At 48.6% G+C, this 116,911-nt stretch overlaps 6 protein-coding genes and 1 long non-coding RNA gene across 12 annotated transcripts; 2 read left to right on the top strand and 5 right to left on the bottom strand.

Moving 5' to 3' along the window:
* Window positions 1–10,703: 10,703 nt before the first annotated feature.
* LOC131416144 (uncharacterized) lies at window positions 10,704–12,180 on the bottom strand. Its single transcript, XR_009222547.1, has 3 exons — window positions 12,045–12,180; window positions 11,382–11,591; window positions 10,704–11,215 (listed from the first exon to the last, which is right to left on the bottom strand). It is a non-coding gene; the product is annotated as an uncharacterized LOC131416144 (long non-coding RNA).
* CACNB3 (calcium voltage-gated channel auxiliary subunit beta 3) lies at window positions 11,457–24,957 on the top strand. 3 transcript variants are annotated; one of them, XM_058558376.1, is made up of 13 exons: window positions 11,457–11,477; window positions 19,715–19,837; window positions 20,036–20,158; window positions 20,617–20,732; window positions 21,038–21,102; window positions 21,321–21,340; window positions 21,537–21,617; window positions 21,822–21,880; window positions 22,029–22,138; window positions 22,425–22,576; window positions 22,785–22,880; window positions 23,008–23,157; window positions 23,567–24,957. In XM_058558376.1, the coding sequence occupies exons 1-13, from the start codon at window positions 11,472–11,474 to the stop codon at window positions 23,879–23,881; spliced, it is 1,416 nt and encodes a 471-aa protein (XP_058414359.1). In that variant the 5' UTR covers window positions 11,457–11,471; the 3' UTR covers window positions 23,882–24,957. The 3 variants fall into 3 exon arrangements, with proteins under 3 accessions (XP_058414359.1, XP_058414358.1, XP_058414357.1); XM_058558375.1 differs by lacking the exon at window positions 11,457–11,477 and adding an exon at window positions 12,612–12,694; XM_058558374.1 differs by lacking the exon at window positions 11,457–11,477 and adding an exon at window positions 15,808–16,027.
* A 906-nt stretch (window positions 24,958–25,863) lies between these two features.
* On the bottom strand, window positions 25,864–39,608 carry DDX23 (DEAD-box helicase 23). Of its 4 annotated transcripts, none has more exons than XM_058558370.1 (18): window positions 39,538–39,600; window positions 36,599–36,634; window positions 35,157–35,365; window positions 34,629–34,739; window positions 33,605–33,698; window positions 33,437–33,502; window positions 32,745–32,883; window positions 32,330–32,463; window positions 32,086–32,198; window positions 31,727–31,870; window positions 31,404–31,629; window positions 30,950–31,095; window positions 30,410–30,587; window positions 29,105–29,347; window positions 28,512–28,663; window positions 28,174–28,282; window positions 27,241–27,415; window positions 25,864–26,778 (listed from the first exon to the last, which is right to left on the bottom strand). In XM_058558370.1, exons 2-18 carry the CDS (start codon window positions 36,602–36,604, stop codon window positions 26,555–26,557), a joined length of 2,469 nt encoding a protein of 822 aa, XP_058414353.1. In that variant the 5' UTR covers window positions 36,605–36,634; window positions 39,538–39,600; the 3' UTR covers window positions 25,864–26,554. The 4 variants fall into 4 exon arrangements, with proteins under 4 accessions (XP_058414353.1, XP_058414355.1, XP_058414354.1 ...); XM_058558372.1 differs by having other exon boundaries at window positions 36,554–36,634; window positions 39,538–39,596; XM_058558371.1 differs by lacking the exon at window positions 36,599–36,634 and having other exon boundaries at window positions 39,538–39,608.
* A 3,029-nt stretch (window positions 39,609–42,637) lies between these two features.
* RND1 (Rho family GTPase 1) lies at window positions 42,638–49,105 on the bottom strand. Its single transcript, XM_058558369.1, has 5 exons — window positions 48,896–49,105; window positions 48,039–48,126; window positions 45,291–45,400; window positions 44,269–44,403; window positions 42,638–43,640 (listed from the first exon to the last, which is right to left on the bottom strand). The coding sequence occupies exons 1-5, from the start codon at window positions 49,013–49,015 to the stop codon at window positions 43,395–43,397; spliced, it is 699 nt and encodes a 232-aa protein (XP_058414352.1). The 5' UTR covers window positions 49,016–49,105; the 3' UTR covers window positions 42,638–43,394.
* A 28,308-nt stretch (window positions 49,106–77,413) lies between these two features.
* Window positions 77,414–87,583, top strand: CCDC65 (coiled-coil domain containing 65). The gene is made up of 8 exons (XM_058558365.1): window positions 77,414–77,719; window positions 78,289–78,456; window positions 83,236–83,405; window positions 84,199–84,337; window positions 85,430–85,627; window positions 85,831–86,049; window positions 86,434–86,586; window positions 86,689–87,583. The coding sequence occupies exons 1-8, from the start codon at window positions 77,588–77,590 to the stop codon at window positions 87,004–87,006; spliced, it is 1,497 nt and encodes a 498-aa protein (XP_058414348.1). The 5' UTR covers window positions 77,414–77,587; the 3' UTR covers window positions 87,007–87,583.
* On the bottom strand, window positions 87,477–90,999 carry FKBP11 (FKBP prolyl isomerase 11). The gene is made up of 6 exons (XM_058558367.1): window positions 90,776–90,999; window positions 90,531–90,596; window positions 90,048–90,135; window positions 89,712–89,745; window positions 89,263–89,333; window positions 87,477–87,718 (listed from the first exon to the last, which is right to left on the bottom strand). Exons 1-6 carry the CDS (start codon window positions 90,902–90,904, stop codon window positions 87,501–87,503), a joined length of 606 nt encoding a protein of 201 aa, XP_058414350.1. The 5' UTR covers window positions 90,905–90,999; the 3' UTR covers window positions 87,477–87,500.
* A 7,796-nt stretch (window positions 91,000–98,795) lies between these two features.
* On the bottom strand, window positions 98,796–116,243 carry ARF3 (ADP ribosylation factor 3). Its single transcript, XM_058558368.1, has 5 exons — window positions 116,065–116,243; window positions 103,593–103,833; window positions 102,661–102,771; window positions 102,300–102,424; window positions 98,796–101,736 (listed from the first exon to the last, which is right to left on the bottom strand). Exons 2-5 carry the CDS (start codon window positions 103,738–103,740, stop codon window positions 101,575–101,577), a joined length of 546 nt encoding a protein of 181 aa, XP_058414351.1. The 5' UTR covers window positions 103,741–103,833; window positions 116,065–116,243; the 3' UTR covers window positions 98,796–101,574.
* Window positions 116,244–116,911: the final 668 nt, after the last annotated feature.

The following is a 116,911-nucleotide window of genomic DNA, read 5'->3' as shown; positions in this document are numbered from 1 at the left end:
CCTAGTTCCATGATGCTTCCTGCTGCCTAATTTCTCTTTGTCCCTGCATGTTTTTTAAGCCTGGTGCTATGGACTTTCCATCAATTCTGTGAGCACGTTATTCCCTACCCTTCCAATAAATGTTTTATCTGCTCACATTAGTTGGAGTCTGTTTCTGTTTTTGCAACCAAGAAGATGACCGGTATATTGGACAGTTGATCAAGCCTCTCTGAGCCAGTTTCCTCCTCATTAAAAAGGAATGATAACAATGACTTCCATATGCCAGGCTGTCTTATTAAGTGAGTGTATTAGTTATCCATTGCTCCATAACAAATTAGCACACAGCATCTTAAAACAACACACATTTATTATCTCACAGTTTCTGTAGATCAGGTGTCTGGGCATGGCTTAGCTGGGTGCTCTGCTTCAGGATCTCACAAAGTTGTAATCAAGGTGTCAGCCAGGGCTGCAGTCTCATCTGAGGCTCGAAGGAGGAAGAAGCCAATTCCAAGCTCAAGTGGTTGTCGACAGAACTCAGTGCCTTCGGGTTGTTGGATTGAGGGCCTCAGCTCCTTGCCACACAGGCCTCCCCATCATGGCAGCTTGCTTCATCAAAGCCAGTGAGGGAGAGTGTCTGCCAGCAAGATGGAAGTTACAATCTCCGGTAGCCTAATCACAGAAATGCCATTCCATCACTTTTGCTGTGCTCTATGCGCTAGAATCAAGTCATTAGGCCAGCCCATACGCAAGAGGAGGGGATTATGCAAGGGCATGAATACCAGAAGATGGGGACCATCTGGGGCCATCTTGGAGTCGGCCTGCTAAAATGAGGTAGCCATTAGTCATCATTCAAGGACTTGTTCAAAAGCCCACTTCCTTCTTGAAGGCTTTTCAAGTCCCTCTTTAACCCAAACGCATCAAAATTAACCTCTCTTACAAATGGGAAAACTTGAAGATGTACTAAGTATTAGATGGAATTTTTTTTTTTTTTTTTTTTAGTGAAGAGATCAGCCCTGTGCTAACATTCGCCAATCCTCCTCTTTTTTTGCTGAGGAAGATGGCCCTGGGCTAACATCTGTGCCCATCTTCCTCCACTTTACATGGGACGCCGCCACAGCATGGCTTGCCAAGCAGTGCGTCGGCGCGCGCCCGGGATCCGAACCAGCGAACCCCGGGCCGCCGCAGCGGAGCGCGCGCACCTAACCGCTTGCGCCACCAGGCGGGGCCCTAGATGGAATTATTTTTAATTGTATTAGGAGGGATAATGTTATTTTGGTACTATAAGAAAATGTTATTTTTGAGAGATACTACTCGAGTATTTAGTGGTAGAATATCATGATGCCCACATTTTTCTTTAAAATATTTCAGAGTAGTGAGGGACGAGTCATAAGGTTATTCTCCCTTTGTTTCCCAACCTCCCTGGCTAAGTAGTTGCCATGGGAAAAGTTGCTTTTGCTCTTGCCAAAAATGGTCCAGGAAGCCAGCTTTATATATGTGTATAAGAAGTGAAAGAGATTAAAAGGAATAATATTTAACAAATATCAAACTTCCTCATCTCATAAGCCTCAGAGGGCTCCCATTTGAGGGCTGTGAATATATATTCAAAGATATATACAAATTCACTAAAATTCTTCCATCAACCCTGGACAAAAGAATGTGGGATTGGGCCGGCCCCGTGGTTTAGCGGGTAAGTGCGCACGCTCGGCTACTGGCGGGCGGCCCAGGTTCGGATCCCAGGCGCGCACCAACGCACCGCTTGTCCAGCCATGCTGAGGCCGTGTCCCACATACAGCAACTAGAAGGATGTGCAACTATGACGTACAACTATCTACTGGGGCTTTGGGGGAAAAAAAGGAGGAGGATTGGCAATAGATGTTAGCTCAGAGCTGGTCTTCCTCAGCAAAAAGAGGAGGATTAGCATGGATGTTAGCTCAGGGCTGATCTTCCTCACAAAAAAAAAAAAAAAGAATGTGGGGTTGGAGAATGAAGATGGTTGTCATTGCCTTATAGATATTGTCATCAATAAAAAAGTGGTGTTCAGCATATGGCATTTCCCCTACTGCGTTGTGCTTGATGCTCAGATCAGGAAGAGAAAGGATCCTAGAGAAAGCCTAGGGTGGAGAACCAACTCCCAGAAATCAGTTATGGCCCTGCTGGTTGCCGGCACTATCATACAGATGTAGGGGGCAGACAGTCAGGACAGGGATCCTTTTTAATTTGGTTTTGACCCAGGTGGATCTCAGCCCTTAGTTCAGGACTTGGGCTTTGGGGAAGGGAAGGGAGCAGAGGAAGATGCTTCAATTGCTCCTGGGCTTGGCTCAGGCTGGATCTAAGGCTCTGCAGCAGGAAGTGAAGCACCTAGTCGCTTCATGCTGTCTTGGCCATGTGAAAAATGATGAACAACCACGGCCTTTTCTTTCTGGGCCTCTTCTCTTTGGTCTCCTCACTCTTCCTTCCAGCTCTCCTCATTCCTCTCCTCCCCTCTAAGGTAACATCCTCCCTGATTAAGAAAATGCCACCTTAACCAAGTGATCAAATTTAACATCAGCAAAAATGGGGCAAACTAACCTCATATGCCCCCAATGGGATGCACTGAGAAGGAAACGATGTCACCTGTGTAGTATTCTTACCAAAAATGTTTAAACTGAATCTAATCGCAAGGAAGCAAATTGAGGTATATTTCTAAAACAATTGGCCTGCACTATTCAAAGATACCAATGTTATGGAAGGAAAAAAAACAGCTGGGAAACTGTTCTAGTTTTAAGGAAACTAGAGACATAATTAAATGAAATGTATGATGCTTGATTGTATCCTCAGATTTTTTTTTAAGTAATAAGGATATTGTTGGGACAAGTGGGGAAATTTGAAGCAGACTATATATTAGATAATATTGTAACAATGTTAAATTTCCTGAGTACAATAATGTTTTGTGGTTATGTAGAAATGTCTCTGTTCTTGATAAATAGAGGATGAAGTATCTAGGAATAAAGTTGATGTTTATAACTGACTCTCAAATGGTTCAGCAAAAACACACATCTACATGGCAAAGGTGGGGAAATGTTAACAACCAGTGAATCTAGGTGAAAGGTATATGCACTCATTATATTATTCTTGCAACTTTAGACCTACAGAAAAGTTTTAAATTTTTAAAGATAAAAATTTGGGGAAATGCCAACTCAGAGTTTTAATGCCAGCAAGAAAATACTCCAAATGAGGAAAGTGACAATATACTGTGGTTCCCCTAAATTTTACATTTCCCACGGGCGGGGGGCGGGAGGAGAGTTGCAACAGTGAATATTTACTTAATGGGCACACTGAGTGCTGGTGCCAGTAAAGCAGGGGCCCTGAAAAATATTTATTTAGAAATAATTTGAGGGCCGGCCCTGTGGCTTAGCGGTTAAGTGTGCGTGCTCCGCTGCTAGCGGCCCAGGTTCGGATCCTGGGCGCGCACCCACGCACCGCTTCTCCAGCCATGCTGAGGCCGCATCCCACATACAGCAACTAGAAGGATGTGCAGCTATGACATACAACTATGTACTGGGGCTTTGGGGGTAAAAAAATAAAGAAAGAATTTGATATTTGACATTTTCCTCTAAACATCAAATTTGTCAAGCGAATTTTCAGAATTTTGGTAGACTTCTTAAATTTTTTTACAGTTGAATTGTGTGTTGAATTATTTTTCACTGCACAGGGATCGTCATAATCTTTTTAATGCTTAGGGCACCTTAATGTGTCCCCACATCTACCAAGGGAAACAGGCTGGGAGCTGGGAGGCAGGGAAACCAGGAAGGCACAAGGGGCTGCAAAATTATTAAAAGCCCTTTGGAATTGGGTAGCTGTTATCTGGGAGGCAAGATACGCAAAGGACCCAAGTCTGGCAGTCCAGGGATAAAGCTAGCTGGAGTGAGAATGGCAACTTTATACTGCAGTCTACCCTGGGCTATTTTACAGTTCATGCAATTTCATTGTTTATTTTCTTTTTGTTCTTCCTTAATATTAGGCAAAGTTTTTTGTTTGCTTAAAACATGGGCCGGCCTGGTGGTGTAGTGGTTAAGTTCACGCACTCCACTTTGGCAGCCCAGGATTCGCAGGTTCGCTTCCCCAGTGCGGACCAATGCACGACCTATCAAGCCGTGCTGTGGTGGCCTCCCATATACAAAAATGGAGGAAGATGGGCATGGATGTTAGCTCAGGGTTAATTCCTCAGCAAAAGGAGGAGGACTGGCAACAGATGTTAGCTCAGAGCCAGTCTTCCTCACACACACACACACACAAAAACAAATGTGAGCTTCTCTCAACTATGTTGGAAGAACTAGGACAAGGGGGTGATGCTCCCACTGGGGCAGAGCTCTAAGAGGAAAGGAGAGCCTTACAGAGCTGTCCCCTTGGCCAAGTATGTTTTGTAGAAAAGCTTTTGCCCCCTACCCTCCTTCTCTCTTCCCTTCTCTCCTCCTGCCCTTTCCCTTCTCTGTGCTACCCCACCACTGCCTTTTTTCCTTCCTAGTTGTGGTGTAATGAACAGATCCATTTGGGCTATGAAGTCATGGAGACCTGGATTCCAGTCAATTAGAATGTGACATGGACAAACTTCAAAACATATTCTTCCTTTCAACAAATATTCATTAATGCCTACTAGGTAGCAGGCACAATTCTAGGTACCAGGGATACAGTGGTAAGTAAAGAAGACCGACAAGGCTCCTGCCCTCCTGCCACTGCATTCCAGTCCGGGGAGACAGATAATAAATAAGCAGATGAACGAATAAGAAAATTGTATCTCATGAAAAACATATGGCAGAATCTAACTACATGCTGTATGAATCCCATTATATGACATTCTGGAAAAGGTAGAACTCTGGAGACAGTAAAAAGATCAGTGGTTTCTAGGGGTTGGGGGGAGGAAGGGATGAATAGGCAGAGCACAGAGGATTTTTAGGGCAGTGAAACTATTCTGTACGATACCATAATCATGGATATATGTAACTATACATTGTCCAAACCCACAGAATATACAACACCAAGAGTGAACCCTAATGTACACTATGGACTTGGGGTGATAATGATGCGCCAAAACCAGACTCCATCAATTTTAGCAAATGTACCACTCTGGTGGCAGATGTTAATAGTGGGGGAGGCTGCGCATGTGTAGGGGCAGGGAGTATATGGGAAATCTCTGTATTTTCCATTCAATTTTGCTGTGAACTTAAAACTGCTCTAAAAAACGAAGTCTAAAAAAACAAGTGTGTTGCGGGAGATTAACATAAGTAAAGGGTGACTGGAGGGACTTTATTTTTTTTTAAGATTTTATTTATTTATTTTTCCCCCCAAAGCCCCAGTAGATAGTTGTACGTCATAGTTGCACATCCTTCTAGTTGCTGTATGTAGGACGCGGCCTCAGCATGGCCAGAGAAGCAGTGCTTCGGTGCGCGCCCGGGATCCGGGCTCAGGCCGCCAGCAGCGGAGCGCGCGCACTTAACCGCTAAGCCACGGGGCCGGCCCCTGGATGGACTTACTTTAGATAGGGTGAAAAAGAAAGCTCTCTCTGAGGCTCAGTTTCCTCATCTATAAAATGGAGGTAGGAGTATTTGCCTTCATGTATATACGAAAGTGCCCTTTAAATTATCGTATATTTTCCCATGTGATAGAGTATGGATCATCATCTGTAATGTATTGGTAGGCAGCTCTGAAATAACTCCCAATGACCCCACCTTCTGGAATTTAAGTCCTTGTGTAATCCCTACCCTCTCAGTGTGGGCCGAATCTAGCGACTTGCTTATAAGGAATAAAATGCAGCAAGTGATGAAAAGTCACTTCCAAAATTAGGCTACAAAAAGACTGTGGCTTCTCTTCTCTCTCTCTCTCTCCCAGAAGTAAGCTGCCATGTTGTGTGTAGCCCTGTGTCCACATGACAAGTCACTGATGTATCCAGCCAACAGCCAACAACGACCTAAGGTGAGGTCTTACAGGATGCCAACTACCAGCTGCAATGTGTGGTCCTTGATTGAATACTGATTGGGACATATCAGCTGTAGAAGACATTTGGGGGCCAACTGGGGAGATTTGAATATTGACTGGGAGTAGATAAAATGAAAATTAATGAAATGGAAAGGTAGAGACCATTGACTGAAAAAAAGCAGGTTCAAAATAGCATGTTCATTGCGATCTCATTTTGCTAAAAAAACAACAAAACCATTCATGTGTGTGTGTACGTAAAAAAAGATACAGCCTACCCTATAACCCAGCAATTCCGTTTGTAGGTATATCTATCCAAGAGAAAGGAGTTCATATGTCTACCAAAAGACACACGTTCAAGAATGTTCATAGCAATTTTATTAAGTATAGACAAAATTGGAATCATTCTAAATGTTCGGCAACAGGAGAATGGATAAATAAATTATGCTATATTTTAATAATGGAATACTACAGAGCAATAAAAAAGAGCAAACTGCTGATAAATGCATCAAGGATGAATCTCAAAAATACAATGCTGTGGGAAAGAAGCCAGATGTAAAAGAGTACACACTGTAAGATCCTTTTTATTTGAAGTTCAAGAACAGGCAAATCTCATCTACGGTGGTAAGATCCTGAATAGCATTACCATGGGAGCCTGGATACTGACCATAAAGGAGCATGAGGAAAACTTCTGGGGTGAAGATAACATCCCAGACCTTGATTTGGATGTGATTACACAGATATAGATATGTAGATATACATGCAAAAAAATCATCGAGTTGTACCTTTAATATTTGTGCACTCTATACAACTTTTATATCTCAATTTTTTAAAAAAATTTAAGAAAAAATATCCAGAAGGATTATACCCAAAGTGTTAACAGTGGTAGTTTCTGGGTGGTGGGAATACTGTGTTTTGATTTGTTTTCTTATTGCTTATCTGTGTTTTCTCATTTTCTACAATAAATAAGTACTGCTTCTGTAATAATTAAAGGTTATTTTTAAACTCTATTCCAAATACTTGACAATATTATTCATGCTGCCTCAGGGGAAAGTCAAGAAATAACACTTGCTATGTTATTCCTGAAGGAGAGAGGGGTGTGGCCACGCATAATACAAAGGAATAAAGTACTAATTGCTGTGGCATCCCATGGGGAAGGGGTACTTTTCAGGGGAAGTCCCCAGTGCTGAGCATGCAGATGGTCAGAGTAGAAGAGAGTATCCGGCCCACGCTGTGTAATGGAAAGAACCCTGGAGGTAGAATGTGAAGATCTGGGTCTGAACCCGTTGACGGATTGCGGCTTTTGAAAAGTCATTTAACCTCAGCTGTAAAAGGCCTCCTGAGGGCTAGTCACGGATCGTGGACTAAAATCCAGGTCACAACTCTGCACAGGTTCTCTCCACTCCCTGCTGCTTCCCTGTGTATGAGATTCTTACTCCAATCATAACTACCTTTTACATAGCAATTTACATTTTATGAAACACACGTGTTCCTGGTGAATTCTCACAGAACCTCTCGTTAAGCAAGCACTGTTCGGGCTGGCCGGTGGCTTAGCGGTTAAGTGCGCGCGCTCCGCTACTGGCGGCCCTGGTTCGGATCCTGGGCGCCCACCAATGCACCACTTCTCCGGCCATGCTGAGGCCGTGTCCCACATATAGCAACTAGAAGGATGTGCAGCTATGACACACAACTATCTACTGGGCCTCTGGGGAAATAAATAAAAATAATTATTAAAAAAAAAAAAAGCAAGCACTGTTCTTTCCCTTTTTCAAGATAAGAAAATTCAGTTTCTGAGATAGTGACTTGCCCATGACTAGTAAGTGATCGAATTAGGACTTGCCCTCTGACTCCAAATCCTGCCTTCTTTCTACTACCCTAGATGGCCTATCTAGGACCTTGACACTTACCTGCACCAGTCCTCACCCACACCTGCTTCTGGCAGCTCTACAGTTCTTGTTGTTCCCCAGGGCGGGACACAGGGCTCTGCACGGAGCATCCCTGAACGACCTAATGCCCTTCCTGGTGCTGACTCCAGGGCAAAGAAGGACCCAGACTCCTTCTGGCTCTGTGTTACCGTAGAGGCACATGGGAGTCCAGACCTCCAATGGCTGGGCGGTCACTCGGGTCAAGGGTCTTGCAGTCTCACTTCCCAGCCTGACTTCCCTCCAGGGTGGCTGCCAGCTCCCTCTGCCCTTCTCATCCATGATGAGGGGCTACAACTCTTCACCAGCCCTCCTCTCCAGTAGGCTTCTCTCCAAGGCCAGAGTCCATACTTCCCCAGCCCTATCCAGTTCCTGCCTCTCCCTAAGCCCCTCTCCCCAGGCCCCCAAGCCTCATCCCCCTCTGAGCTGGTGAAGGAGCAGTGAGAAGCAGAGCAGAGGCAATGGTAGGCCCAAGGGGCAGCAGCTGCGAGCGGCCAGCACTATGCTCCCTTCAATAATTCATTCCCAGAGAGGCTGCAGGCACCATGCCCTCATTCTGAGCTGGAAATGGCTACCACAGCTCAGATCCTTAAAGTAAGAGTGGTGGGAGTCGTGAGTGGAGCAGAGGGGTAGTGGGAGCAAGGAGAAGGGTACTCAGCCTCCAGCCTCACCATTGGCACCTCCCCTCCTCTTTGTTACACAGGGGCTCTGGGGCTCTGATCCGGGCAGAGGTCAGGGATCCAGTGAGAAATAAAAGAGCCCAGGAACTGCAGAGACTCGGGGCCGAGAGGAAGGATCCAGACGCAGTGCCCCATCCCCACTCACTCCAGCTGTTCCTCAGGGTCAGCCTCCTCCCCCAACGCTGTGAGCCTTCTCCAGGCCACTCTTCTAAAGGAAGGATGCCCAAGTGCCCTCTGTCCCAGACTTTTGGAAGCCACGGGATGCCTCAGGTGACCCCACCCCCTCCCCCATCCCATCTCTTTTCAACCCCAGCTTCCCTGGCTAACCTCTGATGTTTAAGAGGCTTGTAAACATGTGGGAGTGGAGGAAGGACTTGAACTCTGGGCAGTGCTGTGATTCAGAGTCCTAAAGTGTTAGGGTTTGGCAGGAGAGAAGGAGAGAAGCCCCCTTCCCCAGGCCTCCCCAGGATCCCCAGGATCCTGCTGCTAATCCCCCTTCCTCCATCAGGGCAGCCCTAGAGTTCTGTTCAAGACCCAGCCTCATTCCTCACTCCAATCCATTCTGTGAATTGGAATCACCAATCACACGCAAAGGACCCAGAGGGGAAACTGAGATCTAAGACTAAAACAAACATCCATCAAGCACCTACTGTGTGCCAGGCTGAGCCAGATTCTTGGCAGCAAGGGACTGAGAGCCAAGCATCTCAGCCCTCTCACCCTCCCTCCTTCCCAAATCCACAGAGCAGTCACACTGCCTGCTCCAGAGCGGGCAAGAGTTGGGTCTTGAGGCCATAGCTGAGAGCCCAGTCTCTCCAGAGAGGCCCTGTGTGAGAAGGAAGGTGCAATCTTGCTGGGCACTGTCAGCTAGAAACTCTTCAGACATATTTATAGCAAATGCTGCGTCAGGGGACGGAGCCTCAAAGTGCCTAGAAGCATCAAATATCACCATGGGCCCAGAGGCGGAGCCCAGAAAAAGAAGACAGATTGCAGCAGGAGGGATTGAGGTTTGATGTTAGAGGAACTTCCCCAGAGTAATATCTAGTGTTGGCAATGGGGATTCCCTGTGGAAGCTACTTTCCCAGAGCTTTCTCAGAAGAGATGGGGAGACCTTTTTTGGTCTTGGTAGAATAGCTACAAAGGGATGGACACGGAGATCTTTGTTCCCTGTCCTGTGGTACACAGATTTTCAAGTGCCAAGGTCACTAAGTACAATAGTGGTGCAGGTTATGCCCTGCTGAGGAAGCAAGTGGGGATAGAAATGCAACCCCCACCCCAACCCAGTGCAGAGCTGTGTCTGCACAAAGACTAGCCAAAAGGGCTAACAGAGACCCTGCCAAATATCCTGAGGTCCTTACAACTCGGGGGTCTGGGAGGTCAGAGAATAGGGTGAGCTGACCCCAAGGAGAAGGGAAGAAGGCTGCCTGGGAAGCCCTGGGGGCCTGTATGCTGGTGCTGAGGACCGGAAGGGGCCAAGCTAAGCCTTGGCTCCCAGGAGTGCAGCCAGGCTAGAGGCCCCTCTTAGTAAGGTGCCAGATACTGCGAGGTGAGAGCCAGAGATGGGGGACCCGCGGGAGGCAGAGTGAGGAAGAAGAGGGTGTGGGTCCTGGACAGGGCACAAAGAGGGATAATCCTGCCAGTCATCTCACTGGGAGGGGGCTGGGAGAGGACAGTTCTGGGGACCTGGGGGCTAGGCTCCCAGCTTTAGCTCTGAGGTTCCTACCTTCTCTCCAGGCAGAAGGGAGAGGGCTGTGAGGTCCAGCAGCTGGACTGGAAATGAGAAAATGTGAAAGGTGCAGAGCTGCCACTATGCACCTCGGATTCCCTCTGATAGGCTCAGGGAGAAGTCATTGATATTTCTATTTTAAAGTAAGGGGTGGAGAGAGGGATGGTGTCCTAGGCTGTAGGTTCTGGGAGAGTGGAGGGAGGGAAGAAGGGGGGGGAGCCAGGGACAATTGCTTGCCTTGGCCAGCACCCCCCAACCCCCCTTCTCTTATGGAAACTTAAGCTGCCCCAAGGCCCAGAGGAGCTAGTCCATTAGCTGTAGTCAGCGGGGGTGCGGGGGGGGGGGGTGCCTCTCTCCCTCCAGGTCTTATCACCAAATGAAAGGCAAAGCTTCTGCTCCTTCTTTACAGCCAAAAACAAAAACAAAACAAAAAACGTAAAAACCTCCATGCACATTTCAAAAACACACACACAACCTCTTTATCTCCTTTGAATTGTTGAAGCTGAGTAACTTGTGGGTAGGTGGGTAGTAGGGGATCCTTGGACCAATTGGACTGGACCACAGACAGAGGGGAGGAGGTGTCCTCCCAAAGCACTTGCCAGGTTAAGTCCAGCCTGAGGAGGAGCTGGGAATGGCGAGAAGAGAACTGACTCTCCCCTAAGTGAGCTCCTCCTGGAATGGGGGCAAGCGGAGGGTCACCTGAACAGAGAGGTTGGGAAGTTTTCCAAGATCCCCAGGGCCTGGGAGGCTTGAGGGCAAGGGTTCCGGGAACCCCCAGGGGAAGAGAGTTAAAAGAAGGGCCGAGGAAGACGGTGGAGCACCCTCGATCTGAAAGGGAAGAGTTCTAGCTGGTGCCGAGTGGAAGTTGGGGACCCGGGTCATTCAGCTTCAGGGTGTGTCTGTCTCCGCAAGGGGGTCGGCCGCCTCCTCCCCCCCAGCCGCAGTCTTGAGAAGAGTCCAGCCTGGGGGTGTCGGGGGTGTGGAGGGACCAATGAGCGGCTGATCCGCTCAGAAGGGTGCAGGGAGAGAGCTGACTGGGGCTACACCCCTGCTCCCCCTTTCCCCCGCCAGAACTTGGGCTTGTCCTGTTTGACGTGCCCGCCGAAGGGGGCGGGAGGGGGTACTGACCGGAGGAGCGGTCCGGGGACTCTGTCCTCCCTGCTGCCCAGGCCCTGCGGGACGCTGCTGGGCTCAGCGCGGGCGCCCCTGGAGACCAGGATGGAGGTATGAGCGGTCTAGGGCCTCAGAGAAGCCAAGTATCTCAAAGGAGCCCCACGAGGGTGTGGAGAGTGCAGCCTAGAATCCCATACTAGGGGTCTGGAGGTGGGACCGCAGTTCCTGGAAAGAGGAGGGGGAGAAGGGTTACTCCCAGGCTTCGGAGTGAGTCTGGCTCCGAGTTGGGCCCCCTCTGCTCCGGCCAGGGCAGCGCCTCCTGCTGGCAGGGCCGGACCCCTCCCAGCCAACAGGCGGGACCCCCGGGAGGGTGCCGCCACCTGGAGGGCGTGTGCGGTCACATGGCGAGCGCGCCCGGGGCGGGGGGGGGGGGGCGCTGCAGCGGGTCGGGGAGGAGCCGCCTCGCCTCGCTCTTCGCCTTCGCGGGCTGAGTCCCGCGGCGCCAGAACCCAGGAGAGAGGAGTAACGGTCGAGACCCAGGCGCGGGGGGCATCCGGGCTGGGCTGTCTCCAACTGGATCCCGCAGGAGCCATAGGGTCTGGCCTGGGACGGGTGGGTGGACGTGTCTTCCCCGGAACCCAGAGGGGGCGCCTTGGCGCTGGGGCTAGCGAGCCGTACGCGAGCATTCTTCCTTTTCGATCCTTTCGCCTGCTGGGACCGCAGCGCCTTCTTCCTCGGGCGCGGGAGGCTGGGCGCCGGGGGCACAGAGCAGGGGCCGGGAGGGAGTAGAACCTTCCGCCCAGAGCCCCGGAGTCGCGGCAGCCCTTGAGCTACTGCTGCCCTTCTGTCTGCGGCGATGGGCGCTCCAGAGTCCCTACCTTTTCTGGGGAAGTGGTTGAGGAAGAAGGAGGGAAGAGGGAGGGAAGAAACGGAGAAGGGAGGCGAGATATGAGGATGGAAGGACAGTGGGAGGCAGTCAGATAAACAGAGAATAGGGACCGTAGAGAGGAGGATGAGACGGAAATGGAGAGAGCAGGACTGAAAGGCGACGGGAGAGGGAGAGTGACAGAGGCGGAGAGAAAGGAAGGGAGAGGGAGGGAGGGAAGGAGGGAGGAGGGAGGAGGAGGGAACCCGGAGAGAGGGAAGGGAGCAGGCGGCGGAGCCGGGAGGGCGCGGGGCGAGGCCAGGCGTGCAGGCGGGAGCCAGTGTGCAGAGCGGCGGCCGCGTCCTGCTCCCGCCTCGGAGCCCCAGGCCCGGGGGAGGGGGAGACGCCGCTAGCCCGGTCTATGTCTTTTTCTGACTCCAGTGCAACCTTCCTGCTGAATGAGGTAAACGCGGGGGACCCCTCCCCAGTGGGTGGGAGGAGAGCCCCACTCCAAGCTAGGAAGAGGGCCCGCATTTGGGGAAAACTGCAGTGATTGGGAGGGAGGGAGACCAGAGGTGAGGCTACGGGTGGAAGAGGCGGTAAGAAAGAAAGGAGCGGCCAGAGCTGGCAGCTGCTAAGCCCTGGGACTGGGATGGGAGGGGAGCCAGAACAGGGGCTAGATAAGAGGCCAGAGAGGAGGGGTCTGCCAAGCTCCACCGCTGCCCCTCCTTGGGTGACCCAGGGGCAGCCTAGCAGCTGGAATACTAAGGGCTTTGGCTTGGTCCAGATCTTAAAGACTCCTAGGGAGGAAGACTTCCCAGAGGTCCTAACTCCTTCCTCAGTTTTCCGACTCAATGCTCAGGGATTAGGATCTGCCCAGCTTCCTGTGCACTTATAGGAGAAGCTAGAATGTATTCTAGAGGCCCTCCAGAACTCCGACTCCCAAACCTGGTTATTCCGGCTTTCCCCACTATGTCCTGCTTCCATGCTTCAGGTACCTGCCAGCTGCCCGTCTAACAGCTCTCTCCTAGAAAGAGGAGGGCAGGAGGAATCCTCTCCTCAAATCCTTTTTTTCATCCTCAGCTCTCTCCCGTTATGCTCAGCCATGGAAAAGAAAAGGGACTGGGGGCCATATGGATACTGAGAGGCACCCCTCTTGTTACAGGACGGGAAGTCACTAGGTTGGCATGAGAACTGGAGCAGGCAGCTGTGGGTGAGGTGAGAAATGGCAGGCTGCAACTCAGAGATGAGGGAGGGAGGAAGGGAGAGAGGCTCTGAAGCTCCTGAAAGACCCAGGGGATGGGACCGGGTATGAGGAACTTGAACCCATCTCCTGGGGGTGGTTGGCATGGCAACTCATACTTCTTGAGCAGACTTGAGACAATTAGACACCATTGTCCCAGATGGGGATGAAGACAACAAGGTCTATGAGGAAACAGTAAGGCTAATGGCAGATCCACTGTTACCTACAGTCCCCAGGAGCCCCTGGCGATGGGGAGAGTCCCAAAAGGAGAGGCCAGGAGAGTAGATTCAGGGATGGGGAGAGAAGCAGATGCCTGAGCAGCTCCCAAGAGAGAGCACCTTGAGGGTCTTATTCTTTCAAATCCCATGCCTCCTTTCTGCCCCTCTGGAAGGACAGAAGGAATTGAAGAGGCAGAGAATAAAAGGAATACTGAGGAACTGGGAGAGGGCACAAAAGTAAGAAAACAGAGTGTCTGGGAACTTCCAGTACAGAAGAATCCAACATATAGGCAACCCCCAAATGGTGCTGGACCCAGGAGAGGGAAGTGTGAAAGGGGACTGCCTCCTTCAGTAGTGATTGATTGGCCCCCCTCAGCCACAGGGGCTCCAACAAAGTTGCTGGCCAGATCCAGCAGGAGGAAGATGTTGGGCAGGGCTGGACTGCACCACTCACAGGGGTAGACAGACTAAAGACAGTCTTAAGATGAGTCCCTTCTCTCTTTTTCTTGCTGAGGGGACATGAACAAGTGACATGAGTGGGAAGCCAGTTGGTTTGGGTGGTCCTCCTCTCCCATGCACAGTGCTTCCTACCATAGATCTCATCAAGCTGCATGCGAGTTCTGGTTTTGATTCCCCTGTAGCCTGCGGAAGGTAAAGGGATGAGCAGACTCCTGATTCACCCTCCTGGGTGTGAGAAACAGGGAATGGAGCAGGACTAAGCTCCGAAGCTCTCCCAGTGTAACCTTCTGTCTCTCTCGCATCTTCCTCGGGATGGGAGGTGGGGGAGGCAGGTAGGCAATCAAAATTCAAAGGAATAATTTTGCTCAGGAGATGGAAAAAAGGAGCGAGCTCAAATGAGTGGATCTTTGGGTAAGTCTGCTCAAGATAAGGGCTGCTGCTCTGTCTCTAACCTCAAATCTCAGCGCTCCTTTGAAGGACTGACTGGTGCAGAGCGGTACATGTGGCTCCAACCAAGATAGGGGTAGACCACCTCATCCCCATCCTTTCGCTAAGGAGGGAATCTGGCCTTACACTAGTGACTCTGGGGAGACTTGCCCCTCCCCCTCCCAACCCCAGTGTGGCCAGGATCCCACCTTCTGTCCCACCACAACAATCCCCCTCCCTCGACTCTCTGGTTTCTTTCCCCCTCCCTTTAGGCTCACCTACAATAGCCCCTCCCTGCCCCAGTTCCCACGGATGCCTTGGCAACGCCTGGCACAGTCCTTGGCAAGGAAGTGAGGACGGGAACCCCCATCCTGGCCAGACTAGGATGAAATCTGCCCGCGCAACAGGTGTGGGGCGGCCAGACTCAAAACCTCCCCCTTTGCACGGGTTGAGCGACAGGGACTGTTGCTGCAGGGTCCCAGGACTGAGGGGGCCCAGCATCTGGTGGAGCAAGCACTACTTTCATGGCATTGGTCTGGGGTCGCCAAACCCATTCCTCCCCAGTACCACTGCCGGGGTTGCTTTTGGAGTCTCCGGGACCGCCAGGGCCCAGGCACACCGCCCTCGCACCTGGGGCCCCTCCCCCGTCAGCCACCCGTCCCCCGCCTCCGCGCCTCCTCCTCCGTCTCCTCCAGTCTCCCCATTTTCCTGTCTCCTCTCTTCCTCCCTCTGCCTCCATCCCTCCTTTCTCTCTCTCCTGCCTACCGGTAACCTGCGCCCTGCCCTTTCTCTCCTCGGGTCCGTCTCCCCCCAAGTCTGGCACGCCCCCTGCCCTGCCCTCCCCCGCTCCAGCCCTTTGTTTCCCGGCGGAGTATTTCCTGGGTTGCTGAGCGTCTCTGTCTCCGCATCTCTCCTCGCCCCGCCTCCTCCAAGCCTGGATCCGCCCCGCCCGCAGTCTCTCCTCCCCTTCCTCCCCGCCGCCCCTCAGCCCCATAGGTGCTTGGGGACCCACCTTCTACCCAGCTCTGGTCAGCTCCCCTCTCCCGGCCGGGTCGCGGGCTCCCCGGGTGGCCGGCGCCCCCCGCCGCCACCCCCGCCTGCTCCCGGGGAGGGGGGTCAGGTGGGCGGGCACTATTGTTGTAGGAGCCGGCGCCAGATTCCTCAGCCGCGCTCGGGGTGGGACCGGCAGGGTTTAGGGGGGTGGGGTGGGGGGAACGGTGATTTGAGCTTGGAGCAGCTGGTCTTCGCGGCTCGCTCCCTCCTTCGCGCTCTCTCGCTCTCCGCCGCCTCCCGCAGGGCTGCGGGGCTCGGTGGCATCTCTCGGGCGCGGCCCGCTGTTCTCGCCCCTGCCTCCGGGCCGCTCCCGCCCCCGGCGCCGCTCGCTTCCCCCCACCCGGACTCCCCCATGTATGACGACTCCTACGTGCCCGGGTTTGAGGACTCGGAGGCGGTGAGTGCCCACGGTGAGGGTGGGGGTGGGGTGACACCTCTTCTCCCTTGGACCCTTCCCCCAGTTCAGGACTTTGAAAAACGCCTCAGTGGCGGGGCAGAGCGTGTAGGGGGGCGCTCCAGGAAAGTGGGGAGATGGATTTTCATGCCAAGGGCTCCCCAGTGCCCCAGTCCTAGACCAAGGGTCATCGGGTGTGTGCAAGGAGGGGGGCAGTGTGGGGGAAAGGCTCGAGCAGGTGGCTCCAAGCCCGGGACAGAGGGTAGAGGGAGGAAGGGCTGGAGGGTTAGGGCACCGAGGCTTTAAAGCGGGCACACACAACGTCTGGAGTTCCCAAGAGAGGATTTATGGGGTCTCAAACAGCTACAGGAGAAGCCGGGGCTCTTGGGGACCGGGACAATCCTGACCTCCTGTGCCTCAAGTAAAGGACAAATTTAGGGAGCCTGGGAGAGCATCAGAGAGTCAGGTACCAGCCTCTTCAGACAGAAGGATCATAAAACTTGAAGACCTCCATTATTCTCTCCCTCAGTCCATCCTTCAGCCTTGCCTTATCTGCTCACCCTGCCTCTAGCCCAGCTTCTCTCCCAGGCTGGAAACTGGGTACCCAGCACATGGGTGGGCCAGCTGACTGGGCCCCATCCATTCCACGCCTCCTGCTGAGGCGGCATCCTCAGAGCAGCGGGCATCCTGAGCTCCTGCTCAGCATGAAGGGCCTGGACGTGAGGCCAGAGGAGCTGAGGGCCTGGGGATGGTGAGGAAGCTCTTTGCTCAGAGAACCAGGCAACCGATAAATATTTAATTCTCCTCTTTGCTTTTATCTCCTGACCCACTGAGACAAATCAGCTCATTAGGCAGTGATTCCCGGAGCTCAGAGAGCAGGGTGAGTGCCTGGAAAGAGAGGGCAAGGATGGGGAGCAGCTTCTTAATCGCTCCTCTGAAACATCTTGCAAGAAGGCCTCCTTAGGAGAGGACAACTAGATGGCTTGGAAGGGGTCCCTAATAGGTGCGGAGGGCAGAGCACTCCAGGGTCGAAAGAGGAGTGTTTGAGTCTTCTCCCATCTCTTGCTGCCCAGGATAGATGAGTTCTAGGGCTCAGAATAGGCAGCTATCAGTCCTTTTCTGGCGCTGGGCTCCTGCTGGGCCCAATTTCCCATTGGGCCTCTGGGGCTAATTACAATGCAGCGAGAGCAGATAATTTTCAAGGCTCTGGTGGACACCTCTTTCTGATGGTTGAAGGGACAGCTGGCATGGCCCAGGGTGCCAGGGTGAGCTTGAGAATGAACCTTTCTGTGGGGCTGGAGGGCCCTAGAAGGTTCTTCCTATCTCTGGTGAGAAGGCAAAGGCTATTGCAAGGTAAAGACTGACATGTGGATGGTGTGGGGGTCAGCCTGCTAACCCCTCGCTCATTCCCCACCCCTCTCTGGCTCCTGGATCACCCTCCCCCACTTCTCTTTCTCTTGCCTGGCTCTTTGCTCTCTCTGAGGCCCCCTCTGAAGCAGTAGGAGGGAGATCAGGCTCTAAATAAATCCACCGGCTCATCTCCCTCCTCTCCTTCCCCCGTGCCAGGCAAGAGTGGAGCTGCAGCCTGCCCACACACTCACCAGGCAAGGGGGGCACCACCAGGGCACTGTGCCAACTCCTGGCAGCTCCAAAGTACTGGGCCTCTGGCTGTTTTGGCATAACAGAGGGTAAGGATGGGCAAGACCCCAGAGTGTGCTTGGCAGGGCAGCCCTGGCCTCCCCGAGTGATACCAGCGCATGAGAGATAGGTGAGTTCTGACGACTTGGGAATAATGCAGAGGGGGGTCCATTCTGAGCACGACTCATTAAACATTTAGGGAGAGATCCTGTCATTCCCATCCTATGGTGAGAAGCCAGGTAACCCAGGTGTCCCAGGCAGGGACATTAAGATTACTAAATTAGGCTGAGAGCCTGGAGAGCAGAGAGTAAGGTCAGACTCCTCTCTCCGCTCAGGTCTGGGCATCTAGGAGGCATCTAATGTATACTTATCAAAGTGAGGGTCATCCTGCCTCGCCTCCTGCCCGCCGCCTGTGGCCCCTATGCGCTTCAGACAGCCGTCTCCCACAGAGGTATCTCCTGTGTCTAAGGCCCCTGGAAGGAGGTCCCCCACTATACTGACAGTGCAAAGGTTCTTCCTGGAGCTTAGTTGCTCTTTATCCTGCTGCCAAGCCAGCCTGATTTTGTTCTCCAGCAGGCAGACCCTACATTAAAATGGAAGACTTTTCCCCCTTGTGCTATCTTCATGCCTTTGGGCTACCACAGACATTGTCTTTAGCTTAGGCTGTAGGGCCTGGGCTGACATCATGCTGACCAGCCCTCTTGGCCAAGGTGGAGCTAGGGCAGAGGGCATGGCGGACACCAGGTGTGTGTGTTTGTCTTCCCCACTGAGAGTCTGGCCTCTGCTGCCTTCTGTAGGTGGTCATGCACAGTGGGCTTGAAGGAATGTTCCTCAGCCTGAGAACATTCTAAAACCCCTTCACTACACACACACACACACACACACACACACACACACACACTCCCACATGGACTGCTTATCTAGGCTCCTACCTTATCTCTGCCACCTGAACCTCAGAATTGATGAAAGTACCACTTCAGGCCTCTGATCATAAAGAGGGGAAACTGAGGCAGAAAACAAAAAATTCCGTTTTCCCCAGACATCCTGATTTCTATCCTCCTGTCCTAAGCTCCAGCTTCCCTTGCTCATTTGTGCATCTCCCTCAAGGCCTTGAAGGTGGGCTCTGCAACCCTCCAAATGCATCCTCATTGCCCAAAGACCCTTCCTGTGGGCAGAGACTCTCCTGGCTCCAGTTACCAAAACCCCTCCCTATATCCCCAGGCTCCTGCTCCTTGGCTGAGTTGCCTGGCACAAACATGGCCTTGCTCCAGGGCTGGTACCCCCTTGGGGAAGGGGTGGGGAGATGTAGGCCAGGTGGTAGGTATGGCCCAGCCTCACTGGGGCCCAGGGAGATAGCTTTGTGTTGCCTTCTCAGTCTGTGTGTTGTTTGCTGCCCACACCTGGCCAGTTGCCCCAGCAGGTGTGAGAGGAAAGTAGGGGGTGGGGAGAGTAAAGAGGAAGTGACTTCCAGGAGTTGGCAGCTCTGTGTCCTCCTCTTCACCTTGGAAGGGTAGGGACTGGGGGAGATGAGCTCTAAGGGGGTGGATGGCTATATCCCGACACTCAGGACCAGTGCCATGCCAACCAGCATCTCTGTTCCCTGTTGGCTGTACTCCTGCCAGGGATTTTAAAGGGAAAATGTCCAGGCTGCTTTGCAGACTGATAGGAACAAGAGGGCTGGGTCTCCTGGATTCAGAGTCATCTCCAATATATCATCTTCAGTGCATCTCCCTTCGCTCTGCCTTGGAGGACATGGTAGAGGGAAGAAAAGGGAGGAAGGAGGGAAGTCAAGGCTCTCTCCAAAGCTGCAGTATTAATAGGCCTGGGGGGAGGGGCCTAGATCTTAGCACATATTGATTGGGCCGGCTTTCCTGCAGCCCCAGAGGCACGGGGGCCCTTCTCAGAGAGAGAGGAGGGACCATTGGGGCCTGGCCACCCCCGTGGACATGGAGAGGCAGGGGCTGGTGGAGGCATTGCTGTAGGGTTCAGAAGGTGCCTCTGTAGTGCCCTTCACACCTGAGCCCAGGGGTCACAGCCTCTCCTCCTTGCCAGGGTTCAGCTGACTCCTATACCAGCCGCCCATCTCTGGACTCAGACGTCTCCCTGGAGGAGGACCGGGAGAGTGCCCGGCGCGAGGTGGAGAGCCAGGCTCAGCAGCAGCTTGAAAGGGCCAAGGTACCATCCTGTGGGCTTCCAGTAGGACAGGACAGGCGGGGTGGAAGCTTGTGCTCTGTCCTAAGTCCCGAGGGTCAATGGGCAGGATGTACGGGAGTGTGAAATAGTGTGTGTGTGACGGGCGGAAGGATGGGGCGCTGAAACTGGAAGGGGTGCTCCGAGGCTCCCCTCATTTGCACCAATGGCCAAACTCTCCAGCACAAACCCGTGGCATTTGCTGTGAGGACCAATGTCAGCTACTGTGGTGTACTGGACGAGGAGTGCCCAGTCCAGGGCTCTGGAGTCAACTTTGAGGCCAAAGATTTTCTGCACATTAAAGAGGTGACCAGCCCCTCCCACCAAATAGAAGCCACTTAATTTCCCTGCTCTTGCCCCAGCTCCCATGCCTCTTACTTCAGTCCTCATTTATAAACAAGTCCCCAAACTCCTAAACTCTTATCCTTAACACACACCTGTACACCCCTCATATCCAAGACCCAAGCCCCAGGGTCTCCATCCTTCTGAGACCTGGCTTGGGCCTCAGTCTCCATGTCTGTAAAGTGCACAGTTAGATTAGCTGCCTCTTAGGTCCCTTGTGACAGCTGTGATGCCTCACGCTGAAATCTTCGGTGGCTTCACCCTGGCTGCCCTTCTCTCTGGCACCTTCTGCCCCCCTCCCCTTGCCTTGCCTTCCTCTACCAGCTCTCTGAAGGCCTTCCTGGCTCCTTCAAGTTGAAGAGCCAGGATTGAGGGCTGGACCGCCTCCTCTCACCGCCCCTTCCTGCTCCACCCACCCCCAGAAGTACAGCAACGACTGGTGGATCGGGAGGCTAGTGAAGGAGGGCGGGGACATCGCCTTCATCCCCAGCCCCCAGCGCCTGGAGAGTATCCGGCTCAAGCAGGAGCAGAAGGCCAGGTGAGAGCAGGGCTGTGACTCAATAAACACACACCCCAAATGTGTGCACTTTACCCACAGTCCACGTCACCACACATGCATGCATATCCCCCCTACAGATACACAAAGTCATAACCAGCTGTACACATTTACACAAATATACACGCATACACGTACAAATGCACCTATGTCACACGTACAAATGCACCTATGTCACACGCACATCTCCCTCACTAGCTACAATATAAGGAAACATATAGTTATTAAATTATGTATAGAACGTACACACAAAAAGACGCTTACTGACATTCCCTTTCTGCTCTCAGGAGATCCGGGAACCCCTCCAGCCTGAGTGACATTGGCAACCGACGCTCCCCTCCTCCATCTCTAGGTAGCCTCCCCCCCACCACCAGCAGCCTTGGGTGGGTGGGTAACTAAGATACAGGGGGAGGGAGATTCTCCCCAGGTGAACTGTGAGGGAAGGGGTTGGTGGAGGGATCCAAAGAGCTGGGAGAAGCCCAGTGTTTCCCATGGGGAAGGGAACACCATGCCCCCAGGGCCTTTTCCCCCCTTCACCAACTTTAATCTTTTATTTCCTTTTCCAAAAAGCCAAGCAGAAGCAAAAGCAGGTGAGTCAAGGAAGGGACCTGGACTGGGGGGCTCACGCCTTATGGCTGTGGGGACAGGTTTCTGGGCAGTCATTGTTGGAGGGGCAGAAGAACACAGAGGGGAGGGAGCCCAGGACTTCTGAATCTGCTCACATCAGTCAGGCAGAGGGCAGGCCACAGGGCCATGACTTTGCCTAACCTCAGGTCAATTCTGCAGGCAGAACATGTTCCCCCATATGATGTGGTGCCCTCCATGCGGCCTGTGGTACTGGTGGGACCCTCTCTGAAAGGTTATGAGGTGAGAGGAGGTCCCTGACCCCAAAGAGTCACCTCTACCAAGCCTGCCATGGGAAGGCCCCAGTGACAGTGGGATGGGGTGTTCTCCCCTCCAAGGTCTGTATGTGGAGGCAGTGGGCTCCAGGGCCATGCCTGGGGGGCCATGCCACTCTCCACAAGGGCCCTCAGTCAGTTCCATGCCTTTCCCCCCACCCCTGTCACCCAGGTCACAGACATGATGCAGAAAGCTCTCTTCGACTTCCTCAAACATAGGTTTGATGGCAGGTAAGCTGCCCTCGCCTGGGGTGGCATGAGAACCAGGGAGATCATTGCCGCCTTCCAGATGCCTGTAGCAAGTCAGTAGGACCTGGGTAAGGAGGGGCCTAGGGCTTGAAATTTAGAGGTGAGCTGTGATTCTCCACCCACACCCCAGGATCTCCATCACCCGAGTCACAGCTGACCTCTCTCTGGCAAAGCGATCTGTGCTCAACAATCCTGGCAAGAGGACTATCATTGAGCGTTCCTCCGCCCGCTCCAGCATTGGTGAGAAGTCCCCATCCTGCCCTCTGCCCCCTCCAGCAGAGAGCCTTCCTCCTTTCTGTTCCCCACAACTTGCATTCCTGCACATCTCCTTCTCTACCTGCCCCAGGATTGGCAAGAACCCACCCCAGTCTCCTCAATTCCCTGTTCTCTGCCTGCCCGGGCCTTGATGAACACCGTCTCCTTCCAATTCCTTCCCGTCCACTATTTGGGAGCCCTGAAAGCCCTGTTGGAGTATAAATGGGCGGAGCCGCTGGTGAGCATTGTTGCTCGCTGGTTCCCTCCACAGCTGAAGTACAGAGTGAGATCGAGCGCATATTTGAGCTGGCCAAGTCCCTGCAGCTAGTAGTGTTGGATGCTGACACCATCAACCACCCAGCACAGCTGGCCAAGACCTCACTGGCCCCCATCATCGTCTTTGTCAAAGTATCTTCACCAAAGGTAAGTGGGCAGTGGTGACGGAGGCCGGCAGGGCTGCCTCCTAGAAAGCAGCACCAGTCAGCTTGGTCCGTGCCCAAGGGCTCCTGAGTTCCCTTTTCCTGCTGCCCCTTAACACCCTTCTGAGTCATCCTTGCCTGCTACTGATGCTGTATCACAAGTGGGGGACGTACCGAGTTCTTTCTGGGCCCAGCTCTGCCCTTCCCCTCAGGTACTCCAGCGTCTCATCCGCTCCCGGGGGAAGTCACAGATGAAGCACCTGACAGTACAGATGATGGCATATGATAAGCTGGTTCAGTGCCCACCGGTGAGTGCCTGGGGCAGCTACTCCTGTGCCCACTCTTGCTTTTCCAAGGCTGGGGGAGTGATGGAGTTGGGTGGGGGGGCTGCTGCTGAGAGGAAGCCAACATTCCCCCTTTCCCTTCACACCCCAGGAATCATTTGATGTGATTCTGGATGAGAACCAGCTAGAGGATGCCTGTGAGCACCTGGCTGAGTACCTGGAGGTTTACTGGCGGGCCACCCACCACCCAGCCCCCGGCCCTGGACTTCTGGGCCCTCCTAGTGCCATCCCCGGACTTCAGGTAATCATTTCCAGTGGGCACAAATGCTCAGGTTGAGCCAGCCAAAGCACTGCTCCCTCCCCACACAGAGGATCGACCTTGGCCTCCAGTTCGAAGGCCAAAGGATTGGAGAACTCAATCCTTAGATTGGTAAAAGAGATCATTTTTCTAGGGCTCAAAACAAACACACTCTCCAAACCTTTCTCCTTGTCTGTCTGGAAGGCAGAGCCTGAATTTTGCGGGAGTTGAAAGCTCCAGTTTTCCATGTCTGAAGTGGAAGAATGCTCCAGTATGCTTCCCTTCCTTGCACTAGTACTTCCTACCCAGGAACTGAGAGTGGAGTGGGGAGAATCCCCCACCTACTAGAGGTGGGAGGGAGGCCAAGGCGAGGTCTGCACTGCGTCACTTAGAGCTGTTGTGTTGCCCACAGAACCAGCAGCTGCTGGGGGAGCGTGGTGAGGAGCACTCACCGCTCGAGCGGGACAGCTTGATGCCCTCAGATGAGGCCAGCGAGAGCTCCCGCCAAGCCTGGACAGGATCTTCACAGCGTAGCTCCCGCCACCTGGAGGAGGACTATGCAGACGCCTACCAGGACCTGTACCAGCCTCACCGCCAACACACCTCGGGGCTGCCTAGTGCTAATGGGCATGACCCCCAAGACCGGCTCCTAGCCCAGGACTCGGAGCACAACCACAATGACCGGAACTGGCAGCGCAACCGGCCCTGGCCCAAGGATAGCTACTGACAGCCCCCTGCTGCCCTACCCTGGCAGGCACAGGCACAGCTGGCTGGGGCGCCCACTCCAGGCAGGTTGGAGTTAGACTGGCATTAGGCTGGCACTAGGCTCAGCCCCCACAACCCCCTGCCCAGCCCCAGCTCCAAGGCTGCCTGTGGTCCCAAGGTTCTGGGAGAAGCAGGGGGCCCCCTCACCTCCTGGGCACAGTGACCCCCCTAGGCTCCCATTCCAGGTACTAGCTGTGTGTGCTGCACCCCTGGCACCTTCCTCTCCTGCACAAGAAGCTGCCCCACTGGGCAGTGCCCTCAGGCCAGGATCCCCTTAGCAGGGGCCTTCCCACCAGACTCAGGGAAGGGATGCCCCCTCAAATTGACAAGAGGGTGGGAGTGTGGGCAGCATGGCATGAGGAAGAAACAAGGTCCCTGAGCAGGCACTAGTCCTAACAGTCAAGGGACTCAGGGGTTGTGCTTTGGGGTCCGAGGGCCTCCATTCACCTCACTGCCACACATTAGAAATGAGACAATCAAAGCCCGACAGGGTGGCACTCCCATCCATCAGCTGGGGCAGGGCATGCACACACAAGGCTCTGGAGCAGCAGGCAGGCTAGGCTGTGGCCAGAGGCCTCACAGCTGAAGCTCTTGAAGGGAAGGGCTCTCCTCACCCTGCCAGGAAGCTTCTTAACATCTGACAGGATCAGGGACCAGGACCATGGTCAAACGCAATGGCGGACGGGAGCCAACCTGGATTGGGGGTTTGGAAAGGGAGGGCGTGTGTAGCAGAGAATGTATGGAACAGCTTTGGGGGCTTCTTTGCCCCCCTCATTCTTTGCTCTTGCATCCTGTCATTTCTCTTCTTGGCCCTCATGCCTCCTGGGGAGTATGGACCCCAGACTTTATTTCCTGATTCATAGCTGCTGCTTGTTAAGTTAGGGTTAGATGGGGACAGATAGGATGCAGTGACAGCCCCCAGAGGCCCTGTCTACCCAGCTACCCTTGCCTTATGGCTTTAGTGTGTGACCTACAGAGCATGCTCCACAAGACCCTGCCCCACGTCACTGTCATCACTAATAAACACCATGCACAGTCCCTCAGGCTCCTGTTCTATGTCTGCTGGCTCAGATGGCTGAGTTCCTCACTGCGTGGCCCAAGCCTGGAGGAGGTAAAGAAGTAACCTTGCCTCCTTTCTTTCACAAAGGATCCATTGAGTGGGAAGAGAAAAGGACAGAGCTGGGGGAAGCACTATACTTCCAGGCCCCCCTCCTCACCCTCTCCTGCCCAGGTGCCTGGAGGGAAGCATTTAGCAGCACAGAAAGCACTTGTTCTGGGAGGTGGGGAAGAAGAGGCTGATTAGTCACAGCTTTACACTGTCCCTGTTGCAGGCCAAAAGGCCCTAGAAGTAGTTGCAACTTGAACTCCATGTTCTTGCCCAGCTCTTTGAGGGGTAAGGAAGAGCATGTGAATAAGAGCAGTACTGGCGGGGAGGAAGTAGGCCCTGCAGCCCTCTCCCCACAACCTAACTCATCCGGGTCCAGCTCATCATTCTTTGATGCCTCTGGTGGCCCTCTTCATCCCCTCCCATGAGCTGCAGGCTCAGCAATTAGGGAGCAACAAGCAAAGGTAGTGAAGACTGGCTGTCAGGCACACTGCAGCAGGGTGGGAGAGGGGTTCTGACTCTGCCTCGCCTGTCAAAGTTCAGAACTGCTTTCCTTCCTCCTCCTCCTGCAAAGCTCCCTAGAGGGTGTCCAGGCCAGAGCTACAAGTTATGTGAGGCTGGAGCAGGACAGATAAGATGCATTATGATTCTGCTGTCAATGGCTTTTCCATCTCCCCTCACCTGCCACCTGTAGGCTTAGACTATCAGCTGAGACCCTAGGCTCTTCTCTTGACGTGATTTTCTTTCATCTCCCAAGTCAACCGTGCCCAATGCTGTCCTGTCTTTTGTGGTACCAGGGAGAACCTGGGAGATGCGTTTAGCTAGAACTAGACACAGCCTTAATATTCATGTATTTATTCTCAGAACATACAAACTCATCTTCTCAGAGAATAGAAAACAGAAATTTCACTCAGTGACTTAAAGATGGACACAGCCAGCTCACCCTGTCCCCACATCTACTAAAAAAATTCCCTGGGTGACGGATGCCTAGAGTGCACAGCACCCCTTGGCACAGGGGCCGTGCACAGCTCTAAACAAGGCTCTCAACTTCTTTTATGAGCCAAATGGGCAAACAGCTGTCAAAATGACAATAAGAGTCCAAGGTCCATAATCCTCACAGTGCCAGATCCCCTGGGTCATCTAGGGCAATGACTTTGCTGCAGCTATGCAGTAACATCTGTGCCGAAGAAGTCCCAGCTGGCAGCCAGGTTTTTGTTCAGTCTGAGAGGCAGTGCCAATTGGCTGCCCCCCTAACTGGCAAGAGCCAATGGCCCAATGCAATCCCAAAGCCCACCAGAGGTGCAGAGCTGGGCCAAGATCTGTGGTAATTTGTTCTCCCTGCCTCCTATAGCAGCTTCCTCTCTGTCTGCAGCCGCACACTCAGGCCTTCAGACCTGAGGGTCTGGGCCAAGGAGTCTGATTGTTTCCTAAGCCCCCATAACCCAAGAGTGAGGACCTGGAAAGAGAGATGTGAGGGTCCTGAAGAATAGGCTTCAGAGCATGTCCTTAACCCTGTGGGAGAGAGCTGTGTCAGGCAAAAATGGTCTCTTCCCGGCGCTTCTTGGTGAGGATGGTGCCTGGCTTGTGCTGGGCATCTGGGTGGTTGGCTAGCTCTGGGGGGCAGGAGGACACTGGGCTCTCCAGGATGGCTTGCTTCAGCTCATAGAACACAGCAGAGTCCTCTTTGGTGAGGAAAGTGATGGCCACACCACTCTTGCCTGCTCGTCCTGTGCGGCCAATGCGGTGGATGTAATCTGCGGAGGGAGAGGAATGTCATTTAGGACACCAGGCCAGATGCTCTGGTGGGCACTGTCAGAAGCCTCTGCTTCCTAAGGCATCCTCCTTCCCACCTTACCTCCAAGGGCAGTAAATGAGCTCGTGCTGCCTGAACCTCTAGTGCCCACAGCTCTCTGCTGGGGTTTGTCTCCCCACTACTACCACTGATGAGGGTCATCCTACCACGCTAAGACAGAGCGCGAGTGGCCTAGCTCCATTCTTCTCCACATCCTGAGGACAGAGAGCTGTCTCAGGTGCTGTGATAACAAACCCAGGTAAGATAAAGGGCAGGAGCTCTTCTCATTGGGACAAGCAATTCTAGACTCGGAGCTGGGAGAGATGGCAGCAACAGCCACCTCAGTGCAGTGCCCTGACTTCCAGTGGAAAGAGACAAGGACTCTCCCTTTACCTGGATTGAAGCTGCTTTCCCCTGGACTTACCTTCAATGTTTTTGGCCATATCATAGTTGACAACCATAGACACGTCTTGGATGTCGATACCACGACCCGCCACATCTGTAGCCACCAAAATATCCTTGGCCCCAGCCTTGAGGTTGGACAGTGCAAACTCTCGCTGCTCCTGGCCTTTTCCACCATGCAGTGTACAAGCATTGTACTGTTGGAAGAACGGTGAGGTGAAGACAGAGCAATGGGGTCAGGGGAAGACACACAAGAGGGAGTGGGGACAGAGAGGGAGGGCTGCAGAGAGCAGCAGGGGAGGAGATGGGAAAGGAGGCAGGAGAAAGAATGAGTGCAAGTGGAAGCAAGGAGAGAAGAGGTGAGCTGAAGAAAGGGACAGAAGAGAACGTGGTGGGGAGGGGGTGGCAGGGACAGACAGAGCAAGGTCAAAGGTAAAGCAATCAGGGGTGAGATGTGGAGCCAGACAGATGAGAAGCAGTCAGAGAGAATGAGGGTGAGAGATGAGGGTGGAAGGCAGGGACCAGAAGTCTAAGGGGGTCTAAGCACTGACTGGAGGGGACACACCCTTCCCCTCCAACACCAGTATCAGGAGTCAAGGAGACTGATCACCAGCATCTCCTCCTGACCACACCATCCCCTCTCCCAAACATACTGACACAAAAACTTTGACCCACTCTATTCCACATTCTCAGAGCCTGCCAGGATATGTCTCAAAACCTCTCCTTGGTGGAAGACCCAACCACCTCTGGCTGGCACTGCTGAAATGGACAGGGAGTCCCAGCAAGTGACCAGTCCTCCTTGTCCCCATGAAACTGCCCTTTTCCCTCAGGCCATGACTTGTTGAATACTGGAGAGGTTCAAGAATGGGTGAGAATTGAAAGCAAGAGCCTAGGGGGCCCCTCTAGTTTCAGAAAGCAGCACCAAAGAGACCAGACTCTCCCCTGCCAGACACACCCCCATCTTCTCCAGGGATTTGGCCAAAACATCACAGCCCTTCTTCTGATTGACAAAAATGATGATGGGTGGATCAAAGCCTTGCTCCAAGATTGCCAGCAGTTTTTTCCTGGGGAGAAGAAGAAGAGGATAAAAATGAGATGCATACTACCACCCACTCTTAAGTCAAACGCCCAACCCTGACCCATGAATACCAATTCCAGGATCTTCAATGCCCATGGCACCCTGAACAAGAACAGAAGCTCTTCAACACAGCAGAACAATCGCCCTCCGGCCACTACTCCACTGAAAAAACCTCCCTCTCCATCCCGGCTCCTCTGACTCCGCTGCCCCCATACCTCTTTTCTGACTCTGACATGAGGAAGACTTTCTGTTCCACACGTTCATGGGGCTTGCCTGCTGAGCCAATGTACACCACAGCAGGTCGCCGAAGATAGCTCCGGGCCAGACGTTCCACTGCTGGGGGCATGGTGGCCGTGAACATGACTGTCTATGAAAAGAGGAGGCTCAGCCCTGGACCCAGGCAGACACATCACATATCCCACCATCAGCACAGGCAGCGCAGCCCAGGCTAAAGAATCTAAAATGAGCCATGCTGTAAGTTTTGACAGCCATCACCTTAGGAAATAGCGTCCTTTGCCTTCCCATTTCTCTCCTCAGTACCTGTTCGTAAGGGTACTTTACATCTTACAATGAGAGGAAGGGCTGAGAGCATTTGCTAGCACCTATGATGGGTAGTAGCATTACTCTTTGGAATCATTTTTCCAGGGCTAAGCTAAAGGGCTACACTGCTAGGACTGTGAGAGGACTGTACCTAGGCATGCCTCACCACTCTGGAAACTTGTACTCTGGGCCCACCTAGGCCAAGAAGGGCCTTAGACATGGTTTGGCAATTTGCCCAACTTTTCCCAGCCTAGGGAAGCAATCTTACCTGGCGGTACTTATGTTTTCCTGACTCAAAGTTGGCCAACATCTTCTCAGGGTCCTCAGCCTCATCTGTGTCAGGCTTCTGGTTGCTGACAGGCATGTGCTCCAGGATCTTCTGGACATCTGGCTCAAAGCCCATGTCAATCATCCTATCTGCCTCATCCAGAACCACATAGGTACAGCGGCTCAGCACCAGGTAGCGGTTCTCCAGCACATCAATCAGACGTCCCGGGGTAGCAATCACAATCTAGGGGGTACAGTGTAATCATATGCAGCCCCAGCAACTACTCCTGTCTTCTCCCTTCTGTGAACTATCCACCCACTTGGGCAACATACCCCCAATGCTAAGGGACTTGGACCCCAACCTCCAGTTATGTTTGGCAAGGAAGGTTCCTGAGAACTGGCATGACGTTACTTGTTGCTACCTTGGATTTTTTCAGGAATGAATGGGGTCTCTGAGTAAGGTCCAGGAGTTAGAGAAGGCAAAATCGAAATGAACTTTCTTTCTTTTTTTTTTTTGTGAGGAAGATCAGCCCTGAGCTAACATCCATGCTAATCCTCCTCTTTTTTTGCTGAGGAAGACCGGCTCTGAGCTAACATCTATTGCCAATCCTCCTCCTTTTTTTCCCCAAAGCCCCAGTAGATAGTTGTATGTCATAGCTGCATGTCATAGCTGCACATTCTTCTAGTTGCTGTATGTGGGACGCGGCCTCAGCATGGCCGGAGAAGCGGTGCGTTGGTGCGCGCCCGGGATCCGAACCCGGGCCGCCAGTAGCAGAGCGCGCGCACTTAACCACTAAGCCAGCAGGCCGGCCCCAAAATGAACTTTCTTAGATGGAAGAGGGACCAAGGGATACTGTGGAGGGTGTTATATAAAGGGATTACACTAAGAAGTCTGCACAACACTCAATTTCTACAGCAGACTTCCTGTAAAAAGCTCTCCTCCCCTCTCCTAAGAAGGCAACACACAAAGTCAATGACTCAGTCTGGCAGAGTGATTAAGAGCACAGGCTTTGGTTATGAGTCTCAGCTCTGCCCATCGCCAGCTGTGTGTGACTTTGGCAAGTTACTAACCTGAGCCTCAGCTTCATCTGTAAAATGGAGATACCACCACCTCTCTCATGTCTGTTGTGAGAATTAATGAAGTGTACAGTCCAATCCCTGGTGCATCAGTTCTCAAGAATAAGAGCACATATATAAACCAGCCCTTTTCCTCATGTGACTGTACATCTATGGCAGAAACTAGAAACAGAGCCCCAAAACAGCACCTGCCCAAATGGTGGGCTGGCTGCTGGCAGGGTGAACGAACCTCACAACCCATGCGCAGCCGGAAGCCCTGGTCTTCTCTGGAGATGCCGCCAATGACAGCCACAGTGCGGATGCCCAGTGGCTTCCCAAACTTGATGGTCTCTTCCTCAATCTGCTGAGCCAACTCACGGGTGGGGGCCAGGATGATGGCATAAGGTCCCTGGTCTGACTCTTCGATCCTGTGGTAAATGGGGCATCCCACAGTTTCATGAGCTTTGGTTCTCATCCAACACAAACAGGAGAAGACAAAGTCACTTTTAAGGGCAGCTACAGGAATGGGGAGGGTAGTGAGAAAAGGATGCAATGAGCTCCCTTAAAAATCAGAGACTCCAGGACAGCCAAGTTCTCCAGTAAGTGGTCCTTGCTAGCAATAAAATCATATACTTCTTTGATATCATGACCCCATCATTCCCTAATATCTGACCCAGACTAAAGAAGGAGCTTCTGATTATAGACTTAAAAAGAAAACCAAACACTCATTGGCCACTTTCACCCTTCCTACCCACTCAAACCCACTCCAACTGGTGTCAGCTGACCCCACCTGTCAATTTTGGGAAGAGTGGTGATCCAGACCAGCAATGGGATGAGGAAGGCTGCTGTCTTGCCGCTGCCAGTCTCAGCCACACCAATGATGTCACGATTCTGTAGCCCAATGGGAATTGCCTGACGCTGGATAGGTGTTGGTTCCTGCAGTGACGCAGAGAGAGTAATAGAACAGGCAGAATTATACTACCTGGGCTGACAGAGTGGGCACATACGCTAGCACAACAGGAGGACACCAAGCACAGTATACAGGAATGGGGACCCAAGAAGAAACACAATCACCGAAGGCCAATACTTCCACCAGAAAGTGATAAACAACGTCATCTTGGTGTCCACTGGCAGAGAAGGCATCACATAGACAAGGAAAAAAGATCTTTGTTCCCAAATTAAGTTTGTACCCCCCAGAATGTAGGAATATGTCAAGGCTTCTGGACCAACCTGTCCCTCCTTACCTTGTAGCCACATTTATCAATGACCTCCAAGATGTGTGGGGGCAGAGAAGAGTCTTTCCAGGATCGAATGGGATTGGGGATCTTGCCACCTTTGGTGGTGATGCTGTAGTCCTCGCGGAAGATGCGCCAGTCTCTGTCTGTCATCTCATCTAATTTCTTCTGGGACCAATGCCGATCATCCCAGCGCTGCTTGGCTTCCTTCTTACGAAGTTTGCGTAGTCTTGCCCTGGAGGAGAACGTGAGGAATAAGTGGGATCGGTCTCCCCCATCTCCTTCCTGTAGTCTCTGGGCTCTGCCCAATCACCCCAACCCTAACCACTCACTCCTCCTGCTCCTTTTCTTCCAGTGTCCGCCTCTTCTCCATCAGGTCTCCGTAGAAACGCGACTGCTCTCGTTTCTGCTGCTTTAGGTCGATGCCTGCGATGAAGCCTCGCCCCAAGAGCTGCACCTGGTGCCGTTCTTTGTACCTGGAATTGAGACAGAGGAAGAAAAAAGAGGAGCTCTTACAGCAGTAGGAGGGACGGGCAGATTGCCAATATGTACCAGTCCCCCCTCCTGGTCAGGGTCCCTCCTCACCCAGAAGGCTGGCGGACTACTGGTTTACCAATTTCCCCATCTCAGCTTATCTTACTTCCATCTCTGTAGTCACAGTTCTCTCTAGTTTAGGCCTGAAGCCACTCACAGTGGGTTGTAGTCAATGGATGTGTCCTCAGATGCATCCCACTCAAAGACAAACTTGCGGTCATTGAGATGCCTCGTTCGGCGCCGCTTCTTGATGCCACCCAGGTAACGTTCCTGCCCAGGGACAGAACACAAAGCCCATCAAGCTCGAGGCCCAAACCCCACATGCAGAGATCAGAATGGCCAAATAACTAAACCTCATTTTTGTGTGTGTCGGGGGGTGAAGACAGAGCCAAGGCCTGTACCTTAATGGCATGCAGTTCCTTGCTCTTGTCCTTCTCCTCCCGGATTTTCTGCCGCCCTTCCTCATCCTCATTTCCGTTGGTCTCCCGCTCCATCCTCTCCCTGCGTTCCCGACGCTCCCGTTCCTGAGGGTCTTCTGCAGACCAAAGAAAGCAAAGCTGCAGAAGAGCTCAGCAGAAGAAAAAAGATGGCCTGGAGGGGATCCAGACAACGGACACCAAATAAGAAAAAAATGAGGCGTTTTATGATACAAGGGAAATGGAGACGTAACAGAAGGTATTTTTCTCATACACTTCCCCATCCTTCCCTCTTCCAAACTCCAGAGCAAACAGGTTTCTAGGTCTCTTGAATGACACTACAATCCCATCCCACCCCTTCCAACCCCATTCAGGGGCTACCCAGGGTAGGAAAACGAACCCAACATTTTCCTGCCCAAGTCCTGGAACTGTTTTCTTTTTTTCCTCTCTTCTTCAAGCATCTTCTGCCGCTCCTCCACCTCCTGCTGCCGTCGCTTTAGGGCTTCAGCCTCTCGTTCTGCTTTGGAGAGGAACTTGGGCTACAAAATAGATTACAACTGTAAACAAAGGATCTGGGAGCAGGGTATAATCACATCACTGATGGGGAGACGGCAGGGAGCCCAAACATATTTGCTCAGGCATTAAACCTGGTAAGGAAAACACAAATAGGCCTTGGACCCTGTTATGAGCTGAATTACGTCCCCCTCAGAATTCATATGTTGAAGCCCTAACCGCCAGTACCTCAGAATGTGACTGTGTTTGGAGACAGAGCCTTTAAAGAGATGATTAAGGTAAAATAAGGCTCTTAGGGTAGGCCCTAATCCAATCTCACTGGTGGCCTTATAAGAAGAGAATTTGGTCACACAGAGAGACACCAGGGATGTGCATGCACAGAGGAAAGACCATGTGAAGACAGAGAAGACATCCATCTACAAGCCAAGGAGAGAGGCCTCGGAAGAAACAATCCTTGATCTCAGACTTCTAGCCTCCAGAACGGTGAGAAAATTAATTTCTGTTGCTCAAGTCACTCAGTCTGTGGTGTTCTGTTATGGCAGCCCTAGCCATAATTAATATAGACCCTCAAGTTCTTACCTTAGCCTCAGCTTCTTCTTCAGCCTTTTTCTTGGCCAAAAGTTCCTCCAGAGACAATGGCTGGGCCTGAAGATAAAACACAGTCCATAAAGGCTCTCTTCCTTTGAAGATCAACAAAGTTGGGCTTGAATTGAAAAGGAAGATAAGAAAATCCTTTCTCTCCTTTACCTTAGGCTTCTTATCACCATGTTCATCCTCTTCATCCTTCTTAGAGTCTCTGTCTTTCCGAGATTTAAAGTCTTTTCCTCGGCCAGGAGATAAACTTTAAGCAAAGGAACAAGAAAGCTCCGTTATCACTGTCTTACCCCAGCCCTCGATGAGGTTCAGGCTGAGCCCCAAAAAGAGGATGGAAGTTTTCCCGTGACTCAACAAGACTGGCCCATGGTCATCCATCATGTCCTGCAGCTCCCTTTGCAGACATGGTCACTCTGCTTGCTCTGAAACCTAATGATAGCCCTGTCTTGGCCCCATTCTATCTGAATCTCCTTTTCTGAGACTAATCTCTTCTAGAAAGTGGGTCTTCACTACTGCCATCAAAAATATTTCCTCCAAATAGCAGTTGCCCATTGAAAAAAAAAATCCTGCTTAACTTTATAATACACAATGACTTTAACATACATGGCCACTCACATACACCTTTCCCAGATACTGCTATATATGCCCCCTCCTCATTCTTCCCTCCTACCAGACGCAGCAATCCTTTCCCCACACCTACCATAAGTTTAACCTACAAGAGATCTCAAACAACCCACTGTGTTTGTTATGAGAATTCTGTCCTTTGCCTTGAATTCTAACCTACACACTCAAGGCCTAATAAAACCTTTGCATAGAAAGTTTCCAAAAGAAAGAGATCAAGATACTGGGGCATTAAGCTATCCCAACAAATATATATCATACATCCTGGGTAGAAAACTGAATGGTCCGATGAAGCTAAAGGAATGTTTTGTAGGCTGGTAACCTTTTCAAACTAATTTCTAAATTCTAAGAACAAGTTGACCCCCAAAGGGTTGTGACTTCACTAACTGGTTATACTTTATAAAGAAGACACATACCTTCTAAAAGACAGCTCTGCAGTAACTACGAATAAGATCCACTAAGAAAAATTTACTTTCCTACAAAGCTGAGCCAGCTCAGACGCAGAGAGGAAGAAAAGGAGCATTCCCCTAAAGACCACCCCCATTCCCTCAGGTACCTGGATCGTTTCCGGTCCTTGTCCCGTCTGTGCCCATCCTTATCCCGATCTCGGTCCTTCTTATTCCGATCCCGCTCCTTATCTCGTTCTCGTTCTTTGTGCCGCCGCTCTCTAAAGACAGCACATTTAAGAAATCACTTGATGTTTCCATCAAGCGGAAGGCTGCTTTATTGCAGCCCTAAGAAGGTTCTCATGCTCTTTTCTCCCCAAAGTAACATTTTACAAATTGGGGAATGTGTTTCCCAGGGAAGTTATGAGGGAATTCTAAGAAGGTTATAAGCTCAGAGTTGTACCGCTAAATGCTAATGGTAATGATAGGCCACGGACTATGTGAAGAGATGAACTGTCTTCCTTGATCATCTGGACCTTCAGCTTACAACTGAACTTTTAAGAGCCACTAGGTCACTAGGTATAGAGAAATGTATAGAAGTCTGATGTCCTAAAACCGGAGGCATCAGAAAAACCAAGAATGAAGAAGTCTAAAATGTACTCTCCCTGCCCTGTGACAGACATACAAAGTTACTTTACCTTTCTATAGACTTAGAACGGGAACGGGAACGAGAACGGCTGCCTCCTCGACGCCTATCCCTCGATCGATGCCGCTTCCTATCTTTAGATGGGGAAGACTTCCGGTCTCGGTCTCTATCTCGCTCTCTGTCAGGAGTCCGAGATCGCTTCCTTTCCTCCTTCGAAGGTGATGCATCACGGTCCTTCTTGTCAGCCAGCTCTCCTGCCATCTGTCATGGGTACGAGGAGTACTTACTACATACTAGGTATTGCTGTTTACTGTTTATATATAATTCACTCTATCTCAAAACAACCCTATGAGGTAGATACACTGTTATGTCTACTTTATAGACAAGGAAAGTGAAGCTCAGGTATATAAAGTAACTTGCCTAAAGACACACAGGTGGTAAGTGGCAGAGTGCCAGGCAGTCTGGCTCCAGAGGCCCACTCTTGTTCACTATACTATACTGTCCCTCTGTGATTTCTTTTTGTATCTATTCATTTCTAAAAGTATACAATGAATATACCTTATTTTTATAATTAGATTGCAAGAGTATTAAAAGAAATGTTAGTGAGGGGCCAGCCCGGTGGCGCAAGCAGTTAAGCGTGCACGCTCCGCTGTGGCGGCCCGGGGTTCATCGGTTCGGATCCCGGGCGCACACCGACGCACCGCTTCTCCGGCCATGCTGAGGCCGCGTCCCACATACAGCAACTAGAAGGATGTGCAACTATGACATACAACTATCTACTGGGGCTTTGGGGCAAAAAAAGAGGAGGATTGGCAATAGATGTTAGCTCAGAGCCGGTCTTCCTCAGCAAAAAGAGGAGGATTGGCATGGATGTTAGCTCAGGGCTGATCTTCCTCACCAAAAAAAAAAAAACACAGAAAAAAGAAATGTTAGTGAGGGGCCAGCCCGGTGGCACAAGCAGTTAAGTGTGCACGCTCTGCTGCGGCAGCCCGGGGTTCATCGGTTCGGATCCCGGGCGCACACCGATGCACCGCTTGGCAAGCCATGCTGTGGCGGTGTCCCATATAAAGTAGAGGAAGATGGGCACGATGTTAGCCCAGGGCCAGTCTTCCTCAGCAAAAAAACAGGAGGATTGACAGATGTTAGCACAGGGCTGATCTTCCCCACCAAAAAAAAAAAAAAATGTTAGTGAATGAATAGTGTACTAGCTATCTCTACAAACATCCTGTATGGCTTATCTTAGGAGTCTATTACATCTGCCAGCCCACCAGGATCAGTCAACACATACATCTAAGAAAGGTAAGTTCTCCTGAGCTCATAAAGAAAGCTCAAAAGAGGAAAAAAAAGTTTAACTTTGAGATTTGGGATTATAATCAGCACCCTAAGGAAAAGCTAAATTTAAATGGAGAAACAAAGTCACTTTTACTACTCAGATGTTAAAAAATGTACTTCTAGTTATGCAACGGGAAAAACTTGGTGAATGGTACACAGGACCTCCATGCACTTCTTTTTCTGCAACTTCCTGTGAATCTATAAAGGAAGGGAGAGGAAGGAAGGAAGCAAAAACTAGAGGTCACAGACACTCTGACTGACATTCCCTGCTCAGATCTTCACAGCCTTGATCATTACCAAGTCCCATGAAAGGTCTGAGCAGGAATTTGTTCTGTTCCCCTCCTGCCTGGGACACTGAACACCATGCCACACTGTCACCTGTCCTTCAGACTACAAAAATCTACTTCAGCTAGGAGCTACAAGGACAGCAAGTCTGAATCTGCCTCTACTACTCCCCCGACCCCCACCATCATCATCATCCCGAAGACTGATACATTTCTCAGAACTTATTTTATCCCCAAATGGTTCAGCTGGAATATCTGTTCCCTAAGCCTTAGCTTACAATCCCCCTTTCCCATGTAATTTCCTGCCATATATCTTTAAGAAGGGAGAATGTATAAAGAAAAGAAAAATGAACAATTAACACTTTCAAAAGGTGGATACAACCCATTTTATCTCACAACTGCCTGAGAAATTACTGAATGTTTTGTTATCAGTATGTTATGCATAACACATGGAAGTTATACTTATGTCTCTTCCACTTATAGCCCTAAGAAAACAAGCCAGAAGAAAGGCTATCTTCTCTATAAAGCATCCTGGACATCATTCATTCTTTCAACAAATATTCATTGAGCACCTGGTAGGTGCCAGAAACTGTTCTACATACTAGAGATATAGCAGTAAACAAAACAAATTCCCTGATCTCATAAAGCTTAAATTCCAGTGAAGCAGATAACAGGCAGAAAGATAAGAAAATTTCAAATAGTAATAACGCTAATGCAGAGAATAAAACAGGGTGATATAAAAGGGAGGGGTATGAACAAGAGATAGAGGGCTCAGTAAAGAATTTCTTAGATGACATGTAAGCTGAGATTTGAATGATGGGAAAGACAGCCTCCAAAGATCAGGGAAAAGAACTTAATGGGTAGAAGGGACAGCAAGTACTAAGGCACTGGGGCAGCAACTAGCTTAGTATGTTTGCCAATTAAAAACAGACTTGTGTGGCTGAGTGGCACTGCCCCAGGGAGGAAGACTGATTGATTCAAGATGAGTTCAGGGAGGTAAACAGGAATCAGATCATGGAAATGTGTTTTGAGCCAGGGTAAAGGAACTTGGATTTTTATCTAACTGCAATGGGAACCTTAGAAGGGTGTTAAACAGGAAGTGATGTGATCTAATTTTACATTTTTAAAGAATTACTTTGGTGACTTGGGAGAAAATTTACAGCAGGGAGGCAAGTGTGGAAACAGAACCACTGAGAATGCTATTATAGTAGTCTAGGCAAGAGATGCCAGGGGCTTGTTCTAGGAAAGTGGCAACGGAGATGGAAAGAAGTAGACAGCTTCAGGGTATACTTCGGAGGCAGAGCTGACAGGACTTAGCAATGAAAAGAGAAAGGGAAAGACAGGACACAAAGTTAGCTCCCAAATTTATGGTTTGACCAACCTAATGGTTCATGGTACCATTAGTGACCGGAGAAGATTGGGGAAGGAACAGGTTTAGGAGGAAATCAAAAGTTTCATTTTGGCCATGTTGTGTGTAAGATGTCAGTAAGAAAGCCAAGTGGAGATTTCAGGAAGGCAGCTGAAAATGCAATTTTGGAACTCAGGAGAGAGTACCTGGAGACAAAAATTTCAGTCATCAATATATAGATGGCTTTTAAAGCCATGAGACACTAAATGATATTACCTAAGTAGGTAGTATAGTTAAAGAAAAAAATAGAAGAGAAGAGGACCCAGGATTGACCTCTGGAACACTGTAACATTTAGAGGTCAGGCACAGGAGGAACCAGGAAAAAAGACAGGAAAGAAGCAACAGCCAGTGAGAAAGGAGGAAAAAAAGTAAAGTATGGCATCCCAGAAACCAAACACATATTCCAAGGAGGGAGTTGTTAACTGTGTCAAGTGGAGAAAGACTAGGAGATGGAGGAGTGACCCTTGCATTTGGAAAAATGGAGATGGTTGGTGACCTTGACAAGAGCTGTTTCCATGGCATGGAGGGAGTAGAAGCCTGAGTGGAGTGACTTTAGAAGACAATAAGAGGTGAGAATAAGAAAACAGTAAAAATAGACAACTTTTATTATAGATTCTACCTATCACAATGGCCCACTCTGACCATTGCTTCCCAGCAGTCTTCCTTGCAAATTTCCAGAACTTTGAGTTCCTCAGTTCTTGTAGGGCGAGAGCAAGTTCTTTTTTTCATTCAACGAAGTATTTATCAAGCATCCACTATATGCAAGGAACCGTGCTAGGCGCCGTGTGAGTTACAAAAGGAAATCAGGAAGATTTTGTCCACAGGAAGCTTACAGAACAATAGAAGGTATGAGACACATACCAAAATGAAGGCTCAGATTAAGTTATTACAGGAGTTCAAAAAAGAAGTTTCCTTTCATTTGTGAAACGGGATTTGGAAAGAGGTGCAGAGGAAGTGGCTCTTGAGCGTTTAAGTATAGGTAGAATTTGAAGACGTGTAATTGAGGGTGCAGAAAAGGAGTCATTCCCGGCAAAAGAAATAATATAGGAGGCAGAGAGGCGGGAAAGCATGACTGGTTCTGGGAGAAAAGCCAGAGTTCCAGTTTGGCTGGAGCAAGGGCTACTTGAAACAGGAAGGAAGGTCATACTGGGGGTATCACGGGTGCTGTGCCCATGGGCAAAGGTCTGGCCCGTAACATCGTCCTGGGACTTGGCCTGTGCCCCCAGGAGCCAACACTCCCTTCTGGGGCCCGCGCGCCTTCGCTCCTGCTCGCCAGAGCTTTCCGAGCTCGTGCCCCTTCCCTAAGGCGTTCTTCTCCGCCTCGTCCCGGAGGCAGGGGCCACCGCAGTGCCCCCACTCTCGCCCTCTCTGCAAGCTCGTGGGAACCGCATCCACCGCCCGGGACTCACCACTCTTGAGTCTGAACCGCCCAACGCGGCCTCAACGTCGCCGAGCAGTCGCCATTTTTCCCGTTTCCTGGTCGCCGAGACGCACCCCCCGGGCGCGCGGCAAGCTGGGAAGGCGAGTTCCTGGTCTGGGGCGGCGCAGGTTGACAACTGAGGCCAGAGAACTACCAATCCCAGAATGCACGGCGCGAGCGCCGGGCCGAGCCGCGGGGTCTGCTGGGCAATGTGGTTCGCCAAATATTTGAGTCAGCGGGAGGAAGAGTTTTCCGTGGGTCGGCTGCCCTAAAAAGGTTCTGTCACCGTGTAGTCTTCCTGGAAACTGCAGTTAAGGACTATCACGGCCTGTGGCTTATAACGGAAGAATTTAAGGGCTACCTTAGATATCAATAGTACTAGCAACTGCAGTAACACCAACAAATACCGTGTGTGGAAAAGCGTTTTTACAAAAAAAATCTGTGAGATAGATTATTAGCCACATTTTACAGGTGACAAACTAAAGGTTATGATACAGGAGTAGCCTAGTATTTCACAGTGAGAGTGGGACAATTCATTGTGCGGGACTATCCCAAGTTTAGGAGCACATTTTAGCAACCCTGGCCCCGCAGTAACAACCCCCAGTTACTGTAACAGCTCAAAATGAGCGCACACGATGGATTCCTTCAAAGACCTCCCCGAAGGATGGTGTCGCCTGGGCTGTAGCACCTATTTTTCTCAGCCTTCCAGATAGAACCCCTGGCTTCCTCATTTTCTTGCCCTTTGCAATGTGGCCAGTTGTTAGGCTATCTTCATATTTTGCCTTCTTTCTTCCTCCTAGTCCCCCCTCCTCAGTCCTCCACTGAGCCTTTTTTGCCCCAAATTGTATGTTCACTTTGTTTCTTTTTGGTCTTATGGTTCATAATTCTCCCCTCCCCCCCAAAAAACCCAAAGAACCCCCCAAACCTTGCAATTTTTAGGATGGTTTAGATAGATACTAGGAAGTATCGAATGCCTCCTTCCTTCTCATTTTCCCAGCATCAGCTTTTTGGTTTTAATCCCACATGGCTGTAGGTCTGGCTATTTTTTCTAAATATGCCTTCAATTCTCCTCAAGCAGCGCCTCAGGATAGACTCAAATAATCCTAAAGCCCTGAGCATCACGCACAATGTCCCATAGTAACCCTGGGAGAGGCACACTTCTGCTCTTAGAACTCTGCAGCCTCTGGCCTCCCCACTTCTACTCCAGAGAGAACTGAAGGAAAAGGATGTCTGAGATCTACTAGGTGTAATTCACCCAGTGAACACTGGAGGGCTCTCCACTCACAGAGTGGAACTCCAAGTAACACTCGGACTGGAATGTTTAAGAGCGGCAGCTACTATTTACTGAGAATCTTCTAAGTGTCCAACTCTGTGCTGGACACTTATCTTACTTTACTTAGTTCTCATAACAGTATGAGCTAAGTATTATCTCTACTTTACTGATATGGAGATTGTGGCCCAGAAAGATTAATTATGACTTCAAAGTGCCATAAAGAGGAGAGCCAGGATTCCACTCCAGTTTCTTTTAAACCCAGAGACCATGTTCCTTCCCTATTTCCAGGCTGCCATTCTAAACCGTCTTTAAACATAAGTACATTGAGACCTAGAAAGGCGATGAAGCTTGTCCAAGTTCATAGTGGCAGAGTTCCCCCAGTACTTGTGCACATCTTTCTCATGACATGTGTAAGACACTGAGCTTAAAGGATACTCATTGTTGTTTGTATTACCCTGATAGTTCTTTCACAAACATGCATCTTTGGAGATGGAGACAGGGGGACTACGTTCTAGTAAGGACCATAGGTAGAATCTCCTATTTAGGTACAACAGGGCTGGCAAGAAGGGGCCTATGGGATTATACTTAACATTGAGAACCAGTTGGAATCCTGACTCCATTACTTACTAGCAGAATGATCTCATGCGAGTTATATGGCCTCTCTGGCTTTTCTATTTCCTTTCCTTTATAGAATAGGGATAATAATGCCACTTGCCTCACAGGATAGGATAGCAGAGCAGTGAAAAGTGCACGTTCTGGAGCCAGGTTGCCTTGATCTGTATCCAGGTTCTATCAGTTTCTGGCTGTGTGACCTTGGACACATTAACTAATCTCTCTGAACCTCAGTTTCCTTGTCTGTAAAATGAGGTAGGTAGTACCCCATAGGGTTATCACAGGAATAAATAACATATGAAGAACTCATAGCCACCCTGACCCATAGTAAACATTTAACAATGTTAGCTATTATCATTTATATGAGGTTAAATGTGATAATGTAGGTAAAGCTCTCAGCACAGTGCTGAGCACATAGTAAGTACTCAAGACATAGTAGCCTTTTATTTTTAGCACACTATGAAACTTGGAAAAAAGAGCTATAAGTCACTGAAGAGAAGGGATGTTAAGTCCCCTGAGCTGCCATCAACAGGCAACTGAATTGGAAGGTCAAGAAAGCAGAAGACATGAACTCAGAGGAGACCAGAACCCCAGGAACCTCCCCACAATGTTGGCTTCACTGTGTCCACACTTGGCAGGGGTTGGGATCTCAGCAGCGCGGATCCCCTACCGATGATGTCACCAAACCTTGTTTCTCTCTAGACTCTCTCAACCAGGAGTGATTTTGCCCCAGGGGACATTTAGCAATATCTGGAGACATTCTTGGTTGTGACAACTGGCGGGTGCTACTGACATCTAGTACGTAGAGGCCAGGGATGCTGCTAGACATCCTCCAAAGGACAAGACAGCTCCCACAAGAAAGCATTATCTAACCCAAAATGTCATTAGTTCCAAGGTTGAAAACTCTGCTCTAGGGCTAAGGAGATCCTCTTTGGCTTAGTAGGACTTGGGTGGGGTTGGGGATGAGGCAGGGGTGGGGGGACAGGGAGGAGATCCTTGTCGGAGGTGCTAGGGAACAGTGGAGGCAGCCCTACAGACAGGACTCCAGGACAGCTTTTTCCTCCTTATCAAAGACCAAAGGCAACAAGAAACTAAGAAAACAGAGCCAGCTTCTTTATATATGTTATATTTTTCATTAATAAATAAGTTTTCTTCTTTAAACACAGAACATATAACAGATTGAAACACTCCCCCCGCCCCCCGATTCCGAAGACAAGAGTCTATAAAACAAATGCCAGCTGTACTGCCCTAAGGGCAGAAAGAGTCTGGTGACCCCCACCCAGTCCTGCCCCCTGCAGCACCACCACCCCCACACTGCGAGAGAAGGCGGTCTGGGGCTTCTCCCTTGGACCCTGGGGACTTAGGTGAGAAGCATGTGAATGTATGATGTCACCTCTCCGTGAGGCATGGGCTATGCAAAGATGAGGTTTCCTTCTCATTGGCTCTGCCCAGCTCCTGCCCTTCTGATTCCAGTTATGAAGCACCTGGGCTCAGCTCCCAAGGGAGCTGCCTCTTGGCTTCCCCACTGTCCACTCCTCTGCGGCCTCCTCAGGGGGGAAGAGAAGGGCTCAGGGACCCCTCCCATCCCCTGGCCTGCATGGAAACGCTGTGTGGAAGAGGCATGATACTGAAGGTGAGGCTCCTGTAGGACCCCGAGCCCATGAGGCCAGCATGCCCCATACCCTCACACCTTTCCTTCCTCTGGAGTGGGGGCCACTGGAGCAGCTGCCCCCTCTACCACCTAGTGCCTGGCTTGGGGTGTGATGGTTCTTTCTCAGTGTCAGGTCCTCAAGCTGGGCCTGGCTCTTTCCTTGTCCCATTCCTGTCTCCTTCCAAGCCCTCACCGTGGCCGTCTGAAAAACTCGTGTCCAGTGTCCTAAATTGTCTCATCCTCCCTCTCCCCGTGCCTTTGCAACCCAAGGGAGGAAGTGGGAGGTTGTCTCCCCTCTCCAACCCCCATTTCACATAATGGAACAGCTTTTGGCCTTTTCCTTCTTGAAGGTAGAAGAGATGAGTTCGGAACGACTGGGGAGGTGGAGCAGTCGCTTGGAGAGGCTTCGGACGGGGCTCTTCGGGGGCACTGGGCTGGGCTTGTTCAGACACACCATGGATGCTGTCCGGAAGATGCTGTGGATACTCTTTTCTGAGGTGAAAGCTGAGCCTTCCAGGTAGATTTCTGCACCCAGCTGCTTGGCTATTGCACAGCCCTGTGAGGGGTGATAGGTATGGGATGAGGTCATCAATGCAGTGGTCCAAAATGGCTCTGAAACACTGCCTTCTGCGGTTAGTGGTACTCCCCAGGGCTACTCCAGATGGGACCCAACTGCCAGTCCCCCACTACCACCCTCTGCTGACTGTTTTCTGAAGGTGAAGCCTGACTGCACCTTAGAATCACCTGGAACACTTTCAAAACCGTATTGATGCCAGACCAAGTAAATCAGAATTTCTGGGGGTAGGGCCTAGGCATTAGTATTTTTAAGAGCTCCCCAGATGATTCTAATGTGAAACACTGGTTTAAAAGAAATGATCCTCATACTCCTACGTGCATAAGAAATTAGCCAGAGATTTCAGTAAAAATGTAATTCCCGTATCTTTCTCCCAGAGTGACTCTATAGGTATGGAGTCAGGAATTCTAACAAGCACTTCTAGTGAGTATAATGTAGGTGGTCCACAAAAAACCCCCACCTCTATCCAGGTGACTAGTTTGCTGATTATAGATGGCCCCTTGGAATACCAATTCTCTTGCCTAGTGAGAGAGTTTGAGCAAGGGCTACATTTCAGGTCCTCTGCCTGTGGCCTTCCCCACCCCACCCCTCAATACACACACACACTCACTTGCTCGTAGGAGATGGGTGCCTGCTTCTGGTGGGACAGCTCCATCAGAGTGCTCAGGTCTGTTCGCAGGTCTGTCTTGCAGCCAATAAGCAAAACCCGGGTGCTGGGACAATAATCTAGGATTTCCGTCCTCCACTGAAGAGCCATGCAAGATGAAGTAAAGGGGGAAAGAGGAAGGAAGGAGAGTCAGTGGCTGACAGATACCTGAAGAAGCCCAGTTGGCAATATTACGCACAGCATCCAGCTTATCACCAGCCCAGCCCTCCCTCTGAGTCACAGCATCACCACTGCACTAATTACATCATCTTCCTGCCCATGAGGCCTTTGGGGCCACAGGTGTGCTGACCCAAGAGCCTGTGCTCTCACTCAACAGCCCCATCACCAGAGAGAGCACAGGGGCAAATTTCCTCCCACCCTCTGCCAAGCATAAAGAGCATGGTCAGCCCCTTCAACCCAATCAAAGGGCTTCACAAGTCCAGAAAGCCAGGAGGAAGCTAAGTCTCTTTCCCAGGGAAGGAGATAATCCTAGAGTCTTCTGGAAAACTAGGCTAGTTCCAAGTGGTATCCTGGGACTCCTTGTATGGGCAGACCTTGCCACCCAGACCAAGGCATTTCCTACCAGCAGCTCAGCTCAGGCCTGCCTAGCTTGCCCAGTCCCAGTGGGCCTGGTATCAAGGCCTGTAGAAGCTGCCTCCAAAAGGCCCCATCCCCGACCCTCAAACCATATCACCAAAAGGTTCTCTGACTCTCAATCCTTCGCTTCGTAAGTCTTCCACACTACCCTCCCTTCTGGACCTCTGGCAGAGCAGTATAGGGGCATGGCAAGGGGAGGAGGCAGAGGGGGTAGGAGATCTGGGTCCTAATCGCAGAGCTGGAGCTAACGGTGTGGCCTCGAGCAAATCTCTTCCTTCCCTGGCCTCAGTTTCTTCCTGTTACACCAGTGGGGATTAGGTGACAAGGTCCCCAAGAATCCTTTTTGTTCTCAACCTGAGCTTGAGAAGGTAGAGTTTAACCAGCCTTACCTTCTTGAGTGCACTGTCCACTGTCTCAGGACGGCTGATATCAAAGCACAATAATACTGCATCTGAGTCGCTGTAGCAGAGTGGACGGACATTGTCATAGTAGGGAGATCCTGGTAAAGGGGAGAAACAGCTGATGGTGAGCCAAGGCATTTTGCCTTTCCTACAGATCTAAGCAGAAAGAATCCTGAGAATACCATTCTTGGTCCCTTAGGTTAGTTGGCCCACCCATCTCCCAGGGGAATGTGCTGCAGCCTAAAAGCTTGGGACCTGACCACCTGCAGAAGGCAGTGCAAGAATATCATCTTTCTTAGTCCTGAAGAAGAGAAATGGGGCAAAATAAAAGGGGTGGAGTATAATTTGACCCCATCTGGGTCTTATAGTGGGCTGAAGTGAAGGTCTGCCAGTTTTCTGAGTCCCAGAGGAAGATGCTTCCACCACTGCGGAGGGACCAGGGCTGTTTAAGGTCTCTTTTCTAGAGTCTGCCTGCTGCTGCCCAACCTCTGCTCCCCTCTTCTGCTCCAGGGTACCCCCAGTGAAGAAGCAAACCTGCCTGTTATATAACTGGCTGCCCTGCTTCTTTGCCATGGGGTCAGAACGCTAGGAGGCTGGCAGGGCAGGGAGAGCATCAAGGATTCAGCGTCCCACTCCTCCTCCCACCCAGATCAGGTTACACTGAAAAAGGCAAAAGGAAAGCTGGAGCCTTATCCCCCAAGATCGCAGGGAGGCAGTCTCAAAGACAGCTGCACCAAGAGCTGGGGATTTAGAGGCTCAAGCAAGGGTCCTTCACCGGTAGGGAAACAGGCAATGCAGACCCAGGTGGTCCAATATGGGAGAATGCTAGGGGCTGAGCCTGCCCCCTCCACCCTGGGGAAGAAACAGTAGCAGATTTGGAACTCAGACAATCCGTGCTCAGAATAGCAAGCAGCCCCTCTCCCTGCACCGTAATCGCCATGGAAACCGGGGGGAATCCAAGCTGGGGGGGGGGGGGTTGGTTGTAAAAAAAAAAGGAGTAAAGGGGAGTTGGGATAGCTGCCTGCTCCTTCTGCAATCCGCCCCCATCCCCTCTCTGAGGTGGGGGTCTCATCAAGGCAGCACTGAGCAAAGGGAGCACTGCAGCACTGGGGAAGGGGGAGGGGAGGAGGCCTCCATCTGGCTCCAAGCGCTCCCCCTCCCCTAAGACCAGCAAGTGAATAATGGGAACAGGTTTGACCCTGGCCCCACTGCTGAGAAGCCCCATCCCACACACCCCTGCCACTTCCTCCTTCCTTGTGGGCACCTAATTTGAAAGAGGGAGTTTGAGCCTGCATCCTTTCGGAAATTGAGGGGTGGGGATGCGACACATGGAATAGAGACCACCTTGCTGATTTTCCATTATCTGGATTGGGATTCAAGGGCTGCATTCTGGCTGGGGGAGGAGGAGGGAAGCAATAGGGGTGGGGGAGCTTTGAGGCGGTGGTAGTAAAAAGAGATGAGCTGCAGTAAGATGCTGGGAAGAGTGAGAGGTGGTGGGCAGGGTACAGCAGATGAAAAACCATATATCATGCAACCAAGCTGCATTCCAGTCTGATGTAGCCAGCATAGCACAGTCCAGGATAGCCAAACCCTGCCTCCCAACCCCTGCAGCTGTAACGGAGGCAAGCATACCAGGTGGAGGAATTTTTGTTTTGTTTTGTTTTGGGGAGGGGGGAGCAAGGAGAAGTCTCATTTTCTTTTCACCCACCCCTACTTCCAATCTTTTCAAACCTCAAAATCAGATCATAGGAAAAGGAGCTCGTAGGACGGCATATTTATTATATGTAACAAGAAACCCCGAGTGATTTATAGTTCCTCTTTAAACTCAGCCTGAATATGCATTTTTGGAAAGGAGTGGATTTTATTTTCTTTCTCCTATTCCTGGCTTTTAGTCCTTCATTATGACTCTGAGCCCAGGCTATTAAAAAAGGACTGGGGGAAAGAGATAATGGGAAGGGGTCAGACTCAAAGAACAGCCAAGCACTGAGGGTTTAGGACTGAGAGTCTGGAAAAATATTGCTTTCTACATTCCAGAGAGACACGGCATCTTCTACCTCAGCCCAGTAGAGGGAAAAATGGTCAGAGCCAACACCCCCCCACCTCCTGCCACTATCCACGGTGTGCCTATGCTCCACATTAAGCCATCTCCCCACCCTCCAAAACATCAATGATGCATCGCTTCGTCCCTGAGCCGCAGCGGTATGACGAGTGGAGCCGAGCTGCGGCAGGCGGACAGCAGTGGCCCACGATGGAATGCAGGAGGGAAAACTGAGTCAGGAGCAATATTTCCCCAAAAGCGGGCTTGTCTCCCAGCCTCGACCACAACTGCCTCCAGCAGCACCACTGCTGCCTGCCTCTAGTTGGCTTTCCTCTGGGGCAGTAAAAGCTGTGTGTGTGTGTGTGTGTGTGTGTGTGTGTGTGTGTGTGTGGTGGGAGTGGAAATGAAGAAGCCAAGGGTCCATTCACCTCACCATCCCAGCCCTCTGAAGGATGGAGCTAGACTCAAAGAAATTAGTAGCTTCTGGGGTTCATCCACTCTACACCCCTAGACCAGCCAACCGAGTTGACCATACCCCTCTCCATCCCCAACCAAAGAATCTTCAGGTCCCCTTCTTTCAGTTTCCTGGCAAGCACCATATTCCTTCTCCCCATCCAAGAGGGAAACAATTTCTAATGACAGCGGCTGCAGCAGCCCAGTGGAGGTGGGAAGGGGGCATTTGGGGCCAGCAGTCTTACCTGAGGTGTCCCAGAGACTGAGCTCCACTCTCTGTTCCTCTGTCTCCAAACAGGCTGTGTAATTCTCAAACACAGTGGGCACATACGTCTGTGAAAAGAGAGGAACTGGTCACACCCTGGGCACCCCTACCCCCATAACCCTCTCGTTAGTGCTGGCTACACAAGAAGCCACTCACTCTAGTGAGACACTAAAGTAGCAGGAGATAAGAGACAAGAGGACGGGATCCCTGGGGCAGGAAGGACCACATGGGACAGGAAGGAGGGGAGTGTATAGGCACAGGCACTCTGCTCCATTGAAGTAAGAAATGTGAATGACTTCCAGCCAGGGGCAAGCCCCCCATATCCTAGATGGTCAGGGAGACACACACACACAGAGTCTTCTCATCCCCAGATTTGTGTCTCCCAATTTCAGAGCCACAAGCCAGTTCTAGCTCTTCATCTTCTCCCCACAAGCCCCTTGGACCAGCAGAACAGCAGAAGCAGGCAACAGCAGCCTCCCTGGGGACATGCTCATAGAACCTTCGAGGATGGGGTGAGAGGACAGGGAGGTATTACGTCAAGAAGAAACCCCAGACTCTCAAATGCCTCCAGTTCCCTCTCCTGAGAGCAGACTCCAGAATGAAAGGAGGTAGGAGGGGATTTGATCGGGGCCTATGGGTGAGGAGGTGAGGAGGAGCCAGCCAGGCGGCAGAAGTGGAACAGGTCTCAGGGGAGGCTAAGGCAGCGCGGTCATGCAGCCAGAAGGCGGCTGAGGATGGGGCGGGGCGGGGGAGATGGCTCCCCTGGGCAGGTGGGAATCTACCCTGGGGCAGGCAGGCAAGGAAAAAAGCTGGCCAGCGGGAGGGCGAGCAGCTCACCTCGGGATAGCAGTCCTTCGCTAACACCTGTAACATCGCTGTCTTCCCACACTGCACATCACCCACCAGAACGAGCTTACATCTGGCCACGACCGGCTGGGGGGCCCGTCTCTCCTTCATGGCTGCGGCCTCCGCGGGACCTGGACTCGGATTCGGAGAGGAGGGTTGCGCCAGGTGCGTCTCAGCACGCAAACTCAGCCGGGTTCCCTGCCTCCCTCCAACTGAAAAGGAGGCCAGCACAGCCCCTTTATATCTCCCTGGCTGAGCCAATCGCAAGAGGAGGCGGACTCTGTCAAGACCAATCCCTGAGGTGGGATCCCCTCCAGCAGCCAATGGTAGGAGGATCTGAGTCAGTGCCCTCTTCCTCCCTTCCCTTTCTCTTAAAGCTGCACCATTGCTTCCTCTGAAAGGGGATTCCCACGCTGTTTTTCATTTGTATTAAGGAGGAAGGAGGGGACGTGAAACAAAATTAAATGGTCTTGAGTGTCCAGTAATTAGTGTCAAAAACAATAAACTAGCCATGAACGCAGAAAGTGAGGTCAAGCTGGAGTTGTCCCAGAAGAGCAGGACCTGCCTAAACTATAGACAGGTGTCACTCCGGGGGGCAGAGATCTCCCACCTTTTTGTTTCATCTAACTCCCATCCAAACCAGTTCCCCCTTTTGGCTTCCCCTCCCAGAAGCTCCCACTGTACCCCTTTATCAACTCCGGCTGTACCCCTTTCAACCCTAAGCCTCTTGCTCAAGAATCACCTTCACCAAAAAAGTACATAAATCAAAAAGCCTTCTCAGGTCATCTGGGAAAAAACCCACACAGCTCCTGACCCAGAGATGGGCAGAGAGAAAGGAAGGGGGGAGTCTGCTGAGTGAGGGTGGGAGAGAGGAGGAGAACAAAGCAAACAAAGCTGCTGTCTGTTTGACCGGACAACCTCTCAACCATGCCTGGCAGGAGCTGCTTAGGGGTGTTTGTTCTGCTGCTTGGGTTCAGCTTCCTGGATGAATCAGGCACAGGTCCAGTTTCAGGTTGACACCTACTGATGCCGACACGCTGCCTGCGTCACCTGGTGAAAGTCCAGGCTGGAAGACTGGGACTCTGGGATTAGAAAGCTGGAGGGCAACCTAAGGTTGAGATGAGCTACATAACCACCTACCAGCCCTGACCCTCAGAGCCCGTGCATCTTGAGGCACCTCTCCACTAGACAGAACCGGCGGGTGTACACAGCTTGAATAACCCACTGATTATTCAGGAACCAAGACAGCCCAAATAAGGCCCTCTGGGGATCAGGAACTGAAGTAAGACTGACCTTGGACAGCAGTGAGAGCACTCCAGAGTTCATCCTTGGGGGCCTTCCCCTTGTCAAGCCCAGTGCCTCTGGAGCATGCCTTGTTCCATCTGAGCTTTACTCTTAACTCACCATCATTGCTGCCCTACCCAGGGCTATTTTCCCTGCTATAAAGGATGTTTAAAAGCCTTCCCCAGACCCAAAGGGAAAGATCGCTAAGAGTGAGATTTCCAATGCCCACTATAGACAGGAGAATGGAGGGTGTTCTGACAATGTAGCCTCACCAGTGTGTCTTCCGTCAAATCCCAGTCCACAGTCCATGCTTGTGTGAGGGCTCTGGGGCTAAGGCCTACACTGTCCTCTACCCACCTCCTAAGGCCCCCCTTCCAGGTATTAGGAATCACCTACGGGAACCTCTAGAGTAGAGAGTTATCCAGGTGCTACCCGTAGCTGCTTGCCCTCCTCTCCCAGGCTCTCTGGAAGTTTCTTCCCCCGACCTTCCCCCAGACCCCATCCTCAGCCCTCAGATAATGTTCTGTGTATAGAATTTGTCCTCTTCTTGCCCTTTTCAGCAGCCTGACAGCCTCTCTGAGCTGCCTGTAAGTATGGTTTGGGAGAGTTCCAGCAATAGCTGTAAGATCATAGACTGCCTCAACGTCGAGTCCTTTTCCCTCAGCCTGACCTTTTCCTCCTGTTCCCCACCCTCACTCTCATCTGGACTCAGTTCTGGAAGCATCAGTAGGGTTCCCATACATTCTTTTAACCCCTAACTTTAGGCTTCCTTCCAATGGCAAGCCCCAAAGGCTTTGCCCTCTCTCTTCCGCATGTTCTCCACAAGCCTCCCCCTCCACACCCCCTCCACCAGCCACTCCAGATAAAGAGTCAATATAAGTAAAAACTGTTCCTGCTATGCAAACAGCTTCCTCTGGCTTCTAACACGATTGCCATTCCTGAGCTCCTCTGAGGTAGAAATTGTGGGAGCTGGTGCTAACACTGATTCTTTCCTGGGTGGCTCATTTCAGAGTAGGGCAGCAGAAAGCCTGAGCTGTGAGACAGAGCAGCCTCCATCATGGCTGATTCTCGAGATGTATTGCTGAAGATATTCTGTGAGTCACATGTGTATGAGTTGTGGTGGGAAAAGTGTGTGTGTGTGTGTGTGTGTGTTAGGTCAGAAGCTGGCATGGCAACATGCAAAGAGGATGGAACCAAAGTCCAGCAGGTTTGGGTGCTGGACCCAGCTCTGCCCTTAACAAGCTGTGTGCATTTGGGAAAATCACTTCCCTCTCTGGACGCCTGTTTCCTTGAGTGTGATGTGAGGGGTTTGGACTAGAGAAGGAATTTTAGCCTTTTTTTTTTAGCAGTTAGATTTCCTCTCCCAAGTTTGTTTAAACCTCTTCCAAGTGTCTTTATTTAAAAATCCATAGCATACTAATAAATTTACAAGTTGGCTCTCTCCCATCAAGATCAGAAAAGTTTAAAACAAGGTTATACTTGAAAACATTATCCTAAGGTGAAAGAAGCCAGTCACAAAAGACCGCATATTGTATAATTCCGTTTGTATGAAATGTCCAGAATAGGCAAATCCAAAGAAACAGAAAGTAGATTAGTGGTTGCCTGGGGCTGTAGGAGTCAGGGGGATGGAAAATGACCACTAATGGATATGGGGTTTCTTTTTGGGGTGATGAAAATCTTCTAAATGTGATTGTGGTTGGCTGTACAACTCTGTGAATATACTAAAAACCATTGAATTGTACAAAGTTGGTGAATTGTATGGCATAAGAATTATATCTCAATAAAGCTGTTTCTTTAAAAAAATAAGGTCATAATTCCAAATCTTCTTTATATATAGTCTCCTTTAACTTGTTTCTTTAAAAAGCTTTTTTTTGTGTGTGTGGAAGTACTCAAACATTTTAAAAGGTAGAAAGAATAATACAATGAACCCCTATGTCCCCATCATGCAGCTTTAACAATTATCAGCACGACCTTGCTTCCTGTATCCCCCTCACATCCCCCCTGCACCTCCTGTACTGGGTGATTTTAAAACAAATTTTAGACATCGTATCATTTAATCCATAGATATTTCAGTACTCATCTCTAAAAGGAAAGACTCTGTTAACATAACCATGATACAATTAGCACAACTAAAAATAAATAAATGACTCCTTAATATCACCAACAGCCAGTCAGTGTTAAAATTTCCCCAATTGTGTCATACATTGATTTATTCAAATCAGAATCGAAACAAGGTCCACACGTTGACTTTGGTTGACATGGCTCTTAAGTGTCTTTTATTTCATAGGTTCCACCTCCCCTTTTTTTCCTTGCAATTTATTTGTTGAAGAAACCAGGTTGTTTATTCTACAGTGTCTTCCATATTCTGCATTTTGCTGATTGCAGCTCCATGGTGTTGTTTACATATAGTAAACTCCTTTAAAAATTACATCTTACAGGGGCCGGCCCCCTGGCTTAGCGGTGTTAAGTGCGTGCGCTCCGCTACTGGCGGCCCCGGTTTGGATCCCGGGCGTGCACCACCGACGCACCGCTTCTCCGGCCATGCTGAGGCCGCGTCCCATGTACAGCAACTAGAAGGATGTGCAGCTATGACATACAACTATCTACTGGGGCTTTGGGGGAAAATAAATTAATTAATTAAATTTAAAAAAAAATTACATCTTATGCAGAGTTTCAGAAAACAAAACTACTCTGGTTGAACCAGAATGAGGGACTTGGGAGTGGGGCTCACTCAGCCTCCCCTCCCCTCCTGGGGTACTTCCAAGGACAAATCCCAGAGAATAAATACAGTTTAAAAAACCATTAGCCTGGATAGCCTGTGTGTGTGTGTGTGTGTGTGTGTGTGTTTCAAAGCTCAGGGCTGCCTTATCTTATTTTGGCTCTGATTACTCAGATAAGTTCCTTATCTGGGACAGTGACATAATACACAAAGGTGTTCTGGGTGATGCAAATTCATATTCACTCTGACTGTTACCAGAGGGTACACAAGCCCAGTACTTTCTCTGCCCTTGGGATCCTTAGGAAGAGCTCCCAGGCACCCTGGCACCTGCATCCCCCAGGGGTCTGGCAGAGCCAGGCCCATTCTCCACTGAGTGCTCAGGTGCTCCACTCCTCAATCCTAAGCCATAACTTCTCATGATCTCAGGGACCTCTGGCCCCTGACCCTTGGGAACACCTGACCTTTTGACTGGGCATTTTAGCTGGAGCAGCCACTCCAGTGCTAACCAAGTTTTAAGACTCAGTGCCTGCCTTCAGGGAGTTTACAGCTACAGGGGAGATAGAGCAGGAGCCCTGTGGGTAATTAAAACCAAGTGCACTAGGAGTGCTGAGGAGGGAGGGGTCAGATCTGGTTAAGAGATGTGGAAGGCTTAGGGAAGACAGTGGTTTCACTTGCGTCTTAATTCTGATACAAGATTGGGGAGGGAAGAATATGGATGCAGGAAAATGTTAAACATACCCAAAGACTGAAGAATCGTTCCAATCGAGTGGAACAGATGATTCAGAGTGGGGAGTGGGGCAGTTTGACTGAGAAGATAATTAGGAAATGAAATCTGATGCTAAAATATCATAAAATGCACTTAAAGTCCAAAATATACAAGTTTGTAGTTTAAAAAAATAAAAACAAGTATACCTATATGTTGTTCTTGATTGTCAATGCCCTCCAGCCAAAGACTACCAGCGGACACTTCTTTTAGTTGAACAAAATTGGGCTTCTGGACTCATCTCAACAAGGAGAACCCACACAGTGGCAGAACTGTGGGGCATCTGGGAAAAGAGTGTTAGAAAGGACTTAGGATTTGGACTTATATTGCTGATTTGGGGAGAGGTCAAGGAAGGGAGGCTACATTCTGGGTTGGATGCTGTCAGAAAGCTGGGAATTCTACGATTGGGTACCTTAATAAACCTCATCTAGAAGGTGGGAGGAATGAAGCAGAACAAAAGCTGTGATTGGCAAAGAAGCAGCAGCCACTCATATTAGCCAGGACAGAGGGATGGCTGGTCATTTTTGTGGCTTGGACAATGTTCTTCTTTTTGTCTGAGTTTGCATGTGACTACAGAGAGGTCTTGTTCTTGACTGATCACGGTCATAGAGTGGCCTTGCTTGAGGTTGGTATTCTGTGAAATTATTTATGTTCCACGGGAGAAAACCAAGCCTGGCTATGAGTGCCAGGCCCATTCCTGTGGCTTTTCTCCTTCTCGTGCTCTGCTGCTCCTCTTCCTGGGAGCTAGGTGTCGTTACATGAGTCTGATGAGAGATTAGAAGGAGAAACAAAAAGAAAGAGAATTTTCCGGGAAAACTTCCTGGAGGAAGTAGCACTGAGCTATGATGTAAAATAAGAATATGATGCTGACAGGTGGGCCAGGGTATAGGGAACGTTCTAGGGGAATGGGATGGCAGGGCATAAGGAATGTTCTAGGGGAATGGGATAGCTTGGAAGAAAGAGATGGAGACCTGGGAAGAGGACCAGCAAATTAATGTATATGTCTGTTAGTAAAGGGGTATATAGGAGGAGAAAAGATCAAAAAAGCTGTCTGAGCTGGACTGAGAATTAGGAGGGAAGTATGGAGATGGCTGGGCTGAGGATGGGGCAGGAGGGGAAACAGAGGGAGGCAGTAAAGACAGTGGTCCTGCAGAAGGCTGTGTTCTGTCTGGTTTGGGCTGAGTTGTGGGGTGGGAGTGAGGGGAACAGAGGAGCAGAACATAGCCAAAGGGAATTCAACAGCAGCCATATGTGGAGTGGGCACTTGGAGTACAGGAGACTGGCAAAGCCACAGCATGTAGGCCTTCCTGCCTTCTCTTGCCACCACCCCAGGCTTGGTCAAGACCAAGGTGGCCACTTGCTGGGTGAGCGGTAGGGAGTCCCCATGCCAGGGGGAATTCTAAGGGAGGAAAGCACCTCCAGAACATGGGACTGAGCTGGGAAATGATGTGGACCCTAAGCCAGACCTACTCCCTCTCCAGTTTCCCAAGCCCAGCTACTTCCTCTTCCGCCCGTGTAGCAACTCCCTCACCCTCCTCTACCCTCTCTGGTCCTCCCTCTGCTCACCTGAATCACAGCCTCCCTGGGGATCTTCTTGCTTGCACTCTCCTGGGTCCCTCTGGGAGGTCCTTCCTGCTCTGGCCAAGACAGACATAAGTATAACTCTCCCCCTGTTTCCCTCCAAATTTCTTGCCTGCAAAAGTGAGGCAAACCTGTTTTGATGGGAAATGACTGTAAGGAGACTTAGTTTCTCTATTTCTAAATGGCTACATTAAAAACAAAACCAAGAAACTATATAGATCACGTCCGTCCTCTGCTTAAGTCAGGTCCACTTTGAATAAAATCCCGTTTCCTATCCTGGCTCATAGAGCCCTACATGACCTGCCTTTGCCCCCTGGCTGACCTCATCACCTGCCTTCTTCCTCTCTCCCACTGTGTTCCAGCCACGTTGAACTCGTTTTGATCCCTCCAATGATGGCTTTCAAACTTTTCTGTCCACAAGTCGTGCAGATTTACATCAGAAATACCTGTTATATCACAGAAATATCTGTTAGAAATACATGTTATATCACAACCCAAGACATATACACACTCACACTTTACACACATATACATATATACAGTATAAACACACATATATATATACTTATACTGAAATTAAAGTTTCCCTGAGGGGCTGGCCCCATGGCATAGTGGTTAAGTGCACGTGCTCTGGTGCTGGTGGCCCGGATTCGGATCCTGGGCAAACCAACACACCGTTTGTCAGGCCATGCTGTGGCGGCGTCCCACATAAAGTGGAGGAAGATCGGCACGGATGTTAGCACAGGGCCAGTCTTCCCCAGCAAAAAGAGGAGCATTGGCATAGATGTTAGCTCACAGCTGATCTTCCTCACAAAAAAAAAAAAAAAAAAAAGTTTCCCTGAACATGTACCTTTGCTAAATACAACGTACTCTGATTCTGCTCAGGGACTTTTCACTGCCTTCCCTCTGCCAGGAATGCTCTTCTCCTTCATTGTCCCAACTGGCACCTTTCCACCCCTTAGATCTCAGGTTTAGTGTCATCTGCCCAGAGAGATCACCTAGACTAAAGTAGCCGCCTGACCATCCTCTTTCATGTTCTCTGGCATATGATAGTGTTCTGGTTTATGTTTTTTGTTGACCTATTTTTTTGTTGATTTTCTTTCTCCTCCACTCTGAGAAGGTGGACTCTGGGGGGCAGGGCCTTATCGGTGTTGTTCCTTCCATATTCCCAGCACCTGGAAAAGAGCCTGGAGCACAGCAGGCACTTGGTAAATGTCTAGACCAAAAGAGTGACCTTAATTGAGACTCTTTCTCTCTTTGGGCCTGGGCATTCTCAGCTACAAAATGCAAGATTGGACTCGCTCTCTGAGAGCCCTTCCAGCTGTACCTACAGTCGGGTTTTCCGGGACACACAAGAGGATGCGCTCCACACAACCAGAGTCCCGTGGTGGGTTGGACAGAGAGGGTCAGGCAGTCACCTGTTTACCTGCAATCCTGTGTACATACTGAGGACAAATACTGAGGAAGAGCCTTGCTTCCAGGCTGGTGAAGACCAAGGTATAAACCCAGGCACAGAACAAATACTGGAAAGGCGGAACTGGAGCCAGCCAGACATAATGAAAACAGCCTGGTCGGTGTGCTTCCTGTGTGCCATGCTCTGCCTGCATTGTCTCACTCCATTCTCAGTCCTCTGAGACTGGGAGAGGTGGTACAGAACAGCAACAGCATTCCGGCTCAGGAGTCAGCCGGAACAGACTCAAAACCAGACCCCAACACTTCCGGGGGCAGCACAGGCGGAGAGCGCAGACTCAAGCCACACGGCCTGGGTTTGACTGCTGGCCCAGCAGTTACTAGTTGTGTAACCTTGGGTAAATTACTCAACCTCTCACTGAGCTTTCTTATGTCTCAAATCAGGATGGCATTAATTACATTACCTCATGTTGTTTCCAGCACTTCCTGGGGATTGGGAATCTGAAGCAAACTGGGATTCTCCACTGGGCCTGTCATCCCTCCTGACCCCATGGGGCTCCTGGCCTCTGGGGTACAGCACGCCGGTTGAAAGCCTTGGCTCTGCATCAGCAGGCTGAGTGAGGTCTGAGCCCAGGGCCCAGCACTTACTGACTTGCGACTTTAGACAAGCCACGACCTCTGTGAGCCTCAGTGTCCTCAGCAAGGACCTTGGATTTCCTGAGCCAGGGTTACATCCACAGCTGGGACATTCTTCTGACAGCCAGCCTCAGTCTCTCCAGCCCCAACACTTCCTCTTCCCTGAGGGAGAGAAAACAGAATGGCCACAGAGAGCCCTGAACTTTCTGTTGTTACAAGTCCTTCCCTCTTCCGGTTTTCTCCAGACTGAATAATCCAAATCCCTTTCTCTTGCCCTCACAAGTCTAATTCTCAGCTCTTCCCACATCTCTCCTTCACCACCTCCCTGTAGCACCTGTGTCTTCTGACACTGGCGGCGCTCAGTCCAGCTCCATGACTCTGGCTGGGGTGAGAACCGAGTTGAAAGAAGGCTGAGAAATAACTCTGCATCCCGGAGGACCCTCAGGTCCAGAGAATAACCGCTCTGTTGAGGACTTGGCCATCTGCAGGGTGCTGTGCTCAGTGCTGTCCTGGCCATCTGCAGGGTGCTGTGCTCAATGCTGTCCATGCATTATTTCACTTAAACCTCTTACAACTCTGTTAGTTAAATACTATTTTAATGATGATGAAGCCTTAACATAATTGGTGGGTTGCAGGGTCCTAGGTTCATCTGACTCCCCAGCTCCTCCTTTGAATTGGGGTGTGATACCAGTGTGACAAGCCAAGACCCGCAGGGATAGAGTTGCCTCTTCTGAAGGGACGAAAAAATGCCACAGTGGGGGAAGTTTCCAGGAGGGAAACATGATAAAAACATAAAAAGGATAAAAGACCCAGAGTCACATACAGGTCAGAATTGTGTTACAATCTGCCTTTTTCAGTGCGGAGGGGATGGGATAGGCAGAATGATGAGAGATGGGTGGTGCAAGTCTGGGAATTTTCACAAGAAGGTAAGGATGTAGGGGGGCAGGCAGGCGGGGTTGAAGAGTGGCCAGGGGAAAGGAGTGCCCCCACCCCCACGCCTGTGAAGAATCAAAAGATCAGGGAAGTGCTAGTGTGTGAACTGTGTTTATTTTTTCCAAAGTCTATAAATACAGCGAAAAGGAAACACAAACACACATAAACTAACCTAACCAGAAATGGGGAAAAGTGGTCATGGCAACAGCTGAGAAATCAGAGACAGGAATTTCAGGAACTGGGATAACTCGGAAATTCCACTCCATGACGAGATTCTTGAAAGCTGCTGGCTTCCCATCAGTCTGGAGCACTTTCCAGTAGGCTGGGGTGGGGCGGAGAGGGAATGAGGGGGTAGGAGGTGAATGCCTCCCACCGAGAGGGCAGACCTGTCACCTTGAGGGGATGTGGAATGGATAAGGCGTGGGGTCCGCCATTTAGCCCTCTCTCACAGTCGTAATACCTGTAACAATAACGAGCCCTGACCAAGTGCTCACCAGATACCAACAATCTTGCGAAGTAAGTATTATTATCCTCACTTCACAAATGAGGACTCAGAGGCACAGAGAGGTTAAGTAATTGGCCTAAGGTCTCACAGCTGGCAAATGGCAGAGCTAGGGATCTTTTTGAGATAACAAATCCCTTTTGAGGATCTGATGAAAGCTGTGTACCCAGTACCCAGGAAAAAGCTTATAATGGACATATATACAACATTTTACATTCAATTTCAGGGGGTTCAAAGAGCCCCTAAACCCATTCCATGGTAAAGCAATTGGATAGTAGGGCCAGTGTCGAATTACATCCCACCCCATTCCCAACCCCAGAGTCTGGTAAATACAGTGACAGTGTCCTTGGGGGAATGGGGGCTGACAACAATTGCCTGCCACTCCTGGAAACCCCTGCTATCCTGGGACCTGGGGTTGGCCCTATCTGGTTTGAGAGGTCTCCCTCGCCGCTCTGGGTGAGGTGGGGATACGGGTGGCAGGTGGGAGTGGGAAGGGCTGGGAGAGCTATAATGGGCTCTGTGGAGAAGCCAGAATTGGGCTATATTGGAGGACAATGATTTTCCCTCACCCCCTCAGGGTATCCTTTTCTGGTAGAGATTTGGAACTGCCCAGACTAGAAGAGATGAAGGCCTCCTCCCTTAATTAAATGCCCAGGGGTTGCTATGGAAACCAGAGCTTCCAAATCCTGGCCAGACAATGGGGAGAGGAGCTGCCTCCAGCCCAGACAAGTGAAGCTTCAGAGGCCTCAATGGGGACAGGAATGGAGGGCAGAGGGTGAGAAAAAGGGGGTACCCACCAAGAAGCTCAGCCTCCCCTCTCCCTGGAACTGTGGGAAAGGGCCTCTCAGAACCAAGGGGTCTGGCTGAGACAGGAGGGGCAACGCTCCTGGAAAGGGGAAGGGAGTGGGGGTGGGGCAGCTGGAGCCAGGCACTGCCCAGAACTGAACACCTCCTTTGTTCACAGAGGAGAAAGCTGGCCAAGAGGGTAAACAAAGGGAGGAGGCCAGAGGGCAGACAGCTAAGCGATAAGGCCTGGGACCCAAAGAGCTGAGTAATGGAGCCTGAGAGAGGAAGGGGGATCTCCTGAGTCCCGCTGACAGGCAGAACGTTTGCACATATTGTCACACCCACACACGCAGTCCGCAGAGCCACACAGGACCCCACCGACACACACCTCAACAGAAACAATGTGCGCAAAAGCACATGTCTTTGGGGCACTCAGACCTCCTACTCCTTTGTCCCCGTAAGGGAGCCCCCTTTTTATCCCCATCCTTTAGGGAAGGCAGATGGCGGTCCTCTCTGTGAGCAGCTCGGGCTCCCGCATGTGGGAGAGCTGCAAGTTGGGTTCAGGGACTTCAGCAGGTCATGGATCCTGTTAACTCACGTGGAGGGGAAAGACCCCATTTTGAAAACATTACAATACCCACCATCCATCAGCACCTCTGTGCCAGGCACTGTGCTGAAGGCAATACAAACCATCTCTCTTTAATGTCCCCTCCAACTCTCGAGGTAAAAATGATTGTTCCCTGGAGAGAGGAATCTGAGGGGAAGATAGGTAAAGCCAGCAGGTGTTACAGCCAGTAAGTGGCAGAGCTGGGATTTGAACCCTCGTTTGTCTGACTCTAAAGCCTGTGTGCCTTTCCGCGTTCCCCACCTTTGCTTCAAAAACCTCTTGGAAACTTTTCTGAGCAAGCCCACTCTGTTCTCATCCCTCCACTCTCCCACTCAGTGTTACCTAAATACTTCTATAGAAGCAGTTCCCAATTTGTAAGCTGGTTATCTAAAGGGTTTATATATAACTTGGTTGTTTGGAACCCAAAGACTTTTTTCCCAGAGAAAAGGCATTAAATGGGTCCAGAACGGCCACTTGACCCAGAATGCAGCTGACAATGAGAATGGTACATCTGATTCAGGACTAGCCCGGGGCCCCAACCATCATTAATAATATTGTTTCCTGGAGAAATACATCCCCAGTTACATTGGTGAGAAAGAAACAGCCTTTTATTTTCCCACTTTCTCCTCCCTCTCCTCCCTCATCCTGCTGGACCTGTATTCCAGTTGCTGGAGTGGCTGGAGGGGATGATAATTCATAAATCAGGCTACATTCTGGGTGCTCACCAAAGTGGGTATTCCTTGAGAAAGGGGACCCGGGTACAGAAGAGTTAAGAAACCAAGACTTCCAAAGCTAAAAGAAGTGTTTAGGTGGCACAGAGAAGGCTTGAGGGCGGAGGGGGGCGAGAATGATGGCTGTCTGCAACTGTTTAAAGGACTACCTTGGTTGCATATAGCTCTAGAGGGCCAAACTAGGACCAATAAGTAACAGGAAGTCAGATTTTTCTAAGGAAAATAAGGAAGAACTTTCTAACTATTAAATCTCTTCAAAAGTGAAATGGGCCTCTTGGAGAAGTAGTGAGTTCTCTGCCACTGAGAGTGTTCAAGGAGAAGGTAGATGACTGCCTGTTGGGCATATAGTAGAGGGAAAGAGGCATTGGACCAGTAGACCTCTGAGATCCCTCTACATTCATATACTCACTTAGCAAAATGTTATGGAGTATCTCTATGTCCCCAGGACTATGCCGAGGACAAAGTTTACAGTGGAGAATGAGATGGGGTCCTTGCCTTCAGGAAGCTTACAGTCTAATGGGAGAGTCAGGCATTAAATAAATAACCACAACTGAATATATAACTTCTAATTATGATATAGAGTACTACTGTGAGAGAATAACAGAAGGGATCTAATTCAGAGATTGGATCCAAGAGGGTCTCTCTGGAGAACCCATGGTAAGGCTGAGATCTAAAGGATGAGTGGAGGTCAGCCTAGGAAAATGTGAGGGTGTGTGTGTGTGCGCGCAGGGCGTGGGCCGGGAGTGCGGGGGGTGTTCAGGGCAGAGGTAACAGCAAGTAAGAAATCCCGGGGGCAGGAAAGAACTGTGTGACTAGAAAATTGTGAGTGAAGGGAGAATGGCAAGAGATGACGTTGACGAGGGAGGAAGGGGCTAGGTCTCACAGAACATGGTAGGAGTTTCCATTTTACCCAGTCCCCTGACCTTATCTCTTAAGTTGGCCCTCTCCAGTCCTGGATCCCTAGGCCTTGGTCTCTGGCAGTACCAGCCCCTCCCCTGCCCCACCCCCCAGGTTCAATTCTTAACCCTTGTGCCTGCCTTTCCTCACAAGAGGCAGCGTAGTTTAGTGGTGAAGAGCACCGACTCTGGAGCCAGGCTGCCTGGGTTCAGATGGTGGTTCTGTCACTTACTTGCTGTTTGACCTTGCCAAGTTACTTAACTGCTCTGTGCCTCAGTTTCTCCATGTGTAAAATGATGATGATCATGCCTATCTCCCAGAAGTGTTATGAGTTAATATCTGTTAAGTCTTTAGGACAGTGCCTGGCATATAGTAAGTACTATATGAGTGTTTGTTAGTTAAAATTAATCACTGGTAATAAATCATTGCAACATCTCCTGCTTCCCTGTCTCATCCCATGCTCGCCCAGTTCCATCCCTAGGCCTACAGCACGGAGCCAGGAGCCAAGCTTACTGCTCTCTTTTCTCACCCACTTTTCTAGCCAAGGCTGCCTCTGGCCACAATTCTAGTACTTAAAAAAGTAGGCAGAGCTGAGCTCTCTCCAGCCCAAACCTCTTCATCCCCAGAATAAAAGACGTTTCTAGTGGTAGGCTGCAGGCAAACCAAGGTACACCCTCTCTGCTCCCCCTCCAGCTGCTTCCAGAGGCTGAAAGTATTCTGGAGTCACTGAACGTATCATTGAGCCCCACTTCCTGGGCCCTGAGCCTGAGCCTCAAGACTGAGTTTACAGCTCCTCCCACATATTCCCATATCACCCTATGCTCCTTCCCAATGTCAAACGTCCACTTTTTATCATAACCCCCAGCTTTCTTGGCTTTGTCCTTGAGGGCAGCAGCTATCTCCCTGTTCTCTGTTGCCTCCTAGGGCCTACATATAGCACTTATCCCTCTAGCCTCATTTCTCACCAGTCCTCCTCCTGGCATCTCTGAGCCAGCTACACAGGCCTGCTGGCAGTGGCTCAGGTTTGCTGTTCCTCACTCCTCGGGGTCTTCACATGTACTTCTCTCCCTGCCCAAAGTGTTCTTCCACTGGTTTTTGCCTGGCCAGTTCCTACTCCTTCTTCAGGTCTCAGTTTACTCATCACTTCCTCCAGGAAGCCTTCTATAAGGCCCCTGGTCTAGGGAGGTGGGTCTCCCAGCACCTGGATTTCCCCACTGTATCTTGAGCATCTCTTTACCTTTCTGTGTCTCACACTAGCCTGTCAAGCTCAGGCAGGGCAGAGATCATGTTTATCTAATTTGCTATTATATCCTCAGTGCCCAGCACAAGGCCCATAATAGACCAAGAGTTTATGCCCTGGGGCCCATGGATGAGCTCGTGAGGCTCCCAAAATCTTACGAAAATGTTTGTAGATTTATAGTGCGTTTTTTCTGGGAGAGAGTCTGTATTTTATATCATAATCTCAAAGGATATGTAACACCCCCTCCCCTCCAAAGGGTTAAGAACCACTGTGTGGGCATTCGGTAAACACTTGTTTTTGATTGGATGCATCCATCCGTGAGTATAATCGTTGATACTCAATAAACAGTTATTGAATGGATGACTAAGCCTCCTCCTCAGGGTTAGGGTGTTTTTAATGTTTTCAACGGATCAAGAAAAACCTCTGACGAAACCTTTGCCAGTAACAAAGAGCCCCTTGCTTCAGCCCCTGACTCCCTGACCCTAAATACCCCTCTCCCCAGTGGGGCCCACAGCTTAAGACGAAAGCTTCAGAGGCTCACAGCCCCTGCCAGAACCCCACCTCCTGTCCTGAAATCCACCTACTGCGCCTTTGCAGCCTGTCAACTGAAAATAATCCTGGTGAGAGCAGGCGTGGCGGCAGCGGGGAAGGAGTCCTACAGCGGCTTTGAATGAGGGAGACTCTGCCCCCTGCTGGCTGCCCTGCTCTCCTTCAGCGCGGCGGCCGAAAGCCAGGTGGCTCAAAGAATGTCAGGGCGCGGAAGAGGAGAGCGAGGCAAGGTAGGGGGCCAGAGGACGGGGCGGCCCCCCACTGGGCAGTGCTTCCCGTCAAGGTTAGGCTTTGTCCCCAAACAAGTCAAGGGCGGTAACTTCTGCTTTGGAGCCCCCACCGCTTCTTCTTCTTATCTTCTACTACCGAATTAGGAGTTTGGGGAGAGCAGGGGGCGTGGTGGGGGTGGAGGTCCTTCTGGAGCTCAAGAGAGGTCCAGTCACTCAGACTTGGCTTTCTCATCGATCTCTTTTCCCGGAGCCTGGCTACTGCCGACACCTTCGGACCCTGAGCCAATTCTCTGCACCGCCTACACTTGGCGTGTGGTGTACCAGCCTCCCCACATCACCATGGAAACAGGAGTCTCTGCATCCATCCCAGAGCTGATTTGTGAAGCTATGAGAAGAATCTGGATTTCAGAGGTGGGGTGCATAGGAAGGGCAAAAGAGAAAACGTTCACAGAAATTATGGAGGGGTGGGGTGTCAGGGTGGGGGAGGGATGGCTTTAAAGGGTTATTGGAATAACTGGTACCCTGTGAAGAGAGGCAGCTCCCTTGACAGGCCATAAATGCAGTCCTCTCATGGGCCACTGATCAGTCCAAACCGATCACCCCCTCCCCACAGGCTGTCCTTTGTAGTTGTGTAACCTGGAGTGAGTTACTTAACCCCTCTAAGCATCACTTTTCTCATCTGTAAAATGAAAATAATAGCAGCACATACTTCACCCGGTTATTGCAAGAATCCAAGAATGTAAGGCATGTATAGCACTGTTAAGTGCTTAGCACATACTGAATGCTCAAAAATGTAGTTATTGTTGTACATGCTTATGTATCTATATTTATTACTTGTGTCTCCTTAGCTAAATTGCCAGCCCTTCAATAACAGTACCTAAATACATTACAATTTCCAAAGTGCTTTTACACACATCCTCTCATTTGTCCCACCCCTATCCTGAAAAACAGAGAGGAGATTACTCTCTCCACTTGGCAGACAAAGATGAAGATTCAGAGTTTAAGCTTGTTCAAAGGCTCAGCTCTAACCTCGTGCCAAAACTCAGGGTTCTACGGAGCCTGGGTTCATTGCTCGATTCAGTCGGCTCCTTTCTATTTGTACCCGTGCCCAGCACGGTGCCACAGACAGTCAGCACCTCATTGTTTGCTGCCATTGATCCTGAGCAGGAGTCTCAGGGAAGAGCTCATCCTGAAGTGTGGGCCTTGGGTTTGACCATGAAGGAAGCAGAAAACCCTTAATTCAATCTATGATTAAAAATATTCCCACAAAAGGGAAATGACAGCTAATGGTTTGGGGTTTCTTTTTGGGGTGGTGAAAATGTTCTAAAATTGATTGTGGTGTCGGTTGCACAACTCTGTGAATATACTAAAAACCAATGAATTGTACATTTTAAGAAGGTGAATTATATGGTATATGAATTATATCTCAATAAATCTCTTATTTTAAAAATTCCCACAAATCAAATACAAGGCCCAGATGTGGCACCTGAATTCTACCAGACATTTAAGGAAGAAATAATGCCAATTGGACACAAATGCTTCCAAATAATAGAAAGAAAGGCTACTCTCCCCAGCTCATTTTATTAGGCAAGCATAACCTTGATACCAAACCTGATAAAGATATTACAAGAAAGGAAAATTATGCTTATGATCACAAATGCAAAGTCCTATAAGCAAGGTCCTATATTTGCTTACACTATAAGCAAATAGTATCTAGCCATACATAAAAAGGATAATATATCATGATTGTGTTCACCTTAGTCCAGAAATGAAAAGTTATTTTAACATTTGAAAATCAATGTAATTCACTATATGAACCAAACATGCAAGAAAAATTAGATGATTTTGTCCACATATATGGACACTTGATTTATGACAAAGCAGGCAGTGCAGAGCAATAGATACAGAAAAGTAAAATTCAACATCCATTCATGATTTAAAACAATCAAACCTAATAAACTAAGGAATAAACAAAAACTTTCTTAATTTGATAAAGAATAACTTCAAAATCCCCATAAACAAACATCACACTTAGCAGTGAAATGTTGAAAGTTTTCCCTTTGAGATCAACAACAAAATGCCTCCTATCATTTTTCTATTCAATATTGTTTAATATCATCCCAGAGGTCTTAACCAGTGCAGAAAGGCAAGAAAAAGGAATAAAAGATTTGAGGAAAAGAGGAAATAAACTTGTGATTATTCACAGATGATATAACTGTGATATAGAAAATCTACAGAAATTTACAAATAAATTATAAGAATTAAGAAGTGACTTTAGCAATATTAAACACACGGATAAAGAGAACAGATTAGTGGTTACCAGAGCGGAAGGGGGTTGAGGGGTGGGTGAAAGGGGAAGAGGGGCACGTATTTCTGGTGACGAATAAAAATTAGAATATTGGTGGTGAGCATGACGCAGTCTATACAGAAACTGATAAATAATAATGTACACCTGAAATTCACAATGTTATAAACTATTATGACCTCAATAAAATAACTAAAAAAAAAGAAGTGAGTTTAGCAATATTGCTGAATACAAGATCAATTTTCAAAAATCAATATTTCATATGAATCAATGTCAGCAACAGAAAAATTAAGTTTTAAAAGATACCATCTACATTTGAATAAAAAATATCAAATATCTAAGAATAATTCTAACAAAATGTGTTCAAGACCGCTGATAGGAAAACCATATAATAATATTAAGAGAAATTAAAGAAGACCTAAATAAATTAGAGGCATATATCACGTCCATGCAATGGAAGACTCAATATTGTAAAGATGGCAATTCTCCCTGAACTTATCCAGAGATTCACTGCAATCCACCATAAAATTCCAACAGAGTTTTTGATGGAAACTGACAAGCTTATTTACAAATTTATATACAAATTAAAAGGGCCAAGAATAACCAACACACTCTTCAAGAAGAACAATAAGATGTGAGTTCTTGGTCTAGCCTATATCAGGACTTATAATAAAGCTATAACGCTTAAGACGGTGTGGTATTGGTACAAGGATAAAGAAACAGCCCAAAGGAAAGAAGAAAGAACCAAAACACAAACCCACATGTATACGGACACCTGATTTATGACAAAGGGGACAGTACAGAGCAGTGAGGAAATATCCCCAAGGCATATATAAAATCACAATAAACAAAAATCAACTCCAGGTGAATTATAAATATAAATGTAAAAGGCAGAACAATAAAGCCTCTAGAAAATAAGGTAGGAACCTATCTTCATGACCTTAGGATGGAGAAAGACTTCTTAAACAGTATATAAAAAAGAAACAATAAGCCTAAAGACAAAGACTGATATATTTGACTATGTTAAATTTTTTAAACATTCTGTAAAAAGGTGAAAAGGAAAAGGATTAATATTATTATATGTGAATTAAATGTTTTAAAAAAGAAAAGAAAGTGAAAAGGTAAGTCACAAATTAGGAGAACGAAATGGGAACACATATACTCACAAAGAACTTATATCTAGAACATAAAATGAACTACTACGAATCAATAAGAGAAAGACATACAACCTAATATCAAAATGGGCAAGAAATTTGAATAGATGCTCCACAAAAGAGGATGTCCAAATAAACATTAGAAAGGGTTTTTTACTTGATTAGTCGTCAAGAAAATATACACTCCCCAGAAACACTTGAATTGAAAAGACTGAAAATACTGAGTGTTGGGGAGGATGTGGAGCAACAAGTACTCTCATACACTGCTGGTGGGAGTGTAACTTGACACAACCACTTTGCAAAACAGCTCATTCTATCCAGATAAAGTTTAATTATCTGCATACCCTGTGAACCAGTACCTGTACACATCCAGATAAATGCATGCACATGTGCCCCCAAGAATGTACAAGAATATTCACTGCCACATTATTCATAAAAGTTCTCAACTGGAAACAACCCAAATGTCCACTAAGAGTAGAAGTAATATACAATACATGCTTATGATTTCTTTTCTTTTCTTTTCTTTTTTTGTGAGGAAGAGTAGCCCTGAGCTAGCATCCGATGCCCGTCCTCCTCTTTTTGCTGAGGAAGTTTGGCCCTGGGCTAACATCCGTGCCCATCTTCCTCTACTTTATATGGGACACCACCACAGCGTGGCTTGACAAGTGGTGCGTCGGTGCGCGCCCAGGATCTGAACCTGCAAATCCAGGCCGCCAAAGCAGAGCGCACGCACTTAACTGCTTGTGCCACCCAGCCGGCCCCTCATTTTTATACAGTTCAAAAAAACGGCAACACCAAACTACAATTTGTTGACAGCAGATTTCAGGCCTCCATAATCATGTGAGCCAATATATATATTATATACATCTCCTATTGGTTCTGTTCTCTGGAGAACACCGAATAATATAGATTTTGGTTGGTACTGGAAGTGGTTCAAGATGAACAGAATTTTAAAAATGAGTCTTCTGAATTGGTTCTGGGGTTTTTGGAATTGGCTCTCTAATTCTGAGTAGATTTAAAGATGCTAATGACTCTATTTCCGGTAGTAAAGACAGCGCTAATTGTCCATGACACCGATCTGGCAATAGAGAAACACAAAATATCACCATTGGATACTCTTAATCAACCACTTATAAGAAGCAAGGATCTGGGTGACTATGTATGTGATACTTTCTAACATTTTTGGCAAACTAACAAAAATAACAAGATTAGCTGGTTCCTCCTACTGTTACGAGACAAAATAAGGAAAGAAAGGGAAGATCTTAGAGATTCAAATTCCCAGCCCAAGTGCCATATAAATGACCTGAAAGCTTCTATGTGTGCCTTCAAGGAGACCCTTATCACCTGTAGCTGCAGGGCTGAGATTGCTGAAAATCAAATGCAGACTCTCATCCTGCTGACTGGCTGAATTACAAAGCAAGTTGAACTCCCAGCCTCACAGGGTATCTATCATTAAAGTGAGAGCCTTGACTGGGAAAGAATGGGATCTTGAAAGTTGGAATGGGGATTGTGTAGAAAGACCCTGAAGCTGAGGACATTGAGCCCCTAAATTCTGATGAGTTCTTTGCCAGCAGAAAAGGCCTCCCCACCCCCATCTGAGAGGACTAATCTTGTGTTACCTGAGGAAATAGTAATGGCCAACCCTGAGGCAGTTGCCACATAAGACAATGCTGTCTCCTCAGGACACACCCACAGCACCCCTCTTTGCTTTAGACCTGTAACTAGACTCAAGTCCCAGCAGGCCCCTAAAGGTAAGGTACAAAGTGTGACCCATGAGGAGATGCACTACACTGCAAAAGGATTACTTGAGTTTTCTAATTTATGCAAACAAAAATCCAGAGAACATGTGTGGGAATAGATACTAAGAATGTGGGATAATGGTGGAAGGAACATAAAGTTGGATCAGGCTGAATTTATTGATATGGGCTCATTAAGCAGAGATTCTACATTTAATGTTGCAGCTCAAGGCGTTAGAAGGGGTTCTAACAGTTTGGTTGGTTTGCTGAAACTTGGACCAAAATGTGACTCAAAGTGATCAAGCTGGAAATGCCAGACCTGCCTTGGTTAAAGGTACAGGAAGGGCTTCAAAGGCTTAGAGAGATTGGAATGTTAGAGTGGATTTGTCATTCAAGATCTATTCACACACACTGGGAGGGTCCAGAAGACATATCTTTCACCATGACTGTGAGAAATAAGTTTGTAAGAGGAGGCTCTCTCCAAGAGCTCTGGATGGCTCTTCTCTGTAGGCCAGAACTTACAGTAGGAACTGCAGTCACTGAATTGGTAAACCTAAATGCAAGAGGAGTAATTGGATTCCCAGAGTGGCAGGGGCCAAGTAATGAGGGAACCAAAGGCAAGGTGGGAGTGGTTACCATAATGGACAACAGAGTCAAAGCAGAAATCAGAGTAGTCTGACTCACATAGACCTACGGTATTGGCTAGTCAATCATGGTGTTCCTAGAAGTAAAATAGATAAGAAGCCTAAATTCTTCCTTGATCTGTATTCTTTCTTGATCTGTATAAGCAGAAAAGTTCTAGGTCAAGTGAACAAAATTCTAACCTGAATGATAAAAAGAGAGAAAGTCATGGCCCCTCAATCAATTCCCAGACTTGAGCCACTTTACAGACCCAGAACCCCTTGAATGAAGGGAACGTTGGATCCTCTTGAAGACGGACCCCAGCACACTACCAAAAATTTATTTATACTGTTAATCTTTCTCCCAGCCTTCCCCAAAAGGACCCATGGCCTTTTACCAAAGTAACTGTTGATGGTGCTCAGGGCAAGCTGCCCCAGGAAGCACCACTCTGGTATGCGGATTATTTCGAGCTGAAGACAATAAGGACTCAGAGAGCTCAGGAAAAATATTTGAGTTTCCCCTCCCAAACTGCCTAAAGAATTTAAAACCAAAAAATCTGTTTTAGGAAGGGGTTATTATCATGACTGCTATAAAAGATAATTTAGGATAGAGGTTACAATAGAAAAGGCACCAACAGGCCCATCTTATCAGGAGTCCTGTCTCTCTGGCCACATTCTTTGGATGGCCCTGCGAGGAGTTGTCAGACAATCATTTACAAGGGAAGGCTCCATTTGTAAAGGTATCTCCCTCTCTGTATTGAGAAAAAGGGGGGGTGAGCTCATTTCTAGTAACTTATCAATGTGGAAGATGAGGCCTTGGGGCTGTATAATAAACCTTACTCTTGTTTACTGTGCTTTAGTGGTAATCTCCTGTAACTGACTCCCCCACCCCCAAAATCCTCCTTTGTCATTGGCTGAAAATGATATTTAAGACAAGAATTTCTGCTATTGTGTTGAGAAACGCAGTGTCCCTGCTTTCTCCCATGTATACATGTTATTAAACTTGGTATTATTTTCTCCTGCTAACCTGTCTTGTTGATTATTTGGCCAGCCAGAAGAACCTTAAGGGAAAGGGCAGAGGGAGATTCTCCCTCTTCCCCCGACACTGTGCACTGGGGGAAAGGAAATAATCAGACTTTTCGGGGACTACTGGATACCAGCTCTGAACTGACACAAATTCCAAGATACCCAAAATACCACTGTAGTCCACAAGTCACAGTAGGAGCTTATGGAGGTCAGATGATCAATGGGGTTTTAGCTCAGGTCTGTCTCACAGTGGGCCAGTGAGTCCCCAAACCCATCCTGTGATTATTTTCCTAGTTCTGGAATGCATAATTGGAATAGACATACTCAGCAGCTGCCAGAATCCCCATATTGGTTCCCTCACCTGTGGAGTGAGGGCTATTACTGTGGGAAAGGCCAAGTGGAAGCCACTAGAACTGCCTCTACCTAGAAAAATAGTAGGCCAAAAGCAATACCACATTCCTAGAGGGATTTCAGAAATTAGTGCCATCATAAAGGACTTGAAAAGATGCAGCAGTGGTGACTTCTACCACATCCCCATTCAACTCACCAATTTGGCCTGTGCAGAAGACAGATGAACCTTGGAGATTGACAGTGGGTTATTGTGAGCTTAACCAGGTGGTGACTCCAATTGCAGCTGCTGTACTAGATGTGGTTTCATTGCTTGAGCAAATTAGTATGTTCTCTAGTACCTGGTGTGCAACTATTGATCTGGCAAGTGACTTTTTCTCCATCCCTGTCAATAATGACCACCAGAAGCAGTTTGCTTTTAGCTGGCAAGGCCAGCAATACACCTTCACTTTCTTACCTCAAGACTATATGAACTGTCCAGCCCTCTGTCATAATTTATTTCACAGGGATCTTGATCACCTTTTGTTGGAAAAGGCAGTCTCATGCCCACAGTCTTTCCACCTCTGCTTGGCCACATGAGAATGGACCTTGGGCCTGGAACGCTTTCTTACTAAGAGATAAAGAGCCCACACAGCCTGTGCTGGGCTTATCGCTTTGCGTGGGAATATCTTTCCCTGTTTCATGATCAATGTGTACTCCTTTGTTATTCTTAAGTGTGTGTATCAAGAGCCCTTAGGCATGCCCTCGGCTATTTCAGACTCCAAAGACAAGGGGGAGGGGTCCTCCTCTTGTGGCACCAGAGGGGTGCATGTAGGCCAATTGCCCTGCATCGGCTTCCAGGAGGGAGCCACAGGCCATGGCGGACCAACATCTACTGTTGAAGCTGATCTTGCTCTATCTCTTCTTATGTGAGTAAAGCATTGTTCCATCCAGTGCTTGACTGTGTTGTCTTTTCCTTGGTGACTCTGATACCAAGATGCAGTGGACAGAAGGGTTTGGACTTCTATTCCTAGTGGCTAGCACTGTGATGATCTTTGCTCTCCTCCATGTAGTTGGAGTCCTCCCCCACTGGCAACCAGTGCATGATGTTCTGCTTGACACCTTTCCCTTCCACGAGATATCACACTCGTATATTACATTGATGACATCATGCTGATTGGACCTAGCGAGCAAGAAGTAGCAACTACTCCAGATTTGTTGGTAAAACATTTGTGTATCAGAGGGTGGGAAATAAATCTGGGCAAAGTTCAGGCACTTTCCAGCTCAGTAAAATTTCAAGGGTCCAGTGGTGTGTGGCATGTCGAGATATCCCTTCTTTTTTTTTTTTTTTTTACGTGAGGAAGATCAGCCCTGAGCTAACATCCATGCTAATCCTCCTCTTTTTGCTGAGGAAGACCGGCTCTGAGCTAACATCTATTGCCAATCCTCCTCCTTTTTCCCCCCCCCAAAGGCCCAGTAGATAGTTGTATGTCATAGTTGCACATCCTTATAGTTGCTGTATGTGGGACGTGGCCTCAGCATGGCCGGAGCAGCGGTGTGTTGGTGTGCGCCCAGGATCTGAATCCGGGCTGCCAGTAGCAGAGTGCGCGCACTTAGCCGCCAAGCCAGGGGGCCTGCCCGAGATATCCCTTCTAAAGTGAAGGAAAAGTTGTTGCATCTGGCACCTCCGACAACCAAAAAAGAGGGACAACACCTTACTGGTCCTCTTTGGATTTTGGAGTCAACATAGTCTTCATTTGGGTGTGTTACTCTGGCACATTCACCAAGTGACCTGAAAAGCTGCTCATTTTGAGTGGGGCACAGAACAAGAGAAGGCTCTGCAACAGGTCAGGCTGCTGTGCAAGCCGCTCTGCCATTTGGGCCACATGATCTAGCAGATCCAGTGGAACTAGAAGTGTCAGTGGCAGACAGGGATGCTGTTTGGAGCTTTGGCAGGCCCCTAGAGGTGAGTTGCAGCATAAGCCCTTAGGATTTTGGAGCAAAGTCCTGCCATCCTCCACAGATAACTACTCCTCTTTTGAGAAACAACTGTTGGCCTGCTACTGGGTCTTAGTAGAGACTGAATGCTTAATGATGGGCCACTAAATTTCTCCGTGACCTGAGCTATCCATCATGAACTGAGTGTAATCTGACCTACCAAGCCATAAAGTTAGGCATGCAAAGCAGCACTCCATCATCAAATGGAGGTGGTATATACAAGATTGGGCCCGAGTAGGCCTTGAAGGCACAAGTAAGTTACATGAAGAAGTGGCCCAAATGTCCACAGTCCCCACAACCTTCTCTCTTCCAGCCTGCACCTATGGCATCAGGGGGAGTTCCTATGATCAGTTGGCAGAGGAAGAGAAGACTCAGGCCTTGTTACAAATGATTCTGCATGATATGCAGGCACCACCCAAAACTGAACTGCTGCAGTACTGTAGCCCCTTTCTAGGGCATCTCTGAAGGACACTGGTGAAGGCGAATCCTCCCAGTGGGCAGAACTTCAAGCAGTGCACCTGGTTGTTCATTTTGCTTGGAAGGAGAAATGGCCAGACGTGCGATTATATATCAACTCATGGGCTGTGGCCAATGGTTTGGCTGAATGGTCAGGGACTTGGAAAGAACACAATTGGAAAACTGGTGACAAGAAAATTCGGGGAAGAGATATGTGGAGACAACTCTCTGAATGGGCAAAAAATGTAAAGATATTTGTGTCCCATGTGAATGCTCACAAAGGGTGACCTCAGCAGAGGAGGAAGATTGTAATAATCAAGAGGATAGGATGATCCGTTCTGTGGATACCAGTCAGTCTCTTTTCCCAGCCATCCTATCATTGCCCAATGGGCTCATGAACAAAGTGGTCATTGTGGCAGGGATGGAGGTAATTCATGGACTCAGCAACATGAATTTTCACTCATCAAGGCCAACCTGCCTATGGCAATCACTGAGTGCTGGATCTGCCAGCAGCAGAGACCAACACTGGGCCCGCTACATAGTACCATTCCCCGGGGTGACCAGGTTGATTACATTAGACCACTTCCATCATGGAAGGGACAGTGTTTTGTACTTATGGAATAGACATTTATTCTGGATACGCATTTGCCTTCTCTGCATGCAATGCTTCTGCCCCAACTACCATCTGTAGATTTACACAATGCCTTATCCACCATCATGTTTCCACGCAGCCTTGTTTCTGATCATGGAAGTCACTTCACAGCAAAGGGACTGCAGCAATGGGCCCATGCTTATGGATTTCACTGGTCTTACCATGTTCTCTGTCATCTTGAAGCAGCTGGCTTGATAGAATGGTAGAATGGCCTTTTGAAGACTCGGTTACACTACCAACAATAGTGACAGTACCTTACAGAGCTGGAGCAAGGTTCTCCAGAAGGCTGTATATGCTCTGGATCAGCATCCAATATATGGTGCTGTTTCTCCCATAGCCAGTATTCATATATCCAGGAATCAAGGGGTAGAAATGGGAGTGGTATCATTTCCTATTAGCCCTAGTGATCCACTAGCAAAATTTTTGCCTCCTGTTCTGACAACCTTATGCTCTGCTGGCCTAGAAGTCTTAGCTCCAAAGAGAGGCGTGCTTCCACCAAGTAACACAACCATGATTCCATTGAACTGGAAGTTAAGACTGTCACCCAGTCACTTTGGGTTCCTCATGCTTCTGAATCAATAGGCAAAGAAGAGAGTTACTGTGCTGGTTGGGGTGATTGGTCTTGACTACCAAGGGGAAATTGGACTGCTGCTCCATAATGAAGTAAGGAAAAAAATGTCTGGGACAAAGGAGATCCCTCAGGGTGTCTCTTAGTGTGATTAGGTCAATGGAAAACTACAACAATCCAATCCAGGCAGGACTACTAACGGAACCTTCAGGAATGAGAGTTTGGGTCACCCTACCAGGTAAAGAACCACAACCAGCTGAGGTACTTGCTGAAGGCAGAGGGAATACAGAATGGATAGTGGAAGAAGGTAGTTATAAATTGCCAGCTACAACTGATACTGAACCAAGTAGACTCGCCTCCTGGTGAGTTAAACGAGATTCTACACCAGTGGAAGTTGTCTCACAAAGTAAAGTGTATTTGCAGCAAATAGGAAGCCATGAGGAATCATTTCCAAAGTCATGGCGTGCCCGAACAAAGGGAAGCAGGAACTTTTATTTTGGTTGGGGAATGAATATTCAAAAGGGAGAGACGGGTACACTGCAGATTATGGTAATGAGGCTTAATCTCCTCCTGAAGAGATCTTCACATTAAAAATAAGGCAAGGTTGGGGCCAGCCTGGTGGCACAAGCAGTTAAGTGTGCGTGCTCCGCTTCGGCGCCTCGGGGTTGGCTCGGGGTTCGCAGGTTCGGATCCCGGGTGTGCACCAACGCACCGCTTGTCAAGCCATGCTGTGGTAGCATCCCATATAAAGTAGAGGAAGATGGGCACGGATGTTAGGTCAGGGCCAATCTTCCTCAAGAAAAAAGGGGAGGATTGGCATCGGATGTTAGCTCAGGGCTAGTCCTCCTCACAAAAATAAAAAAAAATAAGGCAAGGTCATGGGCCTAGCTCTTGTAGGGAGGCTTGGTTAGCTTCAGGGTGGTTGCTGGTTGTGTCTCCTCAACATAAAAAAACAGTTAAATGCTTCCAAACCCACCCTTGAGTTCCTCAGGGCACTAGTCGGTGACACAACCACATGACCAGTTACAGAAACATAATTTGTATAATTACAGAATTGTAATTGTCATGATAGTTTCTCCTTGTTTCCTTATGAATACATTTGTGTGTCTGTGTGTATATACAAGAATAAAATATCATTATTTTCTTCCCTGTCTTATTCTCTTATCATGTAACATAAGATGTATTGACCTTATATCATAGTATTTAAGTATTATGACCTTGTTATTATCTTTATTTAGAGATTAAGTATGGTTTAAGAAGATATGTAGGGCCGGCCCCCTGGCTTAGCGGTTAAGTGCACACGCTCCACTACTGGTGGCCCGGGTTCAGATCCCAGGCGCGCACCGACGCACCGCTTCTCCGGCCGTGCTGAGGCCGCATCCCACACACAGCAACTAGAAGGATGTGCAACTATGACATACAACTATCTACTGGGGCTTTGGGGAAAAAAAAATAATAACTAAATAAATAAAATAATAAAAAAAATAAGAAGATATGTATTGACAAGGGGTGGACTTGTGATGGTTAATATTATGTGTCAACTTGACTGAGCCACAGGGTGTCCAGACATTTGTGTCAAGATATACCCAAACATTATCCTGGCTATGTCTGCGAGGATGTTTCTGGATGAGATTAACATTTGAATCTGTAGACTGAATAAAGCAGATTGCCCTTCCTAATGTAAGTGGGGCCTCATCCAATCAATTGAGGGCCTGAATAGAGTACAAAGGCTGTGTAAGAGGGAACTCCTGCCTTAATGCTTGAGCTGGAACATTGGTCTTCATTTGTCTTTTCCGGCCTTTGGACTCAGACTGAAATATCAGATGGATATATATAATGTTTCCTATTGGTTTGGTGAACTCTAACTAATACAAGCATTGTATCTCACATTTAAAACAGCTTTACTGAGGCGCGTTTTGCGTATCATATAATTCACCCTTTTCAAGTGTATAATTCAATGATTTTTTTAAACCAAATTCATTGAGTTGTCGAACGTGTCAGTTTTAGAACATTTTCATCAACCCAGTATGATCTCTCATGCACATTTAATATTGATCTCCCCTCCCCAAGCAATCGGTAGTCTACTTTCTGTCTTTATAGCTTGGCTTTTTCTGGATGTTTCACATACACGGAATATGTGGTCTTACAGTATGTGGTCTCCTGTGTCTGGCTTCTTTTACTGAGTCTGTTTTTGAGGTTCATCCACGTTGTAGCATGCATCCGTAGTTTGTTCTTTTTTATTGTTGACTATTATTCCATTGTATGGAAAGAGCATATTTTGTCTACCCATTCAACATGTTAACCGATATTTAGGTTGTCTCCAGTTGGGCTGTTATGAGTAATGCTGCTAAGAACATTCCTGTGAAAGTCTTTGTGTGGTTACGTTTTCACATGTCTTAGATTGACATCTAAGAGTGAAACTGCTGGATCACATGGTAAATTTTTGTTTAACATTTTAAGAAATTGCCAACTGTTTTCCAAGGTGGCTACATTATTTTATATTCCCACCAGCAATGTATGAGGGTGGCCGTTTCTCCATAGCCTCTCCAAAATTTATTATCGCTGTTTAAAATACGGCCATTCTATGAAAGACAAAAAATGGTTTTAAAAAATTCAGTGAGGAGGCTAGTGATTTTGAGAGGTAAAACGACCCTCTCTCAAAAACTGACTGCGGTCCTCCAGCCGGCAGAGGGCGCTCCAAGCCAGGGCCTCTCCTCCTAGCCTCTCACAGCGCCATCTTAGCGAGATCCCCGTTGCTAGGAGACGGAGGTGTGTTTTTCGGCTTGAGAGCCCGGGATAGCCTTCACCGCTATCCCAGGCTCTCTCTCGCCCGAGGACTGAGATCTAAGATTCCACCACCGTCCAGGGGCAGTTCCAGAAGCCCTCTTTTTGAGGGCGTTTTCCTCCAATCCCCTCTAGCGCTGGCCTTGGCAGGCCAAGGATCATTGCCCAGATCTAGTCCCCTACCCAGCTATGCCTATGAAAGGGAAAAAGGCCAAGACGCCCCTGTCTGATGAGGAGCAGCTGCTTCTCTTTCAGCAGAAGTTGCTGGCAGAGGAGGAGATGGCCAAGAAGAAAGAGAGGCTTCTGAGCCAGTTCTTGAAGGTGATAGCTTTCTGCATTCCTCCCTGTCCAACCCCACCCACTTCCTGCACTGGCCCTGTCGCCTTGACTCTGTCACTGTGGCAGCCTCATTTTCATGCTGGCCTACCCTCCTCCGGAAATCTTGAGACCCTGTTATACTTAGATTTCGGGCAATATTATTTGGGGGAGGGGCGGTTCTCTGTGAAGCATGGATCCGGGCCAGTGGTATAGAGCTTGGCAGTCACAACTGAGCCCCAGGACTGGGACAGTAGGTGCTATCAGCTGTCTGAAATTCTGATATTCCTCCTGTGGATAGGTCATTACAAACAACATCCTGCTGTGATGCCTCCACCCTGAAGGAAATTCTCCCTTGCCTCCTTAAAATGCCATTGGGCTGTTTCTGTCTTACTTGAGACCCTCCCAAAACAACAACAGGAACTCTCTGAGTGTTAGCCATCAGGAGCTTTGGTCCCTCAGAAAAGACAAAGAGTAAGGTGTCAGCTGACAAACTAAGTGTGATCTTGTTTGTTGTACTGTATCAGGGCTTTTGGCCCTGACCTCCTGGGGTGTGTGTTTATTCCTTCACACAGGTCAAGCTGGCCAAGGAGGAACACAACAGTGCTGTGAGCCTTAATAGGATTAACACGCAGTGGAGAACCATTCTTCGAGATGCCAAGACCAGAGATCTTCATAAGGACATTGAGATCCTCAGCCAAACATTTGAACGAGTGGTGGACCGCAAGGACTATGTCATCAAGGTACATGCTCTTCCCAAGGAAACACTTGAATATGGCTGCTTTGATTGCTTCTCTTAATAGAATGGGCCTAGTGAATTAATTAATTAATCAATCTTAAAGTACCCCAAGATACAGGCTGTGATGAAGCCAGGCTGTTGGTAATAACAGTTTTCACTGAAATGAAAAATAGAATTTTGGGCTGTCATCCCTCTTCTTCACTTAGAGGAGCCATTCTTCTTGGTCATCACTGCCCCAGAGGAGCCATTCTTCTTGGTCATCACTGCCCCAAACCAGTACTATACAATATTAGAGTTGTAAGGCACAGTATACATCACCCAGTGACTTGCACTTAGTCCCACACCTTCATTTCAATGTGAAAAGACTCAGTTCCAGAGAGGGGGCCTACCTTGCCCAAAGTCACCAGCTAGTCAGTAAGAGAGTTGGGACTAGAGCATGAGTTTCTTGATTCCCACTCCAGTGCTTTATTTAACCAAAGTCTGTGTGGCCTCTTTGATTCAACTTCAGTGGCCCTGGATGAGGCTGAGAAGATCTCCATGGAGAACAGCAGTTCTAGATCTCTAAGCAATTCAACTGGCCATCCTTATGCTCTGGGGAGGTTCTTGAATTGAGTCCATACCATCTTTTTTCCTGAGGGATTTTGCTGTATCTTTTCTTTCACCCTATTTTTAACCTCTGTTTACTGACTCCTCCTTAGTCTTTTCTATCTTAAAACAGAACAAAAACCTCCACAATAACAGCAAAATATACAATGTCAGCCTGGCATTCCCCTTCTACAAAACACACATCTCTCTTTCAGCCTAACCCCCTGGGGAAAAAAATTCAGTAGACCTTGGGCAGTTTCAAGTGATACATATTAAGCGTCCCGATTTGCAAAACCATTCATTATACATTAGAAGTCCTCACCCCACCAGTTTTACCTTATGGCTTTTTAAGTAACTTTTTCAGACTCGTGTGTGTGTGTGTATGTGTGTGTGTGTGTGTGTGAGAGAGAGAGAAAGATTAGCCCTGAGCTAACATCCGTTGCCAATCCTCCTCTTTTTTTTGCTGAGGAAGATTGGCCCTGGGCTAACATCCAGCCCATCTTCCTCTACTTTATATGGGACACCGCCACAGCATGGCTTGACAAGCAGTGCATCAGTCTGCGCCCGGGATCCGAACCTGCGAACCCTGGGCCACCAAAGCAGAGCACATGAACTTAACCGCTACACCACCGGGCCAGCCCCCCTGAGACTCTTATTGAGAGTTATCAAATACTTGCTGAGAAGAGAACTAGCAGTGTTCATTGAAGGATGCTGAGCAGTGGCCACGCTCACCCTTGAGCCAATTAGCTTCATCCTACACAATAGCTTTGCAGCTAATTATTACAGTCCCTGCCGTAGGTAAATCATACAGTGCTAATATTAAGCACCTGCAGGGTCATTCCTAACTAACTGAAACTACACATGTTAAACGTGCAAATGTTAGTGATCCTCTCTTGCTTTCTCCACTTCTTCACCTGCTATTTATCCTGAATCCCACAACATCTGATTTCTACCCTTCTCTAGGAAACTGCTCTTGTAAAGACCACCAGTCCCAAATCATGGATGCTTTTCATCATTTAGTCTTCCTCTAACCTGACTTCTCTATGGCACTGACACTCTTGATCATGCCCTACTTCTTGAAACTCCCCTTTGGTTTCCATGACACCATTCTTTCAGGGCTTTTCTCCTGCCTCTGGGATATATACATCCAGTCCCCTTTGTGAGTTTATCTTCCTCTCTCTATCCCCTGAACTTTAGCATTTCCCAGCTTTCTGAGTCTGGCCACCTCACCCTCTAACTAGGTATCTGGGGCCTAGACAATCTTACTCATTACCCTGGCTTTAGATACCACTTATATATTGATGGCTTCCAGGTCTGTAACACCAGCCTGGATTTTTCTCTTGAGTTCCAAATCCTTATATTCAACATTCCTAGATATCTGTTCCTGGCTGTTGCACTGTCCTTACAACTGAACTCATGAGCTCCCCCTTCCCTAGCCAGCCCCATTCCCCATCCTCCACAATCTGGTCTTCCTTATACTCTCTCTATTTGGGTGGCTGGTGCCATTCACCAAATCACTCAACCCAGAAATCTGGGAATCATCCTAGGTTTTGCCTCCATCCCTGACTTCCGTTACTAAATCTTGTATAAATCTTCTGCTTCAGTGTTTTTGAAAGCCATACCTTGCTCTCCTTCCCCACTGTCCTGCTGTGGTTGAGACCTGGCATTATCTCTCATATGGACTATTGCAGTAGTCTCCTGTCTACCAGACTTCGTGCTTAACTGCCTCCAGATGATTGTGTACACAACTACCAGATTATCTTTCTAAAACAAAAATCTGATCCTGTTACTCCACTGCTTAAGTCTGCTTAGTGGCTCCCCTCTTCTACAGGAAAAAATCCAAACTTCATGGAAAGAACATCAAAGCCCTTCATGATCTGGCCTTTCCCTGTACCTTTCACACAGCCAGCCTTGTTTCTTACCTGTGCCTTTGCACATTCTGTACCCTCTATCTGCTATTCTCTTTTCCCCATCTCCCCAGTTTTCTTGGCAAACTCTCACTCCTCCTTCAAGAGTGATACAAATAACATCCCTTCTGTGAAGCCTTCCCCAGTACTCTTAGTCAGATGTAGGCACCCGGTCATTTATATCCCATTGTCACTGGTAAATCATCAAACTCATAGCAGTGTCCATGCTGTAATGTAATTTTCTGTTTATGTAACTCTTTTCCTACTGCAAGCTCCTTTGGGGGCAGTGAGCATGTCTGTCATCTGAATCCTCAGCATCTAGCACAGTGCTGGTACATAGCAGGTTTAGTAAACATCTGTGAGTAAATAAATAGTCTTCCATTATCAGCACCTATTTCATAAGATCCTTTTTCGTACTAAACATATAAGGTAAAAGCTAGCTCTGCACAGAGATTGTGGTAGTTTAGGGTGAGTGGGACTCAAGGTGCCTGGATCATGTGGGCATTCAGTAAATTTTTTTTTGTTTTATTCACTTTAATTTTATTTTACTTTTTTGAGTAGGTAATACATTCACATTATTCAAAATTCAAAAGATAACAAAAGTTATATAGAGAAAAGTTCCCTCCAACCAGTGCCTTCCAGCCACCCAGTGCACCGTCCAACAATTTGTTTCATGAGTAAACCTTTCTTTACATAAATGGTAATATTACATACTGTTCTACCCTTGCCTTTTTCACTTAACAATATATCCTGGGGATTATTCCACATCAGCCCATAAAGAGCTCTTCATTTTGTTTTTTTACAACCGCATTGTATTCTGTATTGTAGTTTAAAATGTTACTTTATCCTCTGTATTTCCTGTATCTTGGTAACTGGATCTAGAAGCTTGGAGGTGCTGTGTTCTTCCATCAGGAGGCATATAATGTCTAGTTATCTCTCTTTTTGTGATATTAGCAGCTGTTGATTATTAATTCATTGGGGGTTGCAAAATGCTGATTTTCTAATAGTTCTAATAGTATCATTCCTTTTTCACTTATTAGCTTGGATACTTTTATAATGAGATACTTCTCATCATTTACCATTCAATTACCCAAAGGTAAAGTTTATATAAAAAAGGCAGGATAAATGCTTGATTTTTTTCTCTTCTCTTTATATACCAGTTAAAGAAAAAGAAAACGAATTGGTTCTGGCATCCTCCAATTGTAACTGATTTTTTTAAAGTATCCTTATGAACTCATAATCAACCTATTTGGTATTTTTCGATTCATTGCAGTTCTTATCCTTATTGATGCTCCATGGTCCCTTTTTTGCCAGTGGAAGTGTTCCAGTTATCTGTTGCTACGTATCACACCACCCCTAAATTAGTGACTTAACACAACAATTTCTTTTATTATCTCTCATGGTTCTGTAGGTTGACTTAGCTCCCTTACCCAGGGTGGTTCTTGCTTGGGATCTCTCATACAGTTTCAGTCAGATGTCAGTGGGGGCTGCAGTCATCTGGAGACTTGACTGGCCTGTCTAAGATGGCTGGCATTTGATTCTGACTGTCAGCTGAGAGCTCAGCTGGGCTGTTGACTGGAATGCGTTCACCTGGTCCCTCCACATGCACTGGGCTTCTCATAACATGACGGCTGGGCTCCTAGAGGGAGTGCCCCAAGAACAAGCATTCCAAGGGGCAGGAAGCAGAAGCTGCCAGGCCAGTTAAGGGCTATGCCTGGAACTGGCACAGTGTCCCTTCCACCATATTCTAATGGTCTAAGTAGTCACAGGGTCTGCCCAAATTCAAGGAGATAGAAGAAGAGACTACCTCTTGATGGAGGAGTGGCAAGGTCACATTGCAGAAGATTGTAGGATGGGAGAGATTGTTGTGCCCATCTTTGGAAAGTATAGTCTGCTACAGCGAGCCACTTTTTGTTGGTTCCTGAGTCCTTTCGACATGATGCTATTTGCTATCTTTTTTGAGAAGATACCCTAGGTTCAACTTGTTTATTTTTTGCCTCAAACTTTGAAGTGGCCATTTCTCCAAGAGTCCCTAGTTCCTTTCAGTGGTAGCCCCATCATTGTCAATGTCTGTTGTCCCTAGGACACTGGCTGGCTCCATGGGGTTCCCTGATGTCACTCGTACTTTATATTCAAGAGTGAGAGAACCAGCACTCTTAGAGAAAAAGAATTGGCATTAGGAACTAGGGAAAAATGACATTCATGTGATCTAGCTAGCCACCTGAATACATATTTATTTTCTCACACAGAAGCCATTCATCCAAAATGTTAACTCTCTGTTTCCTACCCAGTCTTTAGCTAAGGACCTGTCAGCAGCCGAAGAGCAGTATGCCCGTGCCCTGCGCAGCCACTTGCACAACGTTGACCAGCTGTTGGCCCTTCAGAGATGCCGGCTCAACCTCCTCGAGGAAAGTTACAACATGGAGCTGGAGGCCCTAACCAAGGAGTTTGAGACAGAAAGGTATGGGGGCCTAAGAGAGATGGAGGATTGAGCCCAGGAGAGTATCCAGAACCTGTGTCAACGTGCTGCCTGTGAGCAGGTAGCCAGCACCCTGGAGCATCCCACCTTAATTGTGACATGGCCCCTGGCAGAGAAGATTCTGAGTTCCTTCTAAACTAACGCAAGTTTAAGCTTGTAGCCTTAGCTTCCCTTTGCCCATGCCAGGTCCCTATCTGTAATGCCCTCACCACCCACTTTCAACTATCAAAATCCTACCCATCTAGCAGAGGACACAGATGGGAGGGAGACTTCTCACTGTAACCATTTGTACTTGTTTTTTTTTTTGTGAAGAAGATTAGCCCTGAGCTAACATCCTAGGCCAATCCTCCTCTTTTTGCTAAGGAAGATTGGCCCTGGGCTAACATCTGTGCCCATCTTCTCTATTTTATATGGGACTCCGCCACAGCATGGCTTGACAAGCGGTCTTTTGGTCTGCGCCCGGGATCTGAACCTGTGAACCCCAGGCCACCGAAGCAGAGTGTGTGAACTTAACTGCTATGCCACTGGGCCGGCCATTTGTACTTTTTGATTTTTGTATCATATGAATGTATTACATATTCAAAAACCAAAATAAAATAATCTCATTCATTCTTTCTGGCCCTAAAAAAGAACAGAGCCCGCCCTCCCTCTGTTCTCTTTCAGTACCTAAGAGTTTATACCATTCATATAGTTTTATTACATACTGCTTTGAGTTGTCATTATTGGTCTATGTGCTTGATCCTTCAGAGCAGGGATGGTGTCTTGTCTCCTTTAGGAAGACCATTATTGACCAACATGAAAAAGAGATTTGCTACCTACAAGATGTCTTCATGGCCATGGAGCAGAGCTATATAGATTCTGAGTATGAAAGCAAGCTGGAATTCCAGAGCATGTGGGATGATCTCAAAAACAAGGTACAGAGGGAGAGTAGATGGGCAGGAGCTGGGAGGGAAGTGAGAGCACAATGCTCAAGGCTAGTGGAGCTGGAAGAGACCCCTTGAACCAACATCATCAGTAAAATGCCTGTTGCCGCTCTAGGTACCCCTACTGCTTTTTGTACTTTTGTGAAAATTGGTCAGAAGGACCATTCTGAAATGTTAAGGAAATGCATTTTAGAGCTAAAAAGCACCAAGGAGATCACCTGGCTTCACCACTGTGATTTGTAGATGAAGAAACTAAGGCCCAAAGAAGTAAAACGGGCTGCCAAAGTCGTGCTGCTGATTTGTGGTAAGCCAGGAGGAGACGCCAGGCCTCCTGCCGCTTGGCCCAAAGTGCTTTCCGCCACCCGCGAGGTTGCAGACGTAGCCAGCCTGCAGATCTGGGTTTGGGTATGGGGTTCTTTGTTTTTATTTTGCCCCACAGTGTTTTGTTTTGTTCTGTTTTTAAAGCTTTTATTTATTTATTTTTTTATAATTTTATTTATTTATTTTTCCCCCCAAAGGCCCAATAGATAGTTGTATGTCATAGCTGCACATCCTTCTAGTTGCTGTATGTGGGACGCGGCCTCAGCATGGCCGGAGAAGCAGTGCATCAGTGCGCGCCCGGGATCCGAACCCGGGCTGCCAGCAGCGGAGCGCACGCACTTAACCGCTAAGCCACGGGGCCAGCCCCACACAGTGTTTTATATAAAAAATTTTAATAAGCTTCCTACATTTAAAAATTGGGAGATTTCACATAAAAATCCAAATTTTCAGCTTTCCTTGAAAATTTTAAACATCTGGTAACACTGGGCCACATTTCCAAATGGGGACATGCGTGTGGAGCCGAGCAGCTGTGCCCCCACTCCGAGCCCCCCATGGAGCATTTCCTCTCTGGTTCACCACAGGCCCCATCTAGCCCACATCATTTATTTATATCATCTGCTTGGTCTTTGTCAGCATTTCCATTGGCGACCTCTGCACCACACTATCCTACAAACAGTTAAAGAGGGTGAGGTTGCCAGTAGGTAGTGAAAGGGCACTAACATGGTAATTCCAAGCACTGGCTATTTTGGGGCCACTTCCTAGAATATAGAAGAGAAGCACTTTCTAAGACTGCAACTGGAGAATACAGTGGAATATCTATGGAGAAGGTTCCAGGATGCACTCAAGAATTACACTGATGCCACAGAGGATCGAAAGATTGCCTTTGAGACCCTAAAGGTGAAGGACGAGAAGAGCTCCAAAGAGATTGAAGCACAGATGAAAAGAATACAGAGACTACAGGTTAGTCCAGCCAACCGGAAATAGTCGCTGCTTTAACTGCTCCATCATCCCCTGTTCATCTTCCTCCAGTTTCCACTGGGCCTCATCACTGGTTGGGGAAAGATGATATGCTTTGATTTCAGTCCCCAGACAGTCCTTTTACCTGTCTCCCTGAAGACCCTCAGCTAGTCAAGAGTTTCCTCTAATCTACTCTGTTCCTCCAGGATTCTATAATTATTTTAAAAGGCAAGATCATGGTGCACGGGCGTGACAGTGAAGAACAGAACCAATACATTCGTGATGACAAGGAGTTGGTCCTTGTTCAACTGCGAAAACTTAAGGCCCAAAGGACTCAAGCCCGGGGAATATCACAGGAAAACTTAGTTAAACTTACCCTGGAAAGTAATGCCACCCTCAAGGCCCTGAGAAAGATTGTCGATAAGGTAACAAAATAAGGTAACAAGGGGAGAGGGCGGTCAGAACAAAACCAAGGAAGCTGGCTCCCTGCGAGGTGGAAGGGGTTTGGGAGAGGTAGAGAGCTTCCTCCTGCTTCCTGCCTCAGTGGACACTTGGAATACCTTTTTTATTCCATGTTCCCTCCCCTCTCACATTTTAAATTAAATGAATTAATAATGAATGAATTTTGTAGGAATATAAAATACTTGGAATAGTGCTTGGCACACAGTAAGCACTGTGTTAGATGTATTTATTACTCTCATCTCCTATTTGGATGAGTAGCTTCCCTGGGTTCAAGCAGGGGAACCAACTCCACTATTTCCCCTCCCCTCTTCCTTTCCTATTACAAAGTCTCTTCCTGCTTCCAATAGGGTGAAAAGATCCTTAAACTTGCTGAAATATGTAGGAAATTTGAAACAGAGGAAGAAAAAGTGCTGCCTTTTTATTCATCAGTATTGACTCCCAAGGAGCAGGAGGAGATAAAGGAAATTAACCCAGAGGAGCTTACTGAGGAGCTTGCAAAGGTAAAGTTCCTGCGGTCGCTCGAGGTTGGGGAAGATGGGGCATTGGGCTGCATTTGCTAATGAGCCCCACCACACACCTTCTCCTTTTAACTCAACTCCTAGGTGATAGTGGACTACACAGGGATGGAGAATTTCTGGAAAAGGTACAACAAGGTGAAACTGGAGCAACTGAGCCTCCAACACAGACGTGCCCAGTTGTTAGAAATCAATGGGAAACTGCGGGAGATGCTCAAGCAGTACTTGGATGGCATCTCAGTGAGTGATGAAGTGCTGAGCCAGCTCAACCCACTCTTCATTGTCAACCACCAAAGCAACTTACCCCAGCCCTTGTCCACACCTACAACCCAGCCAGGTGACAAACCACCTCCAACCACTTACAACATCATTGAAGCAGCCCATGTGGTCTCCCACATCCTGTGATACAAGGAGAAAATCTCTTTTCAATCCCCAGAGAATTTTTTGAGAGACCCAAGGACTTTTAAACTATTAAAAATTTCCATGGAGTTTATGAGCTCCTTTTATCTTTGCCATACTGGACAGAGCAGTCTCCTTTGAGGACACTAGGAAGACAGCGGCCCCAGGGAGTGGAGAGAATAGCCAGGCAACTACCAGGAGGCTTACAGCTCAATGAAGCAGTGCTCCTCGGAGTCAGGGCACCATGGGAGCCAAAACCCATACCTTCAGGATGTAGAGATCCTGCGGGAAGATTCCAGACCAGGTCCTTGGGGTAAGTTAGGACAGGAAGAGGAAGCCAGGAGAGGAAGTGATCCAAAGCCTCCAACCACCCTCACGCCAGTCAAGATCCAACTCAGAATGCCTTTTTCCCCAGCCCTCTATCTCCTTCCCACTTACAAAAATAGCCTCAGAAACTATCAGGTGAAGAAGTCAAAGAAGTTTTTTAAAATTATTATTATTTATTTCTTTTTGCTCTTGTTTCGTTTCTCTTCCTTGAGCTTCTTTTTGGAGACTTTAGGTCTGTTGGCCTTTTTGTATAGGTGATACCCAATGAGGCCCAGGAGGGCTGGCACCATGGCCATGCCTACCAGAGGCAAAATGCCCTTCACCAGCTTTTGCCAGTAGTTGGCTCGGATCAGTGCAATCAGCTCCACGTCAAACTGCAGGACTGCATCCGCTGGAGGCAGAGAGGAGGCAAGGGTTAGTCTGGGCATTTTATCCAGGGTGCAGAAGCTGAATGAAAACAGGGAGGGCAGACACACCAGAGCAATGACTAGGAAGCTGGCAAGATTTAAATGTGTGGTTGAGTTCACTTAGACAAAGGCAGAGAAGGATTATGAGCAGAGTCTAGTGATAGATAGTCATGTTTACCCAAAATGTACAAGTGTAGCTTGTGTTCAGTGACAGGTCTTTTGACAGGACAGGAAAACTTTCTGTAGATGTGAAATGTACAGGCTGTTCTCCATTTAAAAGTGAGAGAACCTCTATACTAACTGTATTCCATTTCCAAACAGCCACGTGGATAGAATCTTTGCAGGGCTGAAATTAATTGGATTTAAACCAGACTTCTTAAAATTCCACCAACCAATGGGCACACTCAATGTGACTGTTAGAAAAGATAAGTGTTTCAACATAAGAGCTGGAGAGGAAGAAGGATGTGGCTTAAGAAGTAAGGGGCAGGGGGGCTGGCCCTGTGGCATAGTGGTTACATTCATGCACTCCCCTTCGGCAGCCTGGGGTTTCTGGGTTCAGATCCTGGGCACAGACCTACACCACTTGTCAGCCATGCTGTGGCGGTGACCCACATACAAAATAGAGGAAGATCGGCACAGATGTTAGCTCAGGGCTAATCTTCCTCAAGCGAAAAAAAAAAAAGAGGAAGATTGGCAACGGATGTTAGCTCAGGGCGAATCTTCCTCAGCACACACACAAAAAAGGGAAGGGGCAGGGAATAAGGGGGGGACGGAGATGTAAACAGAAGTAGTACTGGAAATGGAGACATAGTAGAGCTTTGGGTAAAAGAGTTTCTCTCTAGTCCCATGACCCTCTTTCTGAGTCCCCCACTAAGCTGCAACAAGGATAAGAACTTTTATCCCATTACTCTGAAGTACAACACATTTTAGCTAATAGGACATTTGTTATAACCAAAAGCAAGAGATATGTACCTTGGGAAATCTGTCCAGTCTCAGGCCTTCAAGAATAAATAGCAGTGACCCGTGAGGGCTTTTAAAGTTACAGGGTGGGCTTGGCTTTTAAAAGTTGTTTTTGGTTTATTTTGTTTTGAATTACTTGACTGTGATCATTTTTAATATCCCTTCCCTGGTGGAAGCTGAAAGGAGGGGTGAAGATGTGGTGAGAAGCCATGCCAACTGCACAAAACACGGTTTGGAGTTGTAGGAAAAAGGCAGGAAAGAAGTCCAGAGTTCTAGGAGGGGTGGCACAGGCAGCAGACCCATGCAGCTCAAGCAGGGGTCTCCTCCCTAAAAAGTTGCCAGCTGCCAGAGGGCAAGCCAAGTGGCCTTAACAGGTTACACGTCTTTAGTCCCTGTGGGTCATCTGAGGAGGAACAAAGTGGCCCTGCAGAAGGAGAGCCCAGCCACTCCTGTCCCTTTCAGCAAACTGGGTTTAGATCATCTCAAGCTCCAGGCAAAGTGTGTAGCTCCTTGTAGCTCTTAGAGACTGGGTATTTTGATTGCCTGAGAGAAGGCCTGGACAGATTACCTGGGATAGACGGTGGAAATCCCCGTTTTCCATAGGCCAAGTGGGAAGGAATGATTGCCCTTCGCTTCTCTCTGTGGGAAGGAATGTGAGTCACAGCCAGAGGTGGGACCCGGTGGGCCAGCAGCCTCTATGCATTTGAAGCCCCATCAGCAAAACTCTCTGGATATTCACACCCAAAACATGAACTTTCCCACCTGACTACCAAACGGGGTTGACCAGCAAAGGTGACCATCCCCCCACATGCCTCAGCTCTTCCAACGAAACCCCCAGCCAGAAAGGCACAGAAGCTCTGGATGACCTCAGGGGTCCCAAGGACCTGGACCTGCCCAAAGCAAAGCCAGGGCCCTTGATCCTCTGTTCTCTTGCCTCCTCCAGGAGCAGGGATAGCAGAGAAAGCCTCTACCCATACAAAAGGGGGGATCCAAGCCCACCCCTGCCCAGATACTCACCCCACACACATGTCTAGAAGGCTCTGCTCCAGACCTTGAGGAAGAAGACACAACTGAACAGGAAGCTACCTACATTCCCCAAATCCCAGGAGAGGAGGATCGAAGGCTCCCCCTTGACCCTCAACTGAGCTCCCCACTTCTCAAATCTCTGGCTTCCAGTGGGGTATGGGGCAAAAGGAGTAACAGAAGAGGGCTTTGAACCTCAGGAGGTAGCTGATAGAGCCCTGGAATCTTATTCCAGGGGGCATTTCCAAGGTAGGTTAGGGTTGAAGAGGCTAAGAAAGGGCTTAGGTTGGAAAGAAGTGGAATGGGAGACGCAGGTACCTGGGATCATACCTGGGATCACCTGCTTTTGGCCAAGTTCTATAACCAGAGGGTCTCTGGTCAGGGAAGTGTCAATAATGCGTCCATCTACCAAGCTGCCCTGCGGGGAGAGAGCATCAAGAGCGCACACCTGGTACCTCTCCCTCCCAGCAGGCGCGCAACACACACCTGGGCCGCTGGGCGGCGGCAAACTTCCCAGCAGCTGCAGCCTAGCATTCCCTTCGGGGCAGAAAGTAATAGGAAGCCCCAAAGGGCTGCCACTTCTCGGAGATCTCCCCACCCTTCACTTCTCAGCGCCGGGGAGGAACTGGCGGAGAAGTCAGGAGGGGAAATGGGCAGAGAGGAGGAGCGCCCCTCTCCCCGCCACGTGCTCGACGACCCCAGAGCCCCAAGTTACTCCCGAACCGCTTGCCACGTGTCCAAGCCAAAGCTGACGTGTTTCACCAAGGCCCCGCCCCCTCCCAGGCCCCGCCCCGGCCCCCCCAGACCCCTCACCGTGTAGTGTATGTGAAGCGTGTCTCCAAAGGCAGCGGGCTCCGCGCACGGTTCGGGGGGCTCCACCTATGATCGGACTACAGAGTTACGGAGGCTCCTCCAAAGATCCCGTTCTTGCCCCTTGACCCAGCACCCCCCAACTCAGGTCCCGCACTTCCTCTCCTCCCCGTCCCAGGTTCGTCTAGGCCCCCGTATGCTCCCTCAAGGTCCGGCCCCTCTGGGGCCCGGGACTGTCTCCTCCTCACCAGGGTCTCCACTTGGAGGGTCTGGACGGGACTTTCGGTTTCGAACCCAGCCTCAGCCTGCCATACCGCCCCGCTGAGCAGCAGCAGCAGCAGCCGCCGGAGCGGGAGTAGTGAGGGGCGCAAGGTCATGACTGGACGCGGGGCAGGGCACGGGGCACCAGGACAGGCTGTTCGGGTGGCGGTGGCTAGGACAGCGGTTCCCTCGGCGCCCAGGCCAGACTGGACGGGAGGGGGGCGGGTCGCAACGCGCCAGCTCCTCCTCCTGCAGCCCTTCCCCCACCTTGTCCCCGCCTCCTGGAGGGAGGAGCCCGCGGGCAGCCTTCCCTACCCTCTGAGATCGGGGAAGGTTGTGGATTCTGACCCGTCCGTTAGCCGTTCTCTTCCATAGCGAGGGGCTGGGTCATATAATAGCGCCCATTTAAGATTACCTGTTGTGTGCCAGGCATTTGTCTGTAATCCTTAAAACCACTCTGAAAAGGACGCATAATTGTTTCCATTTTATAGATGAGGAACTGGGTGCTCAGGTTAAGTAACCTAGGACTGCCTGAGTCCAGCCTGTTTGCTCTCGGCTCTTTCCTCTAAGCCCTAGCCTCGCAGCGTCTGGCTAGCCCACCCCACCTCCGCGCTTGTCACAGGCGGCATCCCTCTCCCACCTCCAGCCCTTCAGCTTGAATTTCTGGAAGTCCTACGTCCAAAAGGAGGCAGGGAGCTGTCCCATCCCCCTGTCCTTTACAAAGCTAACTGAAAAAAGCAAGGGGCTATTTTCCTGTAAGGATGGGGTGAATCCCTGATCTTTTCCTCTAACACTACCATTTCCTTTGTCCTTTCATCAAGAAACTTGTCAAAAGGGCAGCTAACTTGTCAAAAGGGTAGTATAACCCTTTCATGTTTGTACAAGGACTTCAGTTTTTAAAAGGGTTTTAAAATTATTTCAGGTGATCCTGCCAGTCCCCTTATGCATGACTGAAACACTCACTGCCCACTCAGGCCTTGGCATCTGGATTCTGCTCCCTCAAAGGTCCTCAGCGAGCTCAGTCACCAAATTCTCTTTTTTTTTTTTTTTGAGGAAGACTGGCCCTGGGCTAACATCCATGCCCATCTTCCTCCACTTTATATGGGACGCAGCCACAGCATGGCCTGACAAGCGGAGCATTGGTGCGCGCCCCGGGATCCGAACCCAGGCCGCCAGCAGCGGAGAGCGCGCACTTAACCACTACACCACAGGGCCGGCCCCTCAGTCACCAAATTCTTGGGTCATTTCTTCATCCCTTGTCTTCTCTGGCATCTCTCTAGCACTTGATGCTGTTGAGCTGCTCTGCCTGCCTTCCCAAGCTCTAGACACAACCACCGATTGGGTATCTCCACCTGGATGTTTGACCTGCACCTCAAATCATCACATCCGATAGGGTACTCATTCTGTCACTGACTAGGTGCCTCAAGAAACTCAAAGGTGGGTTTGGAAGCAATTAACTGTTTTTCCAAATTGTTTCTTTTCCTTTTGTGTGTTAAGGAGATGTAACCACCAGCCATCCTGAAACTGACCAAGCCTCACCAGCAAGAGCTATGCCCATGACCTTTGCCTTATTTTTAATGCAAAGATCTCTCCAGGAGGAGTTTAGCCCTCATAACGTAGACGCATGTTCTCCAACTGAGCCTGTGCAAGTGAATACCCGCCTTTCTCTTTTGAATATTCATTCCCCAACCAAATAAAAGTTCCTGCTTTCCTTTGTTTGGGACACCATGACGTTGGAAGTGATTCCTCTTGGCCTCCTATTTGCTGCAAATACACTTTACTTTGTGAGACAACTTCCACTGGTGTCTTTTATTAACTCACCAGGAGGGGAGCCCACTTGGTTCAGTATCAATTCCTCTTTCTCCTTCCATCCCATCTGCAACAATCTAGACTCCCCTCACCCCCCTCCAATTTCCTGTTTCTGGTAGTAGCTCTGCTCTCAGCATTCTCTTCAATTCATCTATCTCCCACATCCAGCTAGTCTCCTTTGGATTCTCCCTCCACAGCCTCTCCAGCTTTCTTTCCATTCCCATGGCTACCACTCTAATTAAGCCCTCATTCTCACTCTCTTTGGGGTCATTTAAAAAGAAAAAGCCCCCTCAGCAGGAGGGAATATCTGGGGGAGATGAAATGCTCTTTATCTTGATAGGGATGTGGGTTACATGAGTGTATGTAGTTGTCAGAACTTAGCAACTGTATGATAACATATGTGCATTGCACTGCATGCAAATTACACCTCAAATTTTTAAAAAAGGAAAAAAAAAATACAAACAAAATTACATTTCCAAGTCTCCCTAAAGGCTGGATAAGGCCATGTGCCTAAGTTCTGGCCAATAAGACATAAACAAAAGTGTTGGAATTATTGTCCTGGACTTCCAGGAACGCTCCTTAATGTAGCTAAAAAGTGTGTCATTGTATGCTCCTCCTCCTCCCCCAATCTCCTTCTCTTCCTTCTTCCTGCTGCCTGGAATGTGGATGAGACAAATTATGCTCTAGCAGCCATATCAGACCATGAGGTGACCATGAGGATGGAAGCTATGTGCTAGGATGGTGTGGCAAAAAGATAGGAGCCTAAGTCCCTGATAACTGTAGAGCTACCATACCAGTCCTGGATTGCCTGCCACCAGATACCTTTATTTTATTTTTTGTGAGGAAGATCAGCCCTGAGCTAACATCCATGCCAATCCTCCTCTGTTTGCTGAAGAACTGGCCCCGGGCTAACATCTGTGCCTATCTTCCTCCACTTTATATGGGATGCCACCACAGCATGGCCTGACAAGTGGTGCCTTGGTGCGCGCCCAGGATCCAAACCTGGTCCGCCAGCAGCGGAGTGCGCACACTTAATTGCTACGCCACGGGGCTGGCCCTACCAGATACCTTTAAACTGAGGTAGACATGAACTTGGATTTTGTTTAAAAAAAAAAAAAAAAGAATAATAAGCCCCTCATCTCCAGCCTGGCCCTATTTTAGCCCATTCTGTACACTGCTGCTATCTGCTCAGCTTCAGTAATGTCACCTGTGGACTAAAAAGCCTGCCATAGTTCCACATTGCCCAATGAGTAAAATTCAGACTCCTTGACATGCCAACTGAAAGCTTTCATTATCTGGCCCTAGTCTGCCTTTCCAAACTTGCCTTTTATTCCATTAAACTGAAAGCCATTTCAAGACAGTTATCTTATCTTTCTCATTTCTATATTCTCATCGCCTGATATGGTGTCTGACACACAGATGCTTGATAAATGTTTGTGAATTGAACTAAACCCCTGCTTGCTCATGGTCTGGCATCAGATGAACCTCATCATGTGTTTTCATCTCTGTGCCTGGGCTCACGCTTTTCCTTCACCTGTCAAGCTCCCTCCAAGCCAAGCTCAAATATCACCTCCTCTCTGAAGTCCTGATTCCCTTAGCGAGAAGTGACCTAGCTCTGATTTCTGAACTCCAGGCGTACACTCTGGGACATTATTATATTTTTCCTTGTGTTGCAGTTATTGGTGTATGCCCCACTCCCCACTTCCTATCTCTTCTACAGAGCCAGCTCTCAGATGGTAAGGACAAGTTTGTGATCACGTGTGGAGTCCCCTAGGTACTAGCTGCACAATTATTCTCCATATAAAGGATTCTAGAAAAATATGTTTTATTTTGAGTAAATATCATACTATGCAATACTGAGAAACCATTAAAAAGGAAGATCTAACTATACTAATATGGAAAACCTCTAAGACAAATGTATATACTCAAGTTAAAAAAAAGAATAGAAGTGATATGAGCCCATTTAAATTTTAACCCCTCCCCAATGTGTGTAGATATATATATTTAAAAAGGAACCAGAAGGATGCAAACCAAACAGCTGAGAACGGTTACCTCTGGGGAAGGGGAGTAGAGAAAAGCAGAGACACAGGTTCCACATGTTGCTCTGTGTATATATACGTACTGTTTGGATTTTTTGCAATAAAAATTAGTTTGGTTACAAAAATAAATTTTAAAATTAAATAAAATATTAAATGAATGAATATAGCAATACAAGGGAATGTGTGGGAGGTGTTGAATCAGTTGTGCTAACAGAGCTAAAGGAGCCAGACTGAGAAAAAAAAATTCCTTGTAATTAGACATGTCATGGGCAGCTGTGTAGATTTTAAAAGAAAGTGGTATTTTTAAACAAGTGAGAAAGGGGATGAAGGCAGAGGGCCAGATATTTGGGGAAAATGAATGGACCAGTTTGGCTCAAGTAAGGGATTTAGCCAGATGAGTAGAGAGGTAGCTGGAGACGGAAGTAAGAACTGGTTGTGGAGAGCCTTGAATGTCAGACTAAAGCAGTGGGAACCCATTGAAAGTTTCTGAGCAAAGGGGTGACAGCACATACTGCTGCACCGATACATCAGCTGATTGGAGTCACGTCGTGAAGGTGGAAGGCTACTGTCACTTCCAGGTCTGAGGCTTTGTTTGGGAATCTGAACGGGAAAGGGAAGTGGGGGTAGAGTGAGAGAGGGAGGTAGTGGGAATGGAAAGGGCAAAACTAAGACAACAATTTCACCCACAGAAGGCAGCACAAGCCCACTTGGACCCAGGAGGGACCAGGGAGGAAGGAGCTTTCTTCTTGGACGAAGTTAGGAGGAACCTGAAGGACAGAGAAAGGTAAGATGGTTCTGGGAAAGGTAGGGGAAATGGCCCAACCTTGACTGGAGGCAAAACTTAATCAGAGGGCCACTCCTGGAAAGGCCTCCACCCTCAAAGGTATATGTCTCTGTTGGTGAGTAGGAGAAAAACCACCACAGCCCCCTGGCTTCCAAGACTCATGGGGCACCCACCCCGCCCTGCTTGGTTAAGAACAATGATGTTTATTCATTCAAGGCTGAGTGCCTGAGGACACTGCTTTTTAAGTGTTTTTAATATGTTTATTTTAAACAGATGGTTAATAAATAAAAAGACTGTGAGTCAGCATATGCAAATGTGGGTTCAAAATCTAATATGGTATTTCCAAAGGCATGCATACCCTGGCTGACTGGATGTTTTCTTTTTAGGTATGGTTATACACTCACTCATCCAAGAATGAAGCATTACCTCCCCCCAACTCTCACCTATGGCTGTTCTAGCCAAGGAGGTATCATCCCATCAATGCAAGATCTGGCACAGGCAAAAACAGAGATTCCCCATCTCCTCTTACCTAAAGCCAAGAGAGCACTCCTCTTTCCTACAGTCAGAACTCAGAAAGAAGCTAGCATCCAAATCCCTGTGGTTCAGAGCCCCAAGCTAAGCCTTCCAACCCTTAAAAGGCCTTGTACTCAATTTTGTCCTAAGATGGCTCTCAACATTGTCTGGGATGGAGGAGTGGAGGTGGGAGGTGGGTGGGAGGGGATGCCAGGTGGACAAGTTCATTCTCAAACCTCCTGCCTAGCCCAGAATGACTGTCCAGACATCCTCAGAGACAGCTTTCAATGTGTCTGGTATGGTGGGTGGAAGGGTGCATGGGTAGAACTGGTCGGCTCTGGGCATAGATAGCCAGAGTTCTGGCTTGAGTGTCATTCTCTCTACTCACCATGTTCGGCTCAGAAGCCAGATTTGCTCCTAGAGCCCAGAAACTCTCGTTTGTAGCTCATGGCCAAAGTGACATAAACAAGCAGACACTCACCTTCAAGCCTTGATGGTGAACAGTCCTGACCTAGGTTTCTCACTTCCAGACCTCCATCCACTGCCTTCAGTGGCACTGCTCCCTTTACCATACCCAAGGCTCCAATTTCCTCAGACCTCACCTTCTCTTCCTTTCGCTCAGGAACTCAGGGTCATCCTTACCCATCCTAGCAACTGGGGCCAGGGGACCCAATTAGAATGAAAAATGTGCAGAGGCAGGAAAGCATCTGGATCCTCTCACTCTCCAGTGACCAGCATGATACTCTATCCCTCCAGTTACCAGGTTAGAAAATAGAGAACTGGACTTTGGCCCTCCTACCTCCACACCCTTCAGAACTGGAAAAGAGGCTGTTCTTATTATGACTGCCTGTTCAAAGATACCACTCCCTGCACCAAGCAGCAGCAAAGGAGTATCCCCCTACACAGTTATTCCCCAATTCTCACTACCCCACGTGGTGCACTAAGGTGTCTCCAAGGATTACGGAGCATCCCAGAAATGGATTCCCAGGTCTCTCCCTCCATACCGTGGTTTGATTCCATTCTTAGCACAGGTCTGAAAACACAAAAGGTACTAAATAAATACCTCTCAATTTTCTGCTCTGACCAATCAATCTAGGCACTTGAACTGGAAGTGATGTAGTGAATCCCCGGAACCTTTCTTCAGACCTCATACTTCTAGTCTAAGAGACTCATACATACCCAAACTCATTCTCCCTGCCACTACCCCCATACTCTGGAATGAAGGGGACAGTTTTGTCCTCCATCCCACCTAGACCGATCCAAAGGTTTTCTACTGGCTTTCTCTAGGCTCATTTTGGAAGCTCCTTTGCCCAGATTATCCTGAAGTGGACCCTGGGCCCAGGTCCTCTGCCAAGCCATGACTGAAGAGCTACTGATGTTCTGGCAAGATGGGGTTGCTGTTTGTCCTGAGTTTGATGCTCAACATTTACCTTCCAGGTTAAGTCTCCCCCATGTCTCTCCAAAAGAAGCTAGAAGGTTTAAGCAACTGCCACAAGAGGGCTCCTTCCACCTCCTTCCTGGCATCCTAAACAGAGGACTGAGGGACAGAAGGGGCTAGGTCATTCTCTTCAAGATGGTCAGGGGTCAAAAGACCCCCATTGGCCTGCCATGCAGCTAAAGTCCTCTCCATTATCATTATCTTATGAGAGGCTGTAGCTCTAGAAGGTACCTATTTATTAGTAAACAAATAAAGCACTTGAGAAAGGTGCTCCAAAATTATCAGTAACCTCAGTCACCAAGCAGGACTTTAAAGAGCCTAGAAGGAGGAAAGCATCATCTGATTTTGAGAGGTAAGTGGGTAGTGTTCAAGGATTATAGGGTTGATAAAGGGATGTCTGGGTGGAGTAGTTTAAGGGTTTCCTAAGGGCAGAAGTACTGGTCTTTGAGGGTGATGGCTTATTTTAATAACAGGAGAGGGGCTCAAAAGGAAAACTGGCAGGGAAGGTAGAAGGGAGGTAACTGAATACAAATGATATACTCCACATTGGTACTTGAGGATCTCAAACTTATTATATACCTAAATCCTGTGCCTGTCCCACAACATCAGGGTGGGAAGACCTCTGCCATCAAAGCTTAAGAAAGTAGTAAGAGTGAGGAAGGCCTGCCTGGCTCATCCAGACCTCACCCACCAAAGGAAGGGTAGCGCCATCTCCTTCTTTGCCTGGAACCAGACAGTAGTAGCAGGAAAGGAACAGGGTAGTGGTGGCAGTGGGATAGGAGGAGAGAGGCATGTCTTTTCCCTCAAGACATCTGTGGAATCTCTGGATGAGGCTTAACATCCTAACAATAGGGAACCACACACCTGAAGTAGAGTGATGGAAGACCATCAGTTGTGAGGAAGATTAAGTTCATTACACTACCTGGACCTTTACCCTCCATGCTTACTCAGTGCCAAAGTCCCGAACTAGATGGGTGAAGGGACTCCAATCTACGGATGAGGAGACCCTGTTCCAAGTAGAAGCACCTGATGCACAGGGCTGGGAAACTCAGAGTGGAGGCAGTGTGGGGCACTCCAAGCTCAGGGTCCTCCAGCCATTGAAGTCCCTAACATCTACCAACAGGTAATAAATATGGCTAAGTTCAGGGTTAAACCTTTTAGAACTAGAGGAGCAAAGTCACAAAGCCCTCACATTCTGGTGCCCAATTCATTTTGGCTCCCCTCTAGGGTATGATGGGAAGTAGTAAGCAGTGTGGAGATGAGCTTAAGTTCCTCGATAACCTCACTCTCCCCCAGTCAAGTGCACCCTTTACCTCTCTGCTGAGAGAAGGAGCAGGCTGGAGAGAGGGATCAGAGACAGAACTACCCTCACCATTAAACCCCTGTCCCATGGCTGCTGCACATCAAGGATGAAGGTCTGCTCCAAAGCTGCATAAAACAAGTTTAATTTCCAACCAGGGTCACAGTCATCGCGTATCCCACATATTGAGCAAGGAGAGAGAAGGTGAGTTATTAAACATATACAGTCTACATTCCAGAAGAGGAAAAAAGAAGAGAAAAACCAGTTCAGAACTGCAGTTACCACTATAACACCACAAACTTTGTGGGGGAAGAGGAGGAATCCCTAGGGAGAAGAAAGGTTGGAACAAAGGAAAGCATAAAATTAAACCTACCAGAGGAGAGTGGAGGAGGGAGTAGGCAGAAATGGAATGAAACACCCAATCCCAAAAGAGCTTTTAGGTGAATGGGAATGTAGAAAGGACCGCCGCTGCCGAGGACCTAGCAGCCAGGGTTACTACCAAGATCACTTACTGCCCCCTGCTGGACAGATCCACGAGCAGCACCAAAGCCACCTCCAAGGCTGCTTCCTAGCACTCTCAGCCCCACTGGTCACTGGGGCCCCCAAAATGAGGTTGGGGTGGGCCTAAAATAAGGAAAATCTATTTGGGACTGGCATCTAACTAGTGAGGGTCAGAGAGGGAGTGAGGCTGGAGAAGAGGCAAAGTCCTCCTCAACCACAAAGATAGAGAGTGGGGAATCCTAAATAGGAAAGAAACAAGGAAAGAAAGGAGACAAACAGGCAACAGCAGTGAATGAGTTGAGAAGGCAAAAGAAAGAGTTCAGGGAGGGAGAGGCAACAGGAGCAGGAGCAAAAAAATCTGAGGAAATAGAGACAGAGGCAAAGAAAAGGGTGGAGGGAAGTGTCTGTGGGGTCAGAGGAGTCAATATATGTTAAAATGCAATAGAAGCTCCAGCACCTCCCTCCCCCTGCCACCAAACACACACACACACACACACACACACACACACACACACACACACACACACAGAAAGGTCTAGAGAGCAAGAGACCTGCACACACCCACTGCATCTTGGTAACAAATCGTTAAGGAACTGGCACTGAGGGAGACACCCCTGGAACCTCTCTTTCACAGTTCAGTCTGGGGTAGGTGGGAGGTACTGATCTGCCTGTTGTAGACAAAGGTGGCAGGAAGCCTGGCCCCATGGGATGGGGCTTGGGACAGCCCTTCTGGGAAGGGGTCCCTCAGCTATGCTATGGGGGGCCCTGGGCCCTGACCTTAGCAGAAAGGTTATGGGCGGCCGTCTTGGAGCTCAGGGCACAGCCAGCATACACAGGAGCCCATAGAAAAGCCACGGCTTCACAGAAACCGCAGAAGTCAGGACCCAGGCCAAGACCTCAGGGACAAGTGCCCCCTGTAGACAGAGAGACGCAGTAGCAGCAGCTTCTGAACAACTACATAACAGAGGGAGGATCCTGAAGACCACTGCATCCCACCAGCACCAACAACCACTACAGAATTTTCTTTCCTCCCCTCCAACCCCAGAGCCATTTAGGGGAAGTAGGTGAAGAGGGCAAGGGAAAACTGTTGGGATGGAGTGGGGAGGGACAGCAGGATGGTCTGAGGGTCTGGAAACAGAATAGAAAAGTTTCATTCTTCAGCACATCCTGGACTAGAAAAAGAGAGAACTGGAGAATAGGGGGATTGATGCTGAGGTCTGCTATGTCACCGCCACTCCCTTGCTCCCCATTAAACCACCCAGCCAGCCCTAGTCAGGCTAGCAGGACTTCTGGGTGAGGAAACTTCTGACAAAAGACAGATGAACCACCCAGCCCCCAAGATCAGAGGGAGGGGGCATGGGAATGCAGGAATAGGACTGATCTGTGCCTCACCTTCTCCTAATAACAAAAGAGGATGAAGATGGAAAACCTGAGGTCCTGCCCACAGTGCCCTGGGTCCCAAACACACCCCATGGTCTTGCTATCCCCACCTCCCCCTCAAGCTCCTGAGGAACAGATCTAAGGATGAGGGGGAGGATCAGTTGAACACTCTGGGCTGATAAGAGTGAGTGGGTTCCTCTCTCCTCCCCACTAACAAGGCAGGGCAGAATGGCATCTCCTTGGGAACAGTCCTCTAGAAATAAATGCCACCCCCTTGCCCTAAGTAGGGTGGAAAGAGGGGTACAGGGAAGATGGTGGTAGAAAATCCATCACTTGTCCTATCCAGGAAAACCTACCTGCAGAGAGGAGAGGAACCACTGCAAGACTGGGGCAGCCTTCCCTCCATCTTCTTCCCTTTATCTCACCAACAAGGGAGGGACAGATGATGGGCTAGAGTGGACAGTGTCCCAGCTGCAAGCCCTGAGCTGCACTCCACCCCTTCCACCCTTTTCCCTGCCCCCCACATATATATCTCTCTATACATGTATATACACGCGCACACATGCACGCACACACAGAGAGGCCCGTGCAATTTCCATGTAGAACAGGGAGAGGGTAGCGAAGGAAAGGAAGATAGGGAGGAGAGGGGACTGTGGGGAGAGGGAAGGGGCTCAGATGCCAAGAGCACAGCAACCAGAGCCAAACGAAGCAAACGGACAGTATACCCCACCCCCACCTCCCGAACCCCAGAGGATGAGGGGGGGCTACCCCATGAAACCATAACAACTTTGTTTTGTTTTAAATCTGGTAAATTGGAATGATTCATCATCAAGACAGCAATTGGGGACTGGTCATGGACAGGGGAGAGGAAGGGAGGCAGGAGAGGCAAGGCTCTTGTTGGGCATGTGGACATGATACCCAGGCCCTTGCCACAATGGCAACGGGAAGGAAGGGGTAGGGCTGGGGCAGGGAGACAGTAGATGTGTCAGGGGTGGGTGGGGTCGGACTGGGCTGCCTGGCTCTCACTTCTTGTTTTTGAGCTGATTGGCCAGCCAGTCCAGGCCTTCGTACAGCCCGTCCCCGCTGGTGGCACAGGTGGCTTGAATGTACCAGTTGCGGTGACGCAGGGAATGCAGGCCCAACTTGTCTGTGATCTCAGCAGCATTCATAGCATTAGGCAAATCCTGGAGCACAAGGGAGACACACAAAAAGGAGCCTCAGGATCTTTCAAAGGCTTCTAGAGCATGCATCTACCAAAGACTTGTGTACCAGCACCCTCTCCTCCTCCTCTACTGCAGGAACCCAGAACAAGATCCTAAGGAACTGCTTTGGATTTAGTCATCCTAGAACTCCATATCCAAGGCACTAAAGGTCATTCCACTGGGGAGTTGGAAACCAAACATGGGGTTGGTAGGGAAGTAGAAAGGTGATTCAGAATGGGCAAAGAATCAGGTTTGTCTGACCGTAGGAGTGAGGGCACTTCCACTAAAGTAGACAATAGAGAAGATGAAAGAGGGATTTGAGGTGATGAATCTACCACACCAATCTCTGAGGATGGAAATGTTGCTAATTAAAGCTAGGGTAGGGGACAAGAAGGGGAGTATAAAGAAGCCAACTAATCATATTTCCCATACTTCCAAAATTGAGAGCATAGTCACGGGGCTTCCCATACAATGAGCACCAAGGCCCCATGATTTCCACAGCCAGGTTGCCCTCTCTTAAATCCAGGGGTGAGGAGGAGTCTCACCTGTTTGTTTGCAAAGACAAGGAGCACAGCATCCCGGAGCTCATCCTCTGCCAGCATCCTCATCAGCTCCTCCCGGGCTTCATTTACTCGCTCCCGATCATTGCTGTCGACCACAAATATCAACCCTAGGGAGGCAGAGCATGGGCTACACAGAGACGACAGATGAACTCCCCTTCCCCCGCACCAAAAGACAACATCCTTCTCATCCCCTCCAAATATTTTCTCCCTTCCCTCCTTTTCTCCCACCCCTAGGAGCTGCAGCAGGGCAAGGGTTGGCTGCCCATAACCAAGAATGACAGCCAGACTCTCTGCTCACACCCAACCAACCCATGCCAGTCCCCAGGCAATTCATATGCCATACCTTGGGTGTTCTGAAAGTAGTGTCTCCAGAGAGGCCGAATCTTGTCTTGGCCACCCACATCCCAAACTGTGAAGCTGATGTTCTTATACTCCACTGTCTCCACATTGAACCCTTTGGAAAAAACAGACAATGGCCACTTGGCCTCAAACCCCAGGCCTGCAAACAGTGCCCCAGTGGGTTCGTTTCTGTTTCCCTCAGCCGTGGCCAGGATTCTATCAAGGGAGAGAAAGCTAAGTCTTCCTCAGACCTGGTGTTCCTTGACTTAGCAGCCTAGAGGCCAAAAAGAAAACCTAAGAGAAGTGGAAGAGGACAAAGAGGACGTCGGGATCGCACAATCGCCTGGGTAACGTGAGCCAACCTTTCTCATTCTCTCTGTCTTTGACTCTCCCTCCTGCAAAGAAATGCCTCAGCCCCACTCCTGTACCTTGGCCACTTGAGTCTGCCTCAACTAAGAGTGGGGCCTGTGAGGCAGAGTGAAGAAAAAGAAGTGAACAATAGAACTGGAGCCCCAAATGCAGAATCAGCCGACAATGATGATGTGGAGCCCCATCTACATGGTACATGTTCTCCCTCCCACAGGCAGGTCTTAACCAGGATCAGGGCCACCAAGGATCTAAACTGAAGCAATTCCAGGCCTCTGACAGGAACATCAAAGCTCTTCACCTGCTTTCCAAACAACACAAAGAACAAACCAGCTCAGTGCCTGAGGGCAACTGTTGAGTGCCAGGCTGCGGAAGTTCCCGCATCAGAGAGGGCCAGGGTAGGTGGGCAAACGGCAGCCCTAGCACCTGCTAGTAAGCTAAATAACCATCATACCCTGAACCCCACAAATTGCATGGACTTGCCTGGTGGCCAAGTGGGGGATCTAGGAATAGGCCCCCTGCCTGGCTCAGCTGTTGGCATGAAAGCCTACATCCAAGCTGTGCCCTTACCAATGGTGGGGATGGTCGTGACGATCTCCCCCAGTTTCAGCTTATACAGGATGGTGGTCTTTCCTGCTGCATCCAGGCCCACCATCAGGATACGCATCTCCTTCTTCCCAATCAGGCTCTTGAGAAGGTTTCCAAAGATATTACCCATGATCACGGCAGCCGCTTTCTGAGGACAGTAGAGCCAAAGTGGGGGCAGTGGCAATCTGGTTTTGGCCTGGTCCCTGATATGGAGGACTTGATCCTAGGCAAAGAAATGTAAACTCATTAGCACCATCCCCTTGTCAGGATTTCATGTAAATAGGGTTCGCCAAAGTCATGCCTGGAATTCATTCATGACAAACTGAGAGCCTGGGGGAACTATGAAGAACAAGGCCCACTCAGACACATTCTGAGCCTTTGGGAGCAGAGACAAAGCAGTGAACACTGAGGACCCCTGGTCTGCCAGTAATCTACTCATGTGACTTTGGACAAGTTATTTCACCTGTCCCTATCTCCACCTGTAACTGGAGGGGGGTTGAACTAGATGATATCTCAAGTCCCTTCGGTTCTGACATTCTACACTATATCCTGAGGCATTGCAAGATCATTAATGCCCTTCCCTCCCCCAACCTTACCCTGAGACTTCTGGAAAGGGTGGGAGAGGAGGGAGTGGAATGAGGAGTGGCTCTTTGTGACTCCTGACAAAGTTCAGGCTTGCCAGGTTCCCAAGGTTTATGCTCTCTGCTCTAATGAAGAGACTCAGCTTCTTCCCTTCCTATATTTCTGCAACTTCACCTTCCTTCTATACACCAAAATTAATGAGGAAAACATAAGAAAGCAGCACTCCTAAAAGAGGTTGATTGTTTCCACTTTGTAAAATGCTGGCTGCGAAAGTTATGTCCTGTTCATACAACAGTGCACTGAGCATTGGGAGGTGGGGTGAGGAGAGACTACACCTCATTCCTCAGTCAGGTAAATCCCAGGCTTGCTGTGACCCATCCAAGGACACCTGCTCCACATGGTCACCTGCAATGAGACAGTCACCTCATCCTCTGCTTCTTCCCTAACACCCTTCAGTCTATTCTCCACATAGCAGCCATACTGATTTTAAAATCAAAATCAGGTCATGTTGTTCCTCTGTTCAAAACCCTCTCTTGGCTTCATAGCTCCCTTTCAGAAAAGCTCAGAGCCATACCATGGCCTAGGAGGTCCCGCACCATCTGCGTTCTCCCTGTGTCTCCCATCAGATTTCCTACTACTCTCCCCTTTGCTTACTCCACTTCAATTCCCCAACACTTTCCTGCCTCAAAGCTTTTGTGCTTGCTATTCCTTCTGCCTGGAATGCTCTGCTCCCAGATAACCTTCATGGATTACTCCCTCACTTCCTTCAGGTGTCTGTTCAAATGTCACCTTATCAAAGAGGCCTTCCATAACCACTGATAACACACACACACCACTCTCTACCCCATTAGCCCCACTTTACTTTTCTTCATAGCATTTATCACCATCTGACACATCACATATTTGTTTCTTGCTGTATTGTTTTTCTCCTACCACTATAATGTCAGCTCCTTATCTATCTTGTTCACTGCTGTGTTCCCAGTACCTTGAATAGTGCCTAGCACATAGTAGTCAAATAACTGAACTAACTCCCAGGGTCTCTACTGACCTCACTATAGCTCACTCACACTGGAAGCTTATGCCTGATACATACTAGGCGCTTAACAAATAACTGCTGAAAAAATGAAGGGAGCAGTGAGAACCACTGGGAAGGTACAAAATGCCTATCTGCCCACCTCACCCATTGCCCCCAACAGACAGAACCATAGAGTCATTCATTCCCTCTGTTCTTCCCTCCCTTCTCTATGGCACAGGACAGTCACAGAAATGTGTCTTTGAAACAACAATGAAATGGGGGTTCAGAATTGTCCGTGCCAGCCAGTTCTCTGTGCCTGCGGGAGACGTGCGTCAGTGGCCAGCTTATTCAGCAATCACCATATGCCAGCTGCTGGCATTCTCTATAGAGTCTGGGAACCAGAGACATACACACACACCCCAAACCCAGCAGGCGAAGAAACAGGTCAAGACAGAGTGCACCCAAACCCAAGAATGTGAAAGGTGGATGGGGAGGAATCCTATTTACAAGCTAAAGCATGGGGGTTTGGTGGGAGTTTAGTGATTTTTTTCAAAAACTATTTCAGATTTGTTTTTTTCCTACTCTCCTCAGTTTGCAGCAAATTCCAGACTAGTACAAAGGAGCCAGATCAACAGCCCCTGGAGACCAAAGTACTAGTTTGTCCAAAAAACAGAAACAATGAGTGCTTACGGAGTGTTTCATCTTCAAAGGCTTCCCCAGACATCCACTAATGAGCCAGGCGTGGTGCTCCTAGTAGGTTCCTCAGATGAGCCCTGCCCTTGACCCAGAGGGCTCACACCACAGGGAGAGGACCTGGCACAACCTTAGGGCTCAACTTCAGCCAAGTTGCCCATTAGCCATCCTCCCTGCCCATCCTGCCTCAACCCACTCAGGCAGACAGATTCCCGAGGATCCCTGAGGCAGGAGGGGACACCTGCCCAGCTAATAAGATCAGATCCCTTCAACCTTGGCAATCTGTGGCAGTCAGACTTCTGGTTCTGCCACTGTCATCTCCAGTAATTCAAACCTTTCCCAAGTCTTCCTAGTCTTTATCTTGTCTCCTGATCAGGTGTCCTTTCCTTCAGTTCCAGGTGATACTTTGCTTTAAAAGTTAGGTAATGGGTTTTGATCCAGATTCTGAATTGAATTTATACAATACATTTATCTTGCTATCCTTCATGACTGGAACTATTGCTGATTAAATGATTACCAACCCTGAGTACAGCAGTGGCTCAACATATCCCTTGCCCCAGAACATGCACACACTGGCCTTTGGTTTGCTTCTTTGCTAAGCTATTATGCTAAAAGTCTTGGTTCAAAAGCTGATTCCAGTATTATGCTTATTCTATTTCCTCACATGCTGCATCTAGGCCCCTGAATTATCTGAACCACTCATGTGGCACTTACTACCTTGTGGAGGCTTTTTCTTCATTTATAAGTCTGTACGTTTACTGTCTCCCCATTTAACTGTGTATTCTCTATGGGCAAGGACTACGCCTTTTATTTATTTTGGTTCTGTCCTCACTCCCAGTGCCAAGCTCACTGTAGGAGTTCAATCAAGAACACTGGCTGATTTAAGCCTCATCTGAGGATGTCCTTAAATCATTTCTTCTGTCCCAGCAGTACTTGGTATCTCTGTGTAAGGCACAGATGTTTGCTTAGATAGCCTGTCAATTCTTGGCCATTTCCCACACATATCTAACCCAAGACTGGTCTGGGAACACCATGAAAGGACTAGAAGACTAAAATTGGTAGCATTTTCTCTCGCCATTTAATACACAATGTTGCTGATGGTGAGTGATGAAATATCCAAGTGGTTACTGTGTGTCCCCTGGGGCAGCCCAGGGCCTTGAAATTAATAGACATTATGACTCCTTTTTAATATAATTAGGAGCTGGACTCAGATGAGCATTCCAAAGGGGATGTTGGCTTTCTGGTCTTGGCTTTCTCTGTTCCTGTCTATTACCAGATAGCATCCTGCCCCTACCACCAGGATGGTGGCAACTTTTAGCTTTGTGCCATGAACACAAATCTTTGGCTATATAGCCAATTATCACTTTCACCATAATGCATTCCTAGAAAAAGCTCTGGGAAGCAGAATGGCAAACAAACAAACAAACCCTGGCTTGTTTCCCTACAAACTAGTTTCCATACATAGCCTATAGTTACTCTCTTTCATCACAGATGGCACTCCTGTGTCGATAGGGCAAAATGCCAGGGTTCCATGGGCTGGTGGAAACCAGGAATCAGCAGTTAAAACTGAAGGTGAGTGGCTCAAGACAAAAAAGGGAATACAGTAATCTCTCTATTAACAAAGAAGATATCACAACATTCTATTTTACAGTCACAAACTTTTCTATCAGTGGTAAAAATAACAATAGGAGCTCTAAGAATGTGTTCCAGTACAATCTGTGTGGGACACTGTAGGAGTTCAACCAAGCACATTGGCTGATTGAAGCTTCATCCTCACTGAGGACCACTTACTGCCCCCAATCCCACTCTCCCACTCCTCTACCCCCAGGAGAGGCGGACTGTTGCTGTAACTGACTGCTCAGCCATCTTGGGTTGTGTGTGTTGCAGGAACATGCCTGCCTCACTCTCCAGGTGATTCTGAGAGTCACAGCTCATTCTGTCACACACACTCCCCCCATCTGACTCCACTGGCTGACTCAGACATGTGTCCTGAGACACCTCTGAGGGGACTCCTGATCTGGCACCACTCCTCCTCTTCAGACTCAATGGGTCCAGGGAAAGGAAGACCAGAGTCTCCCAAACACTCTGCTGCCAAACAGGGTGCACTAAAAGCACCTTTGTTCCCACATAAATTTCAAATTGAGATATCACTAATAGAGATACTATTTTTAGCACAGCCAATAAAGCAGACCAATGAAATTTACGGAAACAAAAGCAGGGTCTGCCTGTATTTAGTTTCCTTAGTGCAGCTGCCTTGTAACCTCTGTAAACTTTCCAAGTTTTTCTCTCAAGAGCACTGTAATCAGCATACAAGAACTCCTAGATTAGTATCTCAATGACTTCTATTGGACTCAAAGATTTCCCAAAGCCAAGAAATAGCTTCTGATGTAAGCTTCCATCCATTCATTAAACATTTATTGAGAATAATGAACTAGGAATACAGAGAGGAAGACAGTTTCTCCCTTCATGAAACTCAATGGGAGAGAAAGACTAGGAAACAGAGGATTACAAAACAGCATGACAATAAGAGTGGGGTAAGCACATAGTATTATGGGACAGAAACCTGGAGCAGTTAATCAAGACTGGGGGGTAAAGGACAATTCCCAGATGTGATTCTCAGGACACACCTGAGCTGACTCCTGAAGGAAGAATAGGAAGTAATTAGACAATAAAGAGGGAATAGGGGAGAAGGAACAGCGTGTGCAAAGGCATTAAGAGTTAGAGACAGCACATTTTATTAGCCAAAGCCAGGTGCAACTGGAAGGAAGTTTATTTGGACGCACGCAGCATGGTAGGAAAAGGAAACGATGAGGCTGGAGAGATAAGCAGGGGCTGGATCACGAAGGGCCTTAAAGGCCATACTGAGTAATATGGTCAGATTTGTGCCTTAGAAAGAGCATTCTGGCAGCAGTTTAGGGAATAAATTAAAAGGAGGAAAGACTGGAGGCAGAGGGACCACTTGGGAGGTACAGGAATACAAATGAGAAATCAAAAGTTCTTAACCAGAGGTGGCAGTAGAGAGGACAGATTTGAAACATCAAAATAGTAGAATCCACAGGATTTAATGACTGATTAAACGTAGGAAGGAAGAGTAGAAGAGTCAAAGATGATTCCCAGGTTTCTGGCCTGGGTGATTTGGCGGCACTTCTTTAGACAGGAAATACAAGAAGAACAGATCTGACAGTGAAGATATTTGTCTTTAGATTAAACACTGATTTTGACGTGCTAAGGTATGAAGCTCAAGAGAAAAGTCTGGGCTGGGTATTTGGGAATCACCCACACAGATGGTACTGAAGCCTTAAGAGGAACCAAGATGATCCAGCATGGCAGCAGTTACTGGGTGCCTACCCAAACAGCCATTCTTTCCCTTCTTTCTTCTAACAGAACCCCTAATCTGTTCAGGTGTTTGTGGCGGGGGCGGGCAGGATACCCTTCCCCAGCTCTAGGGTATGAAAACTGATCAGCCTAAGGGATGTGGGCATTCTATTTTCCTGGCCAGTGACTGAGTCACAAATGGTCATGTACTAATTCTAGCCAATAAGATGTGGGGAATGTCTGCTGGGAGCATCTGGGAAGGTTTTCCTCAATCTTTAAAAAAGACATATGGCAATCTTCTCTTGTCCAGCCTTTGGATATTGATGTAGAAAGATGAAATGCTGGAGTAATCTTGAGACCATGAAGGGACAGACATAAGAACTCTAGGATGTCAGAGTAGAAAAATGGAGAAAACTTGGGTCCTTAATAACACTGTTATACTGGTAGGTTAAAAAAAAACAAGAAGTGTTCTATCTCTGTGTATGTGTGCGTGTGCGTGTGTGTGTGGTAAAATATATATAACATAAAATTTATCATTTTCACCATTTTTAAGTGTACAGTTCAGTGGCATTAACTACATTCATATTGTTGTGCAACCATCACCACCACCTGTCTCTGGAACTTTTTCATCTCCCCAAACTGAAACTCTTTACCTACTAAACAATAATCCCCATTCCCCTTCACCCCCAGTGCCTGGTAACCACCATTCTACTTTCTGTCTCTAGGAATCTGACTATTCTAGGTACCTCATATAAATAGAATCATACAACGTTTGTCCTTTGTCTGGCTTAATTTCATCTGGACTTACTGCTATTGCTTTAATAAATCCTCTTATTGTTTGAGCCACAGGTGTGTTTTCAATCTTTTGCAACTGATACATCCTAACTGACATATCTAGGGAGAGTGTACAGTGGGACAGGAGAAAAGGCCAAAGGCAAAAACATGGGGCACATCAACATTGAAAGCAGTGGGCAAAAAAGGCCAGGAAAGAGAGTAAGAAGCAACCAGAGGGGTAGAAAGGAAATCAAGAGAGTAAGACATTATAGACACCCTTGAGGAAAGAACATTAAAAAAAGGAAGGAGGGTCAAAGGCTGTAGAAAGGTCAAATTAAGATAAGGCCTGAAAGATACCCACTGAACTTAGCTACTAAGCAATCAATGATGGCCTTGTTATAAATTAACATATCTAACTAAAATTAGGCTCCACTTAACTCAATTAGCAGTGTTTAGGCCCAGGCCAGAATCGTTTTGCCAGTTTCCTTTCTAGTCTGAGAAGACAACTCCAGCACAGAATAATATGGAGGAGGCCACACTATCAAGCGAAGAAGGATCCTAAATCACCCTGACAGAGACCCAAACACCTGGGAAGGGTCTGGCTTTTCCATGGACAACCCTCAGCAAGTGAGTCAGAACAGAGCATCAGGTCTCTTTCAGAATACATAGGCCTAGCCAGATAAAACAGTGACCAGATGAAAACTAGACTCATTTGTTTCTTTGGAACATTCTGTGGCACTGCCCTCTAACCAAAGATTCAGCTTGCCCGATTCTTAGAATCTGACCAGCTTACAACTGTCTCTACTCCTGATATTCGATGGCTGCTCCAATACCCACATCTGCGATATCCAGAACACTATACTTTCCTAATTACAAAATCACTGAAATTCCATGACTAGTCAGCCTAAAGCCCTAATAAACCTTTGCCCTAATCTAGTCCCACTGCACAGGTCAAGACAGAGCTGCCAATGAACAGATGAAACAGGAAGCCATGATTTGGACAAAGCCAACTATCACAGAGTAGCTACAGATACAAAAGACAGTGAACTGCCTACCTTAGGGAATAAGAGCCATCTGTGATCTCTTAGCACCTCAAACACACTTCTACCCTAGGACTTAACCACAGTATGTTTTATTTACATTTGTCTGTTTCACCTTGCAGAACTGGAACTTGCCAAATAGTGTGCCTTTAATGCATTACAGGTCAGCTGGAGATACTGATTCCATCACAACTGGATAGCTGGGCAGGGCTTAGGGTGGCTAGACTCCTCGGGCCAGGCACCTCATGTTGCAAGCAGCTACGTCTGTCTCACTGTTACCATTTTCTGTGTATGCCACGATGGGAAAAAGTGTGGGAAGTACTTCACTAGACTATGAGCCCCTTCCCAGCAAGGACCATGCCTTATTCATGTTTCATGTCCCCAGCATCCAGCACGATGACTGATCTGCAGCTAGTGATTGACATGCTTGTTGTTAAGGAGCACAGTTTTACCGATGGTGGCAAAACATTTATGAGGTTGAGGAAGACGGTGTTCTGGAGGTAATCTCCCATCCTTTTCCTGTATTTAACAAACCTGACAAGTGGTATCCATGCGCTCAGAGCCCTAGGGTTCCTTGGATGGGATTCAGAAGCTGCCTGGGGTAAGGGGAGAACCACATGAGAGGGTCTAATTATGCTCCCCCACTCTCTACCACCACCAGCGAAGCTCCATTTTTATCCATTTTACTTATTAGACTTCAACTAGGATTTTATGTAAGGTAAGGTTCGATTGCTTTAAAAAGGGTGGGAGGCAAAAAACACTGCAACAGAGAGCAAATGGTGTCCTGCATCCCAAATCATGTTGAAGTGTAAACATTCATGCTTGACACTCTTATATATAAGCTCATAATGGAAGGGTTATGCCAGGCTCTCACCAGTAATGGGAGAGCTAAAAGGTACCATGAGCTCTTCCACACCCAGTTATCTCACCTTTTTTCAGGAATATGGTCATAAGGGTGGATCCCTGAAATCTCGAGTCATTTCCTTTCTGGTCCATATGGTGCAGCAGATCCTCTGCAGAAGTTCACGACAAAGCTCTAACACGTTCACAGAATCCCTACCTCAGTTTTTTCCCAGACTACAATACAAAGCCTTTGTGGAACTCTTTCCACAGAAAGCTCCCCATGTTTTTTCATTATCAAAAAACTTTATTAGCACTCTACCTATATTTGCAACAGACCTTAGAAAAGGTATAGTGGACAGAATTCACAGATATCACAACTCTGGACCTTAATACAGTACATTCTGAAACACTCAGAGGCAGACATTATTTTTTTTTATTTTTATTTTTTTTGTGAGGAAGATCAGCCCTGAGCTAACACTCCCAATCCTCCTCTTTTTTTTGCTGAAGAAGACTCGCCCTGGGCTAACATCCGTACCCATCTTCCTCTACTTTATATGGGACACCACCACAGCATGGCTTGACAAGCAGTGCGTCGGCGCGCGACCAGGATCCGAACCCCGGGCCGACACAGCGGAGCGCGCGCACTTAACCACTATGCCACCGGGCCAGCCCCACAAGGCAGACATTTAAAGGAGATATAACTAAACAAAAAGAGTGACCTAGCAAATGGAGGATGCTGAAATACCGATTGAGACCTAAAATAACAGGACCCAGGAATCTAAATCCCCAACCTAGGTCAATCAGAGTGCTCCTTTATAGAAGAGTCAACCATTACCTCAGAGTCATGCTGACTTTTTTTAACATGAACACTATTCTTGAGCCCCCACATCCTCACCCTACATCCAAGTCGATGGTTCAGGGCCCCTGCCTTGCTCCAGCTTCACCTCCCACTCAGGCAGCAGGAGCTGCCTCTGTGAGGCTGATGCTGAAAAAAGATTTCACTGCTCATAAGCCTACGACCAGCACAGAAAGTCATGGTAACAATCATCCATATACACAGGCACCTCAGGAGGCAAGCTGTTCTTTTGTAAACCTCCTCTCCTCTAAGGCAGCCCTGAGTGCTCATATTATTATTACTATTATGATAATGATTATTAATAGCAGCTAACATTTATTTGGGGCTTACTATGTGCTTTGTACAATACTAAGTGCTTTACATGTCTTATCTCATTTAATTCTCATGCCAACACTATGAAGTAGGTACCATTATTATCATACTCTTTACAGATGAGGAAAATGAAGCTAAGAGAGGACAAGTAATTTCACCAAAATCATACAACTAGTAATTAGCAGAGGCCGGATTTGAACCCAATTTTGTCTGACTCCAAGGTCCACACTCTTAATTACTATACCATTTTGCCTCTAAATTCACCTGCAACAAAAATGGTGAGGAGAGCCAAACACAGTGAGATGCTTTGAGTTTCGGGCCTCTTGGCATCCATTTCTGAGGGTATATGAGGAAGCAGATTCCACAATTTCCCTCAGTTATTTACTCAGCTTTAACAAACTTGGTTTTAAAGAAGTTCCTCCTTCTAACCAACAAGTCCCACCCACTGTCCTCTGCGTCCATTTCCTCTTATTAGGACTCCAGTGGAAAAGAGAGTAGCAGAAATGAACACACACAAAATGACTCTTTGTGCACTTAAGACTCCACTTCTACTCTTTCCAGCCTGCTCTCTGCCTTCCTTTATACTTGCATTCAGTTTAATAAGAGCAGCTACCATTCACTGGCACCAATTCTGTGCCAGGCACCACATACATACACTGGCTCCTTCCTCCACAATCTCCAGCATCCCAATTTGCAGACAACACTTTGAAGGACTTACATCTAATGGAGAGACCTCTTTGCCCACAATGGGGAAGCAAGAGACCTGGGATTTCAGATAAATAATGACTCTGTTCTAGTAACTCTTTCCGAGTCTTAGTTTCCATCATCCATGCCTTGTTTTGTGCCTCTCAGGAAGGTGGAGAGATCGATTTTTTTTTTTAATTTTTATTTATTTATTTATTTTTTCCCCCCAAAGCCCCAGTAGATAGTTGTATGTCATAGCTGCACATCCTTCTAGTTGCTGCATGTGGGACGCAGCCTCAGCATGGCCGGAGAAGCGGTACGTCGGTGCGCGCCCGGGATCCGAACCCGGGCCGCCAGCAGCAGAGCGCGCGCACTTAACCGCCAAGCCACGGGCGGGCCCTCGACTTCTTAATTACAAAGGCTAAGGGCCTTTGTACCCTCACTCAGCTATCTCCAGGCACTCTCTCTGATAGCTGAGCCATCTCTTTCTCTTTCCTTAAACTGTAGTCAGAAAGCTTGTTGAGTTCTACCCATTCACATCCTGTATTCATTACAAGTGCCTATTGTGTGCATAGGCATTGTGGGAGACATGCGATCCAATTCCTGCACTCAAAAAGCTTCACCTCTTTGGAAAAGCAAAACACATACATAAAAATTTTGACTATGCAAGGTAATTCTATGCTGGGAGACAGGCGGCATGTGAATACAGTCATGTGCCACATAACGACATTTTGGTCAATGACGGACCACATATATGACAATGGTCCCATAAGATTAGCACCATATAGCCTAGCTGTGTAGTAGGCTATATCATCTAGGTTTGTGTAAGTACACTCCATGATGTTTACACAATGACAAAACTGCCTAAACAAGCATTTCTCAGAACAGTAAGCAACGCATGACTGTACGTGATACATGGGGGCCCTTCCCAGCTGAATCCAAGGTCAGTGATTCATTCTATGAAAAGGTGAACTCAACTCAATGGATCAACTTCTTTCGTAGAATAAGCTTTTAGAGACATGTTATTTAAACTCAGGTCCAATGTGCAATGGCCAATTCACTGTCCCACTCCAGTCATAGCAAGTGGTGACACTTACCCCAACAAAACTCAAGACAAAATGGCAGCAAAGACTGTCACCACCTGATTAGGGACAGGAAAGGAAATACGCTGAGACTAGATTCTCTCCTGTTGTACTGACCCAAGCAATCAGACTCCTGCAGCAGATCTCCTACCAATAAAACTTTCATGCCAGAGACCAGGGGTGACCCAATCCCACAGCAGCAGAGGCAGGCTTTAAGTTACACTTCTCCCTCACCCAGATGACCTCACTATTTCTTCTCGCTCCTCACCACATACCACACTCCTCCTGGCCTGGCCAAAGGGAGGCCGGCAGTAATACAACCCAGAAAGAAGGGAACTCCCCAAAAAGAAGAGCTACCACTTTGCTAATCAAGTGACTCGTTTCAACAGGGAACTCCACCTCCCCCTCCTTCCCTCAAACATTGGTATAAGCAACGGCTCCATTTTCTGTTCCGGGAATCCTGCTCCCTCTTAAAGCAAGCAAGCGGATTGGAAGACAAACTCAGAGCCAGCGGCAAGATGCTCCCTCCTTCTGTGAGACCGCCCCCGCCTAGCCGAGGGGAGGAAGGCACCACCTCTCTTTCCCAAGCAAGATCAGATCCCCCTCCCCCTTCTCCTGCCTCCTCTCCTCCCGCTCCCCACCTGCTGCCCTCTTTCCAACGTGCGGCTTCCAAGCCCCGAAAGCACAACCTCCACCAGAATAGTGCCCCTGGGGTACCCCACTAGCTGGCCCTGCCCGCTAATCCCTAAACCCCCTACGCACCCCTGCCCCATGATGGGGGAGGGGGTGTCACCACAGCACGGCTTCTCTCTGGTCTCCTATTACTAAGGTGGAGAGGGAGAGAGGGTAGGAAAAAGCGGCATTCCCTAGCCCTTTAACTGGAAAAGAATACAAAACAGCCATCGCCGCCGCCGCATCACCTCGCCCCGGACTGCTTTCTTTCCCTTCAACCCGGACCCCTCAAAAACCCACCTCCTGCAGGCGAGGGGAACCTAACTGCAGCCCAGGCCGCCCCCTTGTGCGAGGCGGAGGACAAATCCGTGCGCGCCCCCCCACCCCCACCCCAGCTCCGCGTCCTTCAAATGCGGGGGCAGGCGTGAGGCTGGCCCCGCGCCCCCTCTCCGAGCTCTCGAGTGGGAAGGACCACACCGCCACATGCCAGGCAGTGCCGGGCGTGTGGTAGAGGGGGCTCTATCTCCTCAGCCCCCACCCCGAGCCTCTCCTCTACGGGGACCCGCCTGCTTCCCCAGCCCCTCACCTGTTCCTGCTCCCAGCTCCGCCGCTGCGGCCGCCGCCTCCGCTCCCGCAGCTTCCGCTCGGCTCTCGCTCCGCTCCCTCCGGCTCTCCCAGGCGATTTCGGCGCGGCTGCTCCCCTGGCCCCGCTCCCCGACTCCCTCCTTCCTTCTCTCCACCTAGCACCGGAAGCCGCGACAGCGACAGGAGCTGTGCGGCTCACCCCAACCCCCAGACCGGGATACTTCCCACCTCCCCGATCGCGCGAGAGCTGTGCGTCGGCGAGCGGCAGTTCTCGCGAGATCCATCACCATGGCAGCGGCTGCAGCAGAAGCAGCTCGGTGCTGGAGCTGAAGTCCGGGCGGGGGCCGATGTCGGGGCTGTAGGCTGCGGGCGGTGGAGGCAGGAGCCGGGGAATGGGCATGAGGCAGTGGGGACTGAGGTGAGAATTCCAAGCTCTGGGGCCATGCCTGGAGTTTAAGGACTGGGGCCGCGTGCTGGCCACACGGAGACTGGGGTTGGGCTGAGAGGCCCGGGGACTCCTTGAGCAAAGCCAGGAGCAGGGTATGAGTGAACAGTCCTTGCTGTGGTCTGCCTTACTCCCCCAGACCTCATCTGTGTTTCTTAACCGGGGCTAGCTGCATCCCTCTGAGCGCCCTCGCTACACCAGTGTTGCTGCTTACTACTCCTAACCTAAAACTAGGTTACTCAGGAGTCTAAATCAAGAGATCCTTTCTCATAGGGAAGAGGAGGGAGAGTGATGAATTTAAGACACTGAAGGAAACAACTGGACTGTAGGCCTGTTAGGAAGTTGGAACATGAAAGACAAACAGTTGGAACCCAATATTCAGAGGTGTGGTTTGAGGAAGTGT

Source organism: Diceros bicornis, chromosome 17, assembly GCF_020826845.1.
Source record: "Diceros bicornis minor isolate mBicDic1 chromosome 17, mDicBic1.mat.cur, whole genome shotgun sequence".
Taxonomy (NCBI): domain Eukaryota; kingdom Metazoa; phylum Chordata; class Mammalia; order Perissodactyla; family Rhinocerotidae; genus Diceros; species Diceros bicornis.
The sequence above is the reverse complement of the archived record's forward strand: the minus strand, read 5'-3'. Positions and strand labels throughout refer to the sequence as shown.

Bases quoted from the DNA above. Each gene is read 5' to 3' on its own strand.
- CACNB3 (XM_058558374.1), top strand. From the start codon at position 15,983: ATGTATGACGACTCCTACGTGCCCGGGTTTGAGGACTCGGAGGCG. The intron at 16,028-19,714 runs GTGAGTGCCCAC...CCTCCTTGCCAG, and splicing joins GGTTTGAGGACTCGGAGGCG to GGTTCAGCTGACTCCTATAC. The intron at 22,139-22,424 runs GTGAGAAGTCCC...TTCCCTCCACAG, and splicing joins CTCCGCCCGCTCCAGCATTG to CTGAAGTACAGAGTGAGATC.
- DDX23 (XM_058558370.1), bottom strand. The intron at 31,630-31,726 runs GTGAGTGGTTAG...GTTCTCCTCCAG, and splicing joins GAAGAAAAGGAGCAGGAGGA to GGCAAGACTACGCAAACTTC. The intron at 28,664-29,104 runs GTAAGATTGCTT...CTCTTTTCATAG, and splicing joins GAAAACATAAGTACCGCCAG to ACAGTCATGTTCACGGCCAC.
- RND1 (XM_058558369.1), bottom strand. From the start codon at position 49,015: ATGAAGGAGAGACGGGCCCCCCAGCCGGTCGTGGCCAGATGTAAGCTC. The intron at 48,127-48,895 runs GTGAGCTGCTCG...CTCTTTTCACAG, and splicing joins CGAAGGACTGCTATCCCGAG to ACGTATGTGCCCACTGTGTT. The intron at 43,641-44,268 runs GTGAGTGTGTGT...CACCCCTCACAG, and splicing joins CACCCATCTCCTACGAGCAA to GGCTGTGCAATAGCCAAGCA.
- CCDC65 (XM_058558365.1), top strand. From the start codon at position 77,588: ATGCCTATGAAAGGGAAAAAGGCCAAGACGCCCCTGTCTGATGAGGAG. The intron at 85,628-85,830 runs GTTAGTCCAGCC...CTGTTCCTCCAG, and splicing joins AAAGAATACAGAGACTACAG to GATTCTATAATTATTTTAAA. The intron at 86,050-86,433 runs GTAACAAAATAA...TGCTTCCAATAG, and splicing joins TGAGAAAGATTGTCGATAAG to GGTGAAAAGATCCTTAAACT.
- FKBP11 (XM_058558367.1), bottom strand. From the start codon at position 90,904: ATGACCTTGCGCCCCTCACTACTCCCGCTCCGGCGGCTGCTGCTGCTG. The intron at 89,746-90,047 runs GTATGATCCCAG...TTCTTCCTCAAG, and splicing joins CCAAAAGCAGGTGATCCCAG to GTCTGGAGCAGAGCCTTCTA. The intron at 89,334-89,711 runs GTGAGTATCTGG...TCCTTCCCACAG, and splicing joins CTTCTAGACATGTGTGTGGG to AGAGAAGCGAAGGGCAATCA.
- ARF3 (XM_058558368.1), bottom strand. From the start codon at position 103,740: ATGGGTAATATCTTTGGAAACCTTCTCAAGAGCCTGATTGGGAAGAAG. The intron at 102,772-103,592 runs GTAAGGGCACAG...TTTTTTCCAAAG, and splicing joins CACGACCATCCCCACCATTG to GGTTCAATGTGGAGACAGTG. The intron at 101,737-102,299 runs GTGAGACTCCTC...CTTGTGCTCCAG, and splicing joins TTGTCTTTGCAAACAAACAG to GATTTGCCTAATGCTATGAA.